General features: G+C 33.2%; 1 protein-coding gene across 1 annotated transcript; it reads left to right on the forward strand.

The window, feature by feature from the left end:
• The first annotated feature begins 2,486 nt into the window (after positions 1 to 2,486).
• Positions 2,487 to 116,032, forward strand: LOC149419853 (serine proteinase stubble-like). Its single transcript, XM_089637061.1, has 8 exons — positions 2,487 to 2,565; positions 40,734 to 40,955; positions 45,374 to 45,802; positions 47,996 to 48,391; positions 50,390 to 50,475; positions 93,316 to 93,422; positions 113,983 to 114,280; positions 114,858 to 116,032. The coding sequence occupies exons 1-8, from the start codon at positions 2,487 to 2,489 to the stop codon at positions 115,140 to 115,142; spliced, it is 1,902 nt and encodes a 633-aa protein (XP_089493187.1). The 3' UTR covers positions 115,143 to 116,032.
• The last annotated feature ends 28,147 nt before the right edge of the window (positions 116,033 to 144,179 follow it).

Here is a 144,179-nt window from a genome sequence, read left to right on the forward strand (position 1 = left end):
TGAGTTTGTGTATTTAGGAAGCATGTTTACGAGAGATGGGAAGGCTGACAGAGATATTGAAAGAAGAGTAAATGCAGGTAACTCCATTAATGAAGGACTGAACGCAGTTGGCGCTAGCAAAAAATTGTCCAAAGAAGCGAAGTTAGCAGTCCACAATGGAGTGCTGGTACCTACCCTGATGTATGGAAGTGAGGCATGGAACTGGCAAAGAAAGGATGAAAGTAGATTGAATGCTGTTGAAATGAGATCCCTGAGGCGTATGTGTGGTAAAACCATGTATGATCGTGTGAGGAATGTGGAGATCCGCAAAGAGTGCAAGGCTGATGTAAGCGTAATGAGTAAGATCAAGAAAGGGACGCTTAGATGGATTGGGGATGTAGAGCGAATGAGTGAAGAAAGGAGTGTAAGGAGAATAAACGATGCAAATGTGAATGGTAGCAGAAGTCGGGGACGCCCGAGGAAGACATGGCACGACCAAGTGAATCAGATACTTGAGTCGGGCCATGTCAAGAGTCAGAATAATAGAAGAGTATGTATGAGACGATGTATGAATATGAATGTGGCAAGGAGTGTGTGCCAAGACCGAGTTGCCTGGCGGTCCGTTCTCTCTGCCTACCCCTGCGGGGAAACGGCGTGTTGGTTAGTTAGTTAGTTAGTTTTTTGTGAAAAAGTCTGATTGGTATGGTCCGATGCTCTGTAGGAAACTCGCTTGCACAGCGCGGGTGTAAACTGTGTACCCTAAAGTTTAAGTTTAGACTTACGGAATTCAATACTTCGTTTGTGTGAAAGCACTATGAAACAATACATGAAAAAATATTTCATTTTACTTATAGTTAAACGAAACACCATGGATGAATTATTTAGAATTACTGTTTTTATCATTTGAAAAATAAAATGATAGCTATAAACTTTTCAAAAATCAACTAATTGAAGACAGATTCTGTTTTTATTACAAATCAACTACTTTTAGCCTTAATCAGTCATTAACTTATTCAATAGATAGTGAAGAAACTAAATTTTAATAAAAATCAGTCACCAACAGCTTTGGCATAAGTCAAGTTACAATACAAAGTTAACATTATAAGGAATTACAAAATACCATAAATCAAGAAATACAGTTTTCGCATGATAAATCAAAACAATAAAATAAAATAAGATGATAGAATTATTTCACAAAAAAAAATAGGTTATCAGTTTAGTAAGTTGCATTTTATGTGTTTTCAAGTTACAGTTGAAAATGTCTACATCTCGTATGGCATTGCGAGTTTTACAGATACGTCCTATTAATACGTCTGTTTTTTGCACCTTAGTGCACGATCCACTTTTTAATGGAGCAAAATGTTGAGAGAGCACGTTTTTTGTGGAAAGGTTCTTCTGAAATGTTTTCTTGAAAGTTTAAAAATTATAAAGTTGAGAAAAGTTCACAATCTTATGTCACTTTAAGGATAATAATGCATCATTTAACTCACACTGTCGGTATGTCAGGTTCCGATTGGTATATCACGAACGCACGGTTCGTGAATCATAATACAGGGTTTTCCAATAATAGGTGTTAAATGATATTAAATCGTAAAAGATCAATGGTTTCGTTGCTTGTGTGGCACGTAGCGCCGTTTTGTTGAGAGTAAACGCTGTCCAGATCAATACCATCCAATTTTGGCTATAAAAAAATATTAATCATCTCTCGATAGCGCAATCCATTAACCGTAACTGTTGCTCCAGCCTCATTTTCGAAAAAGTAAGGTTCAATAACTCCGCCGGACCATAAACCGCACCAAACAGTCACACGTTGAAGATAAAGAGGCTATTTAACAATAATTCTTGGTTTTTCTGAGCCCCAGATGCGAAAATTTTGCTTGTTGACGAAGCCACGGAGGTGGAAATGGGCCTCATCACTCAAGATGATTTGCATTTGATTCACTCCATTGAATTTTAATAATTTCAATGCGTTGTTGAAGCGTGTATCGTTCCATTTTTATTAACGGCGTAGTTTTTACTTGTCGAATGTCAAAAAATGACAGCTTCAAAAGTAACATCTACCGAAATAGCGGGCTATTCAAAATTACACCTCTTATTGAAAAACCCAGTTGGAAAGAAAGAATTATCATATTTCTCTCGCGCAGGCTTCAATATATCTTTCTAGGGTTAAATAAGCAAATATTCCACATAAACTAACGCTATAGTTTTTCAAGCCATATAATTTTAGTTTAGTTCAATATCCTATGTTTAGGTGAGGTACCCTAGGAGTGAGGTTTTATCAACAGTTGTTTTTCACATTTTTTTCTTCTTTGATGCATGTTTTTGTGACGGCGGTGATCGGGGTACCAGATATATATCACGATATCGATTAAATATTAAGACATTCATCCAAAATAACGTGTTATTTTCAATACTCAGTCGCATTATTCATTAAATATACTAAACACGCCATCTGCCATGTTCCCAATGTTAATTAATGTATGTGTTTTTATGTTGTTCCAGGAGCGATGTCTTGGTGGTGGGCCGTGCTTGTGGCGCTGGGTGCTGCGCCCCTGTGGCCTGCTGCCGGCCAGGCGAGACCGCCCGGTGAGCCACCTTACTCCTTCCATCTTATGTGTCACATGTATTTGATCGCTGAGACGCGCTACGTCTAAGTCTCCAATCTGGGAGGGATGGGGTCCTTACAGTACCGTTTCATTGACAGTCCATACCATCTGGAGATCTATAGATTTTTCGTAGCAAAACAACTACTACGAGGGTTGACATCACGATCTAAAAAAAAATAAAATTGTTTCATGTGTTTTTTTAAGATAGGTTAATTGTTTACCTAAAAAAATATCGCTCCTGGTTCTAAGTTTCGTTTCCGTTTACCAAGTCTACATAATGCTATTTTCATAAAATATGTTTTAATGACTTTTGTAAATATAATATTTTATTTATAGAAAAAAATTCTTAGGGTACAATACTGACAATATTTAGTTTCTCAAAATTCCATCGTTAATAATGTTTGTGCAATGATGGCGGATTATGTTAGCATATTAGGATTGTACCCATAATACCTGGCCGGGAAACCGACGCATTTGTGAATTTATTATAGTCATTTGTCATGTCAAACCTCTTACGAAAAGAATGAATAAATGTCCTCCCATATTTAACCATCCTCTTTGATAGCTTATTCACAGCATAATAAGGATGTATATACATATATTTATAGGTTAATGTATGTATATAATATACATATATAATAATAAACTAGCAATAGGTAGAAAACTCGACTAACTTATCCGATATATGGTCATTATTGATAGGCTCTAGTACCGAATATTAAATTCGGACTACAAATAAATCTTTTAAATAAGCTGTCAAGAATCAATAAGATGGTAAAATAACCCTTTAAATGGATATATTTTATCTAACCTGTGAAATTAAAAATGATATAAAACATAATGTATTTAAAAACTTAAACCTGTTCTTATTGTTTTTTGTTCAAATTATTAGCAAATATATACATACAAAACATGGTATTTTTAGCGTAGCAGAAAGGATAAAAAATATTATAAGCAATAATTATTAACTAGTAGTTAAAAACCCGCTCCGCGGGTTTTTGCTGCTAGGCCCTGCGGGCGGCACTTGGTTGGGCTTCGCCCAGTTTAAGTGATATTAACAACAGTTACATTTAATAGATAGATATTAGGTCATTCACAGAGAGAGGGTGAGTATATATTGTTAAAACACGGAAAAGGAAGGAGTTAATGAATACTAACATGCTCAATTTAGGCATAATAAGAATGACAGTTTGTAATGGACCTGTTTGGGGTAAAATAACGTAAAGAATTTTTTTTTTCATAAATTAAAATACGTTCAGAGAATAGGGAGGAACGAACAGACTATGGACATCTTTGGGACATACTAGAAGCTTTATTATAGAAACCTACGTCGGTAATAGGTGTTAACCACGTAATAATTGAAAAGAGGCGTGATGGAGCTCAACGAATCAGATCATTCCCAAAATCAATTAAATAATTTTTCGCCAATCACGGAGACTAAGGGCGGTTTAAAGACACGAAACACTCTAGGTTGATTTACTGTTGAGCTAACCTTGGGTTCCGGTCCCACGATGCGTGTAAGGGCACTTGGAGAACGACGATAAATCTGCATTCTAAGGTAGAAACGAAGCGATACCCAACCATCGATAACGAAACAGGGGGGTGACGGTTTGGCGAAAGAAGATGGTTTTTTAGAATGTTTTGGTCCAGAAGACATATTACGAGGTGATCCTCATAGCGAGAATTGTTTACGATCGCTGAAGTTCTGAGTGCTATTTCAAGTGTTGACAATGGACACGAATTTTAACTTAAGATGGGATGTTTGGCCGAAATTGCCTAATTATATTAACACGGGGGAGATGCAAGTGGGGTAATTAAGAAAAGACATAAAAGTTAATGGGTCACGAAGTCTTTGATTAACGATCAAAATTTTACGACCTTTTTTGCGCGTAAACAAAGTTACGAGGATAATATATTGAAATTCCTGGATGAAGCGAGAAAAGAGTATATGGATTGGGCTAAAACTAGACGCAAAAAAACTGTAAAAACAGGGATGTACTGGGCGTAGATCACCGAAAAGAAAGGACCAGGAATCGAAAAGAAACCCGAAAGGTAGTTTAGCTCATGATGGAAGAGGTGTCACCGACTCGGGTAGTGGACAGCGATGGATTACGAAAAATTACCAGAAGATATGCGGCGGATATCACGAAAAGAGTCAAAACAGGTAGGCGAAATTACAAAAAACGTGTCGAATCAAATTTTGGAACGAATGCCTACGTATGTCATCACCGAGAGGAAGGTATATGTGTCCTGGGATCACCCACGGATCGTGTAGACACCAATCAAATGCTAGAAGGCAGCACACAAGGAAGGATACTGGATTGCGCAAGCGCTGGACATAATAGGTGAAAAGCTTCCGTTAGTTGGGATAATTTATCGATTATATTATCGATATCAATAGCGAATTTCTCGGAAAGATTTCGAAAACAACGATATAGAAATGAGCTACACCTAGTCTATAGGCCGGAAATCAACCAATATTACGGACACAACACGCGTACGAGAAAAAATAATCAAATAATTTTGCGCAATAATCTACATCGCCGAAAATCATTTACGGGAGGGCGCCCGGAAGTCAGGTCACCGAGTACACGCCTGTACCCGTCTCGGCAGGGGGGTAGGTGTCTACCTCAACTCGGCAGGCGGGGGCCAAAAATCCTGAAACGGGGTTATGCAATTCTAAACTTAACGGGAAGTGAAACCTTGAATTCATAAAGGCGAAAGTCGCACAAATTTTAAGTCGATTTATTCGAAAAAACATTATTAAATAGCGTTGTTTGGAGGGAATCAGGGCTTTTTTCGTTTTAACTTGGTTGGAGTCGAGGCTTCGAGAACTTAACGTCGCGACAGTTTGGTGTGCTATCTTTAAACTAAACTGATAGAGTTTTAAATATAGTGAAGTTGTGGTTTTAATATTAATTGAAATAATTGAAGTGTTTTAAAATTTAATTAGATTCAACCAAAAAAAAAGGGTAAACTCATAATTAGACGATACTAAATTCACGGGTTGGAGTCTCTTGGTTCAGACTAATATAAAACGATGAAACTCGACTGCGGTAATGTTTAATAATAACGCGTGTGCCATTAGAGGAGGAAAAAATAGAGAACCATAATAATTATCAAATGACCTGACGAAAACGGCTAAGACAAAGTTCTAAATTTATTGTGAAATTGAAGAGACAGTGTTTTCCTTGCGAGCACGGGAAGGATTTTAACGGTTTACACGATATAAGAATTGAGTGAAAAAATCGAAGTGAACGTGGCAGATAATATATGAAAGGTTCTAGGGAGGGGAAGGGGGTTTTGGGTAGATCTCGGCAAATACTTACTTAGATACTCTAAAATAGTCGATAGGGAGAGATATCTAGATTAGGTACAGTGGAGGCCAACAGATACCGATGCATGTCAACTATCAATTTACGGTTAGGGAGGAAGAGACCATTCTATTGAAAGAAATGATCCGCTTAAACATTCCGAATTCTAGTATCAGGTAATTTATGTGCTATCTACGGAGCGGCGTATGAAAGTAGAAATTTTAGCTAGAAAAATTAGATACAATATGGTTATAGTTTCTACCGGCGAGTAGACGGGTGACATAGAGAACCGATTTCGAATTTAATACGAACCTTTAACGGCTTAGGGGCTTCTACATCCTACCTACAGCCCCTGGACGTGGATTAATGTACATGTCGTCGATATCCCGACTGGACTGGTAATATAACGATTTTGGGTGAGTGATCTTGCATGAATATATATTTCCAGAACGTTAAAATTGCGACGAAGATGGGGCTGCAACTGATAAAATAGTATCACATTTAGAACTGTTTGCTTGCTTCTAACAGCTGTGTTTAGCGCGAGGCCAATGACCTACTTATTTGTAAGCAGTTAGTGGCGACACACGACCCAAGAGGAAGAAAAGGGACCCCATAAATCACTCGACGTCCGTGCCTGACGACAAAAGTCGTACACTCTACCGAGTTGGCGGCCGCGCAGAGGCACCTCAAATCAACATGGAAGCGACTAGCTGCAACCAACTCATGCTCAAAACAAATAAAAAAATAAAATTAATAATATTTGTATAACCTTATATGTTCACTAACAAATTCCTAAATACCTTTGGCCTCGGCTTAGAACTCACCGTTGGAGTATGTTGTCCGTAAGCTGTCTTGGGAAAGCACACAACTTCCTCGGCTCAGAAGATTTTCTACTTTCCTCATCACGCGATTTCGGGGCGTCAACGTTGTATGGAGAATCACGAAGAGTTCGGAAGGTCATCCCTTTTCGCGGAACCGGGTCGGATGAGAGGACACGAGAGGCAGTATGAAAATTAATGTCAAGTTGGAATGTTTGGGCCTTGGTTCGCTGCGAAGGCGTTTAATTGAACGGGCTCCAAGTCTTTCAAAATCGCGTGGAGGGGACGTCGGCGTGATGAACGAGGGCTCAAAATCGGAGGACGAACACATACTAAAGCGGGGTTTACCCGGAGGTTGATGCAACTCGACTGGAAAACCCTCGAGATCCTTTGCAGCAACCTTCGTGAGGTGGATAGTAGGCCTGGCGGCTAGTGGACGTTGAAAGCCTCACCAGAACAAACCTATTTGAAACATGCACGCGTTTAGCATCATGACAAGGGAAGCAATGAAAATTCCCCTTTTACAGTCAGTAAAGTAGTCCGTCGGAGGAAGCGGGGCGGGGTGATTTGGGATATTCCAACAGGTGCATTACCTCTCCCTCTGACGTGAGCGGTCCGGAGGTGTCAAGGCGACTATAAGAAGAAGTTAGACCAGACCTCGGGGAAAGCCAGACACGTATTGGTTCTTGGGGTTTTGCATTTGGAAGAATAGCGACCATTTCATTTGGGGCAGTGAGGTGCCGACCCAGTTTGCAAAAAAAAAACCTTTTCTCGTCATTCAATCCGTTCCCATCTCCTTTTCTCTCGTTTCCACTTCCATCCGCAACACCCAAAGTTTACTAACCACAGCTAAACCCATTTATCTAGTTTCAGTACATCGTTACAGAGGTCGACGAGAGAGTCCCGGTACTTATGCGGAAACAACACACTATTCAACGAAGGGTTTAATAGCCCGTACACAAGAGGGGGAGGGAGGGGTACGGTTCTATGTCACAATCTAGAATTTATAAACACGGGGACGTTAGAAATGGCGGGGATACAAGGCAATTGTAAAGATATGATAGAAACTGTTAGGTCGATTAGTAATAGGGTCCAGTATCCGAAAGTTAGGTGAGACACGTACTCGTTCCTTGTAGAACTCGCTGAGGGTCGATGGACGTTTTCCCCACACTTTGGCTAAAAAGAACCGGGAGTTACCACAGAAAGGAGACATTAAATACCTACCACCCCATAGCGGGGGGGCTTCGAATTAACAAATCACACAACGTGAAGTTAAGGGATTTATTGTAGGTCATCCCCAAAGCGAAGGCCTTATTTTACTGTGTCCAATATCGCAGGGGCGGGGGATGTTCAGAGTTAGCTAGGCTCAGCACGATATCATTTTGCAAAAGCGAACTGAACGCTGGGGATAAAGAGGTATAAAAACCTCATTCAAGCGAGTTAGGACAATTAGGAGGTCGAGTCAACACAAGTTGTTTAAATAAATGAAATTTTACGTATTTGTGATGGATTATTTCAAATGAAACACTATTATTGACTACATTTCTACAACTGATATTAACTGTTATCGTACCTAATATAATTAGCTCATAGGAGACTTGCAGTGCTTAAATATGTGTTACAACCGTCAATGTCTATAAGTTGAATCAATATCGTATAGTTTGTCACAATTAAAGATAGTTATAACAAAGTTGACTTAAATAATAGGTTATTACATATTGATTAATTGTACCCGTGTTTATGAATACAAGGAGGGTAATTGTGCAATGAGATTAGCAGTCGGTTTAATTAAAGGGTGTTAATTTTACTCCAACTGATGGTAATTCTTTACCTAAAACTGTTACTGTATCTAATAAAGTTTAAAGTTAGATTATATATACACCTTCATCAGGCGAGTAAAAATCTATATATAAAGGTATATTACTACAACATAGCGCCCCTGAAGTGATATCTCACAAAAGCGGCGCTATGCAAATTGTCCAATCAATAAATAAATATAATGTTTTCATTTTATTGTGTATACACCGAAGTCAAAAATTAAATATAGATTGCAATTGGAAAGAAGAAGTGAAAGGAGGGGGGAGGGGTAAGAGTAGGCTGAGTTTATAAGAATTAGGAATTACAATATGAAAGACCAGTTAAGTGGGAAAATATTTAAAAGAGAGTTTATAAAAAAATTCTTGTTAATTATATCTACTTTTATATTAACATGTTTCCTAATTTCTAAAATTTCTTAATTATTTATATTGAAGTATTTTAAGACCTGAAAAAAACAAATAGCATTTAACCATAAAACAATATATTCATAAGACAAATAGCATTTAATAACGGATATCCGAATATATTTTATACCGTTGATATTAAAATAAATAGATATTCTAATAAATTGATAGTTGAAATACTAAATAAAAAAATTAAATATATTCTCTTCAAACGGTATTTCTAAAGATAGAAATAAACAATGGCGTAGAATTCTGTTTATGGATAACGATACTTCTAAAATTATATATAAAACAATCCTAGTACTATTCAACTGGCGTTTTACACTGATAAAAATGAAGAAATATATTCTTAATAATAAAGATACCAAAAATCAAACAAAAAAATCAGAAGTTTAAAAACTCAATTGGGATGATTGTAATTTCTTTTACAAAAGTAGAACCAATAGAAACTTTGAATTCAGAACTAACGAATATCTCAGGGCTCTAAGTGGAAATAGTGAATCTGAGTTTGCAAATCATCTTTTGAATAATGATCACACTTTCGATAAAAATTCAGATCTTAAAATACTTACTCAGGATATAAAGCATCGCAAATAAATAATTTTGAAATTTTAGAAATTCGAAAACTTGTCAATATAAAATCAGATATAATTAATAAGCAAAAAAATAATAATAATGAAAAATGCCATTACAAAGTGATAAGCTTCCAGAAGAAATCTTCTTATTAAACGCTTGTTAATGGTCAAGTATTGTGAGCTGCATATTTAAATATTCGCGCCAGTCATTTGGTTTGTTTTTATACCGCCAGAGGTGCGCTCTGTCAGCCATCTATAGTCGTGCGTATCGGCCATATTGAAGGAACGCGTGATTTTTTATAAACGTATCACGTAACTGTGGATAATTTTCATTGTAATGTAATTAATCCAATGGATTATGAACTTTCTAAAACATATTTTCTTCGATATTATCCAAAAATTATATTATCAGAAACGATGCTTTTGGAGAAATCTCGTTATGAAATCGGGTTTTAATTTTCAAGTTAGCGGAATTTATCCGAAACATACTATTTGAATTCGACCAATCAGAGGGCCCAGACCGTCCAGACGCTAGGATAATAATATTATAGATTACAAATTAAAATCTTCCGAGAAAAAAATGCGCAGCTGACCGGCAATCAGAAGGCTTCGGGTTCAATTCCTGTCAGTGGCATTTATTTTTTTCTGAATTTTTTAAAAATAATTATTGCTAATAATGATTTTGTTCCGTTCATTCAGACAAAATAAGAAAAAAAATAATCATATATAGCTTTAATAAATTCAGCAGATTATTTTTAGATTATCATATTTTTTCAACATCAATGCTAATTAATTGTTTATAGATAACTTCTTATCTAAATAACACATGTTGCTACATACATTATTCGACAATTTGTTCGAGCTAGAGGTTACAAAAAAATCTTATAGGTACCCGATGTAAGATTTCAGTATGATATATTGTGCGAACATGATTGATTGCTCGGTTAATCGAGCATGTGGGTACATTCGGTACAAACTGAAATAATACGTTCTATAAAGATTTGGAGTTTGTTTTAGAGCACCATGTGAACTAGCTCAAGAGACTTCTTGATGGAAAATAAATTGTCTGACCACAATTTAAATGTATGCATGTCCAAGAGACAATTTCCGGTTGGATTGACATCGCAATAATGGGCACCTAAATGTAATTTTAGTCCGCTATGAAACAGCGGTATGTCAGGGAGGATTGGTGTGTGATAATATCACTTCCCAGACCAAATTGGGGTAAATGGAATACACGATTTAAAAAAAAAAACATTTTATAGCTTCACACAGGTGGTCATGAAGAAAATAATTTTCTCTCAAGGCTTCTGTCATATTTCAGGATACTGTGTAAGAGATATTTTTAAGAGAAAGAAGGAGAGTAAGTTCCGGGAGGGAAAACTGTACAGGGGTGGATAGGAATTTGAAAGTGAGTGTGTCCAGGAATGATGGATACATGAATTAATTCCTCCCACTGCGGGCAAGGCAATTGGTCTAGAGGGTACGACTGGAGAGGTCTAAGGGTCTTCCTCAACCAGTCTTTTCTGATCCGGCCAGCCACGCAGTATCAGGGCAGATGCATCAGACTTATCTCTGAACCTGGGCATCTATGCTAAGTCACCAAACGTAGCGAACCACTTGGGGTGACCTATGGCAGAGGTGTTGGTTATACAGTAAATGCTCCCAAATAAAATAAAACCAATTCATAAGTCAAAGCCTTTTCTTCTGTGCCACTTGCAATAATAGATCATATTAAATCCCCCACGGAGAGTATTTTCCACTCAATGATTTCTCAACGCTTTATTAACCTTCTCAGTTTTTAAAATGAAAATAATTCCTAGTAAATACAAATAATATTGATGTACGATATAGCGAGATACACGAGAGTCGAGAAATACCTACAGCCCATAAAATATAGGAATTGCATACGTAACTTATATTTCCTAACGTAATTTGTTTTATAACTCAAGTTTTCTACTCGGTATTGTAGTACAATAAAACTGTACATTCATTTATTTATATTTCATATGTGGTTACCGTTGCGTTGAAATATTTTCTCAAACGTTTCATATCCGAATAGGTTTTGAAATCGTAAAGAAATCTTCATGCAAATAGCTATGGTTTCCATCTTTACACCGGTCACATATCACAAATAGTTAACTGCAAAAAATAATTACAAAAACCGAATCATACTTGCCAAAAAAATTAATGACATTGCGCTACTTTAAAATTCTGCCTGGTCTCGCCAACCTATTTCGCACGTTTCCTTGTAAACCAACAAGATTAATAAGTCAGTGGTTGCTAACTAGGCACTACCGACTGCGCTGATATAAATTCTGTGGTTTGGCCAGAAATGGGTTAAGAAATGTGTGTTATGTTAAGCTAGGTTCACTGTTAACTGATGTTGTGTTGTTCCCACTGTACATGGATTTGGTTATAGAAATGTGGAAGATGCTTATTAAAATGAAAATAAAAAAAAGTTGAACTAAAACTGCTGGCGCATTATATACGGGAAAAGGTAGGTGTGTATTTGCAAAGACTTGATGGATACGAATCCTTAGTCCCACATACCTAAAATGTCACCATGACCAATAATTGTTGCAAGAAGGAGAAGATGTCAAAATCTACCTTTCAAACTCACAATATGCTCAGTATTATGGTATAAATTAATACCCTAGACAAGAAGGATTAATGTGAGATATAAAAGAGACTGCGGGATATATATTTGTTAATTTAGCATCTTGGGGCATGCATATATTGTGGCCCTAATTGCGAAGGGTGAGTCCTTTTTATCCTGAAAACCATTCTGGACTTATCTTATGTTCCAGAACCCCAGATTTAAAATTTTGAGGAATAGTTTCCACAGAGTTATGCAGATGTGTGGAACTTAATTGTCCCATATAATAAAATTGCAGTTGATATAGTTTAGGGACTGGTTCTTCGAGGGTGTTCTTCTGGGCTTATCCCAGCAGTAACTTCTAACACCAACTCATACAGTGGTCTTAAATGGTACAATGTGGTACAAAACTATTGTATATAATGCTCGTAAATATACTTCTAATTAGCCCTACTATCAAATTAGCCGAGTTTAACAAATATTTGAAGAATTCAGAAATATGGAACTCTACTCTAATCTTTTTTGTCAGTTAAATGAATAATTCAAAGGTTTGCGAGGTAAAAAGATGTTGTGTTGTCCTATAAATTTTGTTTGGGGGAGTTCACCATTAGAGAGTTTATAACTAAAATTGATTTTGACTTGTTTTTATTAAATTTTTTGATTAAACAGTTTATACGCCGATTTCATTAGAACAGTTATTTTGGAACATTTTTCAACTAAAGCGACTTTAAATATTCATTGAAGTTTGTTAAATCATCCAGGATGACTTATAAAAATGTATATTTTATTGTCATTATCACAAATTAAATTTTTGTTTATTTTTTTTTTAATAAAGAAAAAAGTTTAAAAAAAACATAAATCTATGTAGAGCGTAGAGCCCAAAATGGTGATCTTTTTCAGTTTCAACTCTATCAAAAATGCACGAAAATTCTTGTGAGTAATGTAAAGCATACAATTTTATTATATAGAACTTTTGTAATTGATTACAGAACATAAAATAATTTAGTTATTTCATCATTCTAGAAGTATGAACAGACCGCGCTGCAAATTTGCGGTCAAGAGTGAGTTTCTAATTCGGTAACTGAATTATTGTTCTGTTGGTAAGAAATTATCTTCATAGGCTTTACCTAGTTCTATAATATAACAACATAATACAATACTAGTTGGTAGCTGAGTGAACACAATCGTTGGGTTCCCACCCAGACGTCGCGCGTCGCATCGTGGGTTCAATCCCTCAATCAGTAGACAAATTATGTTTTCCGCTTATATTTATGGAGGTTGTAGGAATTCGAATATTGTAAGGCTTATTTTTTGTTATCATGTTTATTTTATAGAAATCCATTTTAATTTAAACATTTTCTCTCATATATTCAATGATATTATTTTCCAATTCATAAAAAATAGGCAAGTTACGGATTTTTTTCCATATACGTACTTATAATTAAGACAACTTAATTTTATTTTTATTACCTAGTGGATGGTTAATTTAATCGGAAATCACTAACGTACAAAAATTTTGATTTGTTTTTTACAATATTATTATTTTTTTAATGATAAACTAATGTTTACGAGACATCGTTTTGAATATTATTTTGTAACAATAATTATAAGCCTGAAACACCTACATGAATTGAAAAAATCTTTTCGAGAAAAAATACATGCCGCCTATGGGAATCGAACCCACAGCCTTCCGATTGCTGGTCAGGTGCTCTACCAATCGGTGGCGTGTATTTTGTCTCGGAAGATTTTTCTATTTTGATAGGTGTTTCAGGTTAATAAATATTGCTTAAAAATAATAAATAATATTGTTGATTATGTAAAAGAACCTTTACAAAAAAATTAAATATTGTTAAGTTATTGGTAACCATGAAGAGTTTGTCTCTCTTTAACAATAACAGCAAAAAAAATCTGCCGTGAAGGCTTTCGATTGTGAGTAGTGATGTGTCTATGCCTCGTTTCCATGCCAGTCTACTTTTATCGGAATAGACAATAAATTATTGCGATGACAGTTGTTACTACGGTTGTGACTTTCATTGTTGTTTATTTGAAGAAGTGGACAATGTCGAAGAATTTATACAATGAACTGCCTAATGGCAGTGATTTGTCGCGTTTCACCGTTACGGCATTCTTAGATATTCGTATGTTCGTTTTGATTACTTCCAGATAGCCATACAAATACAGTAGTTCAAAAATATATTTGTAAGGCCAATGTTTAACTGTATACAGTTTATGTAAAGACCACACAGGAGTTCAAACAGCCCGTAGTCATTTACGAGTATAATATACAATCGATTGAGTAGGGACTCAATGGGATATTAAATTAATGGAACAATATCTATCATTATACGATTTAGAAAATCACAGGAGAAATAGCCTAATGATTGTCTATCGATATAAACATCATCATTTCGCTAAAGGAGGAATTACTCTAAGCCACTGAGCTATTGATGCACATTTAAGTAAGATCCTCCGTAAGATTGCTAACGAGCGTGATTTATAAAGATTGTGCTGTAATATTGTTTTTCTAATATGTACGAGTATGTAAACTTGGATAGTGATGGATATTACCTCCCCCTCTTTGTAATTATTCAAAGTAGCTGAACTTTTAGAAATAAGAAAAAATTGTTTATATGTCCATTTATGATAAATGTTAAATTTAATTTTATTATTTACTGAAGTTAGTGTCAAATCTAGAAAATTAATTGTAAAATCAATTGATGCATTACTGCCTACCTCTAAAGTGAAATGATTTTCCGTCGTTATACACAAGCAAGAGAGCTAGAAATATAAATATTAGAATTACGAAACATTTAAGATGTTTAAATAACAATAATTTTTATTTTTATTTTTTAAAAATTAAATAGTATAATTATTAAGTTCTGCCAGTATTTTTTGGTTTTTGTTATTGTTACAGCTGTTTCAGCTTTCAAGGCCATTTTCAAACTGTCAAAGTTCTCTGTCACAGTTTGAAAATGGCCTTGAAAGCCGAAACAGCTGTAACAATAACAAAAACCAAAAAATACCTGCAGAACTAATGAGAACTAACTAATTATACTATTAAATTTGATTTAAATTAAATTTAAAAAAAAATTAAATGGAGTTCTACGAATTAAAGACAAAAACAATAAATATATACAATAATTTTTCAGTTTGCAAATCATCTCATTTCACTGGTCATACTTTTAATGATACAGGGGTTACAATTCTTCACCGTAATAATAAAAGCAAAAAATTGGATAATTTATTAAAATTGGATAAATCAGGATATTTTTATTCATCTAGTACAATGAATAACCAAATTAATCTATCGTTTAGTCCTATTCTAGATATATTTCCAGTTAACCGCTCTGTTCTTCCTAATCCTGTAATTACCCCTTCCATTTGTTCCACCTCTCCCTCACACACCTGATGTTTTTTATACATGTAATATGTCAATCTTTTGTATCGTTGATGAGTTTTTAATATTCCCCGATGAAGGAAGGATTCTTTCGAAACGAGTAGAGTTTATAAAATTAAAGTATAACAAATTATTATAAGCAATAACTAGTCGCCTGAAATATCCATACAAATTGAAAATATCTCCCGAGTAAAAATAAATGCTGCCGACAGGAATTGAACCTGCACCTTCTGATGTCCGGTAAGGTGCTCTGGACCACTGAGCTACGTTGGTTTATTTTCAGCATGCCAAATAATTCAATATGTACTAGTACTTCAATCAACAATTACTGCTTATTATATTTTTTCACCTAAATTAAAGTGATCAAAAACAAATTTATGTGTTTTTATTGAAAATTATTACGAGTCACAATGTAAATGCTTTTTACAAATAAGTAATTTTGTCATGTTTTTACATGTTACAATGTTGCCACACAAATTAGCTGAGAATTATTATGAGTATCACTTTGTCATTTCAACTGGTTGAAAATATTTAAAAAAAATTAAAGTTAACATAGGTACGTATGATGTCATTTAGTACTCTTTCTAATACTTTTCATAACCTGCTCCTCAAAATGGCCTAAATTGGTACGGTAAATTAAGCTCATTGGATCGAAAAATATGTTATATAATATGTAATGTAATATTACATGATAAAGAATAATAGCATTACGCATTTTTCGTCGTGCAATCAATGATCAGCTTCATCAAAATTAAATAAATTTAACTTTCTTACGGAAGTTTTTAGCTATTGTTATTGTACCTGTATTGTGTTCGCGATATTTATTTAGTATGGCTCAATGTTAGTTTTATTTCCTGGATTGTTATTGCAGAACAATGGCTTCAATAATGATGTTAGTTTGATGTCATATGTCGTGAGTGATGTTACATTTGGAGCAATTTATTACAATTTTACGTGTTTTATTGATGTTACGTTTGTTTAAATGTTGCAAGAGTTAAAATAACCGAATTGAGGTAGGCATGGAATTACTCAAGATATATTATATAATAATTGAAATTTAAAAAATTCTTAGGTAGCTACCTCAATTGTTTGATTTATAGAAAACCGGCATCATTTAACGGTAATAACTAACAGTTTTGAATAAGCTTATTTATTTATTTTATACACGGTATAAATATACAGTAAACAATAATTGCATGTCGCAGTATACAAGAATAACCAAATACTAGAAATAGTAAAAAAATATATCTGTGGAATTTGATCGTAAAATGACGACACAAAGTATAAAATTGGTACAAGCTCTAGAAGGATATAGAAAGAGATATAAGTACACAAAATATAATATTAAGTATAAGTAGTATTAGATTAAATTAATTGTTAATATCTCTGCCTTTGCTTGCAGATTTAGTGTGTTGGGAACTCTTGATAAAGTAAAAAGGTTCTTTACAATAATTGCGTGTATTTACGTTACAATAAATAAGTCTGGATTTAGCTATACTGTTCATTACCCGAGGGTTGGTAATTCTCTCTTTATAGAAGCTTGAAGTCTGACAAAGATACCCCACAGGCAATTGCTACACTCTAGCAACATCTGTCGGACTCTGGAGTAAGCTTTCTGACTGGTACCATCTATCGCTTGAATACCCAAATTTTTACCATACATAACATGAATATTGATTGATTTTCCGTGCAGTTTAATAGACCCGCCATATTTGCGTATCTTGTAGTTCTTTTAACATATGTCACAAAATAGTAAAACTGCCTCTGTAAACTTTTTAATTTGTAATCTTCTCCATGATATATTGGTGTATAACCGTTATATGGAGAACATGAAAAAAAAATACATACTTTCATTGAATTATTGTATTTTTTTGTAAATAATTAGACATACTATCCATCGTGCCATTGATAGTATGGTCACCCTGTGATTGTGGCTGATAACTCGCCACGGGTCCTTAGTTATACATATATAATATTCAGTATAACGTTTTTATAGTGAATTATTAATGTATTAACCAGTTGTAACTTTTTAAAATTTGAATAACTTTTATTTTGTAGTTTTTTAAAAAATATATAAAAAGTTTGTAAATGTAAATTTTTTATTTACTGTAATTGTAAAGCTGAATATTTCGACTGCCCTGAGATTGCAGAAATGTCCTAGTGAGTTAACTTGTGCTCTCTTTTTTTATTTTTATATACATAAGCATACTAGGTATATAATATTAAGGAATAATTTATTACATCTTGCTTTTTCTTCATAAGCTCATATCATATCTATACGATATCAATTTAGGCTTTTGGGTGTTATTTTCATTATCTCTTCACTTTTAAACGGATAAATCACACGGTTTGAATCTATATACAAAAAAATGTTTAAGGAGAGCGTGGAAGAATTTGATTAAATCACTACATTATTGATTACTGTTTAAAAACTTAAGTAATAAATTGAATGAAAATGAAAGGAAAATATGATGGTAGGTTTTTTTGTGATTTTATGGAATATAATTAATATTTCGATTTTGGGAAATAATTATGTAAGGGTATTGAAAAATCAAAAATATATTTGCTACGTTTGGTGATTTAACAGGGCTGCCCGGGTTCTGGGGTGTGGTTTTAGATTGTCTAGACCACCTACTGCGTGGTGGGCCGGATCGGGTGAGACTGGTTAAGAGAGACTCTTTAACCTCTCTAGCAAGACTCAATCGACCCATCGCCTTAGACCGCAGTGGGAGAATTAATTCTTAAGTCCGTCTCTTGGACATTTGGACACATTTGGATTCCCACCCATCCCTCATGCCTGTTTACTTCCTTGAATTTCCTCTCCCACACAGCATCCCCAAAATGACATAGGCCAGGAAGAAAATTATTTTCTTTCTGTAGAGCTAATTAAAAAGAATTTTTTTTTTCGAAAATACAGGCCAAAAATTAAAAAAAAAGTTTCACTGTTCATTTTTATTTCATTAAAATTGAAAATCAATATATAGGTTAGGCACACCTTTCATTCAGTCTTTATCACTTATAAACGTGTTTGAAATTTTACACAACTGGTAAACAACCCTATATTAATGGTTATTAACGTATTGAAAATTTGATTTCCATTAGGTGTATCAAATTTAAAAAATGTTTATTAGTAAGGGGGATTATCTTTTGGACACAACCATATCATTTTACATATCTCATAACTATACACGGAGAAAACTAACTGATATGAAAGATTGTAATTTTATTAAAAAATCCAGTCAAAAATGGTCTAATTATTCGTTTTAAAAATGGGACTGGAGGTTTATAACGAATAATTTGACAAATTGCATCACAGTAAAGCCCGAATATGTTACGAGGAAGTCGGAACACGAGTTATTCAAAATAATAATAGTTTCGATTGTCGTTCATTATATTTATTCGGACAAGAGCACCTACGTGAACACGTTTTCAGATGTATTCTGAATGACTAATATTTTATTGGGAAATGATCACGCAGTCACATTTTTGATAGAATAATGATAAAAAATATTCATGAAAAATATAATTGAAGTTTTGCGAATTATGCAACGTTTTTATAATAAGCGATAACTTAACATTGTATGCCGCCCGCCCATTTCAATGTTGTGAATGCATCGTAAAAAATTTCAGTTATGTTAACAAAGAGGAATAAAAGTATTACGATTGATGGGAATATTCAGTATTTACGATCGAAACTTTAAAAAGAAACTTTAACTGTTATTTTTGGGTGGCTTAAAATACGTTCATGCCGTTCGCGAGTATTAAATTTTGGCACTTTATTTCAGCAGACAACATGGCACTTAAGAAAGTATCATGTGAACCAACATTTTGACAGTAAAAATAATCATACAAAATTCTTTGTCACAGCGTGACTTTGAGGCGATTAAGTGAGAAAGGTAAATGTCGTTTTAATCTTCTTGTTGATGTGCTAAAACCGGTTAGTTATGAATGGAGCGCTATTTTTCACTTAATGGATTCACGCTATCCAAACTATCATTTCTACTTCTATCACAAAAATGACTGAAGCATTAGAATGAATGGCTAAATGTATGTATGTGGATGAGGCATGGAGTGTTTACCAAGACCGAGTTGTTTGGCGGTATGTTTCTGCCTACCTTTAGTTAGTTTGTTAAGTGTGGAAGTGAAAGGGAAAACAAAGGTTTGGAAATATAGTAACTATCCTGATGTATGGCAATGAGGCATGGAATTGGTGAAAGTAGACTAAATGCTGTAGAAATGAGATCCCTGAGGCATATATGTGGTAAAAACATGCATGATGCAATTTGGAGATTCGCAAATATTGCAAGGTTGATGATAAGCGTAACGAATAAGATTAAACGAAGGATGCTTTGATTAAAGAGCGAACGAAAGAATGGAGTAAGAAATGTAAAGAAAAGGAGAATATATTACGCCCCGAAGTCGGGGACGCCCAAGGAAGGGTTCCATGATAACTCAACACAGTGACAATTCAACACAGTGACAATTCAACACACCTTTAAAAAGCGATAAAAAGTCATTAGAAACGATGAAAAAAAATAAAATTTAAACCTAACCTAACCTAACCTAACCCAACCTACTTAAGCCAGTTTTCAATTGTGAATGGCGGTCTTACACAACGGCGATAGCTCAAATGAATAAAATAAAATTTACTTGCGCAAGCCGGGATTTGAACCGGCGACCTTCTGTGTCTGTGTCTGTTTCATATATTCATTAAGGTTTGTCGATATTAGGGTGAATGGGTTCGCTGCTTTAATGCGCCACAGAATAGCTGGGACGAGTCAGCGCTACCAGAGATCGAACAACACTCTTGTCCAGGCTGTTGCCCAGTGGCAGGGAGCGCCTCTACACCAGAGATGGAGAATTTCACTCAAGCCACCATAAAGTCCTAATGTGCTCATCAATGTATTCATTATTTATTTATTATTTTTATTTTTATTTATTTCTTTATTCATTTTCTTTTTATGTATTAACTTAAATGTAAACTTTTATGGCAGGCAGAGCATTGTACACACCACTGTGTCCAGCTGAAATAAACATTATTATTATTATTGTCTTCTGAATTCTGTCCCTTTATGAATGGTCACCCGTAGTTACGATTTTAAATGGAAGTTAACAATATCAAACACAAATTTAGACTCATCAACATAATATTTCATAGAATTTTCCCTTTGCGGAAGTAGGTAGTAGTCAAAAACAAAATATTGCTTCACTTCTATAAACGGTGCCCCATTGTAAGTACAGGGAAAGCGGATGACAATACACTCGCCATTGCCATTGTGTTATGTCTTGTCATGTATATAACGCCATTTCAACATCAATACTACACTTCAATTAAAATAACTATCGTTTGTCTTTAAAGTGGTATCCACTTCAAGGAGTTTACGAATTGTAAGAATGTGCGGTATGTACAAGAAGCCCTGTGAGGTGTACATTGTTTTGTGAGTTAATTAGGAAGTGCTTAGAATACATAAAGCGTGACATGAATGTTAACATCTTTTTAAATTATTGCCTTTGTTGTGGAGCATTTTAAAATAAGTATAATACTTATTTTCGTATTGTTTATTTTTTGAGAACAGTGATTGCACTTGAGTGAGGATCAGGTAAAATGTACAGCAAGATTGATAAATCATCTTGATGATTACATATATGATGATCCCAAGCTCATTCCAAGTAATTAATTCAAAATATTTGTCTTTCAATAGGATGATGTTGAAAACACGTTTCATACTGTAATATAATCAATATTTTTAAATGTATATATCTAATAGAAAAATGGCTTTCAGCAGATTTTGTCAGCAGGAGAATAACCAACCGCCAAACATACTACTCGTAATTTTAGTTGTGGTTCATTCTGTGATTGTAACTCTGGTTCAAGTAACTCGGATTTGTTTTGAATTTTAAGTTCATTTTCAATATTGGAATTGATTGTGTCAAGAAATCAGACTAACGATAAAGTACCTATCTACAGTATAATATTTTAACCGAAATTTTTTTTTTATGTTTTCAAAAAATGAACTGATTTTTAAAGAATTCAGGCTTTGGTACATATCTTAACAGAAAACTATTTTAATATTAATTTTCAAAATAATTCCTTTCTGTAGGTATTCGCACAGTATTTTGTCGTAGGAACTCTAATTTCATAGCGGGATCGGCGTTCGAAAGATCGAAACCTGTATTCAGTCAAGTGATAAACCCATAATATATAATATTTTTTTATCAGAAAATTATTTAATTATACATTTGAAATGTGCATTTCTTTTGTTTAAATTTTTTCGGCTTAATTTTGACAAGGAAGATAAGATTTAGTGATTTTTCGACAGTTTACGCTTTTTAGCTAACATTCAATTATCAGAATTATGAACCTTTCAGAATAAAACTGTATTGTATGTATTTGATTTGAATGCGAAGACTTAAATGAGGTATAAAATTTTGACGATGAGAGGCACAAAACTCGCTTTATTCTGCTTCAACGATGAATCAACGAAAACATAATGAAAGCATTAATCGGACAAGTGTCCGAGTGACCAGGGCTGGACCTTCAACTTTTATCTTACCCAAATCGTTCTATCCAGACTTACTTCAGTCTAATGGGGATGCTATAATCCAACTGACTCCGGGCAGTTGGGACTGTTGTGCAGCGAAAAAAAAGTTGTTGTGAAGACAAAAAAGCGCGGGGTTTAATATGTATAAACCTCCTTCTTTAATCACTATAATTTGATTTTTCCAACTATCCTCGTAAAGCAAACTTCATTTGGAAAATAAAAATCTCTATCGCTAAGAAACAAAGTTTTTATACTTTAAAACACCTCTTTTTATTAAGAGATGTATTTCAAATTACACATTTTTTTGGTTGATTGAGGATTAAATCTTCCTCCCCAGGGACAGTAGTCGACGACGCTAACAACTGAACCAAATCAATAGGACCGACATTTATTTCATATATTAACTGTCATAATGTCATTCAATTTTAGAGAAATGCGTATATATCCACGCACGTATGCGTGATTGGGTTCATATAATGCATAGTCATCGACAACGAGTCTATTTGTCGACGTTTAGCACGATCGAATGTCAGGAGGTGGGTTAATTTCCTCTTCCAAGTTAAATTCAAATAGATGTATTTTAAAAGGGTCATTATTTAATTGTTCACGAAAACAAAAGTTAAATTCCAAATTTTAAGAGGGTCAATATTTAATTGTTCACGAAAATAAAAGTTAATTTCCAAATTTTAAAAGGGTCAATATTTAATTGTTCACGAAAACAAAAGTTAAATTCCACAAGATGTATTTTAAAATGGTGAATATTTAAATTGTTTATGATTGGCAAATATCGTCTTTACGAACATATATATTAAGATTCATCAAATTTCAGTGTTCGGAGTTGCGCTCGTGAATGTGTCTGTAGTTTAAATGTCCGTGTCGATGAATTGAAATAAGAAAAAATAGGTTTTTTGAGTTTTCGTACGTCTTCTTCTTTTCATAGCATTGTCTAGCGCCTTTCTCATTCCATCTGCAACTATGGTTGATCCGGCGCTGAGCACATCCAGTGGGTTCGCGAGAAAACATACATTAAACATGTCAAACTCGCATCAGTTGTAAATTAATTGGAAGTAAAGCATCTGGGTCAATATATGTAGCCGATATATCGTTAAATAAGACCCGTCGCGCCAACAACATTCTACAGGTAAAACAAATCATGAAATCGATATTGCTTGTTCGCTACAAAGAAATGGTTTTTATTGGGTGAATAGCAATTTATTGGGATACTAAAGGTGGAATGATACCTATCATTGTGTGTGGTAGAGTTTCAGTAAGGAGTTTTGAGAAGTTCTCTTGCATGGTAGTGTAAATGGAAATAAAGATTTATAAATATTGCCAAAGGTTAAATTCATAAAAGTTAACGAATAGTAAAAAGATATATCTGACGCTTTGTAGTAGAGAACCCTTTCTCGACAAGTTTCTATTTGAACAACATAATATGCTTTCGAGTGTTTTTACGAACCTTTTTTTATTTTAGCCTTTTTTTGTGAATGGTTTAAATCGTGAACAATTTAGGTAACTATATTATTACTATTTTTCACGTGACTTAGGAAAGTTTTAACCCCTAAACCTCTGACATTCTGTCAGAATACAGATTTCACCGAAAATATTTTCGTATTACATTTGAATTCAGAAATACTCGCTGCTTTTGAAATACTTTTCATGAAAGCAGATAAAATACTCTTTCAGATTTTAGTATTACAATCGACATACTTAATTAAAAATAATAAAATCTTATATAAAGCTTTGAGTCGCTTACCGATGGTTTTATCTATCGTGTAATTACCACTTTAAACGAAAATAATTTTTTTTTTAATTAGACAAAGGTTTTATAAAAGTTACAATTATTAGTTTAAAATAATAAAAAAAAAAATATTTAAAATTTTGCAAACCTTGACAAATTTTTTTCAAATGCTAAATGTTTTTTCATTGAAGTATTTCAAATATTTGGTAAATTTTTAATGCAAAATGAAAGCTCGGTATACTTTCTTTGCAACACTGTTTAAATAATATTTATCACCATAATACAAAATGAGATAGCATAAAATTTATGCTACCGTGTCAGTCTTGGAGATATATCTTCGAAAAATATTCTACGATTATTTCTTGTAGTGTAGAAAATCTCACAAAATTGCCGAAGAGTTTAAAGGATTATCGATAGAAATAATACAAAATACACGACTTATGATTATATGATTAATTAATGAGATCACCAACAAAAAAAATCTATCATGATTATAGCAGTAAACATAAAAATAATCAAATAAATATCAAATCGCTTAAAAACTACAGCGAATTAAACATAATTAAAAGTGGATACTAAAATGCATTCGTGATGATAAATCACATTAAGAAACTAATTGTTTTTTTTCTTCTTCTAACGGAAAACGGGAAATGTCTTAATGGGAGACTCCTAAGCGTGGTTTAGAGCCAATTTAAAAATCCATAATTCAAATGCTAACTCAGAGGTGTGTGTAAAAAAACCCCCCAGACAGCATCCCGAAAGATGACATAGGCCCTGAAGTAAATTATTTTCCTCAGAGCTTTCTGTGTGGGGTTAATGTAAAAAAAACAAAGAGGAATTATTAATTGTAAACGCTGTAGCTGTTTTAACCTAACATAGTTACAGATAATTATTCCTCCTGATATCAACTACATTTGAAAATAGGTGCCCTTTTCTGGAAATTAAAAAAAAAAAATATTAATTAAAAGGTTGAATATGATTTTTTTATTATAACGACTATTTAAACATTATAAATACAAAATATGATAATAAATATAGTCGTATTTCTCAGTCCTCTTCACTAGGGTGACCTGTGCTAAGGTGGACTAAAGTTATTAATTTCTGTTATATTAGTTTTTTATGTCGCTTTTAACGTTTTGATCCTAGTTTTTTCATTAGTTAACTTTTAATTGCTTTTTATCAGTTTTATTTTCGTTTAAAACAAACTATTATCGCTAGTTTTTAAGTGCATCGGAGGTTTGCTAATTTGTAGTTAAATTTTCAGATTTAAAATGAACACATCACTTCAAAAATAATCGGATATTATAACAAAAATCTTTTTCCTGTAGAAAATTAACGAAACGATTCGTAAAATCGTCACCGCAAGCTGCTGTTGCTGATAATCAATTTTTTTGCAACACCCACGCAGACGACTTAACTCGATAGCTACTCTTAATTGCCCCAATTTATTGGTTTTATAGAACTTGATATGGGTTTATACTGGTTTCGGATATCGAGCGTAGTAAATCAATGTTTTGGCCATTATTAACGACCAACGGAATACTTAATGACTCTCAAGAAAGCCCACAAAAATTTAACTGTATTAGACATTTTTTGGCTGTTTAAATAGTACCTGTGAAGTTTATTCCCCATTCAATGACAGAATAGACTAAGGACGGGTTGTTTCTAAAAATTTGAACAATTCATCAAATTTAAAAGTAAATATGTGTTGTTTCAATTAATTTGAACAATTCTTCGAATAAAAAGTTAATTTTCAAGTTCTGATATTATTTAAGTTCTTTGAAGTAACTGGTCTATAATGATATAATAACGGATCTTGCATAGGAAATTCACAGAACTAGCAAATGAACGTTGAAATTTTGATGAATTGTTCAAATTCTATGAAACAACCCATCCTTAATTTTCAAGTTCTGTGAAAGTCCACTTGAAGTTCTGTTTTTATATCAGCATTGGGCAGTTGCTTCACAAAACTGAAATAATAATAGAACTCGAATAGAACTTTCAAAGTCATTGAAAATTAACTATGAAATTTGATGAATTGTTCAAAATCTCTGAAACAACCCGCCCTTATTAATGAATACCTGACAATCGATTCCTGATATTATTATTTGGAGTAAATTAAAATTGATGGCGTTTTGGTTACTAATGACTTCTTTGTTGCGTTTTTTATTTATTTTAATTTTAAAATTGTTAAAATGAGATGTAAATATGAGATGGAACATAAATAATACAAACACCCAATCAATCGTTAAGCACATCAAATTCAAATGATGTTTTTTTTAGTTTAAAAGAACATTTTATTAAATTTCAATCTTTATCTTATTGAAATGAAAAATCAATGCTTGTTATATGATCTCAAATATACTGTTATCGACTTATTGATTGGTTGAGTGAATTTATTAAAAAAAACTTGATTTATTTGGAGTGTGCAATGTTAGGGGGCCATTTCATTACCGCAGCAAGTTTATTAATTATGCAAGAAGGTCAAAGTTATTATGCTTAGGTAGATAGATGATGAGATAAAAGAAGCGTAGAGTTCAGGAGATTTATCAACTTGCTTAGCCTATAAATAATACTACGAAACAAGTGAATATTAAATTCGACAAGTCAACTCAGCACTGACTGAATATTTTCCTAATTAAATCACGTTTAATTTTTTGATTCGTAGAGATATTCATTGTTACGCATCAAAACCACTTACTTATAGTGCACAAGTTTCACTACCCGGTTTCGCCCGAGATTCAACAATCGTTTGCTATTTTTTTTTGAAAAATGTCTCACAAAATATGAAGGTTAACTGTAATTAAATTGATATTTCGAAGTTCGGTAAATTATGTTTGATGGAAGTCACTTTCAACTGAAATTTGTTATTTTTTTTGATTTGAATACCACACAAGAGTCTAAACTGTACAGTCTGGAGCCAGTGAGACTACGGCGTATTTTGGGAAATATTTTGAGGTTGAAGGTAGTAGGGAGAGGAAGGAGATGGGGAAAAGGAATGTGGGATGTACCTGGCTATTCAGATCTTGTTACAAAAGATGGCTAAAGCCATTTTAAGCAACGTTTGAATTCTGAATGGTAGTCTTACACCAGGGCGATATTGAGAGTATTCCACGAAAATGGTTGTGCTAACTTAGAAAGCTAAGTTAAGGCGATGCCATACGTAGTAATGCAAAATCATGTGTTTTTGTTTTAAAAATTTGGTCGCCTAGAATTGTTTCAGATGTTTTCATTAAATACTGCGAGTAGAATACATCTCGGCCTTTGAAATAATCGAGTATTTTTTAGATAAGTATTTTTATAAGCCCAGAAGAAAATAATGTATAAAGCCTATGAAAACTGCTTTTACGTTCAAAATCTCGTACTTACAAACCCATTTTTGATTATAATTTTATTGTATAATGTGGCAAATTAAGTTATTTATAAAATGATAGAAAAAAAAAATTTATGCCTGAACATCCACAAAATAAAATAAAAGGCACCTTTTGGCAATGTTTTTTTCTTGTATAAATCAAAACAGGTGGATGGTGTTAAGCGGAAATTTAAACCTTATCGCCATCTACGTTAGGGTTTTTATTGATAGCGGCTCAATTTAAAATACTACACGACGTAGTGCATCGCCTTAATAAAAGCTGTGCAAATTTCATTGTATAATGCTCAGCGCTTAGGAAAGAAAAAAAAAACAAAGAAATATGTTTATTTATTATGAAACACCAGATTTTTTATTATTGTTTTGCGTAAGTAGTCACCTACTCATAGATTGCAAATTATTTTGTTGTCCTCTGTGGTGGGGTGGTAAAATCTTTGGGTTGGACCAGGGCTTTCAATACCAGGGGAAGTACATGTAAAAATGTGTTACTGAGATCAAATAATTTTGTACGATATTTTCGCTTCGCCACAGGCGAACGTTAATCTCAGTGCATCATAAGACAACGCGATTCGAAAACGAAATCCTGCTTGAAATGGTTCTAGCTTTGCTTTGTAACATAATCTGATAAATTAATTATTTTTTTTGTTTACATGAAATAAATTTTAGTAATAAAGTTGTGTTAACTATTTGTTGTACGTAGTAACAATTTATAAAATAAGTAAAGTTACAAAACAGAACGCATGAGTTACGCACATGTGAAGTGATATAGAAAAAAACACTTCTTTAAAATGAGAAATAATAAGATTAGTAAATTAAATTAAACTTTTATATAATTTTTCCCATGAAACATGTTAAAAAAATATATCGATAATAAAGAAACATCCCAAAAAATGTATATAACTACGGTGTGGCAAACTCGTGGAATTCAGTAAAGTAATAAAGAAGATTTCGTTTCATCAACAATAAGAAATCCTTTAACATATCTACAACATTCCCAAATCTATTACCAAAAATATGCACTCGATTTATAGGTGTGTAGGCGAGAATTTTAGGACTGTCCATACGATCATTAATATTTTTATTTGACACAACATGGTCAGGAATAATCCGCCATTTGCCAGCGTAATCAAATTTAGTTGTATCTTCGGAAGTAAATAGTTAATGTTTTGAATTGGAATATCTTAAATTTTACTGAAATTGGATAATCTTACCGATATCCATTCTCCGTCGCTTCCTATTTCCTCACTCATCACAAAGTTCCCTGTTAGCGGCGTTATAGTATCACTCTCAAAGCAGAGCTTTTGGGTGGCATATAAAAGAAAACCATTTAAAACCAATTGAAATTGCGGCATTTTTAATTGATTGATTTTCTAAAGAATATGATATCATACTACATTATCCCTTAAATAAATGAATCCAAAATACTTTCTACTAACAGTTTTGATCCATATCAATGTAGTCCTTTTGTCAATTCTCAATTTAATTAATAAGTACATTGATGAAAATCATACAAATAGAAAACGAATCTAAAATATCATGAAAAACTGCTTGACACATTTACATTGACTAATAAACAATTATTATTGTGTTTGTTTTACTATTTTTGATCGCCAATCAATATTATATCAATTGCAATTGTTGTAGGTTTACAAATCAATTTAATTATATAATGACTGCATAAAGTACATTTCTTGGGCTGTGTTACTTAATTATTACGCAGAAGTATAATAATTCTTTATTTTTACTGTCTTTCTCCCCAAGGATTTCTGTTCCGAGTTTATATTTTAGACGTCTTCACAATTTCTATTATTTCATCATCTTCACGTTTCCTTAGCCATATTTTGAGGTTATTTTAAAGCTTGGTTTTTCCCATGGTACCTTTTTTCTGTGACAGATTTAATGTAAGCTTTTTTTAATTCCCATATTTATATGTTCAAAGAATGAAACAAAAAGAATTATTAATTGTTAAAATACTTCCTACCCACGTACAAGAAAGATTTATAGATAACGGATATGTCATTAACTTTCTAATAACAATTAAACGATAGAAGGGGAATGGCTTCTAATAAATATATTTTTCTTTGTATAATTCACGCTGTCCGATGCGTCTATTTATAGTTTTATTTCCTACAAGAATATGATATTGATTTCAGAATTCAGGTAGTAAAAACTCCAGTTATGCCCATGAACAGCAGGGTAAGCAGATACTTAAATCGTACGTAGATAATATGTATAAATTTAAAAAATATTATTTTTTAGCTATTTTTAATTCTTAATGGCGTTATAGATAGTCCTGATTTACTTGGTATAATAACCCCCCATGTACGATCTAGAAATACTCGATTAAAAATGTTTTAATTGCCCCAATTCGACCGGTCGGTGGTCGAGTTGACATCTCGTTTGGATCCCACCCAGGCGTAGTGTGTTCAATTCCAAGGCTGGCTAAGTCCTCCATCACAACACAAGCAACATTTTCAGCTTACTGTGGTGGTAGTAGGAGATTTTAAAATATTGTCAGGTTATTCGTAACCCTGGAATGTTTGTCTTTCTTTTTAAAATAAATTAAAAACAATGACAAACAAGTCATTTATATACACGTTTGTACCTAGATTGCACGCAGTTGGCAATACTTTCTCAGAAATAGTGGTTGATGTATTAAACTGCACGTAATTTAGTTTTAAGAAGGTTATAATAATATACTTAATAAATATATATATTGATGTGAGTTTATTTTACTTTTTTGCGTGTGTCCTATTTCACATTTTCTTAAACATATTTTATTTCTTTAAGAATGTTCGACTCAATTATCATAACATAACATACTCACAAGTTTGTTAAATCCCGCATTGATATTCCCTCGGTTAAAACAAGGTAGATAAACCACCAAAAATCCCGTAATACTGGGATTAACACAAGCGCGGCACCGGGATTACGCTGCCGCTAAAGGTCCGGGATTCCCGTGATCACGGTCCCGATTCCGGGATTGAAAGCGCGGATATAATATAATACGTAGGGCGCATGAAACTTTATTTAGAATATTGTTTAGAATATTATGTTTGATCTAGCTTTTGTAACAGGCTGACCCATATCTCCAAAACGGAAATGCCACAATCCAACAAAACGATAAAACGCAAAGTACCTTTTTTAATTTACATTTGAAAACATGTTTATTAGAGCTGAACCGCCTAATAAATTTGAGAATGATTGTTTATGTGACAAGAAATTAAAATAACGCTTACGGATAATAAAACCCGACGGCCCAAATAATGATCGGGTCATATTACACAAAAATATGGATTTGATTTGAATTTTATGGCGGTTAATAAAATGACAAATTTTATTGCAAAACTTTTAAAACTACGGTATTTTATAAAACCTATCTAAGTTCGGTCATTAATGCCGTCATGGTTATCTTTCTTTCACTTCTCGGATTTTAAATCAAATTTATTCTATGTAAGACTAGTAATCAATTACGATACGATTAAATATCGATTTTATTTGATTTTAAATTAACTAGCGTTTGACGTATGAACTCTTGCGACCAGGGATAGTCAATATTTCGTAATGGAAGAACGTCGAGGAGTAGTTTGCCAATCTATAATAAGATAAGATCCTAAGTAAAATATTATGTTAAATTTTAAACCTTCTTTTTGAAACTACCGACAGTTTTTTTAAGATAGTTTTTCAGTTTTTCTCTATGTGTAAGTATGTTAATTATTCAGTACAAGCTCAAGTGTTCATTGACGTATTAGTAATGCTTTTTTAGGAAAAATTAATAATTTTGCTATAATATAAGCTTCACTAATTATTCAAATACACTGGACGAGTAACAACGATAAACTTATGCTGTAATTCGAACTGAAATTTTTATTCATACCTACCTGATTTTAATCAGTATCTTATCATTTGAGGGGGGATTTCATTACCTCTCGATAATCTGTAAAAATAATTATTTATTTTAATAAATAAATAAATATTCACTTTTACCGGAATAACATTTTCAATGAAATTTTTTTTTATCCGAGATACTATCTAGGTTAAAAAATAAATAAGTTAGAACTTTGTAATCAATAAAACAGATATCAGTCTTATTATGGAAAAGATAGTTGAAAATAATATATTGTAATTACTGAATTTGAAATATGAGATCGAAAAAAAATTACGTGAAATAGTAAAGTGCCAATAACTAAGTTGGTTAAGATATTGTCTGGGAAGACAAAGGTCCTTGGTTCGATTACCCGTTGAGACCATTACGTTTATATTTTTATGTTTCTTGTTCTGTTTCACGCTTCGTTTAGTTTTATTAGTATTATCTTATTCTTCAATAAAATAAATAAATACTTTCAATATGTGGAAAACTCGGCTATTTTATCACATATAATACACAGCCATTACATCCATAGGTTCGAGTAAGATAATTGGTAAATTTTTCAAAATAAATAAATCGAAAATCAAATTAACCCTATGAATATATCCCTAGAATTTAATTTGTAAATTATCGATAGTTACTAATTCTAATAGTAACTAATTCTAATAGCTACTAAAGCTAAGAGTTACTAATTCTAAAAGTTACTAATTCTAATAGTTACTAATTCTAATAGTAATTAATTATAATAGTTACTAATTATAATAGTTACCAATTCTAATAGTTACTTCTTCTAATAATTATGTGTTAATTTCATTGAACGCAGAAAAATATAATCCTTGGTAAGTTCTGTATTCAATTTATAAAAAGTACCATTTAGACGTTTTTTTAAGAGCAAAAGTACCGTAGAGCGGATTATGGGAACGATTTTAAGATGCATCAAATTAATAATTTTTACCCATTAGTTTTGCATGTCCGAACAACATTTCAAAGTTTTTGCCCTCAGAACGATTCATTCTCGTTCATTAGGTAAGTGATTTATTTGTATGTGCCTAAAATGTATGCGAAGTTCACAGCAAGGTAGGTACCCAGTATTTGCCCAGCGGGCAATGTATTACAAGGTAAATTAAGCAAATTAACATGCTTTTCGAATTCACGAGATAACGGTTTAAGATTAATGATATGGCAGATAACCAAATTTATTACCAAATTAACTACGGAATGCATTACATAATAAATGTATTTAATTTATTACGTAACTGGAGATTAGTCCATTACAAGAAATCAAATTCAAAGTCTGGGTAGCCATTTTTTAAATTTAAGAAATAATATTGGCACTTCTGTAAATGTAATGCACGATTTAATTAAACACGAATTTTGTGTCGTTGATTTAGATTTTATGTTATAAAACCATACAATGCCTTGGAGGTATTTATTTTAATTTTCCTAATACATAATTCGAGTACATAAATATTCTTAAAATCACTTTAGAAAATACAAGAGAAAAATGTTAAGAACCAATTAAGGCGATGCACCACATCGTGTAATATTTTAAATTGAGCCGCTATCAATAACAACCCTTACGTAATGGGGATAAGGTTTAAATTCCCGCTTAACACAATCCGCCTGTTTTGATTTATGCAAGAAAAAAACATGGCCAAAAAGTGCCTTTTATTTTATATTTATTTATTATTATTATTACACGCCCTAATGGGCTTTTACACACTACAAAGTTTAATAGTAGAGTATCACAGTTATTATAGATTCTACAAAATTAAAACAATAAAGGAAACATAATGCAACGAAAAAAGAAAAAATATTAAATGTTACAACAAAAGTCTCACATAAATAGATATTCAAAATAAAAATAAGAATATATATATTGCGGAAATTATAGATGTCGATATTGTGGATGTTCAGGCACAAATATTTAATTTTATAAATAACTTAATTTGCCACATTATACAATAAAATTATAACCGAAAATGGGTTCGTAAGTAGGAAATTTTGAACTTTAAAGCAGTTTTCATAGGCCTTATACATTATTATTTTCTGGGCTTATAAAAGACTTATCTAAAAAATACTCGATTATTTCAAAGGCCAAGATCTATTCTACTCGCAGTATTTAATTAAAGCATCTGAAACATTTCTAGGCGACCAAATTTTCAAACCAAAAACATATGATTTTGCATTACTACGTATGATTTTTAAAAATTCATTTATGTAATGAAACAAAGTTATTCGTGGATAAATAAAAAAATAATAATTTACCTAAATAATTGGTTAGAGAACGAATAAAAAAACGAACTTTGACATTTTACAATGGCATTTTTACCAATTTAGTATTCATTAATATACAATATTAAATTTCTAAAAAAATGGTTTTTCGTACTCCTGCTAAATTTAATTTATTAAATAGATTTAATAATATTTTTTTCGAAATCATTGATTTGACACCCTTTAAAAAACCCAGGAAATTTGCATTTTTTACTGACTTACTTATATCGAAAATTTGCATAAGTCGAAGATGAAGTTATTTGAGAATGAGTCCTCCACATGTGGTCTCCGTAATTATTTTCGTATTTAATTGCTTAATTAATTCTTTTAACATGGCAGCAATCAAAACAAGGCTCGAGAATTCAACCTGTTACTATAATTATACTCGAATACCATCAACATCCAGATACGTTTGCGAAGTATGTTCGATTGGTAAAAGATAGGTGGGTTTATATTATTATTGTTCGTGATTATTAATTAAATTTTATATTTTATTATAATTTATATTTCTTGCTAGAGCAATCTCGGTGACTTACAAAACTCATTGCAGAACGAGAGGAACTTACAATACATAGGTGGGATAATTTTACATTGGTATTTTGATATCAAAATGAGAAGTTTCACATGGAAACAGTACAAAAATAGAAAAATAATCAAAATTGTTTCAGATACAAAACATTAAAAAAATAGAAAAATTAAGGTAAAGGCCACACAGTAATACCAAGATACTAGAATAGATAATAAAATACCAAGAGGGAGCGCGCTAATATTAAAAAATATATAATATTAAGAGCGAAAATGGTGAAAATATTTCATACAATAGGACTCGTTTTAAATACAGCAAAAATCTCTCGACAGCTGCTTTAGTTGCATTTAAAGATAAACTCAATTTGGTTCATACTTATAAAATAATAAATAACAACACAAAACGTGTTTTTAATAATTTTGCGATTTTTTTCTATCTAGGAAATTTCAGATAATTTACTTTTCGACATAACAAATGTCTAAATATTATCTTCAAAAATAATATATTTATTTTTTTAAACTTAAACGTTAACGAGAAACTTGAAATCAAAGATGAAAAATCAGTAGAAATTAGGTATGCGGGAGGTTTAGAGGAAGCTACAAGCCATAAAATTTGTATATTCTTGGTATACCTTACATTGTAGGTAATAGGCATTAAAATCGCTTGAGAAACGTTCGATTTCAAGCACAAAAATTGTTTTTATTTATTTTGTAAATAATTTTATAAGAAAGCAAAAGAGTTAATTAACTGAAACTGTCACAGATAATCTTGGCTAAAATACAGTATTTTAAAAAGGTTGTTTCCTTTACGCGTTCATACATTTCTATTGAAAAAAAATTTTTTTTAGTAGTTTACATTTATATTATTTATTGAGTAATTTATTTTTTAATTTGTATTCTACTCAAGCGAAACGATAGGAAAACCTTAAATTTATCTAAAGCGTATTTTTGATATTCATAATGTACATCAATTCATTATAAAGATTAATCTAAAAAAAATTTGCGATAAGCTTAGCCTTAAGCAGAACAAATAAGGAGACACAAAAAAGGAAATAGACAGAGATGTACACATAAGCACAAAGCTATGGTGGGAATTTACAAGAAGGTACTTACCCACTAATACATTGGTAAAAATAGATTATGCTCGATTACAAATACAGGGCAAAGGAAAGGGGGAGAAAGAAACAAGACAAATTAAAACACGACAAGAATTACGTATTTTTGTTTTTATTTATTATGTTTGAATTAATGTTTATTATTTATCCTTCGTAATACCGTAAAATATCAAATAAGGTTCAACAGAACCAGGAAAAATTATAGGTTATTCTTAAAGAGTATTTACTTTATGGCTTGCTATAATTACAACATAAACACAAACTTTATATATTTTAGATCACTTTCAATCAAAAATGTTTGTTTATGTTGTAAAAAATATTGCATTGATTAAAAAAAGGCTTATAAGATAGAAAATCACCTCTTTATAGCAAATTTCTTTTTAAGAAGATATTAAAAAAAATACGAAAAGCCGGTCCGGTCTAGGATGAAATTTTATTTTAATTTTATTTTATTGCAATGACGTTAGTTTCAAAATTGAAAATAGTTTTGAACTAAGTATACAATTTAGTTCACGGTCGAATTTTCATAAACAAAAATAAACATAACTGACTCCCTCGGAAATAAGTTGAAACTGGAGAATTAATTTGTGAAAACTGTGACATTTTATGTGTTTTATACAACATATAACTTACTGTAATTACTACTTAAGTCATGATCATGTACAGAGTTAATTATCTTAAATAGAAACTAACAAAAAATATGATTTTCAATTAATAAGTTTTTTACATTTGAAAAGCGGTTCAGTGGCGGAATCTGATAAAGCACCCGTACGGCAAACAGAAAATTTCGAGTAAGGCTGTAAGTTGTACCTAAATAAATTTTCTTTTCGTTGAATTTTTCGGATTCATATTTTTTTAATATTAGTTTTGGTTTATAAATTGTTATGAGTTTTTCATATTTTACGCTTAACAATGACTTAGCATGGGTTGTTTCATAAAATTTGAACAATTTGAAGCGTTCATTTTCGGGTTCTGTGAAAGTCCTATTCAAGTTCTGTAATTATATCATTATAGGAAAGTCGCTTGGCAGAACTGAAATAACAACAGAACTTGAAAAAATCTTTCACAGAACTTGAAAATTTGAAGAATTGTTCAAATTCTCCGAAACAACCGTTCCTTAGGACGGGTTGTTTCGGAGAATCTGAACAATTCATCAAATTTCAAGTTCTGTGAAAGACTTTTTCAAGTTCTGTTTTTATTTCAGTTTTGTCAAGCAACTAGCCTACAATGATATAAAAACAGAACTTGAATCAATCTTTCACAGAACCCGAAAATGAACGTTGAAATTTGATGAATTGTTCAAATTTTCCGAAACAACCCGTCCTTAGTATTTTAAATCTGATGTAGACAAGTGCAGCACCGGGATTACGCTGCCCCCAAATTTCCGGGATTCCCGTGATCACACGGTCGCGATTCCGGGATTGAAAGCTCTAGCGCGGATATTATTATTATTGACGTGAGAGGCGTTGCGTGGCTATTTGTTATGCCGCTTCGTTTGTACACGCTGCAACTAGACACATTGTCGTGGTTGAAAAAATCACCGCACTTAATTGGGTCGTTAAAACTAGTGCAGTGAAACCGATCTGCGGCATATCTTTTCTTTATCTCGCACTATCGCAATGCTTTCCTTCCGCAAGAGGAACTTTCCACAAATTCACGCAATTCTCGCATTTTTCCTCTTCCGCTGTCACGAGTGGCGTGACTTACAGACTTACAGCTTGTGGGAACTGGGAACTATCTACGATATTGCGGATGATAAACGATGGTGTCATACACGATATAAAATACCTTATCTCGCGGTAATATAAAATCATAAAATGCAGCACGTCTTCCGCCACCGCCGTTGCAGCTTATGAATATGAATAAGATAATATAAAACTTCTCCGCATCTTATCCGCCGCTATGATTAGGTTTAAGTATAAATAGCAGTCTCTTCGCGAAAGATTGATATCTCTCCACTTATAATATAATGCGGAGGTTATTAATGATACGCGGTATGATGGGTGAGCATTACTTCAAGTGTGTTTTTAGGACAATTAGCGTTCTGTACTTTCAAGACTCGGGAAGAGGACTTTTGTTAAATGGAAAAAATAAAAAATATAATTGTGATACCAGTAGGTGGCTATATACCTATGTCCAGGGCTCCCAATATGAAAGAACCTCTTGAAATAGACTGTAACGTAGATTTCATTTTCTGTGTCATCCCTGTCTTATTCCTACCGATGATTTGTTTACGGTTTCTATATACGCCTTCTAATTTACAAAAATTGGTTTATAATAATTACTAGTTAGGTTCCAATTGTTAACAATTTAACTATTCCCAACCGTTTCACCCATTGAAGGCAAACAAAAAAAAAACAAATTGCAGCATTTTGTAGGCATTATGGTGTCATAACATTTCAAAACTGCATTTCTTAATATTTTTTCCTGGTACTATACTAGATACAAATGATTTTGTTTCACATGAAATACATCTTGCGAATCGTGTTACTGTTTAAAACGTTGAATAAAACTCGTGATTTTCTTTGAATATTAATGGTGTTGGATACTGTCGGATATGCTAGCACTTTGCTTATTAAGAACACCATCAAAAAGTATTAAAGAATTTTTTAATTCATGGTCTTGTGTGATTTATGAAAGCAATATTAATAATAATATTTTTTTTTCGAATCCTCTAATATGAAAATATCTGGAGTCGGTGAATTATTTTCCCATTTGATCTCTGGTGATTTGACGTTTTGTTCTTGTATTGTTTTGTATTTATTATGCTTATATAATGCACTTGCATAATGTGGATTCAATAGATGATCATTTGTGGAAAAGTGTGAGGAAGGGTTTAGTTTTTCCTGTGGGGAAGATTTAACCAGGACATAAAGTCGAAAATAAAAATAGTTATTTAGAATAAAAAATAGAATAATTTCTAACGCGCTAGGTACCTAGTCTACACTTGTATCTTGTGTTTCAATTAATATACGTATTAGAAATCCATGGTGGTCTGTAGAGCCTTATCGATGAATCTAATATTCCTTTAGGGGTAGAGAGTGAACTTTTCTTTTCCCAGATAATTTCCACTTGAACTGTTTTTAGTATGGTGACATAAACATTCAGATACGCCTAAGGACATCTCCTATGATCTTAGATCCCAATCAATAGTTAGAAACACCCAGCTACTGAGAGTGCTTTCGTTTGTTTTTTGCGGTTTAGAAATCATTATCACAATACGAAACACAATATTAATTTTGCTTATGTTTGTCTATCCCCGGGCTATTTGTCGTCACTTCTACTGCCAGTTCTACTCTTTCTAGTACGAAAGTGGGCTACCTGGCTTAGTTTTATCTAATTGTCGTTTACTTTGGTAATGGGCCACTTGCACTATTTTAAGAGAAAATTAATAAATATTGAGTGTACTGGATTCCTCTCGAGAGTACCTTGGGTAAAGATTTGAAAATTATGTGTTTCATTCTTGACTTCACGAATGTCGTCGGACAACTGACTGATTTCGCCTGTTACTTCTCTATTTATTGGGCTAAAAGTGTACAGTGTCTACACGTATTAGTTGGACCAATTATTTTTATCTCTAAACAGAGAATTGGAGAACAAAGAAAGATCCGATATTTAATTACTGTTTCTAACGATTTGTGGTGCGAGTAATTCAAACATTCAAAGACTATATGGCACGTGTACAGTGATTAGAATATTATCAAGATGATAAACAATTTCTTATTAATATCATTTTAGGTTAGCCTCTGCTGTCCGGTACATTGAAAATACAAAACAACACTCTATGCAGTAATAAACACTTATTAATTAAAACTTTCAATAGGTTTAATATTGTATAACGTAAAATTTCAATTTATTATTATGTTTGTAAAAGCCCTACTGGCATTCAAAAAGTATTTGATAACCCTTTCTTATAGTGCTTAAAAAAATACAGTTAAAAGGTGTAAAAATTATTTGAAGCTTTATAAAATTACAAATCTTACGTAATCTTTCTGAACAGAATAATATATATTTCATGCATCTGGCCCATTCAGTTTGCTTTGCTGATTGAGATAGTTGTTTTATTTAACAAACGGATTCGGATTAACCTTTCAACGTCTTCATTAAATTGAAGCTCTTTGATTCATTAGCAGACGAGGAATGTTAATCTTGTGATATTTGATATGGCCGATACTGACTACTGTTCTATTATCGTGCGTCTCGCGGTGCTGTTCCGATATTAAATATTGATTAAAAACGGGTTAGTAGAATAATATGAATGTAAGTATTGTGTATTGTAGACCAACTGCAGTTTATTCTGTCTAATAATGGTGCGTGCTTAAATTTTATGACTGCATTAAAAACTTCGCATTTTTGGTTTTTGATATCTAAGGCTTTGTAGAAAATACAGAGAAAGTAGGATATTAATGGCGTGATCACCAATATCCAAATACCATTCTTAACATAAAGTTTTAAAACCGTTTCTATAATGTTGTATTCAACTAAGTCATAGGTCGTGCTAACACAATTTAAACATAAGTTGAACGCGTAGAATATTGTCTACCTTCTTCTGGAGTAAAAAACGACTCCCTAAAATAACTACAGTTTTTTGTTTTCTGAGATTGGCAAAAAATCATTACATTTATATACATGAAGATTTTATTTATACCTTGGTGCCAAGATGGCTGCCGATTTCATTAGTAAATAATAATTACTTACGTGATACACATTTCACGATTGACTCATGTTTGCGTTTTAAATAAATATAGCAGTAAAATATAATAAATCGAAAAATTAAATAAAACACATAACAAAATAAACAAATGGAATTTCAAAATTCTAACAAGATGCTTCTGTCGCTTTGTGCACTGTCGGTGACCAAACATTTATGTAGAAAGATATTTAAACACGGCTAAATCGATTTCAAGCAACATTTACACTATGGACGGTGGTCTTTTTCCAAGGTAATGTGCCTTGAATACACTATACATTGTATACGGAAACTTATAGTACAAGAGTGAAACTGGGGAATCTACTCCATACAGAGGACTAAAGAAAAACTTTTTGTTTTTCGATCTGAACATTTCGATTTTTTATGTGAGGCTGAAGGTAGTAGTAAGGAGAAAGATATGGGGAAGAGGAAATGGGGAAGTATCTGGCTATTCAGATATGGATACCAAACATCTTCAAAATCATTTCAAGGAAAGCTTCAATTCCGAATGGTGGACTCACGCCAGGGCAATACTGAGAGTATCTTCCACTCTGGAACGGGCTACAAATATACTATATATTATTTAAAATGAGTCAATCAAATAAAATTTAAGATTTGAACCTGCGACAACCTGCTAGCTAGTTAAGAGCCTTACCCCTCGACCACGGAGACACCAAAACTTTGGAGCGACTACGCTATGGAAAATTTCAAAATATGATATTAACTAGAGTCGAACGATTTTTTTTTTTAAATTTGACCTTAGAAATGAAAAAGAAAGCTCAAATCAAAAAAGTTATCCCAAAAATCTACTCTAATTGCGATGTAGATTCACAAGTTTCCCGCTTGTACTACGAGTTTCCGAACACTGTATATTATTATAAAATAGTAATATATTGTGGAACACCACAAATTAATCAAATTAAATTGACATGTTTTGGCCCTAATCGATCTGTAGCCAAGAGACGTGAACCCATCTTCTCTATAAGTGTATTCTGTTTCTTCATCTCAATGCCTGTGGCATCCAATGATTTTCAGACTTTTCAGTTATTTCAGAAGTGCATATTTTAGTTCAAAAACTTATGAATAATTTTATTACAGGTTACCAGATATCGCGCAAGCCATGCTCGGTGGGAGGCACGCGCGGCACGTGCATGTTCGTGCAGGACTGCCTGCGTGGTGCGGGCCGACACGTGGGTGTGTGCGTGGACGGCTTCATGTTCGGCTCGTGCTGCGCCGTGGACGAGAAGAGCGTCGCGGCGGCGAGCGCCGTAGGAGCCCTCCCCACCACGCCACCAGTCTTCCCCGATAGGTCTACCACAGGTAATACAACTGCTTTGCCGTCTTTAAACCAATATTCTTTAACAATGGACGTTCGTCATATTCAGACATGTCAGACAGATTTCCATTTCCCCCCGAAACGTATATCAACGTGATTGTTCAATCTATACATGGATAATTTTGTATGCAAGAATTGATGGAGTTAGGGTTGGGCGCGAATTTGAGTAATCTGAAAGTGTATTGCTTGTTGTATGCTGATGATGCGGTGCTGATTGCTAGCAGTATGGAAGATATAAAGTCTCTCGTGTCTAGGGTGAACGAAGTACGAATATATGAAGAATGATTGAATGATGAATGTAAGTAAGTCTAAAGTCGTGGTGTTTGAAAGAGAGAGTACGAAAACAGTGTGCAATATGAATACTTGGAGCAAATGGATGAGTTTATGTAGTTAGGAAGTATGTTTACGAGAGATGTTGAAATAATAGTTAATGCAGGTAACTCCATTAATGGAGGACTGAACGCGGTTGGCGCTAACAAAAAAATTCCCGAAAAAGTGAAGCTAGCACTCCACAATGGATTGCTGATACCTACCCTGATGTATGGCATTGAGGCATGGAACTAGCAGAAAAAGAATGAAAGTACGCTGAATGTAGAAATGAGATATCTGAGGCTTATGTGTGGTAAAGCTACGTATGATTGTGTGAGAAATCAGATCGGGAGGTAGGCCGGTTGAGGGAAACCCTCTCTAGTTGGTCTTTCTTGACCAACCAGCGCCTTGCACTGCAGTGGGAGGGATGGATTCATACGTCACTTCTAGACACACTGACCCTCAGATTCCTAACCAACTCTCATACCTTTTTTCCTTCCCAGAACTTCATCTCCTTCCCTTTCTTAAACCTTACACACAGTATCCCCAAAGATCACATAGGCTCCGAGGGAAATTATTTTCTTCAGGGCCTCCTTTCTAGAGTTAATGCATAAATGATAAGTTGTTACTTAAGTTGCGATCACACCTGATTTATACTATGATCTATGAAAGTTGAATTGACATTAACTTTCGTTCTATAAATGGACCAAATAGACTCATAGATTATCCATTTTTCTCATGAAGGGTGTATCGGCACGTGACATAAATACTATTGGTCTGGTTTTAACGAAGCTCTCTGTGGTAGGACGATAATAACAATACACAACACCGTAAATCAGTCTTTCAGGCTTCCTTCATTAATAAAGGAAGAGTCTTTATAAAAATCATTACCTGTAACGATGAAACTGCACTGTACCATCTCTTCCCCAGAACTAATATAACTTACTATTGTTCTTGTTTGACTGGAATATGAAGTGGTTCGGTCACGCCAATGAATACACCCAGCGCGCCGCCAGGAAGTTAACTAAGATGATTTTCATCTGCCCTGAACTGTTGTCTGTTCAGTGAGTTCCGACGCTATTTGCCTAAGATATTGAGCGTGAATGTTAAAACAGACGTTAGCAGTCTGAGCGGTAAAGTGTAATGTGGCAGCTCGACCACTTCACCGATGGTGGTGGGGATAACTCAATCTCACTACCCGGAGAATACAATAAATTTCTCCAACAAAAATTTTCATGGACCAAATCATATGTCCAAATACAAAATAAATTCAAATCTCTATGGTAACTTATACACATAACGCAATGTTACCATCGAACTGAAATTTTATTTATCATCAAAAACATAGTAGGTATGTAAACTTGCATATTATTCAAGGTAACATTGATTTATTAAATAAATAAATAATAATAATATAAATAAATTCTTTATTCCAGGATGTGGGGAGGTTAGTGCAATCCCACACATCCCATAGAAGATATAAGTACAGATAGTAAAATAAATAAAAAGAGATTAAAAATTAAATTAAAGCAGAGAAGCACGGGAATCCATCGGATCTAAGATTGTGGGAGCAAGTATCTTTCTCCAATGGTCTTCAATGCTCGATCCCGAAGTCAGACGGGATTCTATGATAAGGATGTTTCTGGAATGGTTTATCCTTCCCCTCAGTCCTGCAATCCTTGTTCTTAACAGAGCTGTAAATCCTGGAACTCGCCCTTCTGTAAACATCGAGGAGGCACTGCAGTGCCTGGGGAGTCCGAACATCAATCGGTAGGCGTTGTTCCGAATTCCGTTGTTCCGTTGTTGTTGTTGTTAAATCCGGTTAAATACGGGATTGTAGGTTATTTCCTTTGAAACTTTTAGTACGTTCCTAATAAATTGAAACATGTCTTCATGCACGTGCATTTGTCCTGATAATATACAATGACGAGACAATATTAGAATTTTTATGAACATGTATTCCGACATCGCGATAACACATTCGTATTAGTTTGTAAGGAAACCTATCGATGGGCTTGCACTCCCATTTTTAACCGGATTACGAATAATTTGAAGAGATTCTTAATAAATTTACAATATTTAATGTTTTCTGTGTGTATTATAACAGTAATAGAAAACATGTATAATGGCACAGTAATAAAGAGACAATAATAGTAGTCATATTTAATTTGAACATTACATGCCTCACTCGGCGTTGGTACCACCTGTATTGAGGCAGAATTTTGAGAATACGAATGAGCTCGATCCTACTACATAACTGTCTTCAACTAAAACACACGATCCAATAATATTCTTCGTAGGGGGATTTAATGGTTTGTCCCCCCAGCTATATGAAATCCATATATTGCCTAGAATCGCGAAAGAAATTCATGGAATGTACGCATCTCTGAATATCCCCATGTGCGCTGAGAAATGTATCAAAGGACGCTGACTAAGTTGATTCGCTTCGCTAGTTGTTAGAAATAGTAATGTCCAAGAGTGTGTAGTTTGTCCCCATGTGCGCTGAGAAATGTATCAAAGGACGCTGACTAAGTTGATTCGCTTCGCTAGTTGCTAGAAATAGTAATGTCCAAGAGTGTGTAGTTTATTTAGGCTCCAAGATATTTAGGCGCGGAGCTGAGGGGTCGCCTGCCGCCTTGGTATACCCCCAAAATTCAAGCTAGAAAAAAACCTAAATAAAATTTTGAATTATTACTAAATATTAACTAATTTTGTTTAAAGAAGTCGGTAATATTTGGTAGGGATCGACCCCATATCCCCCTGAGACGAACCGCCACTGGTCAGAGTTCCGAGTGGTTAAGAGTGTTGAGGAAACTGATGTTGAATTGTTTGCATATTGACGCTGCTTTTGCTTGTTGACATTTTTTGTTCTGTTGATATCTAAAATGTTCTTGTCACTGGCATCTCCGTTGTAATTTATTTTTTTGTTACATCGGTAGTTTACGATAAATAAGAGTTGTTACAACTGAGCTTTCAGGTTTAATACAATTTCTATAATTTATATATATATATCGATACAATTCGAATATTTTACACATTATTAAAATAATTTAATGTCAAATATAATTGTGAATGGTAGCAGAAGTCTGGGACGCCTAATGAATGGCATGGCACAATCAAGCGAATCAGATACTTGAGTCGGGCCAGAGTGTGTGTAAAGACCGAATTGATTGGCGATCCATCCTCTCTGCCTTCCCCTGCGGGAAACGGCGTGATAGTTACTTAGTTAACTAACTAACTAACTAACCATCATGCCGTTTCCCCGCAGGGGTAGGCAGAGAGGACGGACAGCCAAACAACTCGCTCTTGGCACACACTTCTTGCCTCATTCACATTCATACATACTCTTCTATTATTCTGACTCTTGACATGTCCCGACTTCTGATTCACTTGGTGGTGCCATGTCTTCCTCGGGCGTCCCCGACTTCTGCTACCATTCGCATTTGCATCATATATCCTCCTTACACTCCTATCTTCGCTCATTCGCTCTACATGCCCAAACCATCTAAGCGTCCCTTTCTTAATCTTACTCATTACGATTAAATCAGCCTTGCACTCTTTGCGGATCTCCACATTCCTCACACGATCAAACATGGTTTTACCACACATACGCCTCAGGGATCTCATTTCAACAGCATTCAATCTACTTTCATCCTTTTTTTGCCAGTTCCATGCCTCACTTCCATACATCAAGGTAGGTACCCGCACTCCGTTGTGGACTGCTAACTTCGCTTCTTTGGACAATTTTTTGTTAGCGCCAACTGCGTTCAGTCCTCCATTAATGGAATTACCTGCTTAGTACCTGGTTAGTTAATTAGTTTATTTAATATCTGTCTAAGCAACGTGGCACAATATATGACTATAATATTAGTTTAAACATAGAGACATTTTCGTTAATCTACAGATATAGAAGACTGAACTTTTCTTCGCATTTTTACTAACGACATCTATGGACAGAAAAATAAAGCGGTGATAACGATTTGAAATGAACAATTTTAGTTTTATAAGGTAACAATCCTTAGTAATAAATGCGTTTATAATGTTTTAATTAGTATAGTAGGTGTAATTAAATGGTTTTAATTTCTGATTTCAGTAACACAGTATCGTCCTCCAGTCACAGCAACAAGGCCGTACAAGCCACCCCAGAATCAAACCTATACCAAAGCTCCCAGCTTCAATCAAACCGACTTTACGGTGCAAATCACGAACCGGCCGTACTCCCAGCGGCCGACCTTCGTCACAAAACCGATAGGTGTCAGTCACCACGTAGTGAACAAACCGGGCGGGGCTCAGCCGGGTTACAAACCTAGTTTTAATAATAATTATTACGATGAGAACCATCTATCGGCAACACGACCAAGCAATATGAGCCACCGACCTCTCTTGGCCACTAGTCCAAGCAATAAGATATCTTCTAGTCCTAATTTAGTAGGAGGTTCAGGATTTGGGCAGAGAGGGACCGCGCGGCCGATGACTTCAAATACCCTCAATGATATCCAGCCCCAGGAAAGTGTTGGTTTAGGTACGTATGATTTTAATAACATTTTATTATCATTGTTTCACGTCATCTATTTCTCCAATGCTCCCTTCATATAAAGTCCTCTAGTGTGATATTTAGTTTTGGAAGGGAGCTTTATGGTTTGTGAAACGGCTTCAAGATTTATTTTATTTTTACAAGCCATTATTGAATCAAAATATATATGCATAATATCTAGTAACATTGCATTTTAATAACAACTATGCACGATCGTCGACTTGCAAAACCTTCTCTGGAATTTTTTCGGAAATCTGTAGATGTCTCAAAAAACTGTTTGGAATCTTTTGTGTATAAAAAGAAAATACCTTATACAATAATAATATTTGGATGATTTGTACAGCGCCGTTCGTGTACAAAATCACCTCAAGTGCGCTTGATAATGATATATCAACATAATTATACACTATGCTTTTGATATTTATAAAAAAAAATCATTTTTTTTTTTGTGAATTTAGAAACTGTAGAAATTTCCCGAGCGGGTTTTTGTTTTTTTTTTAAGATAATGAGAATGTTTCAAAATTATAAAATAAAAATGTAGTTTTTTATACCATTTTATCTGTTCCTACACTAGGGTGTTGAACAGACCCGTGTGATTGGGAAGAAACGCATTTCAAGTCTATACTAATTAAAACGAGTAGGTACCTATTTAATGACTAACAATAACTGTTTAGTTAGAAAGTAGGTATGTACTATGAACCCACCTTCTTACACACCAAGAACTAGTACCTACATAAATGACCTTAACGTCTAGTACAAAATTTTAGCGTGGATACACGAAGAAAAATGAATAATCTGATATATTAAAAATCTCTTCAAATTATTGGTAATCTTGTTAAAAATGGGACTGCAAGGCGATTCCTGATAAAGTATTAGTAAATTCATAATAATATCGGAACACGTGTTCATGTAAATGCGTTTATTTTAATAATATATCATGACGAGAAGCAAAAATGTAAGGATTTTTATCATCGTACATCGTGACAAAACATTAGTATCTTACTTAAAGTTTTTCAGGATATCTATCAATTCATTCGTTAATGGCCTACAATCCCATTTTTAACAGGAATACGAATAATTTGACGAGATTCTTAATTTTTTTTCGTGTACTTTTAATAAAAATGATTACTTTACTTATAATTTAATAGTGCTACTCTGCGGTACTGCTACAAGATTTATCAAAGTAATTAACATTGGTTTTGCGATACTTACGTAAGATTTGCCAAATGGATTCGGAGAATGCTGAAATGACGATACCATTACTCCCGGAAGGTACAACAAGAATATTAAGAAATGGAAGGAATATTTCTTCCGTAGGCAGTTTTATGGGCATTTTCGAGGATAAGACAAATCTGATCCAGTAAGGGATTTGAAATCCCACCGAATTAACTATTACGCTGATAGGAACATTGGATATTGTAATGGAAAACTGCTGATGTATTGCATTAACTATGGTACTACTATGGTAATTGCTTGCTAAACGGAATGCTTCCTCCGAACTAAGTGGCTCTCAGAATTTTGTAATGTATTGAAAAAATGCGGACATAAAGAAAAAGAAGGGATTCTCTAGGAGTTGTTGCGCATTAAATAAATTGATGAATCATTGAGAGGTTTTTAGCAACTTCGTAACCACCGAGTTAATGTTTGACAGGATGTCCATAAAGGATTCTATATGGTTTATAGATTATAATTAATTAATACATTTCTGTTAAAAACACTAATAAATATTGGTATATAGTTACTGCCTAAAATTGGAGTGCAGTCCATCAAGGCAGAAAAGCTGTACACACCCTAAGTAAAGCAACGAACTTTGAAGAGAATATGAAAGAATATAGACCTCTCTTTTATAAGAAATATGTAAGAACTTGCATGCTCATTTATTCAGTTGTTGAAGGTCATATTAAAATAGCTATTTTCACATTTTCAATGCACAATAATCTTACCATAGCCTGAATAACTACACACAGCCTTACCTTTGGTCATGTAATGCAAACCACTGCCAAATACAAAATTAATTAATTTGAGATTAATTTTGACTGTTGAAGTGCTCGTAATTCAACATTAGAGTCATATTGTATAGTTATCATCTTATTGCATACGATCAGGATATGCTAGAAGTGTAATGGTTATTTTATGAATTAAAGTTCATAGGAAGGACTTTAAACTATTTGTTAATTTCAGGCGGAGCCTGGGCATCCAGGCCCGGTCTCAACATCAACACAGTCCACTGGCAGGCCACCACTGAAGCCAACTTCATCACCAAACCTCGCCCCGCCTCCTGGGAAAAACCCTCCACCGGCAAACCCAAACCCACTAAGAAGTTCACCACCACTACCCAGAAACCGCAAACCATCAAAACCCCGCACCCGAAACCCTACACGGTCAAACCGGCTAATCCTAAACCCGCGAGGAACCCAAATCCTAGTTATAATACTAACCCGACTTCAGCCCCCCAATCTTCTGTAGATGGGAGACCCTCGACTGTGACGTATTTATCGACTGTGGCGCCATCTATGGGAGGACACTCGAGGCCTTCTACTGGCTCTATTACGACTACAGCAGCTACCAAAGATGTCGGTTAGTTGCACTTTAACATTATTATTAAAGTTTTTTTAAATTTATTTATATTGATTTCAAGTTGAGACTAGAATGAGTCTCCGTTCGGGCAAAAGTCACTAACCAACATGCAAAATTTTAGAGATATACAAATTGGAATGTTACAGAAATAATTTTATTTCAATGCCTTATTTTTTTCTATTATTGTGCGTGTAGTAATGTTTAGAAATTTCCGTCGTATGTACTTTAAAACCGTATTATATTTTATATGGTTTTACATGGATTATAAGAACAGCATATACCTAGAGACCTATCGAAAATTATACACAAAGTTTTGAAAGCATAAAATAACAATAAACTGATAAACTAAATATGAAACAATATTAGTAGCAGTAACGTTAAATAAAATTTACTCTAGAACAATACTACAAATAAGATAAATCACTAAAACTACATTCCAACGCTACTATAATTTGTAGGATTTAACGAAGTGCTGGTATAGATTACGCTTAATTCCATAAATGGTATCAGTAAATATATCAATAGTACCCCTAAACTTGTTGCCTAGATCGTGCATCCCAATGGTAAGTGAGTGTATTTGGTTGTGTATGTATTGCAGAAGAATATTACAATTTGTCTTTTGTTCCTAGTCGGTACATGGAATTTAATAGTGGCAACGATGGCATTAAATTGTTTATTAAATAAATGTGTAATACAACAGGTCTGACATAAATTTTTTCATATTACCTATAGCTTTTAAACATGCAATATCTCAAAAATGTGTGTGATTATTTGAAGACTTTTGTTATAGATGCGATATAAAATTTTCACCTGACTATTTTTCTGACAAATACAATTTTATATTTTTGAATTTGACCTTCACACACATACCAAAAATAAAATATGCCTACCAATTTTCATAAAATTAAGCAAATTAAAAAACTTGTGAAAGCAAAGGAGCATTGTAATAAATTAAGCTCTATGATTAAAGACATTTTTTGATACATTTTCAGTATTAATAATAGTACTATCAGGTTCAAATAATGTCAAGAAAACTATCAAACTAGACCAGTTTGACTAATATTGCAGAATAAGGAACTTTATTGAAAAACATTACGGCTTAAAAAACATATATTTATACAGGTTGTATCGGCACGTACCCGACAAACTTTAACCAGCTATTATTCCTTAGCACATTTGGAATAAAAAATGTTATGGGCACTTTGCTGTCCGGTAATATTTTTTTTTAATAAAAAATAAACTATTCATATTTACACCACCTGTGACCACTGTTTTATCCTTTGTCAAAGTTTGAAAACCCGTCTGTCAATATTTTGTTCGAGTTTCGTTGAATAATGTACGTACGTACCTACGTTGACGCGCTTTTACAATCACAACGAAATGGCACGGCACCATTCGTCTCATTTTTAACTATTATTATTTAGTGTGTACGAAAGAGCGAGGACACTTTTTGACACAATTGCTAATAACAGCTGTTGAACACGAGAAACAATGCAAATGACAGTGACGGAGTGTGGATTTTTTTATTTATTTTTTGTTTTTAATGGAAAAAAAATGTTACCGGACAGCAAAGCGCCCATAACATTTTTTACTCCAAATTTACTGAGGAATAGCTGGTTAAAGTTTGTCGGGTACTTGCCGATACACCTGTATACATCAACAAACGCGATTCTGAATCCGTATAATCGCACACAGGCCACAAATGTGGTTTTCAAATTATTTCAAACGAATTCATGTATTTTGTATATCATTGACCTTACTGTTAACCGATAAAACTGAAGTACCTACGTATGACGTAACGCGAACCATTTTTAGATTTCGATCGTTTTGGTGGGTTCCGAAAAATGCAAACTTTGTTATTTAAGTTAGACGGTGAACATTCATAAATCATAATGCTGTTGAAGCTTGAAATTAGTATGTTTCAGTACCTACTTTATGCGGAACTATTTCGATGGCTTTAAAGGAATATAATTAAAAACTGATGAATTTTTGTTCCAGAGTGTGGAGTTCCCGCCCTATTGAACCGACCAGAGACACGCATCGTGGGCGGGAAAGACGCCTCCTTCGGTCGCTGGCCCTGGCAGGTAGGAACTATTCACTAGCCACTATCAGTAGGCAGTCCTGTCCTATTTTACCTATTAATTACTCCCTTTACCTTATTGTCTCCTGGGATTTTTATAACACATAATCAGACTGCACCCGCAATAACCCTGCAGGACGATCCTTTAATTTAGTTAATTTACATCATGTTGTCATTACTTACGTATAACGTTTTTCACTATCTTTTTTACAATTTATCTTTTATTTATTTATACTGGGTTTTTACAGACGATCTCACTTACGTGAGAACAATCCAGTTATAAAAAAACTCAGTTAACATACAAAGACATATTAATTCTTATATACCTAAATAAAGATTAAAATAAAAAAACAAATAAAAATAAAAATTCAAAATTAAAAATAATTATGAAATACAAATATTACAGAAAAGTAAGAGACGCAAGTAATACATAATATAATCAGTGCAACATATTATTTAACAATAGCAGAAAAAAATTCTGAATCCATACCAAATTATCGACAAAAATATCTACTCAATCTTATTATACAGTCTACACATTTGGGTCAGAGGGCTAAAATAGGCGATATTATTTTTGAAAATATCCTTTTCTCTTTAAATTTAATAATTTGTTTATATCTCATATCATAATAATAATAGTGTTTATTTTATTCACCTGAACAGAACGGCGAAGACAGCAAATAGTTTGCTATATAATAATAATATTTGGCTAATTTATATAGCGCCGTTTTCGTGAGAAATCACTTCAAAGTGTTATACTTTGAGGTGATTTCTTTGAGGTTTGATTTGAGGTGGTTTACATTGCATTTTGCTTTAAGAAGTTTTCTCGTTAATTTAAACATATAAACAAATTGTGGTCGAAATTTTTTCTGTTTTAATACGCGTTATTATTGTTTTGATAGTGAATCGATGCGTTCGACGTGTTTGCAAACAATTGTACGTTTTTAATGTTTTGATTTTGAGACTTATCATCGAGCCTTCAACGAGGTAAAAATTAACTCCGACATGATTCAAATAGTGCGATAATCAATCATCAGACGGACCCAACTGTGCTTGGAAGTGTTAACGGTGAACATTTAAAATAATTTATGTGACGTGTTTGTGTGTTTGAATTGGAGATCGGAACATCGCTACATATTGTGAGTACCTACCTATGGTAATAATAATTTCTATCCGTTGCGTCGGCGTCTCAGATCGAATGACACCCTGAAATAGCCGAAAAATATTTTTTTTTGGTTTTTTTTTTTTGATGAAAATGCTCAAATCACAAAACTTTATGTTTATTTGGGTTCCCCATGTGGTGTAGATTCTCCAGTTTCCCGCTTGTACTACGAGTTTCCGGACACCGTGTATAACGATTTATAAATCTTATAAACAATATAATTCTATATACACAGCAAATAAAGAACCTGATTGTATCACAAATAAAAATTGTAGGTAGAACAATATCGGTAAGGTAAAAACCTTATGCGGATGTAATAATACTTTTATTACAGTGAAAATATTGAATTTTATATTTATAGAATACCGTAAATTTTGTAAATAAGTGGGTAGCCCTATCTTATCGATCGATAAATTCTAAAATCTAATTTAATTTACGAAATTCATCATTTATTCAGAATTGATGATGAAATGGCTTGTCTTTGACATCACGTAGGAGGTTAACATTATTGCGTTATGTTTTCAATCCATATTACATTAGTATACCATTAAGAGCATGATGTCATTCGATTATTTTCCATTAAAATATCCAACGATTATTACTTCATTGACAGACATGGGAATACATAAAATGTGTGAATAATTTTACTCTTCTCTTACGGAAAATTTTGTGTTACGGTTCAATACATTAAATGAATATAAATGAAATCTTCATCATAAAATGCTGATAACTTCGTAATATAATAATCACTATTAATTACGTTAAATTCCACACCGGATGATGGATGCTATACAACTGTAATTAGAGTGAAATAATATTTTTTTAAATGTTGCTTGGACACGTTAATATTAAAGATAAATACGAAATAAATTAACATTTCCATGTAATAAACTACGAAGAGTTATTTACATCTGCGAGAATTATCTCATTAAATATTATTTTCGTGGTATTAATTACGTGATTTTAGAATGAACTGAAATTAAAATCCTCACAATGGTAGAGTAATTATCGCACATCGTAACTTTTTACACATAATTACATCATAAAATTACTTTTCGAACAAGTTGCACAATATTGTGTGTTTTTTTGCTATATTATGATGAGCGGTACACATTGTACCGGAGCCATTATTTCTCGTGCCCTATTAACACAAGCTTCGTAGTAACACGAATCACCCATACAATATCAGTCTAAATTATAGCAAATTTTATTTTATTTATTTTGTAAGAAACAAACAGCTTTTATATAATATACAATTATAGATATATAAATATACAAGTTAACTGAAGCCAAGCCACAGAAGTTTCTTATGTTAAAGTGCATTAAAAATTAAGTTTTAGTATCTTAAAATTAATTTGGTGTTAGGAAAGGGAGAGGAAGGGGAAAATAGGAAGAGGATAGGAGATGCTCCCGATACATTCCATACTCTTATATTAATAATCGATCGTACGCATTACTTCATATCGATATTTCTTTAGGTTATTACCAAAAATGTCAATGCTGTAAAGTTTTGTTAATTAATCAGATTGTCGGGTTGATCTAGACGGAATATGAAGATTTATTAAATTGGTAAGTTCTGGTGAGTCCAGACTATTATTTAGGATTTTAAATAATAAGATTTGATCAAAAATTAGACGTCGTGTTTGGAGGGAGTTAAAATTATGAAATTCAATGAATTCGGTATAATTTGAGAAGTGTAAGTTTAGTTTATAATTTATGTGTTTAAAATTCTTTTTTTGAATTCTTCTATTCTTTCGATATGGGCTTGGTATAAAGGAGTCCAGATCGCTGTACAGTGTTCCAGGTGCGGGCGAATATATGAGGTGTAAAGGGAATATAGAGTGTTTATGTTGTGGAAGGGTTTTGCTATGCGAATTATAAATCCCAGCATTTTATTGGCTTTGTTAATGATGTCATCAGTGTGTTGGATAAAGTTAATACTGTGGAATAGTCATAATACCTCTAACTTCTGACATTTCCCTTACATTCTGATGGCAGTACGCTATACCTATGTACTACCACATATACGATTAGTCAAAAATGTGACAAATTTATAAACGATTAGTTCACAATGTGCTTTATTCATATACTCGATATATCGAAGATCTGACAATCAATTAGATCAGAGTGTAATAACTTATTCATATTATGTAATCAGCTCACAGTGTAATTTACTCGTAAACAATCAGTCCATGATCTGACTTATTCATAAATACGATCTGTCTTCCATTTGAATTATTCATATACAATCAAATTCGTATACTATTAATCCGTGAAATGACATATTCACATACGACAAGTCGACAAAATGACATGCTCAAATGCGATCATTTTCAGTTTGTTCATTCATATAAATTTGTAAAAGTTACCGGTGTGACTTATGGGAATGTTAAAAAATACTCGATCCATAATATATTATCATTTATCCCCTATTCGCCTACAACAGTTGGCGTTGTGTAATATTTTGCATGGTGAATTGACCTTAAACTCTTAGTCCGGTAATTTTGCTGGCTGTTGGCAGCTGACTGCCTTAGAATAGAAATGGACGACGGCTTCAAGACTGATAATTTGGAATTAATTAATTTTCCCAAATTCTCAACAATGGACGGCGGGCAGTGAATGAAATTCTGACTCTAAGAGAGGCAGGAGCTTTCAATTATTAAAGATAAGTAGAGGTTGTGGTGCTTTAATCATCACGGAAACCATAATTTTACATTAAGCCAATTTTTTAAAAGAAAGCCTCCCCCATTGTAATACTATGCATATTTTTAACCAATTTATTTTTGCATCTCCAAGTTTCATTGTATTTTTATTTGAGAATCAACTGCATAACGTGCTGTAGCCAGATTGACCTCTCGAGCCGGACATACCAGACAGGGATGGATTCATATGTCCGTCACTCCTGCACACGTTGAACCCCAGATTCCTACTCCCTCTCTTTTCTATCATTCACGGATCTCTCTCCTTCTTTTCCCCGAAAAACCCTCCTTACGCATCCCCAAAGATGACATAAGACATGCGGGGAAACTTTATTATCCTCAGAGCCTCCTGTGTAGATTTAACTCTTTATCTTTAATTATTTTTCATAAAAAACACATCTTTTTATGGTTGTAAAGAAAAGAAAATCTGCGAGCAATCTTTAAAAAATATAATTAATTTTTTTTAATGATTTAAATTTCGTATTTTTTAATACGAATTTCAAGAAATCAACTTTGAATGCCAAAAAAAAAATTTTATCGCTGTGATTTTGTTAGGTTTTTATTAAACATAACGGTCTTACTAAAAAACATGGTGAAAATTTATTCAATTGATAAACGGCCGTGTATGTTAAAACCTTATCAATTTAATAGTAAAGTAGAAACTGACATAAAATAGTTAATTTTATTTTATTTTATTTGGAAAAATCATTGCATATCCAGTCACAGGGGGTTATTTTTCTGTTGTATAAACTTGAAATAATAATAATTTACAATCGAATTTCGGTATATTAAATGTTCTATAAATTTATTAATTTTAAAGAGGTCGTAAAAACTAATACCATTTTAGAATTAAGATAAAATTACCTATTAGATTTTTATATTTGAATTATACTCTAATCTTTAAAAGGTGCAATATGTTAATTTCAAACCTGAAAAAAGGAAGGAAGAGATTTGCTTTTCTTGCAAAAGATTTGCAAGAAAACCGTCATCTCATGTTTCAACTTTTTTTTATTTACTTTTAATTTCCTGGAAACAACATTAAAAAGTGAACTGACTTCCATGAATATAATAGTAAATTGACCATTTTATGAACAATATGAAGATATTTCAAGAAGACATAAAAATAGCAACCGCGGCTTTTGCGCTTAAAGAATATCGCACTGCGCATGTGTGAAGTCGTAAAATTTATTTTTGTCGAATTTAATAAACAGAGTTTTAGATATTTTTTTACCAGTACCAACTTGAATCTTAACTTTAACATTCTTTATACAATGTGTTACAAAAATACCGTTTACGGAATGTGAAGTTGTTTTTCTTTTAGTCTGTTTTTCCTACATATTTGCTACTCAGTACCCCCAATGAAAAACAAACCATTATTAATATCTATTAAAGGTAAATGTATGTTTACAAGACAAAGTTTTATGCAAAGGATGATAAGAAAAAAATAATGCCGCCGACAAACCATTCTCATCATATGAACGTATATAACGAAATAGGTTCCGATTTTTTACCTCCAACTGACCTCCAACTCTCCCAACGCTGTGACTAAAAGTACCGAATCTGGTCGACGCGCACCGATAAATGGAATTCTAATAGTGGAATAAGTTTTGACGAAATATTAGTACGCAGTAGCTCCTTTAACTGTAGCTCTATGGTGTCACCACAATTGATACAAATATTTTTAATTTTCCAAACAATATTTCAAAGTTTTACTAAATCCTCTCCGGCTTTGACATCCATGCCTGCTTATTGTTCAGGGGCCTATTGATTACCTGTCCGCACCAGTATCTGCTGACTATCATTGAGAACATTTTTGATATGTAATTGGACTTATCAATGGACCGATAAAGTTATCAAGTCTACAGAGGAACTTGCCTGTCCTTACCTCGGAATATAACTGAAATTTTATAATTATTTACGAGACTTTGATGACAAAACTTGAAACAAATGTTAAAACTTATAAATAACAAACTATTTTACTGTATTACTTATATCTTTGACAACATTAGTTGTTTTATTCACACTTTTCGTCTTCTTTTTTTAAAGAAAGACAAACGTTCCCAGGTAACAAATAACCTGATATATATTTAAAAAATATTTTATTACCACGACAGTAAGCGGAAAATGTTGCTTGTGTTGTGATGGAGGACTTTCCATCAGCCGAGGAATTGAACGTACCGGGATGGGATCCAAACGAGATGTCAACTCAGCCATTGACCGGTCTACATTTATACATACTGCATTTATTCCGCCCCCTGAACGTGAGCATTTGATTAACTTGTCATTCTGAGGCGTCGCAGTATCGTATAATTTACTTCCTTGTTGTTAGTATTTTACTCTTACCCCTTTCCACGTCTCACCAATATTTGTAGACACGTCTTCCAACCATATCAAACCGCCCATATTTCATTTACCCATTTTTAAACTTTCTCCACCAGTTCGAAGATGCCCGTATTTCAATACATTTGATATAAAACTTTCCAATAGAAGACTTGTTTCCGTCTTGACTTTTATTTTTAGAATTGTTAATGGTATCATAGACAACCCTGATTTACTGAGCCTAATTACCTTCCATATATACTAACTAGAAATACTCATCAGAAATTATTTTAAATTGGAACAACAATATCATGACTGAGTCTTTTAGATACATAGATTGCACGCAATTGGTAATAGTTTCTCAACTAATAGTTTCAACTGCGCGGAATTTAGTTACAAGAAGGATATAATAAATTTCCTCATAAATAAATATCGATTTTAGCTTTTATTATTCTTTTGCACGTATTCCATTTGATTTATTTATTTATTTAAACGCCATAAAATGGCTTTTACAATAGAGTGATTACAAAACAAGTAATGTGTACACAAAAATATTATTTCAAGTGATACAGTGGTTAATAAAAGTGCAGATAGACAATACATAATTGAAAGAAATATCTACTAGTGTAGTTTATAATTTCTTAAAGAATTTTTTTTTTTTAATAATGTTCCTCTAAATTATTATTATTATCATGTCTGTAAAAGCCAGTAAGGGCTAATATTAATAAATTTGTATATATACATATATATATATAAAGTGCACTAACTTATTGTTTGCATGGGAAAATAAATATTCTTCTATGGAAAAATAATTTAGTATGGGAAAAAAAGTTGAAATTCCGAAAAAAGTTATTTATATTTTTTTTCATCTACCATCGTGTAGAATCATCTCCCAAAGTTAGTGCACTTTACCCCCCGGAAACCCTGTATACCGAGTATCGCGTTATGATTGTACTTGAGTAAATCAAAGCAACAATATAGGAATGTTGAAAAATATGAACACCAAAAATTTCAAACATAATGAAAAACATAAAGAGTAAGTGGAACGTTACTACGTAAATGCAAAATAGGTTAATTAAGATTTGAATTTAAATATTATTTACTGTGAATCCACAAAGTGAAGCCAACAATGTCAGTAAATATGAAGTATCAGACTTTATCCTAAAATATTTTCATTCGTTTTCTCTTCTGAATACCTCGAACAACATCAAAAGGTTTTACACGTGAATACTATGTACCTATCAGTGTTCAGATACGTACAACACTGAAACATTAGAGATATTCATAATCAAAGTTATAATGGCGGAGCCAGCATAGCGCCAAACCTCATGTGACATTGTTTCTCTAACCGCGTATAAATTTCATTATAAAGTATGCGTATTATTTTAGACGGAGATATTTTCTTAATGGATTTAAAGGTTATGGCTATAACGCTGATATTCCATTAGGTTTTCTAAGAGGATTTTCTAGTACACGTAATTTTGGATATAAATTTAAATTAAGAAAATATAAAGCTTTTATCTGGGTTAGTTAGACGTAGAATAGGAAATTTGTGATCGAATATGACGTGATTTTGTAAAGCCAACATTATCTCATTTCATAAAGATCCAGTGTTTTAGCTAGAAACTGTAAATCTTCGTGTATACTACATACATCTATGTCTCATAAGGATCGAGTTTTATCACGTTCTATGAGAAAGTAATACGTTAAAACCCCTTATCTTTAGATTTTGTTAGAAATTTAAACAAGAGTTGTGTACCTTGCGGGCACCTACTTGCGATTCTAGGCAAGTTGCATCGTGTAATGTTTGTATGTTAGAGGTTGTTATTTTGTAACTTCCCCCATTCGAAGATTGCATAGACTTGGTACTTATTTAGTGTAGTTCTGTAGACGTTTTCATGTGTAACCGTGTATTCAAACTTCAAGTCATTATATTCGGATCTCTGGTAGAATTTCCGAAGTAAGTTCCTTTTTACTGTGTGCCTAAATTTAAATCCTTTCTCACAATGTTTATGTTTTATTTCATAAACATTTTAAAATGGATACATGAGTTCCCAGTGATTTTATAATTATTATATAAATGTAAAAACCCTGATAAAAAAAGTTGAAAATAAGTAAATAAACGTAGAAACGAACTACGTTAATTATACATTTTATATTTTTTTCCTTTGTCTGAAAGCTAAAACAATTATGCCCCAATTGAGTCCGGGTGTAAATTGCTCTAACTTAAGTTTAAAGATAATTTTTAGGTTATTGTTTGTATTGGAAAATATTTATTCTTTTATCGAAAAAAATGACTTGGAAATACATTTCAAAAAAATTACTACTAGTTTTACTCCAACCATCATGTAGAATCACCTCCAGAAGAGCCAAATTTACCCCCGGACACCTGTATAAATTGTTATGTGTATAAGTACTAAACCTTAAATTGGCAAGAATGTCAAAAATTAAATTTAATGATTCGACTGTTTCATTGGGTTTCTGGGTCAAAAATGAGTAGAGGAAAAATGAAACAAAATCTGGCATTTTAAGATTTTTAGAAAAAAGTGTTTATCACAGTGAACATTGCCAACGTTACGTAATAAATAATCTAAGTTCAAATGTTTACTACGGTAAACAATGCCAAGTGTAAGACGTTAAATTAAAAAAAACAAACAATATATATTACCATTATTACGGATGCCAATATATCATAATTTATTTTGAATAAAATAAAAACAACAATTTTTCGTTTTTTTCGAATATAGTCATAAAATATAAACCGGAAATCGCAGCTCTTATGTAATTTTTTGCCCTCACTTTTCATTTTTCCCATTCCTTGCTTTTCTTTCTTTAAACCGGATCATCATTTGTTTAATGCTAAATTTATTTTCGTTCTCGTCCTGCAGGGGGTTCATTATAATTTTTGCTATTACTATATACGATCTACTGCTATGTTTGCTATTATGTACGAATAAACGTACTGAAAATAAAATTCTGGGGAAAATCACCATCGGAAAAATCAATGGAATTTCCTTCAATAGTTCAAAGTTCAGCTCCAACTTGTTCAATTTATTTGGTCTTTTGGCAGCCGAAGTTATTTCCTTCCTGAACCTAGTTTTGATTGCTGAAGATATAACTGATACTAGTGTCTTAGCCCAAGAAGAGAAGGATGGAAGACATGGTAAAGATAACGGTGTAGGATTGTTATAATGGGCGATGACGTTTTGACCTTTAAAATTGTAGTCAGTGGAACGTCTTTGACTTGATTTTTTGGCTCATCTCGAACTTCATAATATTCAGTTTGGTCATTTGGAGCATTATCAGAGTCGGAACAGTTGAGTAGGTAAAGACGTTCTAAAAAATAGTCAATGTAGGTGAATTAGAAGAAAATTAGCCTAAGAGAAAAATTCATTTTCATGGACCTCATGTTTAATGTGATAAGTAAACTACTTCAAAAGTGTTTACGAACCCGAAAACCGCATAAAATATTATGTTATATTATTTTACAATAACTAAACAAACATTATGTATTTTTTTAGTATATGTACTCGCTTCGGCAGTACATATATTAAAAAAAAATATACTAAATTATTTAGTAAACCAACATTTGAAGCAAGAACTCATTTTAAATACAAAAAATAAATAAATACCTTGCTAAGAACAGATGACCAGCGACGAGCCAACTTTTTGCTTTCGAAATGATAGTTAAAAATTAAGGATAAAAAAACATTATTGATACAAAAAAACCCACAAAAATATAAGAATATCTTGTACATTTTTTTTTCAGAACGTTCACCACGTGAACAATATCAAATTAAGGGTTAAGAAAATCGATTTCACATAATACGATCTACCATTTTTTTTTAAATTTTATGCAAATAGCATTATGTGTTTATTTGGAATTTTTGGTTTGGAAAGTTGAAAATTTATTGAAGTAAGGCTAATTTAGGTATTACTCAGATTTGTAAAGTGAATCTAAAAATTTTTTGACTCTCCATGCGCCGGAGTGAATGATATTGAAGTTCCTGACATATCTACAGTAACATGAATGTTATACTTTCTTGTTAAAAACCGATAAATGACTCACAAAGACAGCTCATTATTTATGTTCATTTATGCATAAAATAAAAAAAATTAAATTACAATTTTTTCGCAAATGTAATCAAATTTTCACGGTGTACATAAAAATAAAACAAAATCGGTGGTGCTTTCTGATAAAAAAATATTATATTTTAATTGGTTTTCTACATCTGTTCTACTAAATAATCATAAATAAAGATCAAAGTCGAAATGAGCTAGATATCTCCAATATTTAATATATTAAATTAAGTTAGCATAAAAATATAATTTGAGGTTTCCCAATCATTTATCTTATTTGGCTTCCGTTATTTTGCTAAAATAATCATAAAACCTTGCAAAAGATTATATAAAATTTGATAAAGAATAATGATTTCTACTTTTCTAAGTAACAAAGTGAACTAATTATGTTATAAATTTACCTCTTATAGCAAACGATCAAACGAGAATCCAAGAACTTTAAAAATTTTCTGACAAAATAATATTTATTGCGGTTGATTTCTTGGTATAATAAATTTGATGTTTCAAATGGTACGTTTAAAAAAAATTATGAATGTGAAAAGAATTTTTCTGTTCAATTTAACCTTTGGATTGAAAATCATATTTCGCCAAATAATTTTACGTAATGATAGAAATTTGTAAAGTTTTTTAAAAGAAAATCCACGTGATTGATGGCATCGGAGGCAATTTCCCCCAAAATATTTCTGTCCCAAATAATTCGGAGCTTTTCAATGAGAAAAGTTTGTCAAATATATTTAATTCTTTGAATTCGTCTCCTCTGTCAAAAGTAGTATTCAATGCGAGTTCCTTTGAAAGGGAAATTAAGTGAACGAGGTTAAATGTCACTCTTCATTTGTTTTCAAATACATTTCTCTTTCTACTTGTTTCTTCTCCTTCTGCGCCCCATATTCTCTTTTCTGATTACAAACTTTATGCATTGATCTTTTGTATAACTTTTGATCAATTGCCTGTACAATAAAGTTCAGAGGTTTTGGAGACAGAACCAATAAATATCGGTTGAGTTGTGGATTGTCGACAAATACAGTACATTTTGTGTATTATTAGTCCCTAGTTGTAACTCATTTAGGTACTAACATTTTAAGATCATAAAGTGTAAATGAATATGTATTTTGATAGATTTAAACTGACAGATCGACCTTAAAAAAATATGTTGCAAATAGTTTGTACTAAAATAAACCACTGACAGATTAGATAATAAGACAACAAGATTCACATTCATGCTGCATTTAGTCTGCTTTTGACCTTCCTCTGCAAATTACGTGTTTCATTGCCATAAATGATTGGTATCAGAACTCGTCTGTGAACTGCTAGTCTCTCTTTCTTTGACAACTTCTTATTAACCCTCCGCATACCTGACAGTGTCTGACAGACACAGGTCATATTAAACAGTTGTAACTATTTAAAAGTTTGCGCGCGAATGTTATGCGTTTTAATAGCAGCCGCTAATGAGTCATAAAGAGAAGCTAGTTCTATCCATGTTGTCCTCAAAAGTTCAGGGCGGGTCTCACATACCCCAGCAGGCATACGAAGTAGTTGTTTTGTACGTGGCTATCATTTTTTTATTTAGTTTTGCACTAATTTTGCAATATGTTCGGGCCGCAAAGGATATTGAAGCACTATTAATGGAAGAAAATCGATTGATTTCGAATAAACTGTTATGTTTATGATTTAGTTGAATATGTTTTTTTCACATGCTATCTTCATGATTCTCAATCACCTCCCTAATATAAATCACAGGTGGACAACATGTTCTGAGACAAAATATCACAAGAAAAAGTATGTATATCACTCTTGCAGTACTCAAATTTTATTTTTTTCTGCAAAAATTTGCCATTTGCAAGCCGAAAATTCTAACGAAATTTAATAAAACATATTATTTGTTTTGTTTTAGAATAATACACAAATAACTTTGTTTACATCACTTTAATATATATAACCTCTACATGTTTCATGAACAATGTTTACCTCATCAGAAGCAAGTATATACTAAAGTCAAAAATTATATATAGATTACAATTGAACAGTGGAAGAAGTGGGGAGGGGTAAGAGTGGGCGGAGTTTTTCAGAATTGGGAATTACAATATTGTTAGACGGGAAAGACCAGTTTAGTGGGAAAATATTTAAAAGTGGGTTAATAATTTTTTTTTTGCTTATTAACTAAGTCTTCATTTTTATTTACATGTTTTCTAATTTAAAAAAAATTCTAAATTATTTATTTGCGAAGCTTTATATCCTGGGTGTGGTATTTTAAGACCATAGTTTCTATCGAATGTGTGCTCGTTATTTAAAAGATGATCTGCAAACTCAGATTCACAATTTCCGTTAAGAGCTCTGAGATGTTCTTTAGTTTTAATTTTAAAGTTTCTATTGGTCCTACCTATGTAATAGAAATTGCAATCATTGCAATTGAGTTTGTAAACTTCTGGTTTTTTAGTTAGATTATCGCTATCTTTATTATTAAGAATATATTTCTTCATTTTGTTATTGGTGTAAAATGCCGGTTGAATAGTATCAGGAATGTTTTTATTTATAATTTTGGAAGTATCATAATCAACAAATAGAATTCTACGCCATTGTTTATTTCTATCTGTAAAAATAGGGTAAATATACCGTTTGAAGAAATTTTGTTTGGTTTTTTTATTTAGTATTTAATTTTATTTTGGGTTAAAATTCTTCACCGTAATAACAAAAGCAAAAGATTAGATAACTTAGAAGCCCTTGAAATAAAAAAATCCCTAAATAATAACGCTAGTATATTGAATAACCAAATTAATGTATCATTTAGTCCCATTCTAGATATATTTCCAGTAAACCTCTCTGTTATTTCCGGAATTCCCGCAATTACCCGTCCCATTTAATTATATATTTTTTTGTATATATATGTCAATATTTTGTATCATAGGTTAGTTTTAATATTCTCCTGACGAAGGAAGGGTGCTTCCGAAACCAGTAGAGTGCAATTAAAATTATAGTGGTCTAAAAAAATATATTATTTATTACAAATTATGACGAGACGCAAAGTAAATGCTTATTACAAATATGTAATATAAGTATTTGACTTGATGTAATATTAGTGATTTCGGAAAGTAATTTCCGTACATATTTATAATTGAAATGCCTCCATCATGTTTTTTGTCTTTTTGCTCCCCGACAACGCCTTGACACAATGATGTTTTGTGCCTTTTTGCTTCTCGCGACGCCTGAATACAAGTGATGAAAAGTTTAGAAAAAAGTGGAACCCCTAATAATTCTTGTATTTATAGACAATTTTTTCCATTAGCATTAGACTATGTGATACCCCTGAAATCTGTTAATATTGTAAGAACGGTCTAATTGCGATCTAAAAACGAAATTTTAATAGCACTATAAATGTAAATAAGCACGAGTATTTACATAACTTGAGTAACCTAACTTTTCAACTTTCTGAATCTGAGAAAATAGTCTGAAAATTGTTATTTAAAATTTCGCCAGTTAAAAATTTAAATTAAACGCAAATAATTACTTCTCATAAAGTATGTGTAGATACCTATATAAACTAAGTTTTTCCTTTTCCCTATTTGCATTTCTATTTCTCAATTATTTTTTTAATAACTTCTTACACTTCAACCACCATATTTACTAACCAATTATTAAAACCTTAAAACAATATCTTTTAAGCCGTATCACATAGCTGACATATAATGTAATTGACCGCCACGCTAGCGCCATTTGTGTCGAGTATTCCAGATAACCTGCTAATGCTCTATTAGAAAAATGACTTATAACGGAAAATCCGAAAACAGAGCTATAAATAACTGAAATAGCTTTTCAGATGTATACATGCATTAACACACTTTTAAATAGGTAGTCGAATGGAAACATTAGCAATTCAAGAAATACTTGCAGTGGTTAGGTACTTTTTGCGCTATTCTTGGAACAGAAAACTCCTTACACTATATAAACAAATTTATTCCTTGCGCCCGTTACGCCCCATTTGTTTGCAAACTGTTTGCGATAAAAGTTGCTCCCTGCATGTACAATAAACATTTCTGTAGTCCGTACATTCTACAGTAGTATGCGCAGCTCTGGAGACACTACTGGCTCTCAACATCCAACTTAAACATGGTAAGTTAGGTTAGCTACATTCCTTTGAAAGCCGGAGATGTACCGAGGTACCTGGCTCAGATTGGCAGAACACAATATTGACGATGCAAATTCGAGGGATCTCTTAAACATACTACATTGAGTGGTACTTTAATGATTTTATAAACACAAGAATATTATTACAAAATATATTAGTTGTGCTGGTTGACATGTGCGATGTTTTGTGTGGAGTTTTCACTATTTAATAAAGTGGAGCAGAGATGCATTTTTAAACATTAATCAACAAACTTTTTGGCTTAAATTTAATTGCCAAATTAATAGTGATTTGATACAAGCAAGTGTTCACGGGTCATTTTAAACAAACAAAAAAATACTTGAGAGCTAAGCTAAGTTTGGAAGCAATATTAAACTTCATTAGATTTTCGATTATCTCAAAAAAAATGAAAACAAGATACTCTTTTAACCATAAAAAATTAAGACGTAGTCACCAGAAATCAAATTCTAGCAACAAAATACGCGCGTTAGTATATATGGTTGCTGTCAACGCAAAATCATTACTCCACACTAAATGGATTTGTATCAGATATATTTACTTCATAATTTTAAATTTCAGTAAATTTTCTCATAAAATTTTCTTGAACAAGCTAAAAGTAAAATATGTGATCTAAGGAAATCTATTTAAATGCATTGATTTTTACTTGACGTCGAGACAACTATCCGTAAAGATACTTTATCATAATATTATCACGAATTTGAAGCTTCAAGTGGAGTGCCTCAAGATTCCAATTTAGGTCCGATTCTTTTTTTTTACTATTTATCAATGACATTATTTCTATATTTGAAGGAGTCCAATTTCTATTATTCGCAGATGACTTTAAAATTTACATCCTTATTAGAATATGATTGGACTGTCTTGTTTAAACAAATAATTTGAATCGATTGTATACTTGGCATAGAATATTCGTAAATTATGTGTTTATATACATAAAAAAATTACAATCAGTCTTACTCGAAATAAATATACAATACTCACTCAATATAACATAATAATAAATAATCTTTCAAAAGAATCATTAATAAAAAATTTGGATGTCGTTTTCGATGATAAATTTTCGACCAAATATTGGTGTAATTACAAAATATAGTACTATTGTAATGTGTCGATTTGTATTAAGATTGTCCAAAGATCTTATATACAGGGTTTTCCAATAAGAAGTGTTATTTTGATATTCAATCGTAAAAGATTAATGGTTTCGTTGCTTGTGTGGCACGTAGCGCCGTCTTGTTGAAAGTAAACGTTATCCAGATCAATACCATCCAATTCCAGCCATAAAAAATATTAATCATCTCTCGATAGCGCAATCCATTCACCGTAACTGTTGCTCCAGCCTCATTTTCAAAAAAGTAAGGTCCAACGAATCCGCCGACCATAAACCGCACCAAACAGTCACACGTTGAAAATAAATAGGCTTTTCAACAATAATTTTTGGATTTTCCGAGCCCCAGATGCGACATTTTGCTTGTTGACGAAGCCGCCTAGGTGAAAATGGGCCTCATCACTCAAGATGATTTGCATTTGATTCACACAAGTGAATTTTAATAATTTCAATGCATTGTTGAAGCGTGTATTGTTCCATTTTTATTAATGGCGTAGTTTTTACTTGTCAAATGTCAAAAAAAGACAGCTTCAAAAGTAACATCTACCGAAATAGCGGGCTATTCAAAATAACACCTCTTATTGGAAAACCCTGTACTTTAATACACTAACTCTGCACATAATGCTAGTCAGAAACATTCTATAATATAATTCCTCTCCTTGGTTAGCTTCTTACTATCTGAAAATGTAAGATTATAGTATAAATTCTCACGGCGCACATAATTTATAAATTACGATTTGAAAAATTTAATTAAATTAAATTTGAAATTATTTTAATTGAAAATCTAAATTATATACGTTAATACACTTACTTAAGTTGTTCGAATTTGAAATCATTGAATAGTTAGACAGCCAGAATACGGCGAATATGAATAATTACTGCTTACCCAATAAATACAATACGAGGCTTCATACGCCATATCATTTAGATATGTGGATCCCACCACGCATTGCATGGGCTCAGTCTGTCTGTGCAGATAGAAAAACAAATAAAAAAAACTAATCCACATCTTGCTACAACGCAGAACTTCACACAAATTTATTCTCATTGATGCACGAGTAGTACGTATTCTCGTATGCGGAATTTTAACGATCCTGAAAAATTCAAATCATCTGTGCATTTTTTCAAATCGTTCCGCAAACTCGACATATTTTTAATAACGCTAAAGGGCCAACGACACTGCGCAAAGCGGATTTTTGTTTTAGTTTGCCAAATTCTAAAGAGGTGACGAGTGGGTTCTGAATTTGGTGATTAATACAGCGGGATGAACGCCGCATTCCCAGCGGTTATAATTTTTTACACACTTGTCCTAGAATGGTGAGCTTCCTCGTGGTCTATATCAATATGTTTTTACTTTGATGTTGCAAGCGAATGTCAACTACGTTAAAATCTCGCTGGCATTAAAACAAGTAAAGCATGATGACAGTAATTTTATTTGAAACCTTGTGGGTTTTTTTCGGTTCAAGCTTTCATCATACCGCATATCGAATCTCGGATATGACATCTCTTGAATATATAATAGATAACTTGTCTTACGATTTGAGAGACGGGTTAGGGCACAATTTATTGGATGACCAACATCTCTGCAATAGGTCCCCCAAAGTGGTTCACTATGTTTGGTGATTTAGCATGGGTGCCCGGGTTCATCGGGTGAGGTGTGTTCAGGATACGCCTGCCCACCAGCTGCTTGGCGTGCCAGATCAGGAGAGGCTGGTTTGGGAAGACCATTCGACATCTCCAACTGGTCCCATCGCCTTGCGCCGCAGTGGGAGGGATATGTTCATTGTTCATGCGTCTATCACTCCTTGATAGACTGATCCCTTTCCTTTCCCATCCCTCATTCCCTTTTCATTTCTATAACTTCCTCTCTCTCATTTTACTTTGTTTCCATTCCTCAAAGATGACACAGGCCCTAAGAGAAATTATTTTCCTCAGGACCTCCTATGTGGGTTAAAATAAGTCTGATAATGTCTTTGAAGAACTAAAAACCAAAGTCAAAATAGCTATGAAATATAAAAAAAATACAGTGTGTGGCAAGCCTACGCACGACGGAAGTGAAACTTTTAGTATTCTTCTCTCTCTCTTTTCATTTCATTCTCTCTTTTTTTCTGTCTATTGACATATTTATAAGTAGCATGTGATAAAAAAAATTAAAAGTTATAAAAATATGGGATTCGAACCCGGGTCCTGCATAACAAGTGTCGAACGCTCTTCCTCTAGAACGCGAGGAGAGATATCTCGCGCGACGAGAACCGCGTATACAACGTGTACTCCTCAATTGACTTGTCCCGCGCAAATTTTCGTTTTCAAACACGGCAAATGAATAATATCACATAACGTCTCGTTAACGCTTTATATAGGGTCGAACCGAAGATATATCGGCAGTGTGAAGTCATATCTGTCGTTTTTCAAAATATTTCCGTATATTTGTCCGTTTTGGAAAAGATCTATCGTGTTTTAACAGTCTCATACCCGTATGGAGTCTGAATTTGAAAAACATTTTAAAATTTTAAAAAACTCACTTACGGCTGTGTTTTTTACTAAAAAAACTTGTCTGCGAGAGTAATTAGTCGCGTTATCGGCCTTGATTAGTAATTTTAATGATTCAAAATAAAAATAATTAATCAAAATACCGAGCGACTCTACCGGCTTGCTTTGTAAGCTATATTTCGACCAAAATATCATATAGTCAAAATATCTTAAAGTCGCAGCACGAGAGCATTTTATCACTTTTCCTCGTATTAAAAAAATTAGTTAAAGCGGGGATCGAACCTCGGTTCTTCACGACGACAGTCGGGCGCTCTGCCTCTAGACCACGAAGCTGAGTTTGGAGAGTGACCTAAACTAGGTATATAATATTAGCTAGGCTCCTATAGCGAAATGATCACGGTTTTTCGTGACGGTCATGAGTCGGTTTTACTCCGGTCCTCGAAGATGCATAACGCGCGTAAAGAAGTTTCACTTCAATAGCTTGGACGACGGTCTGGTAAAGTAGCTGATTGAGATCGAGCAACTCTATATAACTATTGTCGTCTCCCTCTAAAACTTCCAAAATAAAACTTCTATCTAATCCCACATCTAGTAAAACTTTTTACGCGTTTATCAATAATTGTGATGCTATCTTTAATAATAAAATATTGTAAGTACTCGTACACTAAAAAACCATTTTGTATTCATAACATAAAAGAAAATATTTGGCCTCATTTGTCTGAGAGCAAAACCCTCTCCCTCAAGGCCAGGCAAACGGTCCAATCTGCGGAATTCCTTGTATTTATTAGAGAATTGATTTTTAGCATTTGAGTTGGTTTGCGGCGCGTTCTTTTGGCGCACAACCCACAGAGAAAGGCTCCATTTGTTCGAGGTGGTTCTGGGTACACAATACAAGCCCATTATTCAAAATAAGAAAACAGTCTGTCTCTTGATTGGGATTTCGCGATGGCGTTCGATCTTCAAGGCGTCTATATTATTCGTAATTCCGATTTAAATTCAGGATTCTTCCTTTGTTCATCTCTTTTCACGTTTCTTTATTCAGAATAATATTATTTTATTTATGTTTTTGTAAAGGGTTTACTGGCGAGATATAAAAGGCGCACTTTTATTATTCAAAGTGCTACTCAATTTGAATTATCCAGCGGAAAACGGAATAACTTAAAACATGCTTTTCCATTGTCTTCCTTTTTAATGCTTGTTCAACACAAATATTGAATCAGGGGGCATTTCACCACTTATAAGTCTGATAAGTAACTACTCGTCGAGAAATTGTACTTATTGGTATGATATGGTAAAAATTACATTTCGGAAGACAGGTATGGGTATAGCCGCCCTGGTAACCATTTACAAAAACCAACAAAAATCAACACCTCTGCCATAGAAAAATAGCGCTAGTTGACAGTTTACTCAGAGATGGTGAAATAACATAGATACATAATTTTATTATATTCTTTTCAGTCAAGTATCGGGAGAGCATATAACTTGTTTACTGAACAAGTGCACACGACAAGTGCAGTCACGTGTTACAACAGATCTACATCAATTTATGTTAATTCCCGGAGATGTCGCAAACGTCAATATGCACACGTATTTACATTCCAAAGTAAAGCAAATGTCCCTACAAATGTTGCACCTTAAAGCTGAACTCAAATCCTTACTCTGAAGCATTTCACAGACTACACCTGGGGCTTGTGTCAAAGGGAAAAATTCCCAGTTAAATACTTAATGTTTTACAGACACAATAGCAGATCACTTTTAAAAATAAATTCAATAACTTGAATTACTCGTAACCCAAAAACGGATAGAATATATTAGAAACTTATTATAAATCAAATAGAATTTATAAACAGATGATGTACAAATGAAACTCGATGGAAGAATATAACCTTAGATTATATTCGTCTCCAGATTCCAAGCTAACTGGATTACAGCTTTTAAACACCAAGTTATAGTAAAGGCAACCTGATTATAGAGCTTACAATGTTTTAGGAAAGCTCTGCCTAAAAACGTTAGCAAAGTTTATGTTGGAAAAAAAATTATAAAATATTTTAGATTTTAACGTTTCTACACCGCGTTAGAATACTTAAAATGTCTCATAATTTCAGTGGAAATTGAACAAGAACAAAAAAAATTGTAAAGCATGGTTTTTTTTTCTCAAATGTATTCAGGAGTAAATTCTCTTTTTTAGTGAGCCTTGATTTTGCTAGATTTTTTAACCCTTAACCGGAATCGTGGGTCCATTTGGACCCAACAACAATTTTTTTTTCTCTTAACCGTGTGGCAATAGAATTTCGCTCGTCTGGCTAATCTTTTTATACTGCGGCCAGTACTGGATGTTCGACATTTAAAGTTTATTAGAAGTTGAGGTACGCGTTGCTGACGGGTCTAAATGAACCCACGATACCAGTTAGGTAAATTCTTGTGTTTTGTTAACATTATGGTTTTCATGTTAAAATTGCGGAATATATTAATAACCAAGATATTACTTCATTGTTAGATCCTGACTGCAGGAAATTGGATTTTGAATATTTCAACCGCCAACGAATTAGTTTTAGGGAAGGCTTCGAACAGTGCAAAACATATATAAAAAGGAACAACTTTATCAAATTGGTAAGGCTCGATTTGATGAAACCTTTCTTAGAAGAAGGAAGGCTAGAAAATTCACGATATTCATTGGATTTGAAAACAAAAAAGTTTTATCTAATAAATGCATACATGTAACAATAAATGTATTTGTTAAAAAATTTTATAATTTTAGTTTGTAATGTAATTTTTTTATAATTTATTGATCTCCATAGATATTTATATATTTTAGTTTAGGAAGATATACGTGCAATCCATTAAAATAAAATAAAATCTTCGATTTTTTAGTAAATTTAAAATTTTTAGCAACTTAAAAAGTAAAAGACAATTTTTTTAACCATAATATTGAAACCAAAAGATAAAGTTAAAATAATTTTTTTACTATGCATGTTGATAAATTAATAAAAGTTAATTTATCTTATAAAATATGATAGTTTTATTACATTCCTAAGAAAGGCAAAAATATTTTAATTTATTTTTAAAGAAATTTTACGATATTTTGCTGTTGGGTTCATTTGAACCCACGATTTCATACACGATTGTTAAAATGGCGATTACGGTTAAGGGTTAAATACTATACAGAACTCGCTTTCCAACTTAAGTCAGGGCGAGTACAACCCTAGAACCCTTTCATGAATCAGTCCATCCCTTGTCCCTCGAGGGAGACTTGACCCTCGATGTTGGAATGGCCTTTTCAGTAAAAGTGTCCTCTCAAGATAAGTGAGCGATTTGAGATTGCACTCACATTGAATACAATGGAGGGAGAGAATGTTGTTATCAATATACCGATTTCTGAAATGTGACCCGCATTTGACCAGATTTATTTGACATGGATCTCGAGTTTCGTTTTCTTGAGTGGAGTTGTGCTGGCAAAATATCATACTTTTCTTTTAGGGTTGAAGTTATTTTGAAATGGAATCATGTTTAGGAAATAATACAAACCTTTACTATAAAAATAAAAATATGTCTTTGCAAACACTAGGGAATAGAGAACTTTGATAACATTATGAAAAAAACACAACTTTTCTCTATGGAATTTTTGATTAACGTAGTTTTAAACTCATATCGTCACTTAGGAAATGATGTATGCAGTGAAATATTCATTATTTATCTGGCGACAAATAAGACGAATTATAATTTATTTCCCGTTCCTCTGTGATTACTGTGTGATGAGTTATGAAATCGTGAAAGTTTTACAGTTTTTTTAATGGCTGAATGTTCTATCTTTTCAACTAGCAATTTATTTTGGATCCAGGGATTTGGTGCTTTAAATATCTATGTATATTAATATACAACTTTGAAAAATAAGGTAAGATACCGTATGGTTTGTTACAAGTTTTCAGAATGTTTAAAAAGAAAAAAAGTAAAAAATTTACACTGGGTAGTTACTACTAGTAGTACATACAGTATTAATGAAAAAAATCTTACGAAGAATCGTAATATCACAATATCTTTTAAAGTTGATCACATTTGCTTATCTATTTCTTTGAATTTTCCTAGATTCCATTGTTCTTTATCTTTTCAATAATCTTGAATGGTACCCAGACCGCAAAATGTAAGATTATGTCAGTTTTTTAGCGACGGGTTGACCGTTATTTTTCATTACATCTTAGCTATCGAATTAGACATTCCGAGGTATCGTGAAATCAAATCTCCAAGTGCCTTTTAAATAAGTAAAAATGCAGTCAAATTCTCGAAATATCCCGGGAAGGAAACCGCAAAGCCACCGCAGCACACAAGTTAAGTGTTATTTTAATATTATAGGGTTTGTTCCCAACTCCTAGGCATGTACATTCTTAGAGGGGTAAAGGGGTGAATGAAATACCGTATTTAGTTCAAACCAGTTTGCAAAGGAGCCTCTTAAAACTTTCACGCTTGTTTGGCTTTGGAAACTTTACTTTTGGCCTCGCTGTATCGTTTATTTTATAGGTGATTCCCTGTGGTTCTGAAATAACTGAAACTTTTTTACTAAACTTTCGGTCGGCAAACGCGTGGGGTCTCCTAATCTATCCCGGATGTCCGGTTAGAACAAGAGTTGTTGCGGAAGTTTCTGAAAATCATTTCGGCTTCCTCCCGTTTTTTTAGCGCATATCCGTTTGGGGAAATTGAATAGAGGTTTTGTAATTGACGGCGGAATGTGTCTTCTGTGTTTCTCGCAAACCGAAAAAAGTTTTAGAGATCGACGTTTCTTTCAAGGTTTCTTTGTGACTCTTTGCTGACATTTATTAAGGAATGTAATAAAAAAATGTTATTTTATTTCACTTTAAATTTTTCTAAAAGAAGCTACATTATTCTAACATGTCTTGAATGGGCTCAAGCGGTAAAATCTGTGAAGTAAAAAACTCATACACATAACAACATTTTCATTATATGTTTCAAAAACTCCACACACGGATAAAACTTACTGATGTAAAATATTGTTAATTGATTAATAATCTGGTTCAATACTTATAAACGGGACCTCAAGCCTTTAGCGATTAAAACTGACAGGTTTCATAACAAACTCGTTCAATCAGTAAAGCACAATTACTTTACGAGGAAGTCGAAACACGTGTTATTAGAAATTATAATGTTTTCTCATTTCGTCCATTATATTTATTAGAACAAGGCCAACTGAGTTAACACGTGTTCAGATATATTATGAATGACTAATATTTTATGAAGATATGGGCAATATGGGCATGCAGTCACATTTTTAACATCATTTAGATATATCACCGTACTTATTTTTTTAGGTGTATCAGAGCAGAACGATGTCCTAAAACAGGTTTTTAAAAATGATTTCTGGAAAATTATTGCGAATGTTCTTCATAAACATGGGTACTTTTGCTCGTTCACAATGCGTTTCATACGTGTAATGTGCCCATTTAAGTGTGTTTATTGAATAGCCGTTGTAGAACCAATTAAAATACACACTTATAAACAATGATTTACGAGCTTTACCATTAACGATGGATTTATGTATTTGCATATAAATCTGTTAATATTTCATTTACCATAATAATGATAAATTGATTTACAACTAAACGAATTAAATGAGTTTCGCGAATAACGTCTCAGTGTTGAACACGTATGGGTAAGGGCGAAGTATAAAATCTTTTGAGCCCTACCAAGCGATGCTCATTACGCTCGTTACTTGTCAGGCCAAATGAGTTCCGTAATGAAGTAGCATTCCTCGCTCGAATTCAAAATGGAAATACATGCTTAATATTTACGTAAAGCGGGCGGGGGTTGTGGCATTCACAAAGCGGGTGCATATAATTGCGAGTTTTGTGGAGACGAAACACTTATTCCCTTCTCACTCCTCGGTGAAATATGAACGTCTTTAACGTCGTCTATTTCACTATTATGGTGCATCTCCCTAGCGTATAGGCTTATAAAATTAATCAATAGCAGCTACAATACTTTAGACAAAGTGAATATATTTATACTTAGAATCAAACAGTAACACTGTACAAACTATTCGAATCATTATTTTTATTTATAGTGGCGTTTTGAACAACGATTCCAAAACATTTTAAACAACAACTTAAGATAATTTCTGTGAAAGAGGTGCTAGATCCTTGGCTCTTGAGTTGAAGGTTATAGGTTTTAAATTGTTTTTGAAAGGTAGTATTTTAACTAGGGTGATATTTAAAATATCTTTATTCTGGAACTTGCCGCTAATTTTTGGATAATTTAGATTTTAAATAAATAAATTGAGAAATGAATGTTATTTTCGCACGCGATCTTCGGATTTGTAGCTAAGGATCCTAACATGGAGATTAGATCTGAATAATGTAATCAAATCGCAAACATATATTTCTATCAGAAAATTCCTTCTCATTTTTATGAATCACAATAGGGGCTGACACTATTGCTATAATCCCAGTTGCTCGGGGCAGTGGGACTTTTACACGTCAATATTAAGACTAAAAACAACTTTACTCAACACCTTCAACACTTTGAACACTTTTTGAAAATCGAACTGTATCATTTCAAATAAATGTAATTTTCACAAACCTTAGCTTTCCTATAAAACATACTTGGCTTAGTAATTTTACGGAATTCCGCTTCTTTCAAATTATTTTCCTTTATACGGTATTCATATTAAATAGAGAAACACACAACACTTCCTCTTACATTTATTATTGACTCGGATGTTAATATCCGATAAAATTTATTGAAAATTCCGAGGCACTCCGCCTAATTTGGTTCGTGACGTGAAGCATATGGAATATAAGCGCTAAAAATATTTAATGACGAAAACGAGATGATTGTTTGAACATAAAATTTCCATCTATGAAGCCGTATTCTGGTTTAGAGCCCGGAGCGCAGAAGAGCTAGGAGGAAATGGAAACTGTATTTCAAGGTTTTCGTCGTAATTACGTCATTAATCACGAGTTTTTCCTCCATAACTGTGAAGCGATACGTACAAAAAGCATTTTTATTTACGATGTCGGGTATTTTACGTCGTAAATATATTGTGTGAGAGTTGCAAGGTGAGCTTTGGGTTTTTTCAAATAAATTCTCTCGGAAAATATATCACGATTGGACACAAAAATGGGGATATTAAAATTACGGAAAACCGCTATTAAAACTTATTCCTATAATAAAATTGGAAACTGTTAAAAAATCTTCTATGCGTCCATTTAAAAAAATTAATTATGTAATACTTTTAATCATTTCTAAAAAACAGATTTTCAGTTAAGATGATGAAATTAATGATCCTTGCAAATATGTACTCTTTCACTTTCGCCGCGTAAGTAAAAAACATTTTTAATTTATTGTTATTAAGTTTAATTTGTAAAACTCCATTTTAATTTTTAATTTTTTATATATTCAATAATATTGTTATTGGATTTATAAAAACAGTTTATTTTTAAACAAGTTCTGCTGTGTAATTATTATTACGCGTGACAGCTGTTTCGCCCTCTAAAGGCATTTTCAAACTAATCACATACAGTTTGATAATGCCTTCAGAGGGCGAAACAGCTGTCACGCGTAATAATAATTACACAGCAGAACTTGTTTAAAAATAAACTGTTTTTAAAAACCCAATAACAATATAATTTTATTTTTATTTTTATGCGACACCTCACAAGAGTGTCCCTGCCTGTGCAGTGTACAGACAGGGGAACTATGTCACCACCCGGTTGGGCGGCGTTGTGAGGCGGAATAAGGTAGGGGCTGTAGGAAGGGATTTGTTAATGCGGGCCTTGAAGAGGCTCGGATTATAGGAGGGAGGAAAAACAGATGCCGGTAGCACGTTCAACATACGAGCCGACTTACACAAAAACGAGTCGTAAAAACGGCCCGTTCTCATGAAGCCAACGTCAACCGTGAACGGGTGTTCAGTTCGTGTCCGTCGAGTTTCGCGCACGTGCACCGGTGCATCAGGAATCAATGCTGCTAGCTCCTTGGAGCAGGCTCCATTGAAATACCTGTAGAACAGACACAGCATGCCTACATTGCGTCTATGCATTAGAGAAGGCAATCGATCTGTTAACAACGGGTTGTCAATCAGACGGATCGCTCTCCTTTGCACAGATTCAAGCAGGTTTATCAAGTATTTTGGGGCACCAGCCCAAAGGTGGCTCCCAAATTCAATAGTCGGGCGGACTTGAGACTTGTACAGGGTCAGCAGCTGGTCACTGTTGAAGAAATAAAAAAAATATTGAATATATAAAAAAATTAAAAACATTTTTAATGGTCGTGCCAACGGATCACATTGAAATTTAAATTTTAAAAATAACCTACACGATATAAACCTACCATTTTGGGTGTCGGGTTTGGGCACCGCCGCCCCGGGAACTATTTATTGGATAACCGACATCTCTGCCATAGGCCACCGCAAGTGGTTTACTATGTTTGGAGATTTCAGCATCAGGTGACCTGGTTCTGTGTGCATCTGCCCACCAGCTTCGTTTGGCGAGAGGATGGTTTGGGGAGACACCTTTACCTCTCCAACTGGTCTCTACTCATCGCCTTGTCCCGCAGTGGGGGACTCCTGGACACACTGATCCTCAAATTCCTACCCAACCCTCATACCCTTTACCTTCCCAGCACTTAATTCCTTTCCTTAAAAAATACCCTCCACACAAAATCCCCAAAAAAGACATGAGCCCTCAGTGAAATTATTTTTCTCAGTCCTCCCGTGAGGGACTAGTTTAAAAAATAAATAAAATAGAAACATATAATTAAAACAGTATTTTACTAATTAATGGACAAATCTAAAGAATTGCAAACGATTTATTTATGATTTAAGATTTTCACGGCACAGAGGGTTGGAGCTGGCAACACGGTATCACAACCTCATACATAAGCACACATTTTAACACAACCTCAAATAACACATCTGCCCTGATGATGGACACTGCAATGCTGTCCGAAACGTTGGCTAAAGAAGGAGTTAGCGCAACACGGCATAATACCCCAAAAACAAAAACAAAAAACGATTTATTTGTTTACTTTTTGTATTTCTGTAATCTGTAAGCATAGAAAACACAATTCAAAATTTACTAATTTTAATTGTTAAGTTGTTATATTATGAAATGTTTCGCACATCAAAGAATCATCCCTTTTAATTATTAGATTAAGAAATTAAGTTGTAAATCTTAATTTTCCTCGAGATATAATTGCATTCTCTGATTTAGAGCAAACCAATGCTTTGGGCGCCTAAAATTCCTGTCCATTAATATTTAGGGAGAAGAAAATGAGATAGATATTCAAATTTACTTTAATTCAAAACGAATTTGATTTAAATATTTTCCAGTGTCACCCCGTGCGCATTTACAAGAAATTTAATTATTACGAACCCCCCGGACTCGCGGCGTCTACTTGAAAAAGTAATTTTACCAAAAAACAAATCGAAAGTTTCTGTGTTGCGCTCACCTTTTTGAAGTTCAAGACTCTTGACTGATTCGGCAGTAATCAAATAAAATAAAGTTGAAACATTATCAACAATATTGATGAAATTTCCGAGATATTACTAGATATATTTAATTTTTTAGCGGTAGGTATATTATTTCTGTAGCATTCAAAAACGATTTCTTTGGAATTGTTTTTTACTATTATGATTCTTTGATTCGAAAAACATGTATAAAAAATATAATTAATTTTTTTGTCTAATGTTTCCGGTTATTAGTGTTTTATAGCGATTAAACTTTTGATTTAATTCTGATGAAGGATTTGGTGATGATCTGGCTTGTAAGTCACACAGACCATCAGGGAATAATTAATTACCTTTGGAAAAAATGGGTTGATTACAAAATTCACTCTGCAGGAAAAGAACAAATTATAATCCAGCCACCAAATACATAAAAACAGTGAACTCGTCGGTTATATCACTCGCATTGAGTTTTTGCAGCGATTCATTAATCTCCAAATTCGGCAGCGGACGGCAATCAGCACAATAACTCTTGCATTCGCACCATGAAATTATAATCTGTCACGACAAGCTCTCAAGAGAGTAGAATTTAGAATAATATTGAATTAGGACACTGTAATTCCAAAAATACTGCCACATTACTGTGACAAAAATATTTTAATCCTTTAGTCTTAAATCGACCAAACAGGAATATTGGTGCCTTCTTTTGTCGAATAATATAATTCGGATGAATCCAGCTGATTAATGCAAAGATGACTGTAATTCATTATCACTTTACCTGCAAAGCAAAATCTATGCGAGAATTCCCAGAGAGGTCTATAGTATCACTATTTTTTAATTTTAAATTAAAAATTTTATTTCAAACTAATTTTAAGTCTACTGCTTCTCCAGAATTAAAAAGACTTCAGCTGGTGATAAGAGTTCCGAAAGTAAAAATAACTTTTTGTTTACAGATTATTGATTTTTGGAAACGATCAAAACACAAAATTTTTCCAATTAGTTAGAACAAGCTCATCCCACCAGAACATAGCAACGGCATTAATGTTTTATTTGGTACATGAAAAAGTCACACGTTTCCTTGGCATTCCTGTAGATTTAATATGCGTGGAATATTGAATCATATTGGTTCAACAATATATTTGCTATACTAACGCAAATATAGTAGGCAATACTCTATACCAAAAAAACTTTAAACCATAAAATAACAAAAAGGAAAAAAATATTTGGATTGACGAAAGTAATCTTGAAGTTATTTGTAGAATGGTGCAAAACGTTCTAAATAAGGCGAATTATTCGAAAGTACAAAATAAATAGTAGTTCCTCCGTCTGTCGTTGTCAGCCGTGGCACCACTCATCGCGCAAAATAAAAAACGCGGGAAAACACAAAAAATGGTGGTTAAATGAAAATTGCGGGATTTCCACCCAGCCTGGAAATTAAACAGTACCTACCTAGCTACTATATAGTTAAATGTTTACAGATGTAGTCTAAGGTTCAGAAATTTCGAGAAGAAAATTGTACTGATTCTGGTGCCAAAATTATCACTTTCATTATAAATAAATATCTCATTGAAAATATGTGATTGAGAACTTTGTCTCACTTGTGTATTCCGATAAGTTCCCCCTGCAGTAGACCATGTCAGATTGTTTCGGTTCGATTAAATTACTTTTTATTCTCTCAATATCATGTGCTTCGTTAACTTTTATGATTTTTTATTCTATTATCTAAGTGTAAATATGTAAGACTAGACGTTATATAATATATTTGCCATACATATTTTACAACTCTGAATGCCATACGAATTTTAAATATTATGTGTTAATATTAATACATTTCTAGTTTAAACAGAATAACGTTCTAGTATTCGGGACATAAAGTATTTGGCATGGAAAAATTAATCATTTAATATGAAAAATATTTGGAAAAACGTTTTTAAATCTCGCGCAAAGCCGGTTAGTACAACAAGTAACTACCTAGCTTTCTAATAGAATTATTGACATTCTGAATTCTAACTCTTCTCGTGGAGAACGGAATACGATAAATCAACTTCCTTTGATCGGCATTTGCAGCATTATCAGAGTGCTAATATGGATGACTTGAATTGACTGAAATAATTTTGAAAACCGCCTGTGAATTAAACTAAAAGCAATTCAGTGAAACCATTTGGAGTTTCAATCTATCGGCGTCGTTTAAAGCTCCTGCGCTGTCAGGGGTTGAAGGTTATTTTAAAATGTACGCTGTAAAAAGAGTATCGGCTGTCATCAATCAGGCTTCTCTTTTTCAAGCTTTTTCAGGTTCAAAAAGACTCGGCTCGCGGTGATTGGCGGCTTATTCGCACCTTTCAAAACACCGATTCAAAATTGGAAAACTTCCCTAATGAACGCGTCGCGGTCGATCTATCCGAAAAAAATATTCAGGACTCTTTTCGGGCCTAAGAGATTTATTCAGCAGATTTTCATGGATAATTTGGCTGCCCGTGACATGGCATTTCAAGTTTCATTGGACTAAATTATTATCTTGCGATAATATTGAATCAAATCTTTCTCGGAAAATGAAAGTTGTAAAGTTTGTTAAATACGTATTAGTTCGTGGGTATATTTTTTTCTGGTAGTAAACATGAAATAACAGGCAACTATTGATTTGACATAAAATGATTCTAGGTTTGTGATTAGTTGGAGAGCCCATTTAAGAATTTTTGGAATGTTAATCTAAAATGGGACGTAAAAAGATATTTTTATCACAGTACTATCGTTGCAAAGTAATTTTATTCCTCTTTTTCTACGAATAATCTTTTTTCTGAACATCCTCAGATAATCATTACCGTTTTAACGGTGAGATATAAAATTAACTGAAAATGTTTCTTGGGTGCAGGCTGTAGATAGACATCTAATTTTATGAAACGATAGAGTCTTTCGAACATGAATGGAGGGAATACTTAGTTTATGCTATCGGTATTTTAATTGAAAGTGATTTGTAGAACGCGTGTAATAAATAAAAAATAATTTATTTTATTTATTTATATATTAACTCCACACAGGAGGCCCTGTAGAAAATAATTTCCCTCAGGGCCTATGTCATCTTTGGGGATGCTGTGTGGAGGGTCTTTTTTTGGAGAGGAAGGAGTGAACATGGGTCTTGAAGAGTCCCATGTTGTAGGAGGGAGGAAACACAGAGGCCGGCAGTTCGTTCCACAGCCGAGCTGTTGAACTTAAAAACGAATCGTAGAAGCGACCCTAATAATGATTCTCTCGAAACAGAAAGACATTGACTGTACGAGAATGGGTCGGTTAAAGGACTGGCTCTCGTGATTGTTGTACTTGTATTTCCTACCTTCTACAGCAATGGACTGAGAGTTGATTTCTACATTTCCTTAAAAATTACAGTTGATTTCTACTTTTCCTTAAATATTTTTGCAATCCCAGTGGTGACACGATCCCCGATGTAAGGACCTCTTGAGCCAATGTTGAAAAAATAAAAGTAATTTATTTTTTTTATGTCATTCATTTATTTTTCAAAGTAAAGTGCTCAATATTTAATAATTATTATGTAAATTATCTGTAAATTTATTTCAAATTTTATGAATGACACCCGATACGTCTCCTATTAAAATAATTCTATATATATTATCTTGTATATTTTTTTGTTTTGCTACGTCTCTCTCAATATTTTTCCTTCTTGAATTGATTCGAGTTGTTAATATTATTTGTCAATGGGGAAAATAGTCCATTGAATGTTGGCATGTCGTTCATCATCCCACACTGTAATATGTCATTTTTAGTAATCGATCTCGGATGCTGTCCTTTAGAGAATATACATTAAGAGTGTTTCGCCGCAGGGGTGAGATCACTTAGGATTTTCGTAAAAATGCTTTATTTTTAATAAAGCATAGAAAGAATCTTGATACATAGGAACGTGGAGATTTTTATTTTATTAATTTTATTTATATCTTCTAAACAAAATAAGGCAACAATTGTACTGTCCCTGTTTTTATGGGTATATCCTGTAACAAGCAAGTTCACATTATTGAAATATTTCGTGAAGCTAAAATATTCTTAAAAACCAGTGAAGAAGAGTTGTTGGTAACAATAAATATAAAATATTTAGATTTGAAACATTCAACAGCTATAAAGCACCTTTTAACCCTCTCTCGCACGCGTTATATGTATAACGAAAATGATATGATCAATGTTTATATTTTATATTTTGACTGTCCTGAAACGGGAATCCTTCCTAGTTGGACAGTCAAAATCATAAAATGTAATCAATATTATAAAAATAAATAAATAAAAATAAAATTGACATATTCTCCAACTCACGAGTTATATTCAAACAAAGAAAATGGAAAATCTTTTATTTTGGATCGAAAGTTTAATTGATAACATTTAATTGAACAATTAAACTGAACACAGCTTGGCCTTTGAAATAATCTAGTGTATTTTTGATAAATCTTTTTATCAACTCAGAAAAAATAATTTATCGGCCTATAAAAAATGCTTTAAAGTTCATAATATCCTACTCACGTACCCATTTTAGGTTATGTTTTTATTGTTTGATATATTAAATTAAGTTCCTTAGAAAATTATGTATAACATTTAAATATTTGTTCCTAAGCTTTGCAAAATATGATAAAATACACTTTTTGGCCATGTTTTTTCTTGCATTAATCAAAACGGAGCCTAAAACAGGGGTTTGCTCGAGGTTCCCATTTTAATTGATTCCGAGGAATTGTTTGTGAGGAAATATAAATAATCTTTTATGGAAACATATTTTTGTATGGAATAAAAACAATGGAATTTCGAAAAATTTTGCTAAACATTTTTAATTTAACCATAATGTAGAATCTCCTCCCGAACTTTGTGCACTTTACCTCCGGACACTCACTTAAGATGATTTTTCACATAAATGGCGCTGTAAAAATACTGATACACCTGAAAAAACTTTTACCTACGTCGAACTATAATAATAATAATAATAATACGCAAGCATGATCATGTTCATAACTAGAAAGACCTTACTAAATTAATCCAAATAATAGCGGTACTCAGTACGCCTTACCGCGTACATCATAAATCACAAAACAAAACAAATTGTTGTGATTGGAGCTATCCGTAAATGATCGGTTCAATTTCAAAAGAATTCGATGTTTGAGGCGTGCCTCAAACATCGAATACAACACACGACCGTGTCACCTACCGTTCCGTGTGACTTCTTCACTCCACTCCGCCTACACGAAACAGCGGCTCTCGGAGGCGGGCCCCATCTCTGCCTCACTAGTGAATTATTGAACTGCATTATGTAGTAGCTGGGCAAGCGGAAATCCACGTGTAGCCAGACGCTTCATACTGTTATGATCAGTTTCATAAAGATGACTAGTGCTAGTTAGTAAAAACATAAATAATTACCGGTAAAATTTAAATTGAAGTTACTTTAAAGGTTAAGGAATATATAAATTGGTAATATTTAAATTGAAGTTATACTGTATTTTGGAAGCATGGATAAGTGAATCTTTTTCTCTTTTCTCTATTTTTTAGGGAAGGTCCAGCCTCCATCACGTCATTGAACGAACCACTACTATTATGACGTAATTTGGCAGAACAAATAGTTAAGAAATAATACGCAGTGTTGAGCCTTGATCCGGGGAACCGCCGGGTTTAGTCGTTCCCAGAATGAGTAGAGTTTGACCGCACAGTAATTAGTCTGTTTACGTTCACGATGAAAGTTAACGAGAACTGTCTACTGTCTAACCTTTGGCCGGATCCTTTGTGAATAATCCCGCTACGCTGCTACGAGTGGCTATAACCTGCCTGTTAAAAGCGGCTAAAAGCCGCTGGCCGACGAGTGGCTAAAAGCGATGGTTCCACGGGCTACATCGTTGCCGCTAAAAGAGCCGACAGTATTAATAAAATTTTGGAGAATCATCAGGTTAAATTGCTTCCTCGCTGTCATGAAAAGCGTTGTGATGTGAATTTGTATATTTAACCACACCGAATAATAATACACAAAGAACACTGCAACCGTTGTTAAGTTGACATGAAATTAATTATTTTCCCGGTAGGTAACCAACCCTCATGATTATTTTTCATTTCAGAGATGTTATAGAACATAGTAATTATTTTGTTTTATATTGTATGGCTTTTGGGGATAGTTTCTGAGCCGTATACTAATTCGTATAGTCATGCCGTGTCCATCATAAATGCAGATGATCGTCATGTACGTCAAGTTTCTGCACAGAATATTTGCTTTAACTCAGGGCTCATTTTTGTCTATCGATATCGTCGTCATATCTTTTAAGTTAAAAGTATTATTGGACTCTTTTAAAGAACAGAACAAAAATAAACGATGAATGCGATGAATGAGTCCGTTTAATAAAGAATTGAATTCCGCACAAGAGTACTCATGCCAAGATAAAGAATCTCAATAATGTGATGTTATGAGACTGAATATAGTGGTAATGGGAAAGAGCTGGTCAGAAACAGCACCATTTCCACCAACAAAATAACGTTGTAAATGTAATTGCTGGTCTCTCAGCAGGGTGATGTTGAAACTATCCACAACCCCGGAACATCCTGCAAACATACCGATTTTTTTTCTGATGATGGCGTAGAACAGCGCGTGTGATATTCCGCAATTATTTTCAGAATTAGATCTTAATTTATTTTTAGCATCAAATCTGTCAGTTTAAAATTATTTTTTTAAAATACTCATCCAATATACTTTAATTTCCGATAGTGACACAGTTTCTCGTTTGTCCCCCACATCACCCATTCCCAAAGCCCCATTCTGCTCATCTCGGCGGCCACATGATTGGTCCATTATATCATTAATCGGTCGTGTCATCCCCTCCGAGGGTGGCCGATGGCTACTGCCTGCTGGGGGTAACTCCAGCGATGCGGCATGCGCAAATAATGTTATGGGGTGTCGCATGGGGATGGTCGGTCGGCCTTATCGGTAATGAGGCCTGCGATGACAAATCAGTTTTATATGATGTTTTCATTTAAAAATATTATTTACCAGGGTTGGGGGTTGTGGCAAAGCAGTATTAGTAACGTGTATTTCTATGTTCATGTATATATTGGAGGTGTTTTGGAACCGCGTGAAAATATAAAAAAAACACACTTTACGCACTAGATAATAAAAATTCTGTTAATTCCCAACTTCTAGTCAGCAGATAGACCAATAAAATAATTTTTTTAAAGTAAGGCAAATTCGACGTAACTTTGGGCATATCAGACCTGGCCAAAACACAATTCTATCGTAGTGATTATAGTGATTTGTTTTTGGGGTATTATGCCATGTTGGGCAAAATACAATTCTATCAGTTAATCACAATTTGGGAGGCAGGTATAGGTGTCGCTAACCGGAAACTATTTATTGAATAACCATCACCTCTGCCGTAGGATACCCCAAATGGTTGAATACGTTTGGTGACATAGGGGTTCCTGGGTTCATGGAGTGATTTGTCCGCGTGGCGGGCTGAATCAAGAGATACTGGTGAGTGAGATCTTTTGAACTCTTCAGCGGACATCGCTATGCTCCGCAGTTAAAGGGATTTATGCACGCGTCCGTCTCTCCTGATCACACTGACACCCAGCATCCCCTCCTATGTGCAGCAATGTAAAAAAAAAATCGCCAGCGACCACAATGGAATCTTTTCCATTCTGTAACACGACAAACATAAAATGGAATTTAAAAAAAATATGTTTTATAGTGAAACGTTTTAATGTAGTAACTGTTCTCTTTTCCATACCCTACCATTAGTTACAACACCTTTTTTCCTCACAATGTATTCCAATTGGGGGTTGGCTCATTGTCTCACTGATTTCGGGCATTATTTAAAAATATATACTGTGTGAAAAATGCATAAGAGTCCCAACCTTTGCAAAGTGTTTAAATGAAAACCGCACAAGAGTCCCAGCCTTTATAAAGTGTTTCAATGAAAAAAAGGAGTTTTAAAATGTGATTCCGCCAGGAATTAACTGTTTTAAAATTAGAAATAATAAATACTTTTAAATACTAAAATACAAAATGAATGAGTCTTACAGCTCTCAAAAGAAAGATGTGAGACAGAAAAGACATTCGGATTTCGACGGATTCATCTAGGAATTGAACCCAGAACCAATTAGCTCAGTAGTCAAAGCACTACCCCGGCAAGCGAGAGATCCTAGAGTATTGTCTTCACTGTTCGACTATGGAGATAGTCGACTTGTTCGAGCAGCTCATTCGGAGAGTCATAAATGAGCTTCGAGAAAGGAAAAATTCATCTCGCAAACAATGTTTTTTTTACTATAATACATCTACTTTTATTTATTTAAAATTATATTTTTGCTTTGACCGAGGGTTGAACTGGTATGAACTTTTAAATGTTTTTTAAAACTTAATTTTGTTTGGCGTAACTGAAGATTGAACCTTCCTCCCTAGGAACTGAACATTGAACCTTCCTCCCTAGGAACTGAAGATTGAACCTTCCTCCCTAGGAACTGAAGATTGAACCTTCCTCCCTAGGAACCGAGCCATATCTCGATTGGGTGGGAGCGAGATTTATTTCCTCTATTAACTGCTGTAATTTCATCTAATTTTCTGGGAAATGGTATATGTCTGCATGTGTATGTGTGATTAAAACCAGGGGTAGAATGCATTGTTATTGACAACGAGTCTCTCTGCCGAATTTCAGCTCGATAGGATGTCGAGAAATGGGTTAATTTCCAGTTCCATATTTTGCAGTCATTCATTTACGAAAACTAAATCTAAATTCAAATCGTTGTATTTAAAAAAAAAACACAGCCGAACCTAATATGATAAGAAGCACGGAATATATGAATGAAACATCATTCTTTGTTACCAATAATGAAACTTCCAAACAAATTAAGTAACACAAAGTGCTCATTTGAGCATACGTTAAGCACTCTGCGAATACTTGGCATTTATTCGGAGTGTTCCTCAGGCGTCAAGATATTAAATATTCCATTTGAGGAAGTTTACAAGAGTCAAGAATGTTTTGACAATTTTCTTCCTTTCAGACCTTGTAATCATTTTGTGTTCCTTTAAATAAAAGCCGCTAGTAATTTTCAGGCGTTAATGCCCCAAGTGAAAGACACGTTTGCATACATTTTAATATTGAATTAAACAGCACTAGATGTAAAAATACTACTAATAAATGTACGAAAATCATTCTGTGACTCAACTCGTATAAAAAATTATAACAATGTTTTAAGTTAAAGATATTATTTAAAGGGTGTTAATGGACATACTTGACTTACTTTAACAAGTGATTCTTGGCATTATTTGGAATAAAACACAAGTAAGTCAAATACCTCTCTTAGTTTCCTGAATATACATAGTTTCTCTCAAATATAAAATAATAAAAGTTCAAAAAAAGTTTAAGAATCAATAATAAATAAGTCCTACATTATTTAAAAAAATAAATATATATATGCTCCTTGATATTCCATTATTGTGATTTGGTACAAGATATATTGATGAGAAAATGTGTTTATTTTTCTTAGCATAACCACTGGAACATTATGCCATTATAAAATTTGAACAAATTTCCGTATTTGTTGTCTATTCTTTGATAAATAAAACGAAAAGCAAGACGCAACAACTGTTAGACCTTTAAATAAGAACTCAAAATAGTGTATTCGTTAGTTAAAATATAACAAAATACATAAGATATTCAACGAAGTTGTAAAAGCGAATAAAAGCTAATGAAATTTCAATGAAATGCTTCAAAGATTGATTAATTCAAGGTAATTTTCCTTAGTGATTTCAATGTGTTCTTACAATCTCCTGTATTTTATTTCAATGCATTCACGTGGGTGACATGATCGATATAAGGATATTTTAAGCACTACAATTTTCAATCTTGTCTCTTATAAATCAATGGAATCTCGTGGGTAGACTATGGATGTAAGTCAGCAAGTAGAGTGTGTGTTGTTTTATCAAAGAGATGTCAGGCAATTAATCACCGCCAAAGTATGGGGGTACCCAGTCATGCGTTAACATTGGAAAATATGCTTAGAATTTTAAACATCAATATGAAAATTAAAGGGTTTTATTCTTATAATATTATACCACAAGTTTAAGAAAAATTTTACATTAAACTAAGGTAATTTATTAAAAAAAATAATTTTAAGTATAATATTAATTTATAACAAACGAACCACAATACAATTTGATTGTACGGTAGATATGATGGAACGCCACACGAATCTGTCACGGCGAATACACTTTATAAATCATTCTCATTCATTTGCTCGAATCTTCTGTTATTCTAGTTCTTAATATGACCCGATTAGATCTGTGTAGATTACGACGTACTATTATGAATGATTCATTTAGGCTTTTTTACATTTCAGAATAGGCTTTGACCACCCTCTTCTTTGTCACTTATTTAAGAAACATAATACAGTAAAGCTTCACTGGCAAGCAATGAGCCCAGGTAATTCCCTGCATTATAAGGAATACCTCAGGCATTAAATGTTGATCCCCTACTGTTTGCTTTTTGCTGACGATCCTAAACATACTTTTACAGGTTAATAATACATCGTGTTACTAACTTCTTGGGTTTGTGATAAGAACAAACAAACAATTTTCCTAGCCGGAAGCGATGACATTGTTGTTAAACTGCGTTATAGATCAAAACCACAATACGCTTCTGTTGTTTCGGCTACATACTAGCAAAATACATAGAATTGCTGGAAAAAATCCAAAAAGTATCAAAGGTATCTTTATACATGAATGCATGTTAGGTGGTGAGAATCCACCATTTGAGCCACAAATGGATTTGATTTCTAATACGCGCTAATAAAGTCTACAATCTAGGAGAAATGGGAATAGTTTTAAAAATATTAAGGTTAAACGCAACGCTCGTTGTATTCTACGTGTTCACAGATGGCGTTAATTAATTAATTTTGTTTAAATACGCTTTTGCAAGGTATTGCTTTACAATATTAAGACAAATCATTTGTTTGCGCCCGTATATACGCAATATGAATATGAATCAATAGTTTTGTTCGTTTAAAGACTTAATTCTTTCGAGAAAGGCACACAAATACAATATTTTACCGATGATTCAATCCAATATTGTATTTGTATGCCTTTCTCGATAGAATTGAGTTTTTACATGGACAAAACTATTTATTCATATTCATATTGCGTATATGAGGGCGCAAACAAATAATTTGTCTTAATACTGTAAAGCAATACCTTGCAAAAGCGTATTTAAACAAAATTAATTAATTAACGCCATCTGTGAACACGTAGAATACAACGAGCGTTGCGTTTAACCTTAAACTATATTATTGACCTCCTGGAACGCTAACTGGACGTGCTGGCCCAGCATAGCATGACAACAGGTTCTAAGATTCTTAACGTTTTCGACGTTTTGTTAGCCTCGAAGGTTTCAAGAGTCATATAATGTTACAACTGTAGGAAGGTATAATCTAATTAAATATGAAAATTTTCAAAAATTAACTTTTTTTGTAAATTGTTATATAAAAATGTTTATTGTAATAGGATCTGTAACAGAAAAAATACCTCATGACACTGTATTCTTCATCCGCGCATTTCAACCGTTCAAGTTATATAATCGTATATGTCTGAACTTTAATTGGTTAGTTATTTAATAATATTATTTTTATATCATTAAATTAATGCTATGAAACTGGTTGCAGCACCATAATTTAGAAAATTTCAGAAATGATACTGTTAAAAAAGAATATACGTGTATAAACATGTTTTCTTAATTATTTATTATTCTTCCTGACTAGTTAATATAATAAGGATTAAATAACGATAAAATTATTTTAATTCAGGTTACTTCTTTTGAGTTACACTCGAGTTTCAAAGTAAGAGTTCCCCGTTCATGGGCTTTTAGTGGGGTAGATTATCTTGCTAATAATTATCAGATATCATCAATTATTATAAGCGATCCACCGCCTAAATAACAAATTATCGAACTATATTGCGGTTTATCGACATCATCCAAGTTACATATATTGTATATCATAATTGATTACAACCCCAGTACAGAGGTTAAATCTAGGGTTTGTAGAATCGATCTTATAACCTTCTGCTTACCCTTGGAATTTCAAAATTATATTTTAACCCACATAAACCAAAAATAGGCTGGTAAGGTCCCTGGGACGGGCCCTAGATGTGCTGATCAGATTTCAAAAATTCCCACCCTTCTCACGCGAAATTTGATTAGAAGACGAGGAAGGCTGCAAGGGAGGGTGTAAGTAGTCAGTATATCTCCTTCTAGACAAGTTGAAGATGGTAGCAGAGTAATTCAATATACCCGTCTCACTTCAAGATAATTTAGAAGTTATTAGATTGATGACTTGCGAAATTGCTGTAGGTACAAGATAATTTGTAATTATTAACTAGTAGTTAGGTACTACCCAAATTTGCCCGAGTTTTAACATTACTTTTATTTAAATCTAGCAGTACCCCAGCGCAGCGCGTTAATAGCGCGTGGTGCTTTTACGTCGAACAGATGGCGCTGTTTTTCAAAATAACCACTGTCCAACAGATGCCGCCGTTTAATTTATATAAATAGAAAAGTGAGCCCGCGAAGGCGTTGTCCTGCCACAGACTGCTTTCTATGAACAACGCAGTTTATATAGACCTCATTTTATGTAGACCGTCTTTGATCTATTTGCCGGATGTTTTATGCATTTGACGTACATAGAATACATGCGCAAGTCACATTCATCGTCGATATTGTTTCATTTGATATCGATCATTTCAGCAGATTGTGATTATTGTTCAGTTCGATAGAAAATAAGTAAAAATGCGACCGTTACCGTTCTAGACCCTTAAAACTGCCTTAAATTATATGTCTTTCACAGTTTGACCGATTGTCGTACGAATACGATACATAGAAAACACTTTACATTTACATTACATTTTTTATTCGTCTCATATTCAAGTGTAATAAATAAAATGAAAATTCTTAATCGGTAATGGATGAAAATTAAATATTACAAATGAGAAAATAAAGATTGATTCTTAAGTACAAACAATATTGTTGATTTAAATTATAGTAATAAATTTTAATTTAATGTAGTGCGATTTGGTGAACAATATTTTTATTAATCTGTTTTTTATCAATATAAATAGACAAAAAAATATTTTTCTTTAAAAAAACCTTTTTTCATACTAAAAAAACCATTGTGGGGGGGGGGGGGGGGGGGGGGGGGAAATATAAAATTGGTGATTGTATGTATTTTTGGATGATTAAGTTGATTAACAAATAAAAAAAAGTTTAGATCTCGACCACAGTGTCGGTTAAAAAACTATCAAAATCTTTATGTTTCAAACTGGAACCAATTATACACATTCACAAAACTTCATTGGAATCGGTTGGGCGGTTTCGGAGATTAGCGTATACGAACACAGATAGAAATGTGTTGATTTACAGTTGGAGAGTTTTTGCTACATTCGGCATACATATTTGCTGCTTTATACACTTTACACTAATATTTTGGATGGATACTTGAATTAATTAAATCGTTCGTTTATTTTACTTTCTTTTTTATTGTCATTTCAGCTAAAAATGTTTGTTTTGTACAAAATAATGTCCTAAAGGCTAGTAGTTTAGCTAGTAGTAGGCATCTGTGTTGTGTTGTGCCGGTAGTGGTTTTGTCAACACGATTTGTTTGTTTTAGTAACTTATGGTTGATGCGCTTGTGTTGTTAACTGAAATATGTCTCGTAAAATATAGACAAGGAATCTGTTGGAAACCATACAAGTGAGTAAATCCAAGGGAAGCTAAACTCACACCGATAAAACATATCTTTTAAGTGGTCGAAGATCGTTGATTTATAGCTCCTAGACATGAAAAGGTTTCTTCCGTAGAGCACAGTTTCCGAGTTTCAGTTGGATATCCGGCCAACGCCATGAAACCTTTTCCAAATGGAAACATTAATAATATATAACAGAGTAATATATTACTACTCAATGCAATGTATTACACATTTCCTTCACAATAATTGATCTAGTAATTTAATTAATTTACCACCGCAAACTTTTCAAAGAATTTCACATTACGCTCCAAAATGCACTAATATTTATTTTACTATTTTAGCTAACTTTATTTATAAAAAATCATTTTATTATTTTTTTTCAAATCGAAAATATCTACATAGGTCAAATTAAATAATTTTATAATTAAATTCTGTAAGCTCCTTATTTTTGTTCATCATTGTAACAGCTGTTTCGGCATTCAAGACAATCAATCTGTAGTTATTCCATATTGCGACGACTTATTTATATGATTTTATCTATCCCTCACCTGTTTTTATTCGTATGTTGCTTAAAGTGATTTATTATTATTATTTTTTTTTGGTAACAACCGATTTAATTGAAAAATCAATTGTATGAGGCACTTACCATTAAAAAAAAGGTTTTTTTTCATGCATTTGACATTTTCCTTCCCCTTCAATAATTAGGAATTTGATTTACATTTAAATTACGAATTAATTTAAGGAATTATAGTTCTTCTGTTTCTTCTAAATGAAGACTAAATCTAGCTACGAAGACAATATCATTTCCTTTTAATATTAATGGTCATATTTGGATTCTTTTTCGTTTGTTTATCTAAAATTTTCCTAGTAAATTTAATATTTTTCTTTTTATATGTAAAGGTTTTTTGTTTGCAAGCGGGAAGTAATTTTTCTAAAGAAATGGGCTGCGGATTTAGACTCAATTTTATTGTTATTATGCAAATCTTAACAAAAACCTTATTGAATAGGATTTAATACAAATAAGAAATCGTATCAATAGAATAATTAAATTGTTTAAATATTATAAGATTTAATAATAATATTGTTTAAATATTCTAGTATTTATTCTTAGGTGCTGCTAATGTGACCCTCCATTGTATATAAAAATGAATGTATTGCACGCAGTTAAACCCATAATATGTTTTTCGTCATAACCCAGAAACTGATTCGGATAAAAACATATTATTTATAAATATATTCGGATCTCGACTTTTGCGAATTCCCTAGTCTAGTTATCACTATTATATAGTACCTACTCGACGTATAAGGTATAAGGACCTATTCCACTATTATCATGTTTCCATTGTCACTGTTCTCGAAAAAATGGAAAAAAAATGTGTAGCAAACTCACCGATCCCCCGCCAATATAGCTTAGAAAACGAATATCAAATAATATCAACATTTTTAACATGATGTAACTAAACAAATCTGTCATGTAAAAATATTGTCTTAGAAAATGTATAGATTTTTTTTCTTAATTTTATGCAATTATGAACCATATGAAACCATTGTTTACTACTAACCTACGTGTATAAAATTGTACCCAATGTAAAAAACTGATGGGCTCATAAAAGAGTCATAAAAAAATTAAATGAAATAAATAACATTTTTGTTCCAGGTGTCCGTGAGGAGAACCTCCTTCTTCGGTTTTTCAAGCACTCACCGCTGCGGGGGCGCTCTACTCAACCACGATTGGATCGCTACGGCAGGACACTGTGTGGACGAGTATGTTGTTTATCTAATATTTTCTATTGAAAGGGAGCTACTTAAGGTCTGGGTTGGTTGAGAGTGGATTTCATGATTTATAGCAAGATAATTTGTTTTTGATTCCGCTGGGTTTAATTGAGGATTGGAGTACTTACTTATTTTCAGGCATAGAAAATAATAAGGAAGCTTTCACACTAAGTAATAAGATACAAAAGTTTGATATTCAATTTAAATTCTATTCGAAAAAAAAATCAATGTTTTGTTTATTGACGGCCTCCGTGATCTAGGGGTAATATGCTCGCTAAGGTTAGCAAGCCTCGTGAAGTAATTTTTATTCGATTAATTTGTGTGTTTTTCACAATTTACTCATTAAAAATAAAATATATTATATTCGAGGCACGTTTCAGGGTAGAAGATACTTTCAACATCGCCCAGGTGTAAGACCACCATTCTGAACTTATACGTTGCTTGAAATAGCTTCAGCCGTGTTTGGTGACCAGATCTGATTAGTCTGGTACTCCTAACCTTTCTTTTCCCCATTTTTTTCCCACCCACTATTCTTCAGCATCACAACATACCTCAGTTGAGAATGTCAAAGACTAATTGGCTCAAGACGGTTGAGAGCAGTTGGGACAAAAAATCGACACTAAAAGAATCTTACACCTTGGAACGAAATATAATTAATGGTTACTTGCATCTTGTAAAAACGTATTTACTTTCAATTTGAATAAAGGTGGCAAACAGCGAAAATTGAAACATAATCCCTATAATAGTAACAATCATTTGTTTTGGTAAATGAAATAATCAAATTCACCTTTTTCACAAACTTTTCAAAAACTGTGTTCAAATTTTGTATTCCTTCTTTGACAATAAAACATTTTTGATCAATATAAGATTTATGTTTTCCAGTAATGAATTCAAATTATATCTCATGAAATACTTTAAATAGTATAATCCGAGGCCATTGAGGCGATTATACCACAAAAACGGCGCTACAGACTAATCTATTTATTATTATTATAATGATACGACCCTTTGGAAAAACAGCTTCCAAACTGTATTTATTATCCAATAATAAAATACACTATGGTCTTAAAAAAAATCGTAATCCGCTCATCTCACAAGGGTATTACTGGGTCGAGATGTGCGGCTTTACAAAAATATAAATAAATAAAATTCATCTTAAGTTAATAGAATATTCAAAATATAAACATACAAGACTTTACAAAATTAAACACTAAATACAGTTAGTTATTCAAACTGAAATTACAGACGGGCAGTAGTCTTAAAATAAAATCGTAATACGCTAATCTCACAAGGGTATTACTGGGTCAAGATGTGCGGCTTTACAAATATATAAATAAATAAAATTCATCTTAAGTTAATGGAATATTCAAAATATAAACATAAAAGGCTTTACAAAATTAAACACTAAATACAGTTAGTTATTCAAACTGAAATTACAGCCAGGCAGTACGTTTATAGTTAGAAACAATAACGTTCTACTTATAATATTATAAATACGTATAACAAAGTACCTGTGGTGGCTCATCAGCCACAATCATAGGGTGGCCGTACTGACAATGGCAAGATAAAAAGTATAAATAATTATTAACAAAAGAATAATATTTATTAATAGTTATTTTCATAAGTAATGGAAATAACAAGAATATGATAGTAAAGTATTGAACGGTCAGTGGTTGAGTGGGCATAGCGCTTGGGTCTCACCCGAGCGTCGCGTGTTCGATTCCTCGGCTGGCTAAGTCCTCCATCACAACACAAGCAACATTTTCGGCTTTCTGTGGTGGTAGTAGGAGATTTTCAAACATTTTTGGGTTATTCGTAACCTGGGAATGTTTGTCTTAATTTAAAAAAAATAAATAAATAAAAAAATTTAAAAAAGTAAATTAACCTCTCGAACAATTTTTGGAAAATTATTGCAAATTTGCAAAACGTCGTGAGTGATCGCTTGCAATAATATGCAAAATTTTTCGATAACCTAAAACTATGGGATAAACAGTGAAATCTAAGTTGATTCATGTGCTTGAAACTGCCGTAAGAAATTAATGTTTGCATGTTAATATTTAAGGAATTATATTAGTCAAATCGAATGGCCAACTTGAAAACAGAAAACCCATTGCTCCAGTGAATGTGGATAAGATAAAATAATTAAGAGTAAGTAATACGTAAATAAAGTACATTAATTAGATAATATAAAATAAATAGAAAGAAAATTAAGAATTTAATAATAAATAAATTAAGAACATAAAACTTAGGTAAATATGGATCACGTCGAATATAGGTATTGCTGGTAGGTTATTATTATTATTTGGTAAAACAGCTATCGATATATAGTAGTTATTTAGTGTTGTAGAAGCATATTTCAATTAGCAATTGCAACAAGAAATGCTTTTCTCTGTACTCTATCATTTTCGATGTATTATTTAAGTACATAATTGGTTGACTGGAATATTTATGGTTCCTATTTTAATCTATAAATATTATATAATCTATCAATAGTATTCATAGGCATTTCTGTAGGTCCTAATAATAAGAGGTGTTATTTTGATATTCAATCGTAAAAGATCAAAGGTTTCGTTGCTTGTGTGGCACGTAGCGCCGTCTTGTTGGAAGTAAACGTTGTCCAGATCAATACAATCCAATTCCGGCCATAAAAAATCATTAATCATCTCTCGATAGCGCAATTCATTCACCGTAACTGTTGCTCCAGCCTCATTTTTGAAAAAGTAAGGTCCAATGACTCCGCCGGACCATAAACCGCACCAAACAGTCACACGTTGAGGAACGAGAGGCTTTTCAACAATAACTCTTGGGTTTTCCGAGCCCCAGATGCGACAATTTTGTTTGTTGACGAAGCCACCGAGGTGGAAATGGGCTTCATCACTCAAGATGATTTTTCGATAACATTTCGGATCATTTTGACGCATTTCAAGGACTCAATCGAAGCGTGTATCGTTCCGTTTTTATTAATAACGTAGTTTCTACTTTACAGCATTAAAAGTAACATATACCAAAATAGCGGGCTATTCAAAATAACACCTCTTATTGGAAAACCCTGTAGTATTATCGATAATAATATGAATGATATAATACGTTTTGTTTGAGCTATCGTAAGTATGTATATCGAAGGCCTTACCCCTCGACCACGGAGGAAGAAAAATACAAATTAAAGTCATTTAGTAAATTCATTAAGTGAATAAATCAAGGAATATGCTTCGAAACAGAGTTGAATGGCGGTTCAACCGTAACCTCTATTGGACATGATGGTTGGCTCAAAATAAAATGTTTAGCAATAATACAAAAAAATGTAATGCTACATTAAAATATGTAAAAGTTTCGCAGAGCTTTCCTGCAAAGTGCTTTCTTTATCAGTCCTTTATTATTCTGGATCCACTGTTATTAAAGGGGTAAGATTGTCATGTTCGTATTTGACTTGTTCTTCGCAATTTTGGCTAGTTTCAGCAAAATTATTTACACGGAGACCGCAGCTGCTGCTAATGTATTAACTTAGTGAATTCACCAGAAAATATTATTTGTTGCTACTTAAACTTTTAGTAAAACAAATCGATTTCATCCTAAATTAATTTTGTAATCTATATCTTGCCTTTGATAAATTTATTTTAATGGTAAAAATGTGCAGTACTATTTTTATTCACTATAGTTTGTTTAAAAACAAATCTTGAAACGTTTTAAAGGGTTTTTGTTAGCTGGGGTCGGTGAAACTACGGCAATCTAATTGGGAATGTTGAAAGGAGGGTTAGGAGGATGTAAATGGCAGAGGAAAAGGAAAAGTGGAAATATAAAAGTAAGGTTAGGTTAGGTTATATTAATGTATTATAAATATTATAAATATATTAATGTAATTTTTTTAACTCCCTTTATATTTTATTCCAATTTGAAAATGTTTTCTAAAAGAGAAATACCTGTCAGGTATCAAAATAACTAAACACATCGAAAATAAATGCTAAAGTCTAATGGCATTTCGAAAGCAAAAACTGGAAGCTACCTATTCAATTGATTTGTCAGTAAGTACCTAGATGTAAATCATTTTGAAGAGCACCAGTTTAAATGTATTTGTGCAACACCGATGATGGTTCAAATTCGTTCAAAATAGTTTGAAACAGACGCACGCAGTTTCCTCTTACCCCTCAGTAATCCCACAATATTGTACACCACTACTACACAATCAAGAATCTCTTTAAGTCGATTCCTCGAACTTATGAGTTGGTTCACAAAATAAATCGTATTTAATTCTCACTATGGATGGGCAAGGTAAACTAAAATTGTTATGAAACACTATGAAGCCTTGTTCCCAGTGACCACGGATGATATATATATATATATATATATATATATATAAATGTTTTAATTTAGCTGAATATACAGAGAGAGAGAAATATCGCAACAACTACAGCGGTAATCCCACCCATAGGGGTGCGTACAGAGTACAGAGAACAGAGTACTGTGAACAGAGAACACCGTATTGTACAATTTACATTGTACATGTGCATGATCCCTTATTAAACAAGGTGTAGTTGACAGAATGTGGGGCGGAGCGGGTTGCCAGTGACAGCGCAGACAAATTTACAAGGTTTTGCCAGTCTCGCAAGTAATGCCGCAGTTTATTCAGTAAAATAATTCTCGGGATTTGTTCTCGCCGCCATTGCGGTATGGTAAAAATGACTTACTTTGCTCCAACGGGTTACTTTTCCCCAAATATTAAAAAAATGTTTTAACTCTTAGATTGCCGTCCTCAAGCGACCCAGTACTCAAAGTGTAGAGGTAAAATGCCAGTACGATGGCCGTATACCAGCTGACACTAATTTCATAATAAATATATATATTTCTTTTATAGTTTTTGTAAAATATGCTGTCAGAGATAATGTGTTTATATTTTTATAAAAATTAGTTTTGTATCCCACACAGTTTTCCTAGCAAACTTTTTTTTCTTTCTAATGTATTATTATTTTAATATTTCTTTTTGATACTGTTAATTCGTGGTGGAATTCCAATATAATGATATTTTGAAAAAATTTTAAACTTTTTTCAACATATTTTATTTTTAACCGATTTCAGTATATTATGGCCACCTTTTTGACCAGTCTGAAGATGACCATAATAAGCTGAAACCGGAAAAGGTAAAAAAAAATAAAATAAAGGGAAAAAAGCTTAAAATTGTTTGAGCACATAACTTTCTGATGTTATAAGTTAATACGAAAATATTGTTAGTTTTATTATATTTTACATCTAAATAAGCGATTTTCACAAGAAAAACAACTAATTTGATTCTTTCGTGTAAATAAATTCAGTAGTATGGCGTTTGAAATTTAGTATTGACATTTGACACGGAATTTTGCAATGTGCTAATTTAAAAAAAAAATAAACATATATTTAAGTGACTGAAATACAAGCTAGAATAATATTAAGACGCATTATTTCCTTGCCAAGTGAATAAAATATATTTGAGTATGTTAGGATCATTTTTTAAGGATCTAAATACCATAACATCGGGGCAAGTGCGGTCAGCTACAAGCAAATCCATGGTGGATTTCTTGGCACACTTGATGTTAAGGCGATGCACTACGTCGTGTAATATTTTAAATTGAGCCGCTATCAATAACAACCGTTACGTAGATGGCGATAAGGTTTAAATTCCCGCTTAACACCTTCCGCCTGTTTTAATTTATGCAAGAAAAAAACTTGGCCAAAAAGTGCCTTTTATTTTATTTTGTGGATGTTCAGGCATATTTTTTTTTTCGATAATTTTATAAATTACTTAATTTTCCACATTATACAATAAAATCATAAATGAAAATGGATTCGTAAGTAGGAGATTTTGAATTTTAAATCAGTTTTAATGGGCCATACATTATTTTTTCTGGGCTTATAAAAAGACTTATCTAAAAAATACTCGATTATTTCAAAGGCCAAGATGTATTCTACTCGCAGTATTTAATTAAAGCATCTGAAACATTTCTAGGCGACCAAATTTTCAAACCAAAAACACATGATTTTGCATCACTACGTATGACATCGCCTTAAATATCTTTCAAGCGGCACATCAATAAGGTTCTTAACTTAAGAGACTCGTGTTATTTCATATACAAGTTATAATGTATATCTATTATTATAACTATGTATATTTGAACCTCGTTTCAGGGTGGTGTGTGCGCAGGTAAAATTTCATCATTCGGACGTAAACCGTATTTTGAAAAGGTTTTAGGCAACGGAAAAATGGAACTTTTCGTATGAAAAATGTTTGATGACTTGACTCTGAAAACACATACTGCCTACAAAAGCTAGATCCAACGTACTACTCTGACAAGATTAACTCTCTGCTATTTGCACTACTGAAAAAATATATGTTATTGTGCTTACATTACACAACACGAAAAGTGATTAAAAAAGTCGTGAAATGTTTTTTTCTTTAATTGGGACACTGTTACCCCTTAGGGGCAAAGTAACATATTAGAACGTAGGTGAGAATAATATGCCACCATGTGATACGTTCTAAGGGCGGATCTACAATAGGGATTTGGCGACAGCGCAAAGCCGTATATCCTTTTCGGTAAGATAGAAAATTTCCACATTGTCAATTTATTAAATAGTGGAGTAGTATCGTAAACGTTTGTTTGTACGTATTTTAAAATCTTGACAGTGTAAGATACCAATAGCTTACTCACAGTCTGCTCCAAAACCAATCAGTAAGCAAGACTACTTTGTTATATTGTAGGTAACAAATCCCTTTATTGAAATGCTTTTATCTTTTTTCATCTGTATTTAGAGATGTGACGACAAAAACACTATTAATAACTTAGCAGAGAAACTGAATGTTGAGGCTGGGTACCTACTAAAGATTAACAAGATGAAGATAGAAATTTATGTAAATACGAATGTCAGATGGAGTGCGCTTGAATATAAAAAAAAGATTATAAATAGGAGTAAGCCAAAATATTTAAGAAAAAATAATTTTTTAAAATAGATTAAAAATATTTCTAAAAACATTTAATATTATTTAAAGAAATATCTTGTATTTTTTGTCATACCGCTAACGTTTAAATATTATAACATACATCTATTGCTTTAAGAACTTAAAAACTTAAAGTTTTAAGCAAACAAATATCCCGAATGGTAAATTCTAGCATGATGAATATTATACAGCTTTTTCCGTCAAAATATCGTACGACATTTTTAAGCAAAAATCACTATTTTCTGTTCACAAATTTGTCATTTTTACCTGGTGTTATTATATATGTGTAAAAAATCAATAACAAATACATCGTAATATTTTTTTGCAAAATTTTTATCGTTTATTGAAAATTCGGGCAGTAGATAAGATTAATTGTGCATCATTTATACATGAATTTCTTATAAACGCATTGAACTTGAGTTTGTACGTAATACAGAAAATATTTTCACTAAATTTCCTGTTAACGCATTGAACTTGAGATTATACGTAATACAGAATATATTCTCAATTACTTTCCTATAAACACATAGAACTTGAGTTTATATGAAATGCAGAAAATGTTCTCAATTAATTTCCTATAAACACATAGAACTTGAGTTTGTATGTAATGCAGAAAATTTTCTCAATTAATTTCTTATAAACACTTAGAACTTGAGTTTGTATGTAATGCAGAAAATGTTCTCAATTAATTTTAACTCTACAACTGGTATATTGCATAAGACTTAGTTTATAAATCTGGCTTTATGTTGCTTTATTTATATTACCGACATTCGAGTTGTATAATATACGAAATCCAATCCCGTATTAAATATCATAAATAATGAAAAGCCACCACATTGTGAAGTGAACTCCAATTCAAATAGCGCGGTGGTTCAGTAAGGATGGTTATTTTGAAATACAGTTTTTTGGGGAGAATTGAAGTGGGGAGTGAAAATTAAATACGTTGGATTTTCAAATAATGTTAATAAAACAGTTAAGCATTATTAAGTGCTCACAATTCTATTTTAGGAAAGTTTTGAGAAATCCCGCAGTTTGTGTAGTAGGCCACATAATGGAGAAAATAAATTACTTTAATTTTATGTATTTATATATCAGTTTCTACTATTTTGTTCATATTATGGATTTTAAAGTTTTATGTATTTATACTATAGTAGTTACAGTTTTAAATATAAAAATTAAATTACTAAATTTTTTATGTATTTATATTATAGCAGTTAAAGCTTTGAGGATATTTTATTGTTTCACAGGAGCAGAGATTGTGGAAGATACAATATTTTATGATGAATGTTTTTGAAGTGAAACTTCTTTACGGGCATCATGCATTTTCGAGGACCGGAGTAAAACCGACTCATGACCGTCACGAAAAACCGTGATCATTTCGCTATAGGAGCCTAGCTTATATTATATACCTAGTTTAGGTCACTCTCCAAACTCAGCTTCGCGGTCTAGAGGCAGAGCGCCCGACTGTCGTCGAGAAGAACCGAGGTTCGATTTCCGCTTTAACTATTTTTTTTTTCTTTTTGTGATTTTTTTAATACGAGGAAAAGTGATAAAATGCTCTCGTGCTGCGAATTTGTCAGGCATACATATAAGAAGATATCTACATGATTTGTAATAATGTAGTAAAAAATTACATAAATTTGTTAATTTTAACTGAGAGTCTCCCGAAATGTCTAAATCCATTTAGTGAGAATCTAGAGCGGCAGGTGTTCACTCGAGTAAGTGGCTAGAAGTAACGGTCGGTACCTATATGATATTTTGGTCGAAATATAGCTTACAAATCGAGCCGGTAGAGTCGCTTGGTATTTTGATTAATTATTTTTATTTTGAATCGTTAAAATTACTAATCAAGGCCGATAACGTGACTAATTACCCTCGCAGACGTGCGTAACAAGTTTTTTTAGTAAAAACACAGCCGTAAGTAAGTTTTTCAAAATTTAGAAATGTTTTTCAAATTCAGACTCCATACGGGTATGAGACTGTTAAAACACGATAGATCTTTTCCAAAACGGACAAATATACGGAAATATTTTGAAAAACGACGGATATGACTTCACACTGCCGATATATCTTCGATTCGACCCTATATAAAGCGTTAACGAGACATTATGTGATATTATTCATTTGCCGTGTTTGAAAACGAAAATTTGCGATTGAGGAGTACACGTTGTATACGCGGTTCTCGTCGCGCGAGATACCTCTCCTCGCGGTCTAGAGGTAGAGCGTTCGACACTCGTTATGCAGGACCCGGGTTCGAATCCCATATTTTTATAACTTTTAATTTTTTTTTATCACATGCTACTTATAAATATTTCAATATAAGGAGTCTAGTTAAACGTTCATTTGTTAACAACACGCCCATAAATAAATTTATGCTTTTTAAAACTATAATGTACAGCATTCTGAATAATAATAATATGAAATGAAAAGAGAAAGAGAAGAATACTAAAAGTTTCACTTCCGTCGTGCGTAGGCTTGCCACGCACTGTCTTTTGTTATTATACGTACTCATCTAACTCTTACGTTCGCTCGATTTACGCTAACTGTCAAGTATTTTTTACTATTATTTACAAGCTTTTTTCACCGCTATGTTGATTCTATGATGAAAGTTATTAGTAGTTACCATACAGTTTAGGTATTCATAGTGTGGTGAAATATCTCAACCAGTGTGCTGAAGGCCACCCATATTTAGGCCTAAATTCAGGTTGACGATTTTTTCGAATTAGTTCTATTTATTTTAAAATTTCTGCTAACGGTTAACTTATAAAACCTAAAAATATGCGGTGAACGATGAAATTTATTTGAATTTATTGGCTTTAAACCACAGAAATCAGTAAATATGTTTCCATATTCGTAGGTACTATGTTTTGAATGAGAGCTGCCGAATCGAGCGCGCCCAGAAATATCAACCGCTAATGGCATTTATTTAGTAAATATACCCCATTGGTTGAGTGGTTAGGAATATAAATTTGATGAAATACAGCTATTATCTACTTTAGTTGGAATAAACATACATTATTTGCTTCGTAGTGCTTTCACAAACAAAGTATTGAATTACGTAAGTCCAAACTTAAATTTACCTTAAGGTTAGGCTCCCTACGCGCGCAAGTAAAGTTTATAAGATTAATTTGTGTTATTTCACAATATACTCATCGTCGTAGAGTAGAATATACTATCAGTATCGCCCTGGTGTAAGACCACCATTCAATCGGTCTTTTGAAATTCGGTTTTCGCCCATAAAAATGCTTTTTATATTCATAATATTTTTTGTTTTATATCATATTCTTACAGTAAATAGTTCAATCTTTTTTAACAATTATCATCAACCCAGAAATAATTGCCAAGGTTGCCTCTAAAATAATGAAAAATTGTATTTTCTAATGGCATATATTTTATAATTTAAAAAGCAAATAAATTAAAAAGCACACAAAAGTACTAGAAATTGCAAATACCTTTTGATAAAAAAAAATTATTCTTCATTTTGGTTTAGTTTTTTGACAACAAATCAAAAATTTAAGTTTTAGATGAAAAGAACCGAGTAACCGTTCCGCTAAATACAAATAACTAATTAAATTACACACTCCCATATACACAAGCCTAGCTTTATTATGGGGGTACATCTTACAACGTATAAAATTAGGTGAATTAATTACCATATCTTTTGAAAATTATGTAACACTATTTTTTTTGAAAAACATACATTAACAATTCTGTTTCCAATTTGAATTTAAAAAGCTTTCGTAATATCATTTTCTTTCCCGGCATGAATTAACAATAACTCAATGGGAATATTAAATGCTGTAAATTGATTCTGTTACCTGAGATATTAATAAATAAAATTATATAAATGATTTTTTGGAAAACAAAAGATTTATAATGCATGTCGTAAGACTACCTACCCGACCGAACTTTATATCGATTTTAAAAAATTTTCCAATATTTATTATTATTTTGAAAACAAAACCTTTGTTTGATATCCTCATCAATATTTTCGAATACGGATATCACATGACCCAGAAAATAGTATTTTAATATAAATGTACAAAGCTTTGTACAAAACTGTAGGTAAATATCTGTGGAGTTTTTATTATACAGTATTAAAATTTGGGAAATTTCTAAACCTTTCGAAACGTGGCTTGAAATCATCAAAGTAACGTTTAGTGACCATATTTGATTAGCCAGGTTCTTCTCAACCTTCACGTGTCTCTTTTCTTTTCACTGTCCAACATAAGTTCAGTTCCAAAAATAATCCACATGTCGACGATAATGCCATAGTTCCACCGGTTCCGAGCAGTTAGATCAATTTTACAGAACCACTAAAAAAAAAATTAAAACATCTGAAAAAGATTCATTTCAACACTTATAACAAATGATGAAGTTGATTAACAAAAATATCCAACACTAATAACAAATGATTAAGTTAATTAAAAAAAAAAAACCAACACTAATAACAAATGATGAAGTTAATTAAAAAAACATCCAACACTAATAAAAAATGATGAAGTTAATTAAAAAAAAACATCCAACACTAATAGCAAATGATGAAGTTAGTTAAAAAACATCCAATACTAATAACAAATGATGAAGTTAATTAAAAAAACATCCAACACTAATAGCAAATGATGAAGTTAATTAAAAAAACATCCAACACTAATAAAAAATGATGAAGTTAATGAAAAAACATCCAACACTAATAACAAATGATGAAGTTAATTAAAAAACATCCAACACTAATAACAAATGATGAAGTTAATTAAAAAAAACATCCAACACTAATAGTAAATGATGAAGTTAGTTAAAAAACATCCAACACTAATAACAAATGACGAAGTTAATTGAAAAAACATCAAACACTAATAACAAATGATGAAGTTAATTAAAAAAACATCCAACACTAATAACAAATGGTGAAGTTAATTGAAAAAACATCCAAAACTAATAACGAATGGTGAAGTTAATTAAAAAAAACATCCAACACTAATAAAAAATGGTGAAGTTAATTGAAAAAACATCCAAAACTAATAACGAATGGTGAGTTAATCAAAAAAACATCCAACACTAATAACGAATGGTGAGTTAATTAAAAAAACATCCAACACTAATAGCGAATGGTGAGTTAATTAAAAAAACATCAGTATCTCCAAGTATTTATAGCAGTATATTTCCCCATAAAGCTGTGTTGTTCCGTGAATTGTTACAAAGTGATAAAGTTCTACTGAATATGTTGGGAATAACAGTGAAACGTGCTATTATCGTGCTCCATTGATGAAATACGGGAAACAATTTTGATTTATTTTGCGTTAGATAAATATCATTTGCTGCAAACGTGACTTCAATGAATTAAGCCCCTTATAAGAAAAATAGATCTGAAATCCATGGATGAATTCCCTTTTTCCAGGAAGAACAAAAATATTTGGATCTCGGATTTTTCTCGAAGCTTAGTTTTTTTTTTGTATCTGTCAATTTTCAATGTTTTTGCGGAGATTGGGATACATTTTTACTTTGGGAATTTTTTTGTTTGATGAGACAAATTAGTTGTCATAACTAACTTTTTTTATAAATTTGAATTTCGCACAAGAGTACCAAATACTTACAACCTTCTAAAGTCATTGGGTCTGTTATACCCCAGTTAGTATATGTATATAGTTAGACTAAAGGGAGTTGGGAAGAGGATGGTTGGGAAGTACGCAGATGGCAATTCAAACCTATTCACCGAACGCGGATAATGCCATTTTAAACAACGTTTTGTTTAATTGAGGTCTTTAACTAGGGAGATTCTAAATGAATCTAACACTGGAACAAGCAGCAAATATACTGGAAGTTTCTTACACACTAGCTTACCCGCTCTTCTTGATTAATTAACATTGATACATTCTTTTCTATTATTACAGCCCATGACATGACGGCTTGGCAACGGCATAAAAAACACAAAAGAAGATCAATTATCACAATAATGCTGTACGCACTAAATAAGAGTTAGACAAATGATGTGCATATATGTCTGCTTCCTCCATAGGAAAAATGCAATCATTTTCGTACGTCTCCCTTACACTAAAGAAATAATATGTTGCCGTATATTAAAAGTGCCCATTTGTTCCTTGGATATCACTTCTTGTTCCATTCACTTGCATGATTTGAGGTGATCTTTTGCAGAAAATCGGCGACTAACTAACTAACCATCACGCTGTTTCCACGAAGTTGAGGCAGAAAGGACAGACCGCCAAACAACTCGGTCTTGGCACACACTTCTTGCCTCATTCACATTCATACATCGTCTCATACATACTCTTCTATTATTTTGACTCTTGAAATAACCCGACTCGAGTATCTGATTCACTTGATCGTGCCATGTCTTCCTCGGCCGTCCCTGACTTCTGCTTCCATTCGCATTCGCATTATATATTTTCCTTACACTCCTATCTTCGCTCATTTGCTCTACATGCCCATACCATCTAAGCGTCCCTTTCTTTATCATATTCATTACGCTTATATCAACCTTTCACGCTTTGCGGATCTCCACATTTCTCACACGATCATACATGGTTTTTTCCACACATACACCTCAGGAAGCTCATTTCAACAAAATTCAGTCTATGCAGTTACCAAAATACTTTTCAAACAAAATTATAAGGAAATTCACGGACATAACAAAATAACATGCAACAAGGAACGTGAAAAAGCCGGTTTCCTTATAATCTGCACCAATTGATAGATTCTAGCTGAATTGTAGTAGTAATATAAATCAAATAAAAATGCAATAAACAGTAAAATGTAATAATATCCGTATGTAAATAATAACGAATTAGACAAGTGTTAACTTGAATGTACAAATAGCGAAAAGAAAAATTAATACTTAATCATTTATATTTTCACTTGAAAATCAATATTGTTGATTAAAAATGATGTTGTGCAAACATTATTAATTAAGATTTATTCGGAGACAGTTTTATGAATTTTTAGTGACGATTTTGGGAAAATGTTACCGTTCCGGTACAATGTTAATTGAATTACTCGATCGAGAATTTCGTTGTATTTACGATTCGCAAAAATAAAACCGAATTAAGTAAAAGAGTTAACGTCGAGTGTTTGATGAAATGTAACTTTATGAAATAACAGACACAATAAAGTTAAAACACGAATAAAGTCGAAACACGAATGAAAATAGTGTACAAATTAGTTTTAATATTTTTTTACTATTCATCTTTAATGTTTTAAATCATTTTTATTTATCATTGATTAATGGTGGAGAATTTATAAAGAACTAATTGAGAGGGCGTTAGTTATTCCAGTGAGAAATTTTTCAAGATCATTAAATCAAAGTTGCATTGAGTTTAAGTGTCATATTCGAAATTGGACTGATTGTGTGAAGAATAATTAAAACTAAAAAAAGTACCTGCCTACGAATAATCAGAAAATTATTTTATTTTAATTGATTAATATTTGACATGATTTATTCAAAATTTACTAAAATTTTAACAATTCATCACATTTCAAAGTTGATTTTCAAGTTTTATGAAGGATCTATTCAAGTTCTGTTATTATATCATTATTGGACAGTTGTTTCACAAAATTGAAATTATGAAATAACTTGAATATAACCTTCACAGAACAAGTAAATACACTTTGAAATTTGATGAATTGTTCAAATTCTGTGAAATAACCCGTCATAAGAATGTTCTTTCAGAAGTTATATGATTGTTTCTTTAATTATTTGTCAACAAAATAATATCATCACGTTACTAAAAAAATTAACAAAATTTGTTTTTGAAAGGCTATGAATTATCCCGATGAGAATATTTTACGAATAGTTCCTTTATAAAAAACATAAAAATATTATAATATCCCCTGAATTTTCATGGTTTTGCGTTCTTTAATCAATAATGAAATGAAGATAGTTTTCTCGCTTGAAGACTGCGTGCGTGAAGTAATGAATATAAAAGAAATAAAATGTGGTGAAGCGGAAATAAATCATCCTCAGACGCTGAAAAAACAGTCACAAGTCCACAAGGATGCGTATATTTTTCTTAGAGAAATTATACAGGATGATCAGGATTACAATATAACTCAACAAAATAGATTGCAGATCAGTTGTGAATAAAGTTTTTCACAGAGCTTTTCATAAGGGTAGGGAGTAGAAAAACTGCAAATTATCTGAAATTAAAAAAAACTTACCACAAACGTAAGTTCTTGCTAAGAATGGCCCACGTTGGTTGAGAAGGTCATATGTCCAAATAACTGTTTCTTTTGTCCATAGTTAAAGCCAATTACCGGATATATGGAATTTAGTTATTAAAGTTGTAGTAATTAACACCGGTCGGTTTCTGAGTTGACATCGCGTTTGGGTCCCACCCAGGCGTAGTGTGTTCAATTGTTTGGCTGGCTAAGTCCTCCATCACAACACAAGCAACATTTGCCGCTTACTGTGGTGGTAGTAGAAGATTTTTAAATATTGTCAGATTATTCGTAACTCGGGATGTTGGTTTTTCTTAAAAAAATGTAAGAGTAGGTACCAGACGGAAAAAACTACCATTAACAACTTATTAAGAACCTCTTCAAATTATTAGGAATCTGGTTAAAAACAGCAGTTTACTGAATTGTAAATTACTAAAATATTGGAACACGTGTTCATGCGCTTGTATTTGCATTGATAATACATAATGACAGAATGCTAAAATATTAGGATATTTATGAAAACGTGTTCCCAAATATTTACCTTATTTCGTATTTTATTAAAAGTTTATCAGGAAACCCATCAATTCTTTCGTTAAAAGCCTGCAATCCCGTTTTCAACCGAATTACGAATAATTTTAAGAGATTCCGAATAAACAAGCTAAAAAAAATACTCATTTTGTTCCGTGAAACAGAAGGCATTTATTAATACATTTATGATTTGAGTCGAAAGGCACTGCCTTTTTCAATATTAACGCAAACAAAACTTGCCTTGAATGAGAATCGCGCACACGATGATAAAATAACTTGAGGTAGGTACATCATTTTGCATACTTAGTTCCTGCCTACGATACCTTGTGTTAGTGCGGTCGGTCGCGCGCGGTCCTACGGTTCATATCAATAAGCAAATTAATTCATGTAAGTTTTTAGATTTTCACGGCCAAAAGCATTTTTGTTGTTTGTTTTCGGGGTGTTATGCCGTGTTGCGCTAACTCCTTCTTTAGCCGACGTTTCGGACAGCGTTGCAGTGTCCATCATCAGGGCAGATCCGGTAGATCCGAAGATGTGTTCCTAAAGAAGGAGTTAGCGTAACACGGCATAACACCCCAAAAATAAACAACAAAAATTAATTCATATTTTAACGACTTTCCAATATTTTTTTAATTATTTGGATTGGACTCAAATTATTCCTCCTACAATCATAACATAAGAGGAAAATTTTGCTTGTGCAGTAATGGAGGCCTTAGCTAGCAAGGGATCCCACGACGAGAACCACAAGCTTTAACCGTTCGACCAACTAACCAATACGCAGGGTCGTGCATAATAAGCACTGCCTATCCTATTTTACTCACATTAAAATACAATTAAATTATATTAAGTTATTGCAACAAATAAACATCCGCTTTCAAAAATACTCGCGAAGGAAACATCCGAGATGTGTAGTTAATGTACAAAAAATTACGTTTTCATCTACTTATTAGTTAATTCGTCAATTATTTGTTGTTTTGTGTATTTTAATTTTAATTTAGACAGCGTCTGCCGTCACCACACAAAACGTGAGTTTTTTTCTTACCGCAATGCACCCTGTATGAATATTATGAATCCAGAATGTTGAAAACTGAAAGATTCCCCAGAGCGCCCTAAATAAAGTGAATTTCCCCGGGCTGCGAGACCCCCTCCGGGAAAACCGCATCCCCTAAAAATAAACATATTTCTTGTTTTGTATGCAAACATTGAAGATATATGACTCGCCGTAAATGCAAATCATTCCGCTCATACATTATGCTTCTTGAATACGAGAAGCATTTTAACGTTGCGGTAGAAAAGATAACACACGTAAAAAAACAATTCTTTTAATATTTAAAGAAGGCGTTTAATTACCCCGCGTACTAAATACTTTTAAAAATCCGCTTTTAAACCACATGTTATTTGTATTATTAAAAAGGCGTGTATGTTATTCTATATTCAATATCCTGAGAAAAGTTAATAGCGAAATTCCGACTACCAACATTATAAATAGAAAATGTTACTTGTGTTATGATGGAGGACTTATGTAGCTAGCAGAGTAATTGAATTAAGTGGAAACCCGATACATTTATCCACTTTGCTACTAACCGATCAAAATGTGACATTTTATTCATGGTTTCTTTCTATCATGTGAACTGCATACATAATTTGCACGCAACGTTAACGCGTAAGCATTGGGGTGCTAATAATAACTATTGCATTCACTCATTTTTTTAAATCTTTCCTTTGAATTTTATTGAGCATTACCCATAATATTCCTGTACATAAGACTAATCTATCCGTTCACAGAATATTTTCACACAAAATAACATAATTAATTATGCCTAGAACATAATTAAAGTACAAAATGATCTACTAAAAAAAAACAAAAATTAATTTATTTACTTTTGAAACCTTCAATTAATCTGCCTTTGAACATCGTGAAAAACTATTTTGCTATTTTGTTTTAATTTGAAACCCCATCTGAGGTAGCTTAAGATGAATATTGGATATGTAAGCAAAGTTGAGAGACTATTACTTGGATTTTTAAATGAAAAGGACACATCCCACAAAACTTTTTCCGCTAACAGTGAGTACAAAATAATACGTTTGTTTTTCAAATTAAAGCAGTTCATTTTGTGCTTTTTAATTTTTTTTAGTAGTGTAGTGATGGCTTAATAACATCAAAATGTCGACACGATGGGTCGTCTAAAAGTGTTTTTTTTAAAGCAAATGTAAATGGCAAATAAACCTGATTTATAATAATAGGAAAGATCCTAACTATGTTTTTGTCATAAAGTAAGTTTGCTTTAATGTCAATAGATGTGTAATATTGTGGTAGATCGTAGAACTCCGCTTTACATGATTCAAATTAAGACAAGAATTAAAAAAATATATCCACTTTCTTAGATGATTTAATTTTTTAATAATGACTTTTATAATTACTTTCATCTCAAATTATATTTAGTAGAAAAGGGTTTTTTTAAATTTTCTCCTTTATTTTCGTGAATGAATGAATTAATGCAAATATTGAAAGCAAAAATTAACCCGATTCCCGACATCAGATCGAGCTGAAACTCGGCAGACGCGTTGTCGATGACAATGTAGTTTGTTAATATTTTTCATATTTTTGGTGGCAATCACGTACACACTCGGGCATATACGCATTTCTCTAAAATTGGATGACGTAACAGCAGTTAATATACGAAATAAATGTCAGTCATTTCCGATCGGCATTTGGCGACAGTGTTATCACTGTTGACTCCAGTCCCTGGGAAGGAAGGTACAATCCTTAATCAAACAATTTTTTTGTTTGTTTCTTATGTTTTAAAAGACATTTTAAAATCGATTTTTATTAGTAAAAAAAAAAATTACGGGTTGATTTTTGTATGATTTTGAAAAATTACTCAAGTTTCAAATATAAACTGTGGAAGATGTAAGTCGATCATAAAAGCATTATAACATAATAGTTTACAATAACTCAACAATTTCGTTCAACAAACAGTTTTTAATGACCAAAACAACACAAAACGCAAGTCTGAAATAAGTCCGTAGTTATTTCAGCGTCGAGCGAACTTCTCAGGCCATTATCTATGCATCAGCCGCTATATTGGAAACGTTGCCTAATCACTTCTTAATACTGTTTCACTACCTTTGGTAGTTAGGCGGTACTTGGTAACTTTGTAATGGAACATTCAGGTTTCTTCGGTAATTTTGTTACCCTTATAGGCAAATTGAAAATGGTCTGTTTATGAATAAATCGGTTGATGTGGAAAGTTTTCATTTTCTCTGATATTTAAATAGGGGTACCTTTATTTAGAGTGATAGTAACTGTAAACACGTCAAAAGTTGATAATTTACTTAATGATAAGTAACGTTGATGGTTTTCAAGAAATATCTAAGCTTCATTTTGGTTTTGAAATTCTTGAAACTACAGGATTTTCCAATAAAAGGTGTTATTTTGATATTCAATCGTAAAAGATCAATGGTTTCGTAGCTTGTGTGACACGTAGTGCCGTTTTGTTGAAAGTATACGTTATCCAGATTAATAACATCTAATTCCGGCCATTGAAAATCATTAATCACCTCTCGATAGCGCAATCCATTCACCGTAACTGTTGCTCCAGTCTCATTTTCGAAAAAGTAAAGTCCAATGACTTCGCTGGAGCATAAATCGCACCACACAGTCACACGTTGAAGATAGAGAGGCTTTTCAACAATAACTCTTGGGTTTTCTGAGCCTCAGATGCGACAATTTTGCTTGCTGACGAAGCCACCGAGGTGGAAATGGGCCTCATCACTCAAGATGATTTGCATTTGATTAACTCAAGTGAATTTTAATAATTTTAATGCATTTTTGAAGCGTGTATCGTTCCATTTTTATTAATGGCGTAGTTTCTACTTGTCAAATGTTAAAAAATTACAGCTTCAAAAGTAACATCTACCGAAATATCGGGCCATTCAGAATAACACCTCTTATTGGAAAACTCTCTAGTTTGCTAACAGCATGAACGTAGGTATTATTTAATTTGTGAAGTTCCACCTCTAATAGGATTTAATATTTCAAAGTGTAAAGCGATGTTTAAAAATATTTGAGATTCGCTCACAATAATTAAAGAAAATCGTACCTATCGAATATTGATACCCAAATGAATTTACCCACACATGATCATTTATTAATGTCTGTAGGCATTATATATATCGTTTTTTTATGTCATTTAATTTAAAAAAGCGTGAAATTTTTATGTTTCTTGTCAGATCGTTCCCATTTGTATTTATTACAGGATATTGTGAACAGATTTTTCAGGGAGAGTTTCAGCTGATGTAAACGTGACTTTTAAGCGATGATTGAAACGAGACATTTTTTAAAGTATGAAACTGCTAAGATAGCTTTTCAATTCATCAAAAATTCTAAAGATGGGAACTATTGAAATAATTTCTCTTCAAATTGGTCACATTCTGGCCAGCGAACACTAGTGGGTGCATGAAAATTAGCCAAAATATGACCAAAAATGCTCCAGTGTCTTTTTGTAAATTTGTTTGTTACGTTCAGTAAACTATTACGGCCGTTTTAACATGTCGTACACTATAGTAGCCGATAGGCATATGCATAAAAATCATAACTGGTTATTCTGCGGAAAATACTTTGTAGATTTTGTAAAACTTCTTTAAGAAAAATATATAAACATATTATCTGATATGACAATATAATTAAAAAAAAATAATTTTGCGAAAAACAAGGCGTGATGATTAATTAAATAGGTTATATGTACCTGATTGAAAATTTTCTCTCAAATAATATTTAGTTCTATCAATCAGTCAAAAATAATGAAAATCTCGATTGAAATCGAGTAATGAAATTATTAAGCAAGAATTTTATGAGGTCTAATTGTAATTGATTATTTCTTTCAGTTTACTGCTATCGCAGATACGCATCAGAGTCGGCGAATACGACTTCTCCAACGTGCAAGAGGACTACCCTTACGTAGAGCGCGGCGCGGCCCGCAAAGCAGTGCACCCCAAGTACAACTTCTTCACGTACGAGTACGATCTGGCGCTGGTGCGGCTCGAGGCGCCGGTGGCCTTTGCGCCGCACATCAGCCCCGTGTGCCTACCGGCCAGCGACGACCTGCTGGTGGGGGAGAACGCCACAGTTACGGGGTGGGGGAGGCTTTCGGAAGGAGGATCGCTGCCCTCTGTTCTACAGGAGGTTTGTCACTTTGCATTGTTTCTTTTTACTTGGAAAGACATGAAGATTGAAGGGAGAATATAAAGATCTCTTTAGGATACATATTAATTTGCTATAAATATATAATTACACTTATGGCGGACAGAGAATGGCCTATTTCTAACGGGATACAATAAGCAATACATCCAAGCATAAAGCCGTAGCATTTAGAAATACCCTTCTTAATTTGGTATAATGCCACATGCGATGGCGGAGAAGTGCTCTAAAATAGCGCATTCTTCCCTCAAGGATCATTTAAGTTATCCTGGATCATCGAAGCTGAAAGAGTTGGCAAATACATTATTATATATATGCGACCTGTATTGGGATGATAATAGACACACTATTCTAGTTTGAGAGATGTGCAAAATTCGTTCTACAGAACCTATTCTTTTGAAATTGGGGCCAAAGTGACGATGTATCATCAGCATACCTACTCTCCGGTTCATCCTTTCATATCTTATTTTATATTCTCAAAGATTTTCAAGCCTTTTGCGATGATAGGTAATAATATAAATTCCCTTTAAAAAACACTAATTGAATCTTTCTCATCTCCAAGGTTCATGTACCGATCGTCTCCAACGACCGCTGTAAGAGTATGTTCCTGCGCGCCGGACGTCATGAGTTCATCCCTGAGATCTTCCTCTGCGCTGGTCACGAGCGGGGAGGTCAAGACTCCTGCCAAGGCGACTCCGGGGGACCGCTCCAGGTCCGGGGAGCAGATGGCCGCTACTTCTTGGCGGGCATCATCAGTTGGGGGATTGGGTGCGCTGAGGCCAACTTGCCCGGCGTCTGCACAAGGATATCAAAATTCGTACCCTGGATCTTGGAGACTGTCACTTGACGACATTGATACTTCACGTGATCAGGAACTCAAAGATTCCATGCCTTTGCGGCACCAGAATTTCAAGATCAATGATCATTAATGCTATTGGCGTGATAAATAGCTCACGTTGTGATCTATTGTGACATTTCACCTTCATACGATATACTTACTTTCGATGGCGAAGACTCACTTGCGGAAACTTAGGTTTCATGTGATCAGAACCAGGAAATTCTCTTGCGTGATCAGAATTTCTAGATTGATAATATCCACTGTTCGAGTGATAAAGAGTTCAACATGTGGTCTTTTGGTGTAAATACATTAAAATGTGAAATGTTTGAAGATATATCATTGACACTGTCAATTGTTTCACATAAATTTTTCAATAAATTTCAAGTAATCTTTTGTGGAGCCAGAATTTTAAGATTGTTCATCTAAGACGCAGAAAAAGCTCAACTTGAAACATCACAAGATACGTGGTTAGGACCTACAGGATTTTTAATGTGATTATGAACTCATAAGTGATCAACAACTGATTATTTATTCATTTTTTACGTGATCCGGACCAAAGTGATACATATAATAAAGTGTTCGTTTAAACTATATTCACGGATAATGGTGCAATTAATGTCTATTAGTGTGACGGTATGTTTGGAAAGACTCAAATATTTTCATATCTTTCGTGCAGAGATCTTACGGTTCCTTTTAAGGATGAAGTGTGGTTGTGATGAATTGTCAATTGAGTTCACAGTACATTTTTAGTACGTAATAAAAAAAAATAAAACTCTTGTGAGAAACTGTAAAACGTCAACTATTAATGATATTTTGTTTTGGTAAAGTATTTTTTACCCACTTCACAGAAACTAATAATTTTTGTTTAAATAATGAACTTTTTAACTGGTTTTTATATGTACAGCATTATCTTATGAGATTTTAAAATAAATAATTAAATAAAAAACATTTTAAAATTTCTTGTTCTTCTCGTAAACAAAGAATGGATTCAGTCACCCGTTCCGAGATATGCGCTACTTCGCCTGAAGTTGAACACTATTTTTCTTATGTCATCTTGTCTTATTGTTTTTAACAGTTAAACGCTAATGGTCTTGATGAAATTGTGCTAACCATAGTTGGGTAAACTTAACATTCTCAAACCGAAAAAAGTGCTAATCTTGTGACTTCAGCCAGATTAAAAAAACACATTTCTGCTTAATATTTATTTTTTATTTTAGAGAGGTTGAGCATTATTTCCACAGTAGTAAGCGAAATAATCTAAATTTTGTTCCTGATATCGTGGGATCTTTTGTTGCGAATTATGGGTGAATACACAGAATACTATAAATTAGATGAATAAACTTGTCTGTCTGTCATATTTCCGTGGAAATGTCCAAGAATTATGAACACGCAACTGGACTTTATTAAGCACAAGTAATCCGATTAAGGGATTTCTTTACTTGCGAAACTGCTCTTCCTTACATGAGAGTTGTGACTGACAACCTTTTTTACATTGTAGATAAGAAGGAAAATAGTATTGTGGGAAGATTTACGGGACTAAACTGTAAAACACGCGATTAAATAGAATGTACGCGGGACGAAGTCATGGGGTTTTCTTTCCATATTTATTTTGTTCTAGTAAATTTTCGTTTAATTGTGGTTTACCATAAAATATTTTCAGAAAATATATGTTTGTAGATTTTAATCTTTTCTTTTTTTGAATAAATCGAAAGAATTGCAAAGAAATTTAAATAGCAATCTACTACGTATGACAAAGCTATCAAATCATTTTTTTAACCAACTGCAACTGCATTTTCAGTTCCAGCAGTCTAAGTTCATATATCTTTGAACAACTTAAATTTAGAAAAACGCTAAATAGTAAAATCTGAATTTGACAGAATTATGCTTCACGATTCTAGCGCAATGCCAACTCGACAAAGTTCAGTGCTTAATTATAAAACTTCCCGTAAAAGGGTGCAAGGTATTTTGCGGTTATCCCACTTCAAAAGTTGAATTTTAAAATTAGGAATGCAGATACAGATTTATGTGTCGGCGCACTTCCTTTGTTCTAATTCAAAAACACCCATTTTAATACAAGATTCTTGAAACGATCTTAATATTATAAACTAAGACACCTTTTTTTATCCACTATCCTTACATGACCAAAGCACTCATGCGTCCCTTTTCTTATTTTTTTCATGTGTATGCTTGTGTATGCTTTATTTTCTCATTTATATTAATAAGAGGCCATTCATGGTCAACATATTTATTTTGCATTCTGTCTACTTCCTTCATCCCCTCGTCTGATCCATGCCTCACAGTTAAACATTAGTTTTAGTTTCAGAACTTAATTTTGAACATTTTTATCATTGACTTCAAGATCTAAAAAAATAAATTGAATAAGAAGTCATCTTACATCGTACGAAATAAAACACACAATTGATACGATGTTAGTTTTGAACTTATCGTATTTTGACTTCAGCACAAGTTTTAATTCTACATAATACCCATGCGTACTTCAAACACGAAGGTAGAAATTTATAAATTTAAACCGGAATTAATTCATTAATCTACGTCGTTCATTGACCTTAGGTAAACAGAGCAACGTATCTCCTCGCTTAACTATTCAGGTTATCCAAACATATCTTGCCTTTGATCCCCAAAACCGACACTTAACATAGGTCTTCTCGATTCTACATAGTCTATGTGGTCATGAGTCCTAATCTCTAATACAATTCATCGCTAAGTTAATACTTAAGTTCCAGTTTTGGGGCTCAAACAAGAATTAAATTGATAATAAATGCTTTAAGTCTCAGTATGGAATAGTTAGGACTTAGGACCCTGATGTGGAATTCATGTTATTGAGTCTACCATGAAATTATTTGCAATATACAAAACTCCCAAATATAGAAAAAATCTTCGAAAATCAATTCTTTCAATAAATTGTTCAAAGGAAATATTTATTGATGGGCAGTTCTTCGAAATACACATTTTATACAAGTCTCGATTCTCAGATAGCCATTCTTAGAATTTTCTATAAATATCCGCCCAGAATTGTTACATGTTACTACGTTTAATCGCTATTTTTGCAACGAAAAAATATGAACAAAATTCGAAGAATTGAGATGTACGAAGAATTGCATGAACGAAGAAAACGTAGTCGAATAATCAGAAGTTTCGTAAACGTTATATTCCAAAACTCGATGTCATTATAAACTGTAAACTAATTCTTAGGACAGGTTATTTCACGGAATTCGAACAATTCTTCAAATTTCAAAGTTGATTTTCAAATTCTGTGAAGGTCTATTCAAGTTCTATTATTATATAATTACTGACCAGGGGCTTCAAAAAACTGAAATAATAGCAAAAATTTCACAGGAATTTATTAACGGCGACTTACGAACGAACGAAATTTGATGAGTTGTTCAAATTCTGCGAAAAAACCCATCCTTAACATTTTTTTTTTCAAAATCGTTATTTTCAGTGAGTAAATTGTTTAAACAACAGTTGCCCGAATCACAGCTCAGTACTTAAAATATTTTAGTTAGTGACAACAATAGAAGAATGTTATAATAAATTATCGATACTGTTGAATACATTTTATATTTAAATTTATCATTTTAGATCAATCTCTTGTGGGATCATTTTCATGATAGGTATTTTGTTAACCGAGACATTTTTATTTAAATCAGCACCCATTGTAAAAAATGTTCAGTTAGAGATAAAATGACAAAAAAATATTGAAACTAATTTAATATATGGTTAAATAATAATTAATTTGCTATAGTACGTGTCGTAAATAATAATTAAACCTCGCTTATAATAGTTAAGGTTTGATTATCTCCAAATAAAAAAATCTAGTTGTTACTATCTTGTGATCAGCCATTGTATAATTCGAGCAAATTTTTCTATCCGTATAATTCCGTACATAAGCTAAATTTGTGAAAAGTGTACATAATTAGATGTTTAGATAAAAAATTATATATATATATTATGTATGAAATATATTCTCAAACCATGAAGATAATTGTTTAGATGTTAATTCTGTAATAAAAGTATTTAAAAAGGAATATATTTTAATTTAAATGTAGATTTTGACTGACGCAAAAACATAATGTAAATACTTGACTCTTGAAAAAATTGTATATTTTTAAAGTGATATTAATACCCATTGTATTACTTTCATTATAAAATCAAATTTAGTTATTTTAATCGTTATTAACAATTTGTAAAGTGTTATTTTGTTAATATTGTACCTATAAAAATATGCTAGGATTAATGTTGCATTTGTAATTATTTTTAGTTTGTTTAAAAATTAATTTATTTTCATTTTCATATCCCATATTTCTATGCATCCCAATATTATAAATAACACGGATTTATTATGAAAATTACTTGAGCTTTTTCAGTATATTATTTTGTGTTGCTTTTGTGATAATTATTATTTTATTGTTTTCGCCGATTCCACGGAGTAGGTGTTATAGTATGTCTAATAAAAATAGAAAAAAATTCTTTGTTGTATTTTTAAAACTTTTAAAAGGTTTTAAAACTTTCCTTAAAACTGTAAATTATGAAGTGAAACAAGAGAACACCTTGATCGAAGCCTTAGAACTTTATACAAGATAAAGTTGGCTCCCGAGACAAAATTTTCCCTGTATATCTTTCAGGTTTTTCTTTGGAAAAACTTTGCTAACAAGAAAGTAGAAGAAGTTTTAGAGGCTTTATACAATGTTTCTCGTAAGTGAAACTATAAATATACCTGAGGATAAAAACAACTTCAATGTTTTTTTTTCAGAAAAATAAGCGGAGTTCATAAATACTAAACAAGTGTCGTTCTTTGCCGAACGCCGTTTAGATGGGATACAAGATTTTGCCGGAGATAAATGTGAATGTTATGGAATAAATGAAAATGTTACAGGAGAAAGAGTCTTTACGGTTTTACACATACGCCACTGATATGCCATGGATGCGCAGGCGTCAGAAGCACATCTCTGACACGTAAGAGGACAATGATACGTGATGAGGATGATTCACGGGTTTATTTGCGCAAATTCAGAACAATTTAAGATAAGGTAATCGTTTTGTTTACCTCATCTGCTCTCGGCGTTCTATCTCAGGTACGTACATGCATTCTGGAACACACAGGATCGAAGTAAAACCTTCGTAAGGAAATAAGGAATCTCTCATAATACCCAAATAAAATATAGTTTACAGTAAAAATAAGTGCATTGCCAGAGTAAAACATGGCAAATGGTCCTAACCTAGATTCTTTGGGAAATGGTTTGCTCTCTCTGTGTCGTGATATTTTATATTACAAATTATGGGTAGATCCTGCAGTAGGGAACAGAGTTAAACTTGTGTTGTGAGTAAGTAAGTGCGTCCACGTTCGGTGGTGTTGTCGGCACTTCTACGAGAAGCACACGCGAACATAGTAAGGTAATGTCGTCATTTGCAAATGACTCCATCGGACTTTTCCCGGTTTTCGCCTTACCAATTTTTGCCAATTTGGCGGTAACAACGATTAACGGGGATGAAATCATCCAGTTAACTGCAGCACGGTCCCGTTCCATCTCGAACCAAACTCTGCATGATAATTGATTGTCGTACAAATGGTCGTGAGCGGTGCCAGAAGCAATGGCCGTCCGAGGTGAGATTCGCGGGTGGGAACCACGGGATTGTGTACGACCGTTCCAAACCGAACTCACGGGAGATTATCTGGAGAATGTGTGGCGGCCGATTATGATACAACATTTGTAATGAGTAGTTAGAGGTGTTGTACCGCTGTACCGCTGCACCGCTAAGACAGAGATCCTGGGTTTGATTCCCAGTTGCAACCGTTACCTTTATATTTCGTGTGTCTGATTCAGTTTCATGTTAAGTTTAGATGTATTAGTATTATCATTTTCTGCAATGATTAAATATAATTTTAATGGGTTTAACGCTTAAAAATTATTCCAATAAGTTGCTTAACTTTTCTCTACTTTCACTAAATATAATATCCATGTACCTTCTATATATATATATATAACCTTCCAGAATAATTTTTTTAAATGATAGTAAAAACCCTATCAAACTCCGTTGCATAGTTTAGAAGAACTAAGCACACAAACAGATAGTCGAAAGATACATAAATTTCCATGAATTCCATAAAATTTCATAAATATCTCATAATTTCACAACTTCTCAAAAATTCTCAATATTTCTCATAATTTTTCAAAAACTCTCATAATTTCAGAGTTTCCCAAAGTTTTTTTAACACACGGCAGCGGATTTTTACCCGCTTGTTTTAGGTATATACAAAAAATGACTTAATTTAAATACGTGGTCTGAAATTAAGTTAAGTTTATTTAATTTTGTAGGTATGTGTGAAAAAATTGAAGTGTTTGTGGACTAATTCAATAAAATTGTTTCATTGAAATAATTTTTTTCCCCAAAGGTTTGAAAGGAACATTATTTCTAGCGTCTGTTTTCAACTATTATTCAGACAAGCGAAACAAAAACAACATTCTTTCGGAAAAAATATTTCGTTTCGCGCCAAATTATTCCCCCTACCACCAATAAAACAAACTTTTCATGACAGTTGAATAACTTTTTACACAAACCAGCAAAGTAGCTAATATATTGTTATGATACATTAAACCAAGAATTTAAAGAAATGCTATTGTTGCTGCTATCGCATGAATTGATAAAAAATGCGATAATATTTTCTTGAAGCATTATGTCTTAGAAATATTTCGACGCCACAAAGAATGAAGGTTAAGCATTGAATTTTCAAACGAATAAACATTAAAAATATTATTTATTGAGCTAAGAAAGCCTTATAAATAAATGTTGCCAGCTAAAGAAAAAATGAAACTTCAAATTACGTACGAAGTCAGCTTATTTGCCATTTATTATTTTATATAGGTTCTTATATGAAAGGTAAATCTGATGGATTGATTTGCAAAAAGCCATTAAAGAAGTTTATTAAAAATCATAAGAAAACATTCAGAATGAGGTAAATACATGTTATAACTAGATGAGGTTTTTATAATCATGACAAAATTAGTTCAATTCTGCGTGTGTACCATTTGGAAATATCATAATCAATAATGTGAATTTATAAATATAATAAAGTGTGTACGCACAGCTCTAATATTAATATAATATTTGATCAGGTACAAAACTTTAAATATGGTTTAATGATTACAAATAACAAAGCAAGTCGTTATTGTCCTTTTATGTTCATATTCGAATATAGCGAAGATTTCTATTAACGATTAAGATTTATTAACAACGACCGAGGACTGACAACCGACGACCGACGACCGACGACTGACGACCGACGACCGACGACCGACGACCGACGACCGACGACCGACGACCGACGACCGACGACCGACGACCGACGACCGACGACCGACGACCGACGACCGACGACCGACGACTGACGACCGACGACCGACGACCGACGACCGACGACCGACGACCGACGACCGACGACCGACGACCGACGACCGACGACCGACGACCGACGACCGACGACCGACGACCGACGACCGACGACCGACGACCGACGACCGACGACCGACGACCGACGACCGACGACCGACGTAAATAAAGAAGAAAACTAGAAGTTCCTTCCACATAAATTCGTAAGGAAACATTGGAGGGTGGCAACTGCTTTCTCATGGCGTTTTAAGTAAAAAGTTGGTTTCCTACTTCACTGTAGACGTCAAGAAACTTTTTGTTTATAAGGGAAGCTACTTTTTATTAAAATAATTCTAGACCTTGAATATCCGGGCATACATTGTAAGCAGGCAGTATGCAAGTTCTTACATGTTGTTAGTTATGTATTTCACTGTATCACGTTTTGAAAAAAATGTGTCACTGACTTAATATCCTTTAGTTTTAGACCATTTAGCACGCGGTCTGTCTCTTTTACACTTGACTGAAACTGTATATCACCATCTCATTTGAATTTTGACGGTGAAACATGGTTTTGTATGGAAATGCAGTACAAAATCGGGTTTATATTTGGATTGAAAAACACGCCCACAAGAATTCTCTTTTGTTGTTTTTTTAATAATTCAGCAATTATAGAAATCGATTCCAGCATTTTTTTATGGATTACATCTACCGAATAATAATTAAATTCATCAACCTATGGTTATTTAATCTAAGCACGAAAATAAATTGTACGCAAGAATTGAAAGAGGTTGTATTTTACGCAAAAATGAGGAATCTGAAAGTATGTTGCGTGTTGTATATTGGATGAACAAAGTATGTACGCAAAATGTGTTACTGATGAATGCAAGGCTAATGTAAGCGTAATGATTGAGATAATGAAAGGGATGTATATATGGTTCGACATGTAGAGAAGATGAACCGAGAAAGGAGTGGAAGGAGATTATTTGACGCGAACGTGAAAGGTAAAAGTCGGGGACGGACGAGGAAGACAAAGCAAGATCAAGTGAACGAGCCATAATATGGTCGGACCATGTCAAGAGTCAGAATAATATAACGATATTTATTAGACGATGTGTGAATGTGAATGAAGCAAGGAGTGTGCGCCAAGACTAAATTGGCGGTCCATCTTCTCTGATCATCCCCGGGTTAGTTAGTGCTGTGTTCGTACAAACAGGTCCCCAACTCGTCTTGGAAGGAGTTTATAAATAATTGGTTCTTTTAGATTAATCAGGGATTTATTATTACTCCGCGTATTATAATGGTGACTCGATAGTCGACCTAATTGGAAGCTGGCTTATTGAAATCTGAAACAGTAAGTTTACCTGGGAGCCTTCCCACTGGCCCTGGTGACTACTGGCCACTGGCTCCATCTTGCGGACTTCCACGCAAGCTCTAAGCACTGCTCTCTGTGTGTGCATCTATGAAGCTCTTACTTCTCAACAGTTGGTTATGTAGATAGATTAGTTATAAGCTTTTGCTATTAGAATTTTGTTTATCCAACAAATAGTTTTCAGTTGACATTGCTTAAAACGGAATTATCTGTATATAGTCAGTAGGCCTTAATAGGTTTCTAAATCCTCACGAATCCTTTCCATTTCCTTCCCCGTTTTCAAAAGTCGTTCCATATTAAAAAATAATAATGCATTGACCCTCTATGGCTTTGTTTTGTTCTAAGCCATCGCAGAGCCAGGGTTCAAACATGTATTCAGAATCTGCACAACGAGTGTTCGATCACCGTTTATTACTAGTGTTAAAATACTCCTCACTCTATTCACGTCGTGATAGTCTAACGTAATCGCTGTAAAACGTTCAAGTACCTCTTGCTCTGTGGTGGTAAAACATGGTTTTAATGCAAATCATAATAGTGTGGGCCCCACTAAAATCAACACAATGGAAAACCAAAGTTGCCGTGAGTACGCTTTATCGTGTAATTAATCTATTTGGTGTGGGGCATTGAAATTTGAATTGGGGATCATTAGTATTTATTCGGCAGAGAAGAGAATAAATTTTCCCTTTTCTGACCCGTAGGTTGACCCAAATAATTGCGTCACCTAATAAATACATTGAATTCTGACTACTGAACGAACTTCCACTTTGCTACGGAGCTTATTAAAATATTTTGGATGCATTAAAGTACTGCCAAGATCCTTCTAGCACAAGGTTGTTGCGATTTTTACTGCCTGTAGTCACATTAAACAAAACCGTTTTTCATTTTCAGTTTTTCACTTAATTTAATATGAATGAAAAACAAACATAATTATTAATAATACGTTCCCTGAGGACACCGACAGATGCTACGGAAAACTCCCCTCGACGCGCTGTTTCTCAGCAATTACACGATACGGTGGGTATTTGTTTTTTCGGAAGCAAATACATGCAAGGAACAGGATAATAATAATATTTTAATATTTGGCTAATTTACATAGCGCAGTTTTCGTGAGAAATCACCTCAAGGGCGATACGTCTGATCATTAGTCCTGTTAATGAAGGCTCGGGATAATCAAATGGGATTGGTAATAAAACATGCTTGGCCCAGAAAGAAAGACAGAAACAGAAATATAAATGGTTTATACAGAATTCAAGAAACCTGTGTGGTAATCCGACGCATTTGTCTATTCAGCGATTAATCGAAGAAAAAAGAGATTTGAACTAAATCAAATCTTTTCGTTACAACTATGCGTCCATTTCGTGGGTTTAAGAGCATTCAAACAACTTCCAATAAATAATGGTCATCATTGTTATCTTGGCGGCTTTTTTCTGCTCAATTGCATTGGTGAATTTGAATGAAATAACAGTTACATCATCCCCGATTTATTGCTTACAAAATGGATGGCTGGACGGTGTGGAGATGTTGGGCAAAGAATCTAGAGGAAGATTTGTTTCCTAGAGGTAGCCAGGTCGCTCTAGGGCCAAATGTGGTGTTATCTATCTGTACTATCATTACTTACTATATAGTGTAGAACCGTGAAAAATTACAGTAAAAATAAAAAGATTTAATAATGTATTTTAAAAAATATAAATGGTTCATACAGAAGAAAGACAGAATTTTGAAGAGTTCCTCAAACGCAATCTATTTATTATTTGTAAAAATATTTATTTGTATTTCACTTTTGTTTTCGGTATCGAATGAATAGAAATCTTGAAAGCGGTAATTAACCCACTTCCGGACATTCGATCGAACAGAAACTCGGCAAATAGATGTCGATGAAAATGCATTCTATCAATTTTATGTCACTATTTCTCTGAGATATTACAGCAGTTAATATACGAAATAAATGTCGGTCCTACCGATCGGCATTTGGCGGGGTTGCTAGAGTTGTCAACTCCTGTCCAGCTCCTGAGAAAAGGTTCAATCCTCAGTTAAACAATATATTTTTTGATCATATTAAAAATATATGTTTTTTACGTTTAAGGGGTAAGCAATAATTACAAATAATCCTTAAATTACCATTAAAACCCCATCAAAAGAAAATTTTAAATCTTCAGTATTTTTAGTATTATAAAACTCTACGCCAAGAACGTGTTATTTAAATTTAAAGGAAAAAAAGTACATTATTTACCAACACACCTACACTTTAAGGATATAAACATCAAATCTTCTGAACATCCCAAAATTAAATAAATCTTTTAGCAAGAAAAACCATAATTTTCGTACTACAAAACTATGTAATGTCCTTCCAAACGAAATTAAAAACACCGTGGATATAAAAACGACATCGAAATATGGCTAACTAAATATGAAGATCCGGATGCATCCCAACATTGGGTGTGTTGTAAGGCTGTAGGTAGTGGGAAGGGGTTGGAGATGGGTAAGAGGAAGGTGGAAAATACTTGGCTATTCAGATCTGGTCACCAAACACATAACGTATCTTTCATTCTCTAATAATAATAAGTGATCGGTCAGTGGCTGCGTTGCATTGAGTTTGGGTCCCACCAAAGCGTCGTACATTCAATTCCTCGACTTGCTGAGTCTTCCATCACGACGCAAGCAAAATTTTACGATTATTATGGTGGTAGTAGAAGATTTTCAAATATTGTCAGGTTATTCGTAACCCGGAAATGTTTGTCTTTCTTTAAAAAAAAAGTTCCTTAGATATAAATTTAAATGGACACAAATGTTCCATTCAGCACAATATCCGTTTCAATTACACTTGCCTGACATCGTAGATCTCCATCTCATTTGAATTTCGTGCATACAGTTTTGTATTTGCAATGTAAACAGCAATTAGGCAAAAATTTAGGTCTCCAATCATACCCAAAAGGTATTTCTTGTGTTAAGTACATTTTTTACATCATTTAATCAAAATAATGCCAGAAATCACTGGAAAGTAGGTCAATACGTCGCTTAAATTTCTGTATAGTGGTTCTCTTGAATGCATTTGTTAAATATTCAATTTAATAAACAAAAATTACAAACAAACCAAACGACTTAAATATTATAATTTTTCTTAAAGCCTTTGTTTTGCAATTTGGGGGTAGAAGTTTGCCAGTGATACCAGATCTTTGCTTAATTTTAGCGTAGTAACCAAATTCGTTCTGTACACAATCAAAAATCTACGTTTTCTAATTTAAATTCATTAAAATTATAAGGGGTTCGAAAGGCTAGAACAATATGCTCCTGGTACATACTTTATATATGAGTTTACTTTAAATTAAAACAAATTTATTATGCCTAAGAGTGAATCTATGTTTATTAATAACAGGCTGACTTGTACCCGGTGTTGCTCGGGGTTATAAATGAACTTGAGATAAAAGAGATGAAACTAAAGTTTTGAGGTTGTGAATTCTAGTGTACCTGAAAACTGGGTGCATTTATTTTTGGGTGCAAGAGTTTTTTTTAAATTTTTGATTCACTTCATCTTGTCATGTCCTTCTAGTCTTCGACTTCTTCTACATTACTGCAAACTACATTGCGACTATTAAAAAATACATCAATCGATTTAAGAGGAAGCTACAAACCAAAAATGTTTATATTCGTGGTACGCCACGAATTTAGGAAATAGGCGTTAAATCGCTTGACAAACGAAGTCTACAAAAAAATTAACCAATTTGTCATAAATAATCTTAGCTATAATTTTGTATTTTTTTAAAGTTGTTTCTTTCATGCGTTCATACATTTTTAATGAAATTTTTATTTTTTTACTGTGTGGACTTTTATATTTGTTATTGAGTAATTTAAAATTTAACTGTTTTCTCCTCAAAGGAAACGGTAGAAAAACCTTTAATTTATCTAGCATTTTTTTTGGTATTTATAATGTACACCAATTCGTTATAAAGATTAATCTAAAATAGTGATTTAGCATGAAACTTTGCCTTAATTCGACTCGGTAACTCACTTCAACGCTGAAATAATGCGTTAAGACTTCCTCCAGCGTCTCCGACTTATATCAATCAAACCACTCTCTAAACGCTATTGATACAAATAAGAACTAAAATTGAAGATTTCAGCAAAAACGATTAAACAGTTTTGATTTATAGGGCACACACATACGGACATCGCCTTCTAATAATATAGATTTAACAATCTACTGAACCGAACCTTCAATAGTCTAGTCTAATAGGTTTTTAATAAGAGGTGTTATTTTGATATTCAATCGTAAAAGATCAATGGTTTCGTCGCTTGTGTGGCACGTAGCGCCGTCTTGTTGAAAGTAAACGTTCTCCAGATCAATACCATCCAATTCCGGCCATACAAAATCATTAATCATCTCTCGATAGCGATCTATTCACCGTAACTGTTGCTCCAGCCTCATTTTCGAAAAAGTAAGATCCAATGACTCTGCCGGACCATAAACCGCTCCAAATAGTCACACGTTGAGAATAAAGAGGCTTTTCAACAATAACTCTTGGGTTTTCCGAGCCCCAGATGCGACAATTTTGCTTGTTGACGAAGCCACCGAGGTTGAAATGGGCCTCATCACTCAAGATGATTTGCATTTGATTCACTCAAGTGAATTTTAATAATTTCAATGCGTTGTTAAAGCGTGTATCGTTCCATTTTTATTAATAGCGTAGTTTTTACTTGTCAAATGTCAAAAAATGACAGCTTCAAAAGTAACATCTACCGAAATGGCGGGCTATTCAAAATAAAACCTCTTATTGGAAAACCCCTGTACAATATAGTTATCCAGAATCTAGCCTGCCAGCCTAGACCCGTATAAGTAAAATGATCTGTGATATGCATCCAGATTTCAGACAGAATTAACTAACGCACAGCACATACCATCAAAATTACATAGTATTGTTCCCACATATTAAATGTTTAAATTAACAAACTATTCCCGTTACACATCGCTACTTACATTGTAAGATGCGTGAATTACATGATATATTAATTGTAGAATTTATATAAAAAAAATGGAATAACTTACTGAGTAAAACCTCAAATTGTAATATTTAATTATTGAAGACAATATTAGCGATACTTAACGAAAATTTAAAACAGAAAAATCAGAAAAAAGACATGGTCATTTCTAGGACCGCCCTGGCAAGGCAAGTGTCCTTGGTCAATATAATTAAATATAGTATTTGTTTGTCAAAAAATAAATCATTTGTATACTGCCTTTGATTGACTCAGTCAATGACTCGATCATACTTTCTAAAGGCAAGACAACTGTAATGCGTAACATGTATTATTCTAAACGGAATTTTCGAGAAATCGCAATGGAAAATACAAATTACAATAAAATAATTACTTAGTAAATGTCAATTTTATTTTTCATGCTGTTGCCGATAAGTTTTTGCTTTTACTAAAGCTTCTTCAGGACAGTATAATAATCCGAAAATTAAATACTCTTAATAAAAGTAGTGAGTACAAAGTAATAGTTTTATTTTAAATTATGATATTGCATCCAAAAGTATCTGCTTCACAAAAAATATAATAATTTTATAATATTCCTAATAGAAGCTTGGGAATATAAACAGGTTAACTCCGCCATTTTTTAATACTTCTGTGCAGCAATCGGGAAAGAGTAGCTTATGTGAACGTAAAAAATAGATAGTATTACATGAGCACGTAGACGGCTCCCGACTAGCAATCTAAAAGTCGCCGAATCAAATCGGCACGTTCCAGAGTTGAAGATACTCATAGTATCACCCTTTCTCCCAAGATCACCATCCAGAATTGATACCACCCTGATACCTTCATCCTCACAACATACCCAATTAGGAATGCCATAGTCTCACTGTCTCTAGAGGGTTGGGAACAGTCAAATAAAAATATATAAAGAGTTTTAACAGCTGCTCTACATAAAATTTACTCTTATTCCTGGGCATATGAAATTTCTGCGATGTTAGTTAAGAACAAACACACTTTGCAGTAAACATTTCTCAAAATAATATCGCAAGTTTCGTGAAGGCATATGCCGGCAAGTTCGGTGGCTCGATGCCATGGCAATTAGATTTTAGCATTTTAAAAGCTTGTCACAGCGAATTTCTTGTGTTTCTCTTGGACCCTTTCCATGGGTAACGTTAAGTAAACTAAACCATCTACATGTTAACTGCGAGTAAGATTGGTGCAAGTCCAATTTTAAAAAAAAACAATATTTTTGGAATTCAGGATGACTGATTCTTGAAAATTTTATACTGTACCGTACAAGATTTATGAACGTTTGAAAGCTATGAAACAATGTAATGTTATGGAAATATTTATTAGAAAGTAAATGGCTACTAAAACCTTGTTACTAAACAAAACCAAAGTCACTTCTAGCATGTTTTGATTTCGAATTTTACGCTCTGGAAAGAGGTCTAAATATATTAAGAAATCCGTATAGATTCATAAAAGATTTAGAAAATTGTTTAAATAAAATGTTTTCCTGATCTTTGGTAAATAACACGTATCATTTCGATCTTCAAATCCGGGAATAAATATAAAATCTCTAACTATCGCTCAGTCAGAATCCTCCTAATGTTGTTTGAAAATTCTTGAATCCGTAACTTATAAAAGCATTTTTACTAATTTAAAAACATAACTAAAGCTCTGTTCAGCGCGGATTTATTTGGCAAACATCCACTACCACAAATTTAAGAGAATGTGGTATTTATTTTGACAAAATAATACAAACATATGAAGTCCACATTGATTTTCGAAAGGCATTCGATAAAGTCAGTCATCATTAGAGACCCATTCATAGCATTAAATATATTTTCGCGAATTAAAGCAATAAACGGTATTTTTAGCGATAATAAAAAAGATTTTTTAGTCGCTATAATCTTGTATTGACAGATCGTAGAACGAACATGACACACTCTACTATAGAAACATGTGCCATGTTGAGTTTCAACCAATAATATAAAAAACATGTTTCAAGTAATTTTGCTAATTTAATTATTTTTTCCATCTTGCCTACTTCCATTCCTTGACGTTATCCTATTTAGCTATAAACGCTATGAAAATGCAAAATTAAAGCTATAAAAGTTATTTTTCCAATAATTAATGCTACATTTCTTAAAAATTAAAGCTATGAATGGGTGTCGATAGTCATCATCTTAAATCAGTCCTAAAAAAACAGGTTTCCACACCACTCTCCTGAGATGAATCAAAGAATATATTTCACACGGGAGTCAATATGTACAAGGTACATACATGTACAATATGTACATTTATGAGTTCTCTCTATAACAAATCATATCCAGCGTCCCTCAAGGATAGCATTTAGGACCGTTACTCGTTAGTATATCACTCTTTAGTAAATCGATTACCCCTTCACGATCTGTGATGAAATACTAAAGCGAGTATACTCTGTTTGAGATCTGGGAATCCTACTTGACTCGAAGCTAACATTTGGCAACCATTATCAACAAATTGTTAATAAGGACGAATCACCAAATCGTTCACCTCAGTAGCATCAGAAACTTTTACTTTTCTTCAAAATTTTTCCGTTAAACTACAACAAAACAGTTTGTCAAACAGGATGTATATGTTCAATTATGTACAATGTAAATATGTATACATAATATTATTACTAATTATAAGTAAACATAACATTGTTGCTTCTTCTAAGATATTCAGATTATTAAAAATACAAATATAAAAATATATTATACTAAGACGCTATTAATAATATGGAAATGAAAATGCTTAGCTTCTTGAAAATTTTTTATACATCTTTAGTTCAAAGTCAAGGAAAATATAACTTCCCAATCGGGTCACCCCATTTAAAAATTAATTCAGATTCAATCGAAAAAATAAATTGACACATTAATTTTACCCTCTGAATTCCCATTGAAAGCTAAAACTGTTATTAGATGAAATTATTAAATTTATTAAAACTCTCAGATCGCAGAATTATATTCGACTTCATATTTATGGTAAAAATTGTAAATGTAAGTACAGACAGCCCGGATTTAATTAACCTCATTGAATTTCACACACCTACGAGAGCTAATCGTTCCAAAATCTAGGTTAAATATAACAATACCAGGACTGAGAATTTCGAATACTCGCTTGTACCTAGTTTAGATCAAGTTTGTGAGCAGATGTGTTTGATATATTTAACTGTACCTACAAGACGGCTAAACTAACATATCTTTTCAATCAATATTAATTCAATTACTTGTATTTGTTCGAAAAACGAACAGGGGTTGGAATAGCCGCCCTTTACAGGGCTATTCCACACAGATAAAGTATAAATTAATTATATAGCTTGTGACAGGCGATGCGAGAACACAATGCATAACGTTAATTCACAATCAACTTACCGGGAGGAGATGGTGAAATCTGCATAGTGAGCATCATCTGTCAGCACTGGAACGTTTAGCGTGGTTGGTAGCACTCGTTATTTTAGATTAAATTGCGATAAAAAATACGTCAGATAATTATTTCGATAAGGAACCGGCAATGTTGTTATGACGGGACGAACGGTTTTTGTGCGACTGCTCGGCCCACGGCCTCCGTGGATCCAGCTGACATGTGCGAAATTTAAACTATACAGTTCAAATTCTGACGATACGATTGGTTAGTACACGGCCTGTCAAAAGCAATTGGCGTTACGGAACATTCCGCCCACCAAAATACAACAACGTGTATTTTAAAGAAAATTTAGAAACAAAACGGGCAATGCTGTGGAACGTTGCGTGAACGAAGAAATAGTGAAAAGAGAGAAGAAAAAGAAAAAAATATATATTAATAATAATAATGAAAATGATAAGAAAGAATGCGCCGCGGAAGCGAAGATGATTAGTCACATTGACTAGGCAATGGACATAATTTGGTTAATGTAGAGCGATGTAGAGCGTCTATCACAAGAGAAGTAAGCTTAGATTCGCGAGGAAGTAGGGCAGGATGTTTATACTCGAATTCGAGCCCAGATCGAGATAACCTGCCACCCACCCTGAGCACACCGTGGTCGTCAATGAAGGGATTAAGCTTCCGCATTTGTTTCGACATAAGGTTGCCCTCTTTCAAGCGCGTGATATCATCATTAAAATGTACATGTTGAGTGCGTTTAACTACTGTCAAAAGTGAAGTGTGAATTTCGGCACGGTTTAATGGAAGATACAAACGACGAGATTCTTTATTCTGTAGGTTGTAGATGAATCTAAGACAGTAACCGAGAATGCGTTGGATCTTCTGAATCGAAGAAAATTTAATTAGTAATAGGTCCACCAGATTTTCGTCCTGTTGGACAAATAACGATCGAACTCGTTCCTCAGAGTGAAGTTCAATTTCGTCGACATTGCCATCGAAAGACGGCCAAGAATCGAATGACTGGATCCGCCACGAAGGCCCCGCCCACCATAACGTGTGATCGATCAGATCGGCTGGGGATTGACCACAAGAAGCGACATCCGCTGGATTATCTCCAGATGACACGTGATGCCAGGAAGTCCCGTCGAGAGCATCTTGAATGTGACTGACACGGTTAGCCACGAAAGTCTTCCAGCGACACGAAAGAGAACGTAACCAGGCGAGCACGATGGTTGAATCCGACCACGCAAAGGTATTGGAGATCGGAAGCAATGGTGCGTATAAATCTTTGACGAATTTTAATAGATCTGCTAGAAGAACTGCCGCACACAGTTCAAGGCGAGGCAATGAAATCTTTTTTGTGGGGGCGACTCGAGACTTGGCGCAAACCAAATATATTTGGACTTTATCGTCAACATCCATGATTCGCAAGTAAACTACCGCGCCATATCCAAGTTCCGAACTATCTGAGAAGCCATGAAGTTGACATGACTCCATGTGAGGGAATGACACCCATCGAGGGATTTTGAACGACTTCAAGAGCGGTAATTGTTTAGTATAACGATCCCATTGACGAACAATGTCAACAGAGGGGGTGTCATCCCACCCAACCTTTAAAACCCACAACTTTGGTACTAGAGATTTGGCGAAAAACGTCAAAGGGCATAGAAAAACGAGAGGGTCAAAAACCCGAGCGACTTCACTGAGGATAGTGCGATTAGTAAACTCGCGATCGAGGCATAAGACTTCGAATGAAAATGTATCATGTCGTGGCTCCCACTTTAATCCCAATACCTTGAGAATGTGAGAGTTATCAACATCCATGGACACCAAGTCATTGAGGCAGTATTCCGGAGGCAGATCGGCGAGTAATTCTGGTTTGTTACTAGCCCACTTCAGCAATTCGAATTGACCTCGTTTGAACAGCTCGATAACTTCGGTTTTCGTTTGTTGAGCTTGTTCCAAGCTGTTACAACCGGTGACGATGTCATCTATGTAAATATCCGAAGTTAGCACACGACGCGCTAGCAGTAAATCATAACCTTCATATTTGGTCAACTGTTTGACAGTACGACAGGCTAAAAATGGGGCGGAGGAGACACCATAGGTTACAGTGTTTAGTTGGTACTCTTGGGTGGGTTCCGACGAATGAAAACGCCAAAATATTCTTTGGAAAGCACGATCTGGTTCTTGAACCAATATTTGGCGATACATTTGTCGTACATCAACAGTAAACACCACCGATGGTATACGGAATTTTAGCAAAAGCTCCAGAAGGTTCTTTTGAAGCTTTGGACCGATAAGCAAGGTATCATTTAACGAGGATCCGTTCACATCCGTCGCTGAGGCGTCGAAAACCACTCTTAACTTAGTGCTAGCACTGCTTGGACGAAGATTGCAATGATGAGGTATGTGATACTTTCCCTTGTGCAAATCTTTTCCAGGAACACGAGTCAAGGGACCACTGTGTAAATAATCAGTCATGAAAGCAGAATATTGTTCACGTAAGGTTGGATTTGCTATGAGTTTGCGCTCGAGGGAATGGAATCTACGTAAAGCGATCTCACGCGACCCTGGAAAAGAGATATCCCTTCCCCTTTCTCGGAAAGGCAAGGATACGATGTATCTTCCCGAAGTGTCCCGTGAGTGGTCAGTGTAGTACATTTGTTCACAAAGTTGTTCCTCAGGAGTGAGGTGTGAAGACTGGGGAATGGTGTCTAACTCCCACAGTGGCTGGACCTCTTCGTGGAGCCGGTCTTCGTTAGTAACGATGAAAGAATTCGTTTCATGAGCAGTGTTCGAACCAACTGAACCTAGAAGAAGCCAACCAAATGCAGAATTGAAAGCTGATGGCTGACGTGGACCACCATTCAAATTACCAGGTCTCAGAAGAGAAGAGAAAACCTCAGCACCCAAAAGAAGATCAATTGGTCCCGGTTTGTGACAGTCAGGATCGGCAAGAGGCAAGTCTCTCAACTGATGCCACGATGACTTATCTAGACGAACAGTTGGCATGTTGCCACAGATACTAGGCAGCGTAAGTGCCTTGATGTTGAAGAGAACCCGTCCCTTAACACCGATCTCTAATTGAATGATTCCTGACGTGGTTGCGGAAGATTGGCCTAAGCCGCTAACTCTCTGAGAACTGGCTTGACGAGGGATGCCTACAAGCTCCGCAGCACGATCGGTGATGAAGTGAGCTTGACTGCCCGAATCGATCAATGCGCGAAAGGTTTGGAAACGGCCGGACGAATCGCGAATGCCAACATTGGCGGTTGACAATAGTACTATGGACTTGTCTCCTAAGTTGGTCAGGACCTGAATTTTAGAGTCGGAAGAAGGCTCCTGGTCCGTAGACGTCGTGGAGTGTTGATACTGATCTTCCAAAGAAGCGTTTTCGTCTCGATGGAGCAAAGTATGATGTTTTTGCTGACATTTTTGACATGTAAACAAAGATTTACAATCTTTAAGATAATGAGAAGAATGAAGACAATTGAAACACCAACGGTGTGATTGAACAAACTGTAGGCGATCCTGAACTGACTTGAGGGCAAATACCTTGCACTTGGAAATGGAGTGGTCTTCCCCGCAACAGGAGCATTTCAGGTAAGTGGTGGAGTTCGAGGACCTATTTGTTTTAGGCTGTCCTTTCTTAAGATCGCAAAGAAGCGCTGAAGTGCGTTTTTTGGCAGCCTGATTAAAGTTCCGTGCAAGAGGTTTGTCAATAGTACTGCTATCGCGAGTCGAAAAATGTAAGTCTCGTACAAGAGCTTCGCATTTGTTATAAAGAAACTCTTTGAGTTTCAAATATGAAGGCAGGTCGGTAGGAGACTGCAGTTGTTCGAATGCGCATCTTGTAGGTGAATCTAATTTCGACAGAATTAAATAACAAAGCACGAAGTCCCAATTATCTATTGGGAGATCCAATTCTTTTAAAATTGTTAAATCCTCATTAAATACATCGAACACGCGACGAAATTCAAAAGGATCGGTAGACGGAAAATTTAAATTTAGCATTTCCCGCCAACACGTAAATGCGAGTTCACGCGCGTTACGATAGCGCGCGATTAATCTTTGATATGCTTCAACGTAGTGAGCTCCTTGTACTGGAAATGTCCGAATTAACCCTAAAGCTTCTCCAGATAAACATGAGAACAAATACTGCATGCGTTCGATGTTGGATAAAGATTTGTTTTCATGAATGAGAGCGTTAAACATGTCGTAAAATTCGGGCCATTGCTTGACATTTCCAGAAAATATTGGAATGTTTATTTTTGGTAATTTAACGTTTGTGCACGCATTCGCGGTTTTACAATCGAGAGACTGACTGGTTAACTCCTGGTAAATTTCCACAATTTGATAATACATCTCGTCAAAGGTTTCGCGAATTTTATCTTCATCAATTTCGTTTGTGTCATCTAAAGCTAATATTTCCGCGTGAGACGTTTCAAATTCAAGAACTATCTTTTCCAGAGTAGTATAATGCGCTAACAGTAAGTTGCACTTAGTTGCATCGTGCAAAGCGCTTTTTGCTATTTCATGTGTCTTGACTAACCTATTATTCGCTAATGTCCGTTTCCGGCGCAATATTTGAATGGCTGGGGCCATGTTGAATAAACGCGATTGGAAACGTACCTAAAAACGAAACGAAATAAATGATATTAATTTAATCTATTATAATTATATACGCGGTAGGTCGTAAATACTATGAAATCGTAAATACTATGGTCGTAAATAAACGAAATAAATGATAATAATTTAATCTATTATAATTATATGCGCGGTAGGTCGTAAATACTCAAGAGCTAGGTACCTACCTAATTACTGTTCGAATTGATTATTATTCAAAATTTAAGAAACATTCCACAGCATATATCCGTTTTGGCATAGATAGATTATAATCTTAAAGTTCCCTAGTTTCGGCACCAAAAATGTTCGAAAAACGAACAGGGGTTGGAATAGCCGCCCTTTACAGGGCTATTCCACACAGATAAAGTATAAATTAATTATATAGCTTGTGACAGGCGATGCGAGAACACAATGCATAACGTTAATTCACAATCAACTTACCGGGAGGAGATGGTGGAATCTGCATAGTGAGCATCATCTGTCAGCACTGGAACGTTTAGCGTGGTTGGTAGCACTCGTTATTTTAGATTAAATTGCGATAAAAAATACGTCAGATAATTATTTCGATAAGGAACCGGCAATGTTGTTATGACGGGACGAACGGTTTTTGTGCGACTGCTCGGCCCACGGCCTCCGTGGATCCAGCTGACATGTGCGAAATTTAAACTATACAGTTCAAATTCTGACGATACGATTGGTTAGTACACGGCCTGTCAAAAGCAATTGGCGTTACGGAACAGTATTAGTCATTATATTTTGTGTGTTATTATATCTTCTTGAGTTCTTTTGTATCTTGTATTCATTCTAAATTTTCTATCTTCATTTTACTTATTAATTTATATTTATAAATAACATAGTAAAATTATAAACATAAATAAATAAGTATAACTTGCTATTAGTTATATAGAATCTCAAGTCGGAAGGAGAGTATTATGCTCACCTTAATAATTGACATTTTTGAGGTATTTTATTATAGGCTTCTTGTAACTATATTCAGTGCAGTTGAACACATCTTCTATTTCTGAGCAAGTATTGCCAACTGCTTGTAATCTAGTTACAAACAAGTATCTAAATGACTCAGTTCTAGTTGTTATGTTGAAGGCTCATTAAATCAGGGGTGTCTTTAATTTCATTAACAATGTAAAAACACAAGTCAAGTCGGAAACAAGTCTTCTATTTAAGAGAATAAATAATTTTAATTTTTTCATCAAGAGGTTGATAGTGATTTTGCGATCAATTGCCACAATTAATTTTTACTTTAAATATATATATATATATATATATATATATATATATATATATATATATATATATATGTGGGAAGCATAGAATGAGGACAGTTTTTCGAGCGCACCCATACTTCGGGGACATTTGTATAGTTTGGGGACAGGCCCAAAGTATCTGTCCCCAAACTAACACTTTGCATTATATACGCAACGCATAGATTGAAGCCAATTTTAAAATTATGCAGAAGGCATGCTTTGAGCCATACATTACTAAAATATCCATAGATGCCACTATCGTATCGTTCTCAGATTTTTGAAATTTTCTATTGTGAATTTTCGAATTAGCAAAGGCTCGGTACCTATTTACCTAACTTATGTTTGTATTCTTTTTCGCTTGCTTTTGTCAGAGAATGTCGTATTTTTAAACCCGGTGTCCGCAAATATTTTTTTTATTTAATTGTTAGTATTATTTTTTCTCATTAGATAGTAATAAAATTAACATGCTTATAATATATGCTCGTACATAATATGATGGTGTATTAAAAACTGATTTTAAAATAATCTAATAAAATAATTACACATATAACGTTTGTGTAAACATACACAAAAAAATACTTTCATAATTTTTAATCATATTACAGATACATGTATTTTCAAAATAAATTTATTTTCATACTTTGACAATGTGGGCTTCACTACCCATACTGAGTTTTATACTTTTTATTTTTATGTTTTTTTTTCTTGTTACCTATTCAAAAGTATAAATGTATCTAAAATAATAATGAGAAGTACATACTTCCTACTCTCATGTAACGTGAATAATGCAATAATAATATAACTATAAAAAAGAATTCAGAAATCGCGGGTTCAAATTACGGCGTGCAATATGCATAATTTCACAATATTTATTAGTTTAAAATAATACGTTAATAACTATATCGTATATTTGCGGCATGTTGAAGAATGAAATGGGTACTTTCAGTATCGCCATGTTACGTGAATAATGCAATATTTTAAATAGCTACAAAATAGTTGTTCATTGTTTCGCCGTTGAGATTGAGATTACGATCCTTGGCTACGAATTCGGAGGTCGCGGGTTCAAATTAGAGCGTGCGCAAGTAAATTTTATTTGATAAATTTCTATAATTTCACAATATTTATTACTTTTAAATAATTCGTTAGTACCTACCTATATGGTATATTTGCGGCAAGTTCAAGAATGGTAGATACGTACTTTCAGTATCGCCATGTTACGTGAAAAATGCAATATTTTAAATAACTTTTTTCGCCGTTGAGATTGAGATTACGATCCTTGACTACGAATTAGGAGGTCGCGGGTTCAAATTAGGGCGTGCGCAAGTAAATTTTATTTGATAAATTTCTATAATTTCACAATATTTATTAGTTTTAAATAATTCGTTAGTACCTACCTATATGGTATATTTGCGGCAAGTTCAAGAATGGTAGATACGTACTTTCAGTATCGCCATGTTACGTGAAAAATGCAATATTTTAAATAACTACAAAATAGTTGTTAATTTTTTCGCCGTTGAGATTGAGATTACGATCCTTGACTACGAATTAGGAGGTCGCGGGTTCAAATTAGGGCGTGCGCAAGTAAATTTTATTTGATAAATTTGTATAATTTCACAATACTTATTAGTTTTAAATTATTCCTTCGTACCTATATGGTATATTTGCGGCAAGTTCAAGAATGGTAGATAGGTACTTTCAGTATCGCCATGTTACGTGAAAAATGCAATATTTTAAAAAACTACAAAATAATTGTTCATTGTTTCGCCGTTGAGATTGAGATTACGATCCTTGGCTACGAATTCGGAGGTCGCGGGTTCAAATTACGGCGTGCGCAAGAAAAAATATTCGGTAAATAGGTGTAATTAACAGTTTATTAAGTTGACTTAATACGTTGGTACATATACTATAGTATATTTCCGGCACTTTCACTTTGCACAGGCACTTTCGGAACATTTGTAAATGTGTACTTTCAGTGTCGCCAGGCGGTTAGGAGCAGACTCTTGAGTGATTTTTTTGAATACCGCCTATCTTTCACAAAAACAGCGCAATATAAATAAAATGATCCATATTTTATTACTATGATGCGCTCCGCTCAGACTTGTTTTTAACATTAATATCACATAGGAGGCCCCGAGGAAAATATTTTCTCTCATGGTATATGACATCTTTGGGGATACTGTATGAAGGGTCTTTTGGATGAGAGGAAGGATTGAACAAGGCACTGGAAGAGACCCATGTTGTAGGAGGGAGGAAACACAGAGGCCGGCAAATCGTCCCACAGCCGAGCTGTTGAACTCAAGAACCAGTCGTAGGTACCGAAGAGATCAATGATGCTGGTTCTTCAGAGCATCTTTCATTGTAATACCGGTAGATCAATAAGAGCACACATACTTCACGGCTGTTCTCTAAAGATAGTTTTCTGCACAGGGAAAAAGGTCTTTTCAATTATTTTAAGGCTCTTGGCTATTTGGCTAGCGATTTGTACAACAGTGGGGCCCACGTAATATTTTTTTAAACAGAGACAAACATACCCAGGTGACCAATAACCTGACAATCTTTAAATATATCCCACTACTATCACAGTAAGCGGAAAATGTTGCTTGTGTCATGATGGAGTACTTAGCCAGCCGAGGAATTGAATTCACTAAGCCTGGGTGGGACCCATACCTAAAGGGTAATTATTACATATATAGATAGATCTATTTTAATAAGAAGCAGATACTTTGTGTTTTGACATTATAATTAAAAATATAATAGTGCTAGATCTGAATAGTCAGGTACTTCTTTACCTTACTCTTTCTCATTTCCTTCCCCTACCCGTACCAGGTACTAGTAAACGTTCGTAACATAACTACATTCCTACAAATTGTCGTAAAATATATAATCTAAATCATGAAACAATCGGACCATAAGATATGCACCTATCAATAGGTACCTACTTATGGTAATATAATATTATCATTTCTATAATTTGGTAAAAATGTCCGTTCCCGAATTTGTTTAGCATGAACTTGTAACTACATGTCCCAACCAAATATGTAGATACATGTAGATAGGTACTTACAGCCAGCCGTAGCGATCACGCGCCGAAGACGTGTTATAGGATGGTTCACATATAAACCTAGCTCACAAATAATAAAAATGTATGCATTTATTTGAGACCGAACCAGAACCCAACATGTAGGAGTAGGTACCTACAACAATCATACTACGAGCTGATTTCTTTTGGGAACTTTCAAACATACTTTCCAAAATTCTAATTTTAGCCACATAAAGATCGCGAGGGAATTGAACCCTTTTAATTTCAGGACTTACATTAAAATAAATTTAAAATGTTATCTTTTTTCCTTTCTCACATAACTTGAATGCCATGGTGAAGTTTCGATAAATAAAAAAAAGATCACTATTTCACCAACAATTATTTCTGGATATATTAAACTTTATTGATATGAAACATCATCTGATTCTATTAAAGTATTTAAAAATAATTCATTGCTTCTTATATCCTATCTACTAACTTTACTTCACCTCCCCGCAGTGTTAGAGCGAGGGTTAAGTATTTTTTGCATTCAGATACGATATAGATTGTGTATTTGTTTGTACGTTTTTGTATTTCTCGAAATTCCCCTATCTTTCTGTACTTTGTTTGTATTTATGGAGTTTGTGTAAGTTGGGGGGTAAATGGAAACATTGTAAGTATAGTTATTGTTATTGTTATGGTCTAAAACATCAACATAACTGTAGATTAGATCAAATTAGATATTAAATCATGACATAACACCCTTACAACATACTACAATCCGCTTCGGAACAAGAATACCCAGTGAGGAGGTCTTTGAATAAAATTCTTTGCCTTGTGTTTTTAATATAGCTATTACTAAAAATATAAAAAATAAAATAATAATGAAATGGATGCAACCACTTTTGGTAATAGGCCTAACCCCGAGGTTCGTAAGAAAGAAAAATATTTTAAATCTTGTTTTATTTAAATTTAGAACAAAAAATAAAATTACTGCTAAACCAGTGCATTTCTGAACATTTTAGATGGATACAGAAAGTGTTCTATTTGGCCCATTTGTTATAATGTTTGAATTTTTATTATTTAGCCATGTAAACCTTTTTTACTGTTAACTTTTCGGCTTCGGCCAAATCTGAACTTGACTCGATGCTAGTTTCTTATTAGATGAAAAATATTTATTTTTTATTTTAAAGAAAAGTAAATATTGTGTACTAAAAAATATAAAATGAGGCTTTTATAATAATAATAATAAAAGATATCATAAGAATTTATTTCATAAAAAATTTATTTGTTTCGGTTATCTCAATATTTCGTGAAAATTTGTAAATGATTAAAACATTTCCTTAGTAAAAGTTTAGTAAACATTTTTAAATACTAATTAAATAATTAATTTTAATATTAAAATAAATACAGAAAAAATCTAATAAAATTACATATTGAAGATCTCTTTGTATGTTTGGAAACACCCAGTGCAACAATGCCGATGTAGAGAGGATTGCAAACAAATCCTGGGTTGCAAACTCTTGGGTTTTCTCAACTCAACTCAAGTTTTTTTCTGAATTGGTTATTTTGCGGGAAGAACTTATATTCTGTGTATAGAATGCGGGGGTCTAGACATTTCTAGATTATCCAACAACATTAAAAATAATATTTACAATAATTGTGAGAATGTACTATAATTTGGTTTTCTTTAGCAGTAAATATTCAACGAAATTTCTAGTTTTAAAGCCTGAACGAAAGAAAAAAGCCGAAAAAGACTAGATAGTAAAAAAAAACTAATTTCGTAGAATTTTGTTTAATTTTGTTTGTAAAATTATTTTATTTAAACATTTGAACTAATATTGTGGGTTTTTAATGCATTTGCATCGGCAACCCTGCACAAAGTATTATGTGCTATTATGCCAACATGGCCTTTTTAGGTTCGTGTTGTGCGTGCACAAAGGTCATTGCCCATAAAACCGGCCCTATAGAAATTTTCCAAATATTATTATTAACTTCTTCAAATTTTGCAAATAAAAATAATAATTAATATTTTTCATTATTATTATTAAAATTACATACCAAATGTAACCTGCGCAGTATGCATATGGTATACGCTCGTCGACGGTCGGCACGCTTCCATGCCATACCTCCATTGCTTCTATTGTATAAATACCTATAAAACAGCTAAATTACACATAAATGGAAACAAGAAAGATAGGCCATGAACCGTTGAAAAGTCGATGAATAGTTTGTGGGTCGTGTCTAGTACTGAGCGTTGACGATAATTCCATCCAACGCCAACTTCGTTATCGTTGACGATTTTCAACTGTTGAAAATAACGCTGACGTTAACGCAACTATAATTGATTATTTGTAATGATTTATTAGCTTAGGTCTGTTTTCAGTGCTTAATTCTCCATACTCGATGAAACCTCATTCATCACATATGTTATTATATTTTTTTAGATAATTTAGTAATTACGGTTTTTAAATTATTTTAATTTAGAAACGGTTCCGCGTTGACCACATTCGCTGGATATATGAGCTCCAAGCAAAGAAAATTCAATCGGGTGCTTGTGCTTTAAATGGCATTTTAGATTGGAAATTGTTGATTTGTGTGAGAGTGCACGTTTACAAACATTACATTTTGCAGTTTTTTCTTTTCATCAGATTATAAATACTTCCACAAATCACTCTGATTATTGTTCGCCATTGATATTTGATATCTATTTAGGAAAACACTTTGACTGTTTAATATTTATCATCAGTTCAAAGTTCAATTACACTACGACACTAGTTTATTATTTATTGTTTATTGTGGTATTTTAAGTAGGTACCTAGTTATCCATGTCCTAATACAATCCTTATATACATATAATTATAGTAACACATTTAAAATGAATTACATATTTTCTTAATTTAATTTTAAATGTTTTTAAGTTTTCTTCTGATTTTATTTCTTCTGGTAGCTCTCCAAATATCTTCAAGGCTCCGTACATCAATGACTTTTGACTCTGTGTTTTTTTCCTGAAGGGGAGT

Source organism: Hesperophylax consimilis, chromosome 11, assembly GCF_061612785.1.
Source record: "Hesperophylax consimilis isolate HC1 chromosome 11, BYU_Hcon_1.0, whole genome shotgun sequence".
NCBI lineage: Eukaryota > Metazoa > Arthropoda > Insecta > Trichoptera > Limnephilidae > Hesperophylax > Hesperophylax consimilis.

What these genes read in the sequence shown, in the direction of transcription:
- LOC149419853 (XM_089637061.1), top strand. Translation starts at nt 2,487, where the DNA reads ATGTCTTGGTGGTGGGCCGTGCTTGTGGCGCTGGGTGCTGCGCCCCTG. An exon ending in CGGCCAGGCGAGACCGCCCG is followed by an intron (nt 2,566 to 40,733) that starts GTGAGCCACCTT and finishes ATTTTATTACAG; the next exon opens with GTTACCAGATATCGCGCAAG. An exon ending in TCGGTCGCTGGCCCTGGCAG is followed by an intron (nt 50,476 to 93,315) that starts GTAGGAACTATT and finishes TTTTTGTTCCAG; the next exon opens with GTGTCCGTGAGGAGAACCTC.